Raw genomic sequence first — 144,179 nt, 5'->3', positions numbered from 1 at the left:
TCTAAGTGGCATTAGTCCATAAGTTATTCCGCGCAAATTTAAATGTTCGAAGAGCTTAGAGAGATAATGTCGTGCTTAAAACTTTCTCCGTCGGTCTTGAGGGAGCGAAATTAATAACCTTACCGGACTACATCAAACCTACGGGTCGTAGGGTGGAATTAGTATGTTTTTACTTTGGTTAATGAGCGCATTTTCCAAAATAGTGGATTGAAATTTGGTATTTCTCCGTGCTTATAAGCACTCGCCCGAATTGAAGTATTGGAATAGCAATATAAAATCGGGCCATAAAACTAACCATTTTTCTTATTTTATGCAATTTTTCATGCATCACTCTCCACCAATCGAAGGCTATTCACCTCCCGTCCATGCCAATTCATTCCTCTCCTGAAGACGTCATTGCCGCGGCATAAAAAAATATAAATTTCCGTTCGGTTACGAAGTTCGTGTCGATGGATGCTAAGCTCGCGCCCGTGCCTTCGGCCTCCAGCCTTATTCACGTAGCTTTCTATGTAAATGGACTTATTATGCGACGAAAGGGGTAGTTGCGCAATACGTGTTGTATAATACATTGTAGTTATTCCCTCTTTTCCCGGTTTCCAACTCCGGGCCCATGTTATCCCCAATTTCCATTCATTCATGTGTGTGCCCCCCCCCCTTCCCAAAACGCCTCCCCTCCCCCGAAGACCTCTCAACCCCTCGCACGCCGCCCCTCCCATCGCCAAGTATCTTTAACACCGGCCGTATACCATTCAGCACATGGCCGCATACTTCATGCCCTATCTCCACTTTCGCCTCCCTCCATTTTTGTTCCTGGTCCCGCGTATCTCCGTCGTGCTCCTTCCATTGCGACGCGTATGCGACCGGGGACGTTCGGAACTAGTCTGCAGATATTAAAAATGCGTGGCGTATATACGAGTACTTACCTTTACGCTATAAGTGAAATGAAATAATTTGCGTCGGCAGTAATTTCCAATGCAGTCGCTCCGAGCGGTATCGTTGTCGCGTACTGTTTTTTTTTATCTCCTCGCCGTAAACCACAGGGGAAAATTATCCCTCTTCTGCCTTTTTTGGTGGTAGGGGCGTGTCCTTATCTATTCTTTATGACCACCAGCCGATGCCAGTAGAGTCGGGGATTATCTCTCAGGTTCATTTAGAAAGATACTCGCTTTGGCCGCTGAGTAACGCTCAGTCTTGAGTTTTTAGGTTTTATTGTTACTGATAATAATCCTACCATGATCGTTATTATTATCTAAGTGATTTTTTTATAATGACCCAGTTCGTCATTCTACTTCATTTTGATTGTAGAAAATGACTTTTCCCTAGACTAAGTGATTGCCACTGCAAGTTTCCACGTCCTTGAAGTTATTCAATTTGTTACTTCGGAGAATGCATTCCGACCATTTTCTCTCATAGTATCCTCACTGTTGTTATCGTAGAAGGATCAAATTTTCAAAAGGAACATATTAAGTGGGAGTGACGTACCATAGGTTAGTCGTCGTTTTTCATCGCATCTTTTTATTCTCCGTATAACTCACCGTGGCACCCCTTGCTACACAATTCCTCTATGAGTTTCTTTGATCTGAGAGTTTAGGTTTATTAATGATGTAAACATTCGCACGGGATAAAAATTAAAGCGTTGGACGTTTCAGTATGCCACTAAATAAATCATAAATAATTACAAGGCTTCCACGGTTTAACTCGGAATTTTACATTTTACCCGAAAAATCCGAGTTTGTAGAGAGCGTTAACAATCTTAAGACTTAAGAATTTAGGATGATAATTGGTAGTGTCGTTTATTTCCAAAAAGTATATTTTTTGCGCGAGTTATTTTCGTTCAAGGATTAAGAGATAAAATATTTTATCGTGACAGAATTTTAGAATGCGTGTGAAGAATAAATCGAATTTTACTCTGAAAAGATCTTTCAGCCAGGCTTGTGTCCTAATGATAATTTCTTTGAAACTAAGCACGGAGAGTAAATTGGTGACAGATCATATCCGAAGCTGGTGTGTAGAAAAAACTTGATGAAAATTGGTCTGGGATAGCGGTTACCTCTAGATAAACGTTTATTAAAATTACCTGATAGCAGCAATTAATATAGATCGCTGTCACTTGAAGGGAAGAATAATAAATGGGTGCTATAATTCATCGAGTGTAATATTCAATGATAAAAACTCTGCGGGAACATTAGGACGGGAAAATAAGAATCCTTATTTGTCGCCGTGGGCGCAAATATAGTGTGTGGATCGGCCACCTCTCCCTCTTCTATAAGGAAATAAGTTGATTTCGTGCGTCCTCTTCCCATCATTTGTCACACTCCGTAATATTTTTATATTCACCACGCCGGCCGGGGATGGTGAACGGAGAGGGAAGCCGAAAAAGGATCCGCCGACTTAAAAATGACCGTTGAAAAAATAAAAAGGATTATAAATATTCTGCCTTCGTCAATCCCTTGAAACCTCCATTCATGCAACTATTTATCAGCACTCACTCCCCCCCAGCCCGTCTCACTGTCTCGTTTCCTCCAATTTTTCAACCCCTTCGCATCATCCCCACTCACCCAGGCCGTCCAACCCCTGCCTCACCAACCCCACTCCTTCACCCTCCGTCAAAAACCTCCCTCCCACCTAACCCACTCTCTCCTGCCCCCCAACACCCCCCCTCCACCACGCAGTAGCCACCGAACACAGCCTCCTCTTCCCTAATCTCCCGCCCACACCGCCAACTCGTCTCCCCCGCCCAAAAAAATAACCATATACCCTCCCGCACGGGTCTTCCCCCTCCCTACAACCCCTACCAAAACTCTCCTCCCTCCCCGCCCCCCTCGCTCCTCCCCGCCCAAGGGGAATTTTTAAACAGGAGAAGAAGAGTAAAAGGGAGGATATGAGAGAGAGAGCCAGGGGTGGGAGTGGTTGAGTTCGGAGAAGGGAGAGTGGGGTGGAGAAGGTGGTGGTGGTGGAGGGGTAGAGGTCACTCAGTATCCAGCGCCATTCCTCTCTTGCATTATACATTTTTCAGCTCGTCCGAAATACTCTTCTTTCTCTCCTCACTCCCTTCTCATCCCTTTCCCCATCCTCCTTTCCTTCCTTCACCTTCCTCTCCCTCTCCTGGAAAACTTCTCTCTTCCGTCGGCCGGTGTAGAATGCGCGGCGTCCGTGGGTCCTCCCTCTCCGCGAGCGTGGCGCCGTCTCTCCTTGCCTAGGCCGCCGCCCCTACCACCCTCCTCACCCCCCTGGTCACCCAGCCTTTCCCCTCTTCTCCCTCGCTTCGCTTGCAGCCGAGGCTAAACACGCAGGGGGACGCACACACAGAGGCCGTGGTTGGGTCGGGAAGTGGGGGAGGCGAAAGGTGGGGAAGCGGAGGAGAACCACGGTCTCCCGCACACATCTTTCTGTCTGCCCGCATCGTTCCATCTTCTCTTCCTCTCGTTTCCTCTCTCGCCTTCCCCCCCGCCACATCTTCTCCCTTCTTCCTGCACTCCACTCCTCGCCCCATCTTCTCCTTCCGTCCGTCGCTACTGCTTCTTTCTCCGCACCTTTGCTTATTTTTTTTTCTCGGACCCGATTCTCTACAGCGTTGCCTTCCGTTCTTGTCGCCTGTGTCGTCCTTCCCTCTAACTCACCTTCCATCGTTCCCATCATTCTGTTCCGAGCGAAGTGAAAAAAATGTACTCTGAAAACCGAGTTTTGTTATGTTAAACCTCGGTTCTTATGTTGAAAAAGTACCTCTTCAAATTCTTTTCTCTAATTACATTTTCATATCGATTTTCCGTTAGGATTACTCAATTTTTTTCATTGTCTCTCGGGCGACAGGTGACGCTGATTAATTTTCCTTTCTGTTTTTGTCCAAAATTAAACATATTGTTATTTTCTTGCGGGCGTAATTTATTTATTTCTGTCTTAATTGTGTTGGTCTCACGGGGGCTGTCCCAGGATAATAAATGTACATTCTTCTTCCGCTCACCTTCCTCCCTCCTCCCCCACCCAAGTCCGTTCCTTTCCATCCCCTTTGCCATCGCCGGCGCCCCTCTATATCGTACTCCCGACCCCCAAGCATCCCACCACCCATTCTTTTTTATTTAACAGCCTCGTCTGCAGACCCTCAACCCCCTTGTTCTTTCAACCCCCCCCCCGCGCTTTCAGTCCCCTCTCGCACACATACGCACTCAATCCCCCTACCCCCCTCGCCACAAATTTACCCCCCCCCACTTTCTTTTATTTATTTATATAGTAAGCAGAGGAACGAATGCAGACGGCTCTTTTTCAACAGCCTCCGAAAGCCCGCGCGACTATCACGACGCCCGCGCCGTCTCGTGGAGGAACGATTCCGATCCCTCTCCCTCTTTTTGTCCCTCGCGGTGCGAGAGCGGCTAAGCTTAAGCAGCCTCCCGTCCCACTCGCCCGCCTGTCACGATGGGGAGAACCGCATTAAATTGCCGGGGCCGTGCGACGACTCAAAACAAAAAAAACCGCAAATGTTGCTGCATGAAGTTTTCGGGCGTTCACTTCGCGTCACGTCGGATCGTTTCATACGCGCCATTACCTCGGTTTTTTTCCCAACTTCTTTGGCCGGCGCGCCCCCTGAAGTGTCCAGTTAAAATCTCGCGGTAAAGATCTTATCGCTTTGAATTTACTTTACTTACCAACGTGCACTTCAGAGCACCTATTGGCGCACTTCTGTGCATGAGTAACCCCGTGGACAAATGTTGTCACCAATGGAGTGAAAAGTTGACTTCATATCGTAGGGGTGTGTCCGATCAGCATGGGACGCCACGTCTTCATTCTCTCCTCTTTGTTGGACTCATTGGTTAGTCACAATCCCCTTGACTCCTCTATGACCGAGAATAATGTCATATCGGCTTCGTGCTTATCATTGAATGACCATTTTTGCGCAGAATAGTAGTAGCTGATAGAATTAACTCATTTAATTCGGCTCATTATTCGCATAAATCTGTGCAGCAACATCGTATATTCTGAGGCACTTTTGAACTTTCAAATATGCCTTTTATATTATGTGCCACATAGGTATGAGTTTCAAGTGATGTACCTTAATGTATTGGTTAGATTTAATGGTTAAGAAAGGGTGTTGAGATGGTTTATTTATTTTGGTGCTAATTGCAGTTGTACTCCGATTAGTGTGAAATTTTGTAATGCCTGTAAAGTGTACTCTATTGGTAAAGCGTATGTGCTAATATTGGCAGAGTCGTATAATTCGATGCCCTTGAACACTTCATGTCGTCCAAAAACGGCACTGTTCGAATTTTGTGTGCTCAAATTTCACCGTTCTCCAAAGAAACTCTATTCAAAAATTTTTTCCCTGTAATAAATTGTAAGTTGCTTCAAAATTATACATGTTTTGTAAACGCGCATAGGAAAAGCTGCAAGTTGCGGCTGTGGCTCAACGAGAATTTTTGACTCGGGCACCCGAATAGACTTAAGCAATTTCTTAAAAAGAAATCTATCATTATACTCCACTTCTTTATTTTTGCATTCTTCGGTCGAGTTGCCATTTCGGTTCACTCCTTGAGCATCCTTTTCCTGCTCTAAAACTTCCTTATTTTGCTGTTTTCTAACTGGGAAAGAAAAAAGATTCGAGTTGGTTGAGTACCTATTAGACAATGGAATAAATTTTCTTTTTCCCTCGTCCGGCTGTTACATAATCTGGAGACAAGGGCTATCCAACCAATTGTAACCTTACGAATCCCCATTGTTAAATTTGAAATTGATTCCAATGGCTTAACGGTGATGTGTGCTTTTTTGTGCCAATTTGGACATCCGGTTTAATTCCGTCAGCCGCAAGACACCGAGTAAGCAATTCAGTGCAGCGCTCGGATTTTGCTGCGCCGAAGGATGTTCCATCCAAGGTGGCTCGCGAAATTCGTGTTTCCAAACGTTCCGAGAGTAGGTCACCTGCGCCGGTTATTGCATCTCCCTCTGCCCAAAATATTCCCGAGGCCTTTTGTCATCGGCAGGCCTGTGAATAATATCCAAATGCAAAACTAATGCCGTCCATCTCCGCACCTTCCGAATCGGCTTCAGTCTCGGCTGCTAATGTATCTCTAGGTTGAAAATGCGTTTAGCCTTAGACACGGTGACCAATTGCAAGTGCAGCTTCGAACTTGTCCCCCGAAGAGGGTTTCTCCCGAACCGACAATTTCTTCAACTCCATTTAACTAAGGCCTGGTTATAAATATTCATTATTTCTTGCGCACTGCCATAATATCCCACCAGGGCGTACCGAGTACTTTGCTCTAATTACCGGGGACAAAAAAATATTGATTACGGTGAATGAGGGGGGGAATGAACGCCCAAATCTGCATTCAAACGGTGCTTCTCATCTTTGCGATGATGTAATTCATCTGCTGGAAAAGTTCCGCGCGAGTCACTAACCTCTACTACTAAGCCTTACCCTTTGCCTTCGAGAGAGAGATGGCTTTTATCATTTCTCGCAGAAACCCTAAATGAGTTTCGCACACCACGGATCGAAAACTTCTGTCTCTTAAACAATGACTGTGTAACCGCCTCAACGTCTGACAGTCCATTTTTCTCCCGCCGCCCGTTTGAATAGGCATTTATTCTCCCATTTCACCGGAACAAGTCGATAGGGGCCTGCACCGTTTTTGCGTGAACCCGTACGATCCATCTTCCCGTACGATCCATCTTCCCAGCTAATTCTTTTCTTCTTCACAGCACCCTCATTCACAATCAGAACGGGAGCGTTTTGTTGAACGTTATTTATCCACGGCTTTCACCACCGATCCGCGAACCATCCGTCCCGAGGGGGATGGCTAATCCACCGGATAAAGCTATCCTATTCGTGCAAAAAAATGAAGGACGAAGGACGTTGCCCCCTTGCCCATCCCACACCGTCATGTCCGCCCCGCATAGGCGAAGGGGAAGGTTATAAAGGATATTATTCACTCTTGTGACCCCTCCACCGTCGTCCTCTCCTTCCCCTCCGGGGCTTTACATGTCTCATACCACAGCATCCACTGGATCCAGCCCAGCGTCTGGCACTATTTCAGTCTATCCTGCTTCCTCTGTCTTCTGCCACTCCTCCCCACTTCTGCCCTTCCCTAACTGCACTGCCCCTCACTTGTCCCCATCTTTTGCCCTTCTCCCTCCACCTCACCCCCGGCCTCGGATAAAATAGGACCGGATATGTGAGGGGGCGGGAGGGGGAACGCCCCATTCCCTACCCTACCCCAAGCTGCATTGCAATGCCCTATATATATTTCCGGGATCGATTCCCATTCGGTCGGTTCCACTTCTTCCTCACCGCGGTTGTTTCCGAGGCCGAAACTCGTAAGGTGCTGCGCCTGGTTGAGGATTTCTTCTTCTACTTAGGTGCGCGCGTAGAATTTCTTCCATTCTCAGCGTGGGAACCCGGTGGCGATTCTGCTCTTCCCCCCCCCCCCTCTTAGTGCAGGTGTGGAGGCAGGGCAGCCTTTTGCTATATTACTCGAGGATTCTTTTGGCCCCTCATTGCTTTCCATGAATCAGTTTAGGCTCCCAATATTTTGAGCCACGCTATCAGCTCCGAGCAGGTGTGTCGTTTAACTCCTGACTCTTAGGTTAAATTCTCGATGATTCCAGTGGCAAATCGTCTAAATCACCGCCACTGTTCTTTTACGAATGGAATTTTCGACTACCCCGGTGAAAAAATCTGTTAAACCATTATATCGCCAGGTATACGTACGTCATGAAAGTAGTTTCGTATGAAGCATACGCTAACGTTATGGAAGGATACCACAGAATTTTTTTTGCGTTTAGGCATAAATATTTCCTCGAGTTGAAAATTATTTTGTGGTGTGCCAAATAAATGTTTTGCTTTTAGAACGTTCTGTTAAAACGTGGTATATTTTGTCTAGAAATGAGTCGTGATTAGTTACGAAACCAGCGAAAACCTTGCCCATCCACGGAACGAAAGTTGTCTTTAGTTCTCTTCTCCAGTAAACAATGTGGGCCGAATGTATGTCGAACGAAATAGCAATGTAAAAATTACGTACCGTGATAGAGAAAATGGAGACCATGCAACGACCATATCAAACATACGATTTGAAAAATATGCTGGTGGAATCGTTGTCATTGTGTGCATATTAGCCAATCTCGTATAAGGGGAACATCCGGTTCGTAGGGCAGTTTTCAATAGCGATAGCATTACTTTATGCCATTGTCATATGAAATCATCACGGTGATGTGCCTGGTACTAGGGAAATCAGCATTATTAGCTTAATCCTTCTATATGCAAATATCGTAGTGGTTGCATCAACGACATCCACCGTCGTAGTGTGGCAGTGGCTTAACGTTTTAGCGGAGTCCCGTCCTCATGGGTCATTCGACAATTTTCCTGTTTTAAAAACGCATAAATTCTTCGAACGACGAGAAAATTGCATCCGGTGGGGAAACCTAATCAATTATAGAGAACCCCGCTCAACAAACCATCGGGCCACGAAGCCCCAATGGGCTGACTGCTGCTGTCTGTGAGCGGCGGTTCCACGCTCCCGCGAGCGCCCGGCGTTGCCAACGCGGCGAGTCGGACGAAAGGCTGTGGAAGGGCGAGTGAGTGCCACTGCCTTAAATCAGCGAACATGCATCGTCGTAACCCACTGCACACAATAAATAATGTGTTCTTTACATTCGTAAGGGGGGCTCTCTCAAGACCTTAAGTTAGGTTTTTCGAAAGATAACGTTGACCGTCCTGATCGAATAGCTGCTGGGTCTGCTACATCCATGTACAAGTGTGGAAGACATCCTGACGTGTTTAAATTCCTGTTTGTGATAAAAATTAAGGCCAAATTGAATCTGATACGAACATTTTGAGTTCTTGGAATATCTACGCCTTGAAGTCTCCAATAGTGTCATCCTTTGTTTCATGTGATTATTCTTTCGGGAAATATTATGCGTATGTGTTGGATTTCAATAGAAAACGAGGAAAAAAGTGAGAAAACATTTAAATATGTCTGGTATCTCTTGATGTAATGTATTTATTCATTACTATACTGCACGATTTTAGGCTGTTAAGTATTCTATTTTAATATAAACCACCCTAACAACTGCCATTGTCGATAAAAAGCCAAATGTTTTCAGTGGGTTTAAGCAGTGCAAAGAGGGGGCATTTAGCCCTCGTCGATTGTGATCAAGGCCACCTTTAAGTTTCTGTGGGGATTTGAATTTAAGTTACGAGTTAATTTATCGTTAATTTTATTTCATAATCATGGATTGATACTCAAGCAGCTGTAGACACCTGCAGGTGATTTTCTCCACCCTTCATTCCTTTTCCTCCTTCTCGCGACTTCTCTTGTCCAATACACTCCGATTGTCTCCAACTGGAATATCTGGATTAAGGAGTTCCGTTTGGCGTCTTTTCCCGTGATCAAGACGATATTTAACGAGTGAAAGGTGGCATGTTTTCATTTAATGACCTCAGCCACCTATTGTTAGTCGCCCTGGAATTGGCTCAGCATATATCTGATTGAACCTCGAAGGAATTTGACTGTAAAAATGCCGATTTGAAATTGGATATTATTTATTCTCTGCGCCTGCCTACCTTCTTCCAAGAGGATACCACGTATTATTAGCGGAAAGTAACTTTTACAGCGTATATTTATGAAAATGTCTTGTCCTTATATTTATTATTGTGCATAAACATGTTGGCCTACATTTATTATAATATGTAGATGTATCAAAATATCTGATCGTATTAGATATGAAAAATATAGACTTTAATGCATCCCGGAGTTTGGTAACTAATATTTATTTGTTTTCATTTTTTCCAGGTAAGTTTCACTGCCAGCCAGAAATAGCGCCTGAGGTGTGTGTTTGTTAGAAGATTAAATTTGAAACCTGATATTTATCGTGAGTTGTACATCATGCTTTAAGTATAGATTTCTTTATCTTTTGGTATTTCTGATACTTATTTCCACCTTTAATAAACAGTTTTCATGGCCTAGCAGGAAGTAAATTTTCATGGAAAATCTGGGAAGTTACTTAATGCTACGTTCATCAGATGTTTGTGTAAATAAATAATAAAGGTACGTTCATATGTTATTTCTAAGCATCTTTTAAAACCACTGATGCAATAAAATCCTTGAGGCAGTAGGTATGCTGGATCGTTTTTCAAAATTATTTTGCTGTTGTTGTTACATTGGAACCATGATTATTTATCATCTTTAAAATTCTGAAGTACTGATTTTATGAATACTAGTAACGTGAACGTCAAAACAATGGTAAATGTTTTTAAGTCGATTAGCATTATTTCCTCGGGCACTATATGCACCTTGGAATAGTCGCCGTGAAGGCTGTTGGCGACCATTGTGTGGCCTACAGGAATAAGTACTATTTTACACCTTAAGAGTCTCATGATATTAATTCACTTTAAAATGTATCAGGAAATAAGAAACGAGTAATTTATTACCATTGCCACGATCCCAACTAGAGCTATGGAAGAAACGTGAGGAAATGGACTAACCGTGTATTGAGTATATTTCAACCGCTTTTGTGACATCTGTCAGACTACTCCTGTTCCACAATGTGGTAGTGTTTATATCGCCCCAGAATCGAATACAGGAATCAATTGCCCTCGGAACCACTTAAGCACAACATATTTTTGTGTACCAATACGATTTTAACTTAAAACTTAACTCCTAAATATCCTCTCAGGCATGAGTCCCAGTAATCACTTGCTTGAAAGCCGTTTGAAATTCCAGAACTATTTGCATCCTCAATTTAATTGAAAGGAATCGACATTTCGTTTTATTTTCATAATTTTCCCCCCCATGTGTATGGTGTGAGTAAAACGTGAAGCAAAATGACACAATACATATTGAGGAAAATGTTTGCAATATTGTAAAAATAAATGTTACCAAATTTAATGAGTAGTATTTCACGTATTATTTCTGACGTAATAGTAGATTCCGTTATTTAACGAAACCAAAACCCTTCGGACTGTGCTCACAAATATTTAATTCATAAATGCATAGCATTAATCCCGTGATCCATAATTCAGTAAATCTCTTGATCTGATCAATGGAATTAAATGTTTAAAATGCCCTGGTAAATCACTAAAGGTCGTGAGTACAGCTGCATCCAATTGCTTTGACCGTGGTTGATTAAGTGCATTAATACTTTAGACTGTCCCCTCCGTGCCAGTTCCTCTACTAGTATGGGTTACAAATTTCTCTCATTTCTTCATTATGAACAGCTAGCCATTCCACACCGAGGTCACTGCGTCTCTAGACAGTTCGTCCCATGTCTCTTTAAGAGAAGCGTCTCATCTCTTTTAAACCCATTTCTTTACGCCTTCAATCCCCCATACCCTCTCTTCTCTCCCTTGCACTTCCTAGCCTCCCTTTCCCCCACCCCTTTTACCCTCCCCCCCCTGTCGTTCACCCCTCTACCCCCCTCTCCCGCGCGCCTTCTCACTCCCGACTTCCTCCCCCTCCTCGACCCCGCCTCTCCGACCCCTCCACTTCCCCGCCTCTTTCCCTCTCCTGTTCCTCTGCCATATGTTGGCACACGTGATGGATGGGGCAACGTAGAATGCGATTTTGTTTTTATTAATCTCTCTCCCTCCTCTTCCTTCAGATCCTTCCTCAACCATGCCCCTCTCCCATCCCACTCCACTCCTCCACGACGCCGCTTCTTCCCCCACCTACCATATCCCCCACCCACCCCATTCACCGCCCGCATACCGCATCCTTGAATCCGTAAATTTGCATATATTTCCCCCCCCCCAACTCCTCCCGCCTCTTATCTCAAATTCCTTCGTATTTTGCATCCGTTGTAATGCATTATTAGCGGAATCAATAAATGACTCCGTGTCCCTAAGTATCTGTTCGCTTCCCCCCCCCCCCCCCTGCGTTTATATTTTTCCGGAATGTGCACGGGCTGCGTGAGTGGGGATGCTTGCGAGGAGATGGCGCTGCAAAAAGTAAAACCATAAGGTAGGACGATGTCGGCACAAGAAATCTGGAGACTCTTCCGGGAGGACAGGGGTGTCCAGGGTATGGACACTCCTGCTCTCCCGTGCGGGAGCTATGCACGGAAGACGACGCAGGGCGTTTGTATGGAAATTGCGAATGTGGTTTTCATTTGAAGTAGGTGGGCGTGTCCCGTGAAAGTTCTCAGTTTTCTCAGTCAGAAAAACTCAGTTTTCATCCATTTCAGCTGAAGTTGTCGTTGTAGATTTCGGGTGGTGACCTAACACCCCCCCCCCCCCCGCCACCCGCCCTTGCGGCGGCTTATTATACATGTATTATGTAGATCCAGATTCAGATTCTATGCGGTATTGAGCGGATACCGTAAAAAAGCAATCACATTGAACAGTCCTCGTATAAAATCAAGTTATTTATACCATTCGCCTCGCTGATCCCAATGAGTTTTCGGAATTCGTTATTTTCTATCTCACCGCTCTTACTTCGAGTATAGTTTCAGTGCTAAGATACATTTTTTACCACGGTAGATGTAGGCGTTTACCTCCTGCCATTACTGTTTTGATGAATATTACGACTAAAGTGTTAAGAACCATTGTTTCGCGTTCCTTTATTGGTTGGCAGGGACACGTTGGCGGCGTAGTTGAGTAGAACTCTCAAGTTTCTACCAGAAGGACTGTTCAAAAGATTCTGACGAATTGAAGACCCCCTCCCAAGTTCGACCTTACTCAGTGGTTGAAGGGATTGATTTCACTCGCTAATATTTTGAGAAGTATGTGCTGGTATCAAAATTCACTCTATTCGTCAGTTGCTAAATGTAATATTTTATAGCTGGCATGTACGTGCGTACAACCTACCGACTTACCTCCCCGCGGCCACCTTCCGATTATCGAATGACTTATGACCCTACTTTGCAGCCCTCGAAGAGAGCGTTTCCTTATTTCAGACCACCATTGTCACCAGACGTCGACATGGCCCCGTAGCGGTTAGCCTCGCGCCTTCTTCATTTGCTCATATCCGTTGCGATGTGCATTCAGTGATCGAGCCTATCAAGCGGTGAGATCTTTTAATGGCCTTCGCAGCGTGCGGCGGAATTGTGTCGTTAACATTATAACTAACTTTGTCCCTGTTGAGGGCCAGATCGACCTTTTGACCTCAACACTGGAATGCCCATTGTGTAACGCTCTAACTGTTATTCTTAGACCTTAGAGATGAATGAAGAAATATTAATTCCACTCCCGTCAAAGGCAAGCGCAAAGCACATTCGCGACGCAAAGCATGTATACGTATATTCTCTCGCTCTCCGATGCGCCTTTCCTTTTCCAATCCCAAACGCGATTTGCAAGGAGTTCTTGGTCATTACTAAATTGCGTTTTACCTCTCTATCACCCTTTCATTCCCTTCTCAAATGTATTTGGAATGACGCCGAGGTTAAATTAGTAGTACTATTGATAAAATTAATGATTCTTCAAGTTTGCATTTCACTTCACACTCACATTTTCCTCTAAGTTTGCACTAGGTTCTACTCTCGATCGAATTCTCGTATAAATGGAAACATTGACTCGCAAAAAAAGAGAATCGCGATCTATGTTCGAAAAAGTATATTTTCGACCAAATGGTAGTATCACTCTCATGGATGGTTACGGTCCAGCTATATAGATCCAGGTTATAGGAATCTTCTTTCCCCAGATTGAAACTGGGACTTCAAGTTAACTTTTGTGTTCTTCATCGTGCATTTATAAATTCCCTTTAACTCCAACGAAGAATTACTATACTTCGGTGCAATATTGGGAACACCTGCATTTTTTCCACTGATTCCTTTACACTTTCCAAAAATAAAACTTGTTGCTAATTAGGCTGTAATAATCTCGGTGAAGCTTCTAACCCCCATTAGGGTTATTAAACTACCTTTTTTGTAACTGCTATATTTTAGTGGCAGTATCAATTATCAACTTACCGTCATCATATGCATTGATGTCAAGAGAAATCAAACAAAAGATCATTATAATTCTTTATTGTAATAGCATTATGAGCAATATGTTTGTAATCACTGTCAGTAGTCAATTTTCAGTGTTTTTCATATCCTTCGTGAAATAAAAGCGAGTGTGTGCACAGTCCACTGAAATCGAATTGTTCTGCTTAAAGAATAAAGTTTTTTCTCATTCACTTGTAAATTTATTGATATTCTCGTCATCGGAAATACATGCATGCCCTAACGTCTTCCTCCTTCCCTCTCTAGCCAGGTAAAGTAAAGCTTCGTTTGAAGTTATATCAAGAAAACCACCCTTACAATAATTCCTTCCGTACTTACTCTACCTGTGCATACTTCTTTCACCTCCGCTCATTGTAACGTATGAATGCTCTTTTATTCCTGATACTTACTGAATTATTCTCAGGAGAAAGAAATACATGAACGTATGTCATGTCATGTTGATATAATTTAAAAAATGAAGACGTTTAGTGAAATACTTAAAATTATCCTTCTCACCATTCTTAACTAATTTCTCTCAGCCCAATTTGCGCTAATCTGCACGTTGCACTTGTATCCATCGTTCGCCGCTGGCGTTTTCTCCCATCTGCCCAGTCAGGACTGAATTTTTCCCAAGGATCTTTCATAATTCATGTATTTAGATTAATGATCCCGCATGCCGGGCATCATCTTCTGGATATCCCCCCCCATTCCACTGGTTATTCGCCCTCTCTGCTACCGAATCTCTTCCCACCCCTCCCCCTTCTCCTTTCCTCCATCCCCCTCTGTCCCCACACGCCTCCCGAGCCACCAACCCCATCTTGATTCCCCATCTCCCCATTTTTTGCCCTAAACTTTAGCTCATCCAAGCAGTGGGCTTCATTTAAAACTTGAGGTTGGAAAGACAACATACGCAAAGTTTGTAAATTTATAGTGTCCACATTTTTCCCGCCGTGAAACACGACGGCATTCCATTCGTTGACTGATATCAAGCGTAGATCGGTAAATAATTTAGATGATCGGCGAAAATACAACCGCCCTCACCTCACGACGATAACGAGTGGTGGTGATTGGCGCAAATCGGGCGGAGCGGACTTCTGCTTCTGTTGTTTGTTTCCTGTTAGAAGGTTTTCGTCGAAGTAACTGTCATCGTTTTGCATTCACATTTTTAGTTTAAGTTTTTGCGATACTCACCACCAATGTCCTCATTCTTTCGTGGTTGCCATGCAGCAACGTCTTTCACTAGCCGGTGGATATGTTGTTCTTGGGTGTTCATCCATTCTCGTTTTCCTTCTAGTAAATTTTGTTTTTATTCTTGCCAACCGTCCTTTCCATAAATATACACTTTTCAGTCGTAATTGTGGAACTTTGATTGGTTTCACTCTGTTTCCTCAGATTTCTACCACTATCAAATCAACATTGTTTCTTCTGACAGCGTTTTATTCAGTACAGTCATATAGTATTTTTTTGTTTCGCTGTGCTTCGATTGCTCAGACTTCGTTTCTGAAAATACCCAAACAAAAAATACGGAATAAAATAATATATTTCTAGCAGTAAACATGAATCATATTCTAATATCTTCGTTACTTGTAAGACAGGAATTTATTCGATCTATTATTATATTTCTCCCCATATATGTCCTTCATCAGTTGTTGTCAAACGGAAGATTGGTTTGCTACAGCTCTCCAATCCGTTCTCTTCTCAGCTAGCCTCTTCATTTCGTCCTCACTTCCTTCATTATAATTTATTAACATATGCTTGAAATATTCCATCCTTGGCCTTCCTCTGCAGTTCTCCTCATTCATTTTTATTTTCTCTCGTTTCGTCTTCTAAAGGCTGCGCTGCCTTTGAGTATGAACATTTGAAGTCCTCGCTTCTTATTTACAGTGCTTTCATCGCCTCTCATTCTTCTCATACTTCTCGTAAGGACTTTTTCATTATTTATTCTCTGTCCATGTAATCTTCAACATTCTCATGGAGTACCAAGTTGCTATTGCCTCGTCACTTCTCTGTTTTTCTGCTGTTTTTTCTCCACACTTCTCTTTCGTGGAAGAGAAATATTGTGGAGCGAGAGATCATCCGTAGGCATGCTTCAAAGTGGAGCCAAAGACATACTTCGTCGTCACTGATTCTGCTTCATGCTAGAATGGTTCCAAGTGGTCAATCTTTCGCAAATTCGCACGCGCACTTCCCTCGAGACTGTGGATTTATACAAGCGTACCCGATGTGGGGTTATACACTCGCCCAGGCGCTCACGCTGGTGTTCGCAATCATCGAGTGTTTCGTAGCTTATCTTTAACGATTCGTCACTGCAAAGTTTAGTGGGATTTATGCTTGATTAATAGGAGCCATTCCAAATTTATGTCTGGATTGCTGTCGTCGTTGGGCAGAAGGGTAAAAGGCTTCGATTGGCCGCTCTTTCCCATGCAGCGTCGGCTTCCCGGTTCCCGCCATCCCTGGCATTTCCCCCGTTCTACCCTCCCCGACCCTTCCCCCCCGCCGCCCTTCTTTACTCTTCCCTCATGAATTTAGTATAATGCATTTATGTGGCCATTAGTTCGTTGCATGTTTAATATATCAGCTCCGTCTCCATCGAAGGTGATGGGCTGTGCCCCCTTCCTCTCCGGCCAAGGCGGCCGTCGGATTCCGCTCTTCGAGTGAACGGGCTTTAGAGGTATATCCACCCACGCATCCCCGCGCGTCATGCCGCATTATTTTGCACCGTGTATTGTGTCACGAGTGTCTTACCACCAGAAATCCGATAGTTGCAAGCAAAGGCGATTACCCTGTGGATTAGAAGAAGTTTCGCAGAATGCATACTCGAAGGTCGATTGAAACGCGTCGGGTAACTAGGACTTCGGGGTGAATCTCGCGCCAAATTTTAATCTTATCCCGTTCCTCCCCTCCTGTTGACAATTTTCGGGGTAAAATGATGGTCACGCAATTAAATTCTGGACAAGATGAACAGTAAACAAGTCGTGACTTCGGGTGGCGAAAGTAATATTGAATTCAATCAATCACATCGAATATTTCTAATATTTCAGACTTTATTGGGGTACCGGCTTCAGCTATATCCGAAGTGCTTCGCATTTAAACAGAATCCGACGCAGTCTTTGCCATATTGCGCCAAGACTGTCATGTGATATAAGCTGTACCTTTAAATAACAATAATTTATGGGCTTGGATAAGCTCCTTCAGTGCGATAAACGAAGCGCACTGATTTTTGTTCTTCTCCGGAACGGCAGGGAAGGTTGTCGGGTTGTAAAAACACAAATTCCCGAGTTCTACGTTTCTGGCATATTTTAACGTGCCCCTCTTATTTGCATGCATGGATCCACTTACTGTATGCTTACGCGTGGTTCGGACTTCCCTCGCCTTCATCTCAGGAAATGATTGATGAAGCCCAAGTTCTGCCAAATACTTCCTGCCTTGGCCGCCTCAGAGTATCGCCGAGTTTCTTTCTTCGCCGATTCCACGTGGAAGGGAATCGATCCTGTCTGCATATCCGTCACCGCCAAACGGGAAGGAGCAAAAAATAAGATGCCGGCGAGGAAAATAAAATTCGGGATGGCGATCACTCTTCCCTCATAGATATGTCGAGTAAGTTCATGTGAATTCGATCGGATTTTTTTGACAATTTTTCCTTCGCTTCTTAAATCGTTTTATTTTTTTATTTCTTTAACCCTTGATAAATTGCATCAGAGAACTGGGTCACTTCATCATAAAAAAGTATTAAAGCTGGTAAAGTGCCTTTCATAATGAAGAAATATTTTTATTGTCATAAGTAGGTTCATCAAATTTGTGGGAAAAAATTTAGGCAAGTCTTATGATATTTTATCTTCTGTCCATGTTAGAATTAAAATAATGAAGGAGCGGGTAATTTCTTGGCTGCAGTAGGCTGCAGTTTTACGTTCCCCGCGTCGCAGTTGCCTTTTTCTCCTGCGACAACATGAATTAATTTTTTGTCTTTTCACATTTTATTTAAGTACGTCGTGCAATATTAAATTCCGCGTTTGAAAAATAGAAGATATTTCTATTTCTCAAAGTGGGGCATTCGCCATGTTGACACACTTTTTCCCTCCTTTTTAGACGAAGGAATTTGCAATGGCGACTTATACAAGTGTTAGAAGTAAATACCATTTACGTCCAACTCAGGCCTTTTTTTGTGTTCGTACGTTTATCCTCGGGCGCTGCATACCTCAGAAGTATGCCCCATCTACAAGCTCATAAAAAATTCGTGCTGACCTATAAATAAGCGGAAGGTATTCATGAACCGTCCGAGCTGGAGGAAAAAGCGTTTATTTCATAAAATTGCATCCCACTTTTCTCTGTATCCCGATCTCTTTGTCTCAGTCTGCTATCCCATCGTCTGTGAAAACTGGCCCCCCCTTTTTTTCTCTTCCTTGCCTGGTGCATTTGTATAAGGTGTATTAATATGTCTCCCCATGTGTTTGCGCAGCAGTTTTGATGGTAGGGAGCTGCCGTTCTCTAATATTCATCGCTGATTTTTTTCCCCTCCTTCTTCTTTTGTCGCGCCGTGCAAACAATCACAATGAGACCAGATAATAACAAAGCAGCTCTATCTTTGCTAGTTATACATGTTTCTGTAAATATATTATATATATGTATATATATATGTATGTATATATATATATTATTATATATATTATATATATTATATATATTATATATAGTATATATATATTATATATAGTATATATATATTATATATAGTATATATATATATTATATATATATATATATATATATATATATATATATATATATATATATATATATATATATATATATATATATACATACTACGTGTGGGGGGGGAAGAGAAAGATAGACAAGAGACAGAGTGGAGAACTGCCGCCGCCCAAGACAATCTCGAGTGAAAGAAGTGCAAACGTTGTGGAGTGCAAGGAAAGATGCCGTAATAAAGAATTTATGCGAGTGTGCCGAACCTCCGGCGTGGCGTTAGTGTTGAGTAGGCTCTCGAGAACACCTGGGCCATGTGCCACGGTTTCCCCCTTCCCCCATTCTTCATCATCACGTCCGTTTAGCCTCCCACTCTCGTGACCTCCCAATTCTATCACAATCTGCGTTCCGCGTCATTTGCTAGGGAAGCATTCACCCGCTGCGGACTTTGGAAGTAACCCTTCCTACGATTCGCATTGCCACGTTTTCTCGAGGACAGGCTATGAGAAGGTTATGAAAGCATATTGGCAGTAAGGTCGTTGGAAAATTGATTTCTCGTTTCCCGTAATCACGGATTCCGTGATGGTTGGTGCCCAAGAGAGTCCCATGCCATTCCCGGCGTCTTGACTGAAACTTGAGTTACATGCCTGTTTAGTGTCATGTGTTTACTTTTAAAATTTATGGTTCAAGTTTTACTCGCGGTTCTATGCACTCTTTGGCAACGAGTATGTATCCACGAAAACTTTAAAAGGACTCGTGAATGAATCACCCCTTGAGGATGGGCTGGATTTGCTTAAAGATGGTGTCGGAAGAAACGTTTGTTGAACCCGGAAGTGCCTGATTCCGTCATATAATCATTCCTTTTTTGAGAGCGTGTATTCGTTTTTTGTGTGCTGGTAAATTAAGGGATTTTTCGCCGAAAGTAAAGGGTGGTGGTGACGACTAAAGAGTACGTTCCTGTGATCGATTGTGTCAAAAAAGTCTCCAGCTCTGTGGGTTTTCATTTTCCATTCATGCACTCATTCTTTCCTCGAGTCCAGTCGCGGAATAGAGCTTTTGAAATAACGTGTATGCGTTGAGTCATTAATTGTGTAAATTACTTCGTTTTTTCCCGACCGTATTTCGTAACTTAACCAAAAAGTGGTTAATTCTCCCAAGAAACGGACCGGGGCATCTCGGGTTAAAAAAAACACACTCATCCTATATTTCACCAACACCGGGGACATTTCAGCAAAAAATTACACTGCACCCACACACACACCAAACATACGCGCACCCTCCCCCCCCAGCACACACACACATAGAGGGAGGCGGTTGTTCCTTTAGTTTGAATATGAATGTGACGAGACGCAGACCCCTAAAGCCGTGTTATTAACGCACGTTCCTTCGTCCCCGTTTTTCATTACGTGGCCGTCCATTGTTAGAACGCTCCCGTATCATAATTACGCTTTCGCGAATAATATAATGCCACATCCCCCCCGCCCTTTCGTGTTTTTATAAGCGGCAGATAAATTTATTTTATTCGTGCTCAGCCACTCACAGGTCGTGAACGTAGGAAAGCGTAGGCAATGCTAAAAATTCTCCGCGGGAAGGGGAAAAAAGGGGAGGGAAACTGTGCAATAAAACATGCTGGGGTATGAAATAATAGAATTAGGTCAGCGGAATTTTCCAGTACCGTGATGGCTTTGATGTAAGCACTGAGAAAAACTTACGCGAGATATGGGGCATTGTGATATATGCTTGTTTAGGTAGTCTAGGAGAATCCGTGAAAAGCAATAAATTTCGAAGCGCATTGATCATAAGTCAAACAGGCATGTGCTGTTTCGCTTTGAAACTTCGTGTAAGGTTTTTAGAGGTTTTAGAAGAACCGTTGGTTAAATGCGTTACTCACAGTTATGGCAAGTTTAGTTGGCTTACTTTTTTGGCGTCAGTTAGGGAACCAGAATTAATGCGATTCATAAAATACTAATGGGCTATTTTCCTGGAAAACCATCAGTTGAGGTAAACAGCATTGGTCACATTTAAATGTGTGGAATGTTTTTCATCTTCGAATTTTGGATGACAGGATAATTATCATATATCTGATTGCGTTGGAAAATGTTATCGCTTTTATCAAAAATCTTTGCGTCCATTTAAGAATAAGATTGCGGTAATGATGGTTCCGCGAATAAACCGCTAAGTTTATTTTTCGCAATAGCTAAGGGATTTGAGATTCAGTTTGATTCTACATTAGAGCGCTTCTATGAAACAGTTTTTCAAGTCATAAGCCATAATGGAAATTCGTTCTATTAAACTGCCGGCAGCATAATCATACGTCCGTTGAGTATAAGGTATTTACGTGAGTGCCTTATAATAGCTCTGGAAAGGTAAATATAACAGATGGCCACAGTAAAGTTTACATTATCTCCCCAATTATCAGTGGTTGACCGCATTCGAATGCGTTCAAAAATCACTCGATCGAGAATGAGCGTTAGATTTACATATCTCACTCGATCAAAGGTGTATATATAACCGTGGCGGTGATGTCGTGAACTTTTGTAGTTCCATAAATCTAAAATCCCTGAATAACTTTCGTGGTGACATTAGCGAAGCGCAGGAAGCTCGCCCGAATCGGGGACGCCCCGCGTCGCCCCCGGGGACCTCTCTTGGATGCTGCGAGAGAGTCGTATTTATTTCTCCTAATAAAAGATTTATGTCCCGCTCCCTCTCCAATCATCGCCTTCTGCGCTCGGTTGAAAAAAAAATTAATCGTCACATCGTCATTTATTCTGTCCCGGGGGATAGCGAAAGAGAAAGAGAGAGAGAGGAAAAAAAACACACCCCGGACTATCTTAAATGTTTTTCCCCTCCAGGGGTCTCGGGATCCGCGCGAATTTCTGCCGTTTTCGCCTTCGGTCATCACATTCGGCGTTTCCCATCCGTTTTCGATCATTCCGTCCGCCATTCCTCTCTCCCCCCCCCCTTCCCCGACTTCTCCCACCCGACCTTCCTCTGCCCATCACACACACGTTCACGCACAGGGTCGCTCGTGAAACACGTACAATGCACTGCCGAGACTCTCACCCTCCTCCCTATTCCCTCTCCGATCCCCCTCTCGCACGCCCGCCTCCAGCAGTAAGCTCTTCTCTTACAGCGGCGGCAGCAGCCAGCCTCTCCTCCCATTTCTCCTCGCGCATGACGCCTCATTAATCGCCAGCCATTCTAGAGCATGCTCCAAATGGGCCTCAATCAATCAGAGGGTCCCAGGACCCACCTCCCACCCCACTAAATTCCTCCTCTCCCCGCCACTCCATCCTCCCTCTCGGTTCTTCTCTCTCCCATATATCCGGTCCCTCTCCCTAGCACCATATTACACGAGTGGCGTATCCTTCCAGCTGGTCCGTCCCCTCCTCTCATTCCGGCCACTCCCGACTCCCATTCCTCCTCCCCTCACCCGCTGACCGGACCCACCTTTCTCTTACCCCCCCCCCCCCCACACCATATATATAAAGTCACCACCCCGCCAAAGGCGATTTCACCAACCGCGAGGTAGAGGGTGCAGGTAGTTTTTTTTGTGTACCTACCCTCTCAACTAACGCGACCCGACCCATTGACTTTACGTGGACCGACCGCCATGTTCGAGCGTTCCCGTTGTCTTTCGTAGATTCCACCTATTGTAAAGCAACCACCGATTAGTATCACCACGCCGAGGATTTTTTCTCACCCTCACGGGTTTATCATTCCTAGATAATGTTCCCGGCATTTCTACCAGAACCAACGCTGCCTCATTCGCATGGTCTATCTCTCTTCTTCCGTTTACCTTCTTGAAGGTCGAAAATGACCCATGTGTCGGATGACCTGGGTTCAATTTCCAAACTAAGGGACGGGAATGAGGTTGCGTAGGAAGTCGTGCCGAACTCATTTGGGAACTAATTTCGAAAGCGACATTCCATTTATACCATTGTGAAGATTCTGATTCAGGCGGAGCGATCGAGATGTTTGTTTTGACAAACTTTGGTCAATTCCCTGGATTGATTTGATCACCAATAATGCTTAATCCCCCTCGTCATTACTGAAATGCTGGTACGAATGTGTATTCATCAATAATAATATTTGATGGAATAATTCGTGTTATAGTTTTCAGTTTTTCGGAAAATGTTGTGAGATTTGGCGGAAGTTAAATCTTAAATTAAGATGTGCTATACATGTTTATTCTTTCTGAAAATTTTCAAAGCTTCACCATCAATTTATTTTTTGTAATTATCCATAAAAGCAAGATGGTGATTATTATTATCGTGAAAAATTATTTCATTGTGTGCTATTATTGAAACTGATGGAGTGCAAGAAGCAAGTGCCTTTGTGGCGGTGAAAAAGAATAATGTTTAAGTGTTTAGGCCTTTGAAATAAAAGTATTTCTTGAATAGTAGGCTGCAATCATACCCTCAGTTACCAAAAGCAGAATGATCCGTCGCAGCAATTAAGTTAGATGGCATTTACAAGGCACAGCATATTTGATGAATTGTAATGAGACCAACGCTGGATAGGGAAACTATATAAAGTGCATGACTGTCAAAAATTTGCAGTGCATCGTTCAATGTTAAAATTATTTTAATGGTAGTTCTCTGAGCGCACAACGTACAGGGGTCCTGCATCCGTCATATCTTTCTTTCAAATCTTTTCGTTTGCTTCGGCTTCTCAGAATACCCCAAATACCCATCAATCTTCTGCTTGGGAAGACAACTAGTGTCGTAAAGCCATTACAGTTCGGTAAGTCCCGCAAACAGTCGTTTCCAATTTTTTCATCCCACTTTCCGGAGGTAAGAAGAAAAACCTGGGAGCGTTATAGCAATTTTTCCGCCCTTAAACTTGGCAGATAGGTAGGGAAACTTGTCTGAATTAATGATAAAATAAAATTGGCTCTTTGCTTCTTTCTCTACATGCATTAAAAAGTTGGCTCAATCTAAATAATTCACGATCTCTCTCTCTCTCTCTCTCTCTCTCTCTCTGCTCGTGTCATGGTTTTCTCTCACTTTTTATCATTTTCGAAAGAATTATTCATTCTGTTCCATTTTTCTTGTGTTTTCCCCCCCAATTCTTTTATACCATCCCGTCTCTCTCCCCCGTCCATTCGTCTGCTAGCTTCTCTACGTTGAGCGTGGGCTCATGAATTATAGAGGGACGGGAACAATTGAAGGGTGAATGCGAGTAGTTGTAGAACCCGCTCAGAGATGGAGTCAGGGCAGCAGGGAGCAAGGACTGAATGGGTGGACGAGGTAATGGAAATAGGGAGGAAGATTGGGTTAGCTCCACCCCCGTAGCTCGGCCTCCTTCCCCACCCGCCACGCAAAAATAGAATATTCCGACCGGCCTCTCGCAAGAATGATGGAATGCAAAACTCCTTGATGGTTGAAGATTCTTCATTTTAAGAAGTGATGTGCTCATTTTTTTTTTTAAGTTACAGATTTTCAGAGAAATAAATGCACTCACATAATTTTAAGGATATCATTTATTAAGTTAACTCTTACGATTTTTCCTACACGACTTTTTTCTCATAAATCCGGTCTAGCAGGAATGACCTCAGTATTAACTTTAGTCGTAGGATACCGTGCATGTAAATGATGGAACTTTAACAGTAAGTACGTTTTCATTTAGAATTAGGTGTGCACCTTTTATATTAGGCTATTTATTATAGCTTTATTTCAGTCATTTCTTAGACGATTATCATTTTCTATGCGCACTATTACACCGATTTCATGTCCTACTCAAGTGTCCTTACCGATTTTACTGCAAACTCCACAGCGCAGAAGTTTATGATTTGTTGAATGTTTTTGTAGTAAATTCCAGGAATATTTTAATATGTAATTCTAATTACTAATTTTGAGGCTGAAAATCATTCTAATATCTCGTGCTCTGATTGTTGATACATTTTCATGATCCCATGAGCTAAATTGTGCTATGGTGTCATCATTCACTAGGTGTTAGAGTTGACTTTAGCAGAGTACATTCCACTTGAGAAACTTAAGTTTCTCGTTGAATACCCCCTGCTTTTAATCGGAATAGTTATAGGCACAAACGACGTTAAAATATTATCAATATTCTCCTCCACGGAATTTTCCCTTTGCCGATTTCCGATGGGGACCGGTGAAGCTGCGTTGTGTTTGCACGCTGAATGAACTTCTTCCCGTGAAGGGTCTGTGAAGGTTATTCGAAGTCAATTATTAGGAAATAATGTTGTCTCTGAGACGTAAATTTCTCTTGCTGGGGAATGTACTGGCGAACATGAAAATATCATGCGTTCCCAATCACAAGTTTGCTTACGTTTCCACCTTTTCTCTGCTAACTTTTGGCAATACAGAAATGAAAGAATGTAATTCTCCGGTGTGATAATCATTTATTTTCAATCTCCAGTCGAGTTTACCCATAGTTGATGATTGATTAAAAAGATGTTTTGATTCCATTCGCTCCACAAACATGTCACCGCTAATGTCCGCGAATTCCAATTACGACTACAGTCGGCGACTCTAACGTCAAGTCTTTAGAATAGGGCTAATGATTGTCCATGGTGGAGGTCACTCTCATGGGAGTTAATAACGTCCTTTGAGCTGATAACTCACCCTTCCCCGCGAAGACGCGCTACGCGCCGCAGTCAGCCACTTAACAAAACCGCTTCCACCGCGGGCGGTGGCAGTAACGCGGCTCGCGCCGTGCGGTTTTCGCCGGCGACACTTAAATCTCTCCCCTGCAAGCGGACCCAGGGAGCGCGGGCGGTGGCTCCGGCCGTTTCCCAGGTCATTTCCGCCGCGTCCATACGTCTAGGAGAGATATAAACACAAATTTCCCCAAAATTTCCCGCCCATTATCGGGGCCGGCGGGAACGAGAGAGAGTGAGGTGTGAGTTGGGTGGGTCCTAGACCCTGCTAGGGAGCTTCCTGCAAGGGGGGGGGGGGCTGAAAAAAAATAAATGCCATCATCCCACATTCCCTCTCCGATCCCCACTCCAGACCGCGCGAAGCCTGAATTGCCTCCTCCGACTCCCGCTCTCCGCCCTCCTACTCTTCCCCCCAAAAAACAGCCATTTTACGACCTCACCACCTTTTCGAAAAGAAGCGGCGGGAGTGGAAAAAAAATTCATGTACAGGGAGAGGAGAGAGAGGTGTGGGCGTGGAATGGGAGAGTTAGATGGCTATCAGAGAAGCTCCGGTCAATTCGGTAGTCTCAGCTGCCCTGGTCTCCCTAAAGTTTTTCCTTTTGTGCATCGCTTCCGCACCCCTTCCACATACCCTTCCCGATCTCCCCCGTCCCACCTCACCGCCCTACCATCCCATATGATGGCGATCCGAGAGGGGCGATGTGTTTTCCCACCGGAAGTTCTGCTCGGGACTAGGGTTCGGGGCGGGAGTAATGGGACCGGTCGAAAAAAGTATAAACAGTCGCCCTCTCCCGCCACAAAATGCCCTCGGTGTGGACCCCATTCCCTCCATGTCTCTCTCTCTCTCACCCCCCCACTCCTAACCTTTAGGACTCTTCCCCCACCCTGCTGTTCCTCGCCCCCGGCTTCTCGTCTAGTTTTCCCTCACTTTCTCTTCCGCACCCCTCCGTGTCCCACCCCTCCTCGAAATAAAATAAACCCTGAAATAAAACACCCCTCTCCTCCGGTCTCTCGCTCAAATGGCAGCACATTGTTCTTCGACTCATCAGCCAGCTTCATCCGGCTCCATGACAATGATTGCATAATTGTATTTTATTACCCTCCCCGGGCTTCCATTCCCCCCCCCCGCAACATCGCAGCGTCCCCGCCCGGAGGGCACCCAGGATAGACCTCCAATCATCCCGACCCCCTGTACCAACCCGTCTTTTTCGATCCCTCCGCGAACCCGGCGCCTCCCTACGTTTTATCTCGCAGTGCCTCCTCACCCCAACTCCCCTTCGCCGATTCCCCTCACGGGCTGTCGCGAGGGATGGAATGTCCCTTTGATGGTTGCGCGGTACAGAAGCAGCGCCCTCGGTGGGCGGGGCCGAAGCGGCGTGAGGGGAGGGGGTGGAGAGTCCGTCTGTGGGTTAGGAAGAGATCTCCCTCTGCCGCTAGTGTCACTGCTTCCTATGAGAGGGCGTGGTTGTGTGTCCTTCCGCACCCCTCGTCCTCGCCCATGCGACGTCACCCAGCCGTTTTGGGTTTTCGGCGAGCGGTGGGATGGGCAGTTTGTTGTAATGACTATAGAAATTGCATTTCCTAATTTCCTCCGCATGGGGGAGTAATGGGGGGAAGAGGGGTGGGGTGGAAGGGGTCCAGCGGGGCTGCCGCGCCTCCCCTTTGTAATAACTTCGCCCTTTCTGGCTTTTGTGGAACGCCCACGTTTTCCTGTTTGCATCGCTGTGCTCCCGATGAACTGGGGGGGGGGGGGGCGTCCTCAGTCGTGTGCTTGTTCTCATGAAGTTTTCTCTAGTGTTTATCCGCTATCCGAGTGTTTTTCCGTTTTTTGGTTTGCTCTTGGATTCGTGCGAGGAGATTCCCTTCCGAAAGCGCGCAAATATCCGTCCTCATTCCCCTTCCTTCGTCCTTGTCACCCTAACCGTAGGGAGGGAGGGCAAGGCTTGGTCGGTTAGGGTTTTGTAAAATCTCGTTGGTCTCTGGAGTGATCATATTTTATGAAGATACACAATAATATTGGCTACGACTAAGTAATAAATCATCGATCATTCAATTTTTTTGCAATTACATAAATTTCGAGACGGTGGTACGAAAAGAGTTATATTTTATTCGCATTTAGTGCGGTAATCATCTCCTGAAACTCTTATTCAGACCCGCCCTAAGATTTAAGACAGTAAATACATTACGTAAATCCATGACCATTGACAGTGCCCTAAACCCTTCTATTCCCTCTACTGTTCCATTTACCCTTTAGTTCGACTTATCTCGCATTTGGCGTGAGTGTAGGCCTAATGCAAGGAAGAACTCCGTCTAAGCTTGGACGAAAGACTTCCGTAGTTTCGTTTCAGCTGTCTCGGATTGCGGCCATGGACTTTTGAAAACCCACCCAATGCCATGGTTGTCCAAAATCGACCTCAAGCATATGATCTCACGGCGTGTAATCACGTTCGTAATCGTGGAATCTGCATTGGGATGGAGGGAATATCCTGTAACGCTGTACTCCGGGCGCCTATGTGGGCATCCGAGTTATTGTCTTTGGCCTGCGGTGTGCACGATTTGACAAGAGTTGGGGATAGTAGTGGGGGTGGAGAATTTCGCCGAATGTTTTGAGTGAGTCGAGGGGCCAGATAGTCGCAGGCGAATCCATTCTGCCGAAAATCAATCGACCCACACACACGCCGCCTGTAATTCGCGATGAAAAAGAAATCTGCCACCCGTTCCATTCATTCCTTTTTATTCCCGGTATTTCTTTATCTGCCTTATTTTGTATGTTCTCCCGCTTTATCTCCGGCTCACATTCTGACCTGCAGACTCCTCGTTTTTGTCGGCAAAGTGACGAAAAAGCGGACGCCAAGGATTTTTCGTTCGTAGTATCGTGTTTGTTTTATTAATAGTTCTGATTGGTGGATGTTGATTTTCGTCCGTCGTCGGGGGGGTGGTGAGGGGATGGCCGAGTGTCGGGAGGGATGACGAAGGGAGTGGTGGGGGGAGGGAGGGTCGGGATAAATGAGGAGAAAGAACGGTGGACAGTCCTATCCCGATTCCCCCACTTGATCCATTCTTCTTCTCGCCCCACCTCCCCATCTACACCTCCCCCCACTAACTCCCCCGTTCACCCCTCCCCTCCGTTTCCGACTCCCTTCTGCCAAATGCCCCTCCATAGTCTCCTCTCCCTCCTCTTTCCAACCCTTTCTGCCATTTGCCGTACAATTCGAAACTCTCCCGACCCTAACTCCCCAAGTTTTGATGGAGTTTAAGGCCGTTTGCCTTTAATTCATATGTCTTTGTGTGCTTGGAACAGGCCTTCACTGTATTTGTGTGTCCCATTTTCTTTTTTAAGAATTCAAAAGGTTTCTTTTTTTTGGTACTCGCGAAAATATTTTTATCACCCCACCATGAGCTCCCGCCTCGCCTTTCTCCTCCTCCCTCCCACCAACCCCTTCCCATTCCGCAAAAACACTCGCTCTTCTCTTTTCCTCCCGCCTATCCCCCTTTCTGTTGAAATATGTAGACGTGTAGGTTTATTGTACCAAAGCCATCTTTCTTTAGGCTCCCGCAATATTGAATATAAAGAAGGGTCGCGGAGGTGGTGCTAAACTCGTGATATAAACTCGCGTGCCGTCTCTCTCGGCTGGGTACTAAGCCGCATTTTCCTTTTGGGTTTTCTCCACTTGCTCCTCAGTCGTTGTCGCCCTGGTTTAGTGCGTGTTTTCAGTTCATACCCATCCATTTCCGCGTCCTTACTCTAAAAAATACTCGCCCGAAACTAGTGAGTATATTTATATTTCCCTTGGTGTTCCAAACGGAGCCAGCGTGTCGTTGCTCCTCCTCACTTATTCACCTTCGTTTTACATCGTAGTTTCCGGAGACAGTCAATTATTTGCAGTGCCGTAGACGTATTTTCATCATTTCCAGCTTTATTTTCTTTGCCGTGTGATTTCCTATTTTTGAAATTGTCTCCATTCCAATTCCCATGGATTTCCGTCTTCTGTGTTCATGTATATCCTTCACGCCATTTCTTAAAGACACTGGAAAACTACTTCCCATGAAATTAATGCATTTATTTCACGTAATGTAAAGTCAATACTAGTTCAGTCCTGGGTTCCGTGTTCCGCGGTTTTAGATGGCCAAAACTTAGGGCACGGAAAATTATTTTTTTCATGTGCGCTGAATTTACTTGTGGAAGTAAGTTTGTTTATATATCCAGACTTGCCCGAAACATCAGTGTAGTTTAGAAAGCAGTTCGCTGTCCTGAAGGAGGGGTTCCATAAAAACAATATCCATTTGTCTTTTTCCAATATGGTCGTTATGAGCACTTCGGTGAAAATAATCGTGCATCGGAGAGCGCGCACGAGTCGTCCACGGGCAATGTCTTCGTGATAATAATAATAGTTTTCATAGCTTGCGTGCTACTTCTTGAGAACCTCCCATTTCTCTCCTGGTGGCACTCTCCGACGACTCCCGCAAGTTATACTGTGTACCTAAAACGTAGCTCGTAACGGAATCCTTAATCTAAATTGCTTGTCGTGTGTGTTTATTTTCTCGTCCAATTGTTCTTCGCGAAAAATGAATTTGTCCGAGCGGACGGCCGGAAGAGAGGAGACAGGCGAATGACAAAACGAAAAAAAAACAAAAGACATCTCCCCGGCAACATGCTCCCCACCCCTCACCCTTTCCCCCTCACCGCCAAACATCCCAGCTGTAACTCACAAGTCGGGAAAAGGGGGAGGCATCGGGGGGGGGGGAAGGAGAGGAGTGGACGGAGGTTGGGTGGTGGACGGAGGAGGATTGTTGACTGCGTATTCCTACTCTCCCTGTGAGTGTGAGCGGGAGAAATTAACGGAAGTCGTTAATCTAAATTGGATAATATGGGGAATGGAGGAACGGGACCCGGGTCGAGAAGGGAACGTTGGAGAGTAGAGGGGACAGTGGGAATATAATTCAGAAAACGTTTCAATTGGTTTTAATCGCTAAAGACATCAAATCTTCCGGAGAGAGGAGAGAGGAATTGCGTATTATGTCCGCTTGTTTGCATCTCCCGTGTTTGCACTCCTCATTGCCAATTAGTCCTCTGTCATCTCCCACTCTCTCTCTCTCTCTCTCTCTCCCTCGCTCCCTGCCTCTTTCCCCACTCTCCCGCCCCTCCAGAAATGTAACACCCCCCCGTTTCTGTTCCCTCGCCCACCCCAACGTACCGAGTCCTCTCGTCCACCCCACTTGGGGAGGCTGCTTAAAAAGAGTCCGGTGTCACCCTTGACCACCTAGGAAAACGTTTTTCGCTTGTATTCCGGGGCGCGAACAAATTCCCGACCGCCCATCTCTTTTTCTCCCTCTCACTCTCTCTCTATTCCTCCATTTTACCTCTTACGCCGCCCTCCCTCACTCGCTCTCGTAAAAACATCCGCCGTTCCGAAAAAAAAATTTGAAGAGAGGACAATAAAAGGGACTCCGGAATGCTCCGAGAGTTTCATGTACCCGACCGCATTTGTTGTACGACCCCCCGGCCAGATTGTCCCGCCTCACCTCGGGATGGTGGCCAAATTAGTCCCCCGCTCAAGCGAGTGGCCCGGCTTGCCTAACCCGTTCCTAATTAATGTGTTTATTTTTTTGTTCCTGTTTTTTTTATCCTCTTTCCCTCCTTCCATTCCTCCTCATCTCCCCCGCAAATGCGTGTTTTTTATAAGGAAATCGTCCTGCCCCACTCCGTGGTTTTCATTCTTCTGTTTTCGCACGTTTACACCACCCCTGCGGCATCAAGGGCGTTTGGATGACCTCAAACGATTCAAATCTTCCGCTATCCTCCTTTGTCTCGAAGGACGTGTATGTTCGCCGCCATTAGTTTGAATGGCGAAAGATAAACGTTTAATTGTCAAATTCAGCAGCTATTGTTGTTATTCAGAGTTGAAATTATTTGTTATATGTAAGTTTGAAGGTTCGCGAAGTAGCACAAAATGGCTAAATTGTCCATAGCTACAGAAAATCAGAGCTGAGTGATTTCTATGAATCGGCATTGCGATGCAGCGTACTGCAGTAGGACAATTTGGATAATAGTTTAGTTTTCATTACTGACTCATTCGTTAGGCAAGGAGTATCTCCCTTATATTCGCTGCAGGTCGTGCTCGTGCAAATAAATGGGCGTGAGAAATAGAATATCAATGACAGCAATGCAAAATGATTGTACTCCTAAACAATCTTCTGATGTATTAATACGAGTCGTCGCGGTTCTTCATGAAATATCTTTCTGATTTAGAACTGTGTGTAAAAATGGATGGCGAATCGGAATGAATTCATAATCCCACATACCGTATTAAAACAATCCTAACATATCGTCCGCCATAAGCAATCTTGTATGTAGTCGTCTGTTAATCGCTCATCTACTTACTTAAGTACTTACGTGCGGGCTTTACGAGGGTTTATCGTGTTAGCGGCACAGAATTCAAGCATAATGCCACTGTGCTCTGGAAAATGGATTGAAGTCAGTTTGCCTCGCCGTCGCCGGGTACTCGTGCATGCCCCGGATCTTCGGCTATGATGGGTGGGTGAATGATTGGGCAACTCGTATGACCCTCCTCCCTCTTTCTCCCTCCCTCCATCACGCCGCCGAATTAAGAAAAAGGCGCGCTTGTTCGTCTCCTTATTAATTTGGTCACCGAGGGCTCGCCACTGGGCGTGCCCAGTTCCTGCCAGTTAATGATCGATGGGTCGGGACATGAACAAGTGCCCTCCTTGCGTGTACAGACTCCCGAATTCGAAACCATGCGAGGTGGAGAGTGCATGTGTGGCGAGGGCGTATTTATTCGGCAGTACAGGAGATTTCCTCCCCCCCTCCCCCCACCACGCTCCCTCCGGTCGCTTCACTGCAAACAGACGAAATATCCCCTGGCCCCTGGGAGCACTGATTATCTTTAGTATTCTGCCGCTCGTATTGTGCACCACCTCCTTTCTTCCCTTTGCTTCAGGGTCGACTTGATGAAAATTCGTCTCATATGTGGTGAACCACCTTAGTAATTTCGGTTTTTCTTGTCTTATCTTTCGGAGTAAATGACATGTCAATGTAAATAGAGAAACGCTCGAAAGCTCTCATTTTTTTCCCAAACGATACATTTGGGATATCCGGAGTGTTGTATTGTAAATATTGAATGGACTTGAAGGGATTAAATTTTGCCCAAAACAATTTAATCACTACATCTTCAAGGATAAAATAATAATGAAATGTAAATGTTGAGTGGTAAAAGAGAAATGTCGCATTATTTATTGTGGCATATTTTCCCCCTGACGATGTCCCTGAGATCCTATAGCTAATATTTATTTTATGATCAAAATATTTTGTATACTCAGGAAGCTCAGAGATAGTTGAATGTTTAGATGTTAGCGAATGCGTACTCGAAAGGCATATAGTAAGTGTAGGAGCAAAGCCTGGTACGTTTTTGTTCGCACTTCATTATTTTTGCTACAAAAATATGAATCAAGGAACCATAAACAAGTAATTTTTGAGTAGTCACGGTTAATTCAGTTAAGTATGAAGTGATTCATCTGATGTAAATTTTCTGTAAGTATTCTATGGGCAAACATATTTACTTTGGAACTTTGACTTCAGTTACTTGTCATGATTACCTGCTTGAAATATTTTATTCCGCAAAAAAATATTTCCTCGTAATTTCTACCTGTATAAAATAATATCTAAAAATTTCACCTTTTTTCGTATGGGGGTCTGCTATAACCCAGTGGAATTATTGGGAACCCTTATTAACCCTTTCCTTAAGATATCTTCAAACACAGTAAGTACGCTGTTGCGTAGTGTTGTTCGTGAATACAATAATTTGCTACCGTGTCAGTAATTCCTCATTTGGTACACTTTTATACTTACCGGTGGAAAAAAATCAATTTTTTCGTCTCCTTTGTACAACAAATTATTTTGCATCACGCATTTTTCTGCAAAGTTAAAAAAGGTTCACAGACTGTGTAACATTAATATGTTATACAGTATATGAACTTGTTTTAATTCATTTTAAGGGTCACATCTGAAGTACTCGTAAGTCATACACCAGTCTCAAATGCGTACCTATACGGGTAATATTTGTTCTTTGTTCGTTTTTCTTTATGTTGAAAGTGAATTCAGACCAGTTGATAGTCAGTCACTAAGCACTAACTTCAGTTTCCAAACGTTTTAAGCTGTCTCGCATTATTGTGGACGGCACCTGCCGTTAATGAGTGTAGGCGAAGGAGACCGAATTCCACTAAGCCTCACACGGCTTATATTTATTGTAAATAATGCTCGCTCTTGAGTACAATACGTGTAGACGTTGGAAAGGGTGTGCAAAAGGGTATTCGCGCTGGCGGCGAGCCGTGCGTCTCATCGACGTGATGAATTTTGGTGCCTTAACGGTGGATTTCCCTCGAACCTCCATAAAATACTGGACAAAACTCATCACACTTAAAACCTTTCATCAGGAATCGTGTCCCTTGGTCATTATTCCCCCACTCAATTTCGTTCCTCGGCCCGTTTTGTTTGCCCTATCTTCGTTTTGCTGAGATCACCTGAGCCAGTTGGATGAGCGAGCTTTGGCAGGTTTTTGCCGTTGGGATTACCTACTCCTTCCAGGCTATCGGAAGGATCATCGCCCGCCCACCTAATCCATATACTTAATTTTCAGGAATTTCCGTTTGCGCGGAAAGAACAATAAATCCATAAATTATTACGCTACTCTTTATTATCGAATTCCATCGCACGTTTAATCCCAATTACGCCCTTAAAACGTGGATGGGGAGATAAGCTTTTATTTTTTAATTGGCATTTTAGATGAAAAAACGGCGATGGTCATAGTTTTATTATTTTTACCCTCCCCCCCCCCCCTCGCCAAAGTGGATTAATTTTTCGAAATTTTCGCGATCCCCTCTTCATAGTAATTAATTGGATGCGGTAAGCGTTTTTCCGAATCGATAATGTCCTGTCTTTTTTCTCACTTTTGTTGGAGTAATTTAAAAAAAACGCAAGTCGTTACACCCATCTTGACGAGATAGAGCATGAGAGAAAATATTTTTCTTTTCTCACATCTTCAGTTGTAGCTATCGTGCCGTTAATATTTTGTATTTTTCTGCGAAAATGCGCAAACGGGCGAGTCTGTAGTAATGTTTTAGTATTTATCGGCGTAAAACTTAATTAGGTTGGCATGAGCTAGCCTAATATCGTTTCTTATCCAGTCGGCAAATTTCTGCTTTACTTGGTCCGAACATTACCGTTATGTTGAGCTATGTTTAGAAGGATTCAGGGAAAATTCGGGTAGAAATTCGAGGATTCCCAGGTGGCCGTTTTTCGCGAGTGCTTCGTGCTGACAACTCAGTCGCTTCCGGATTGTCAGAATTCTCTGAGAAAGTTGAAGGAACAGCCTCGCGCGCCTATCACTCGGCAACCTTCCGCCCAAGAATCGTTTCCTCGGCTGACAAGTTTCCAAATATGTCGCTCATCGTCTTTCCTTATTCTCCGTGTCATCCCTGCCTTCTCCAGCGGACGCCTGATCTCGGATCGCCACGGATTCAGTAAGATAGATATCCCCACCTGTCGTAACCCCCACTCCCTTCCCGTCCTCTCCCTTTCCCCTCACCTCATCGTTTTTATTGTGCCCTTCAATTTTTTCCCAATCCGGTGTGTATCTGGATGAGTCATAAATTGAGGATATGCAATAATGGGCCGGCGTGACAACCATGGCCGTCCCTTTTGACACTTGTCATTCCTTGGCTAATTTCATTTGGTCCGCGAGGCCAAGGGGGGCGGGTCTGCGTCGCAAATTAACGAGAAATTAAAACTCTCTCTCCCCCCCCCCTTCTCCTCCTCCTCTCCCACTTCCCTCTCGATCATTTTTTACGACGTTGAATTCCTCACTGAGGTATGTGTATTTAATTTGGGTGGGGACGTCCAGCGGATAAATATGTGACGCCCGCCTCCATTTCGGCCGTGGACATTGTTTTACAGGCTCGTTGAAAACGTTAAACACATGCGGGAGTAAGAGGAACTGCTCCTGTCACGTGAACGATGTTTTCGCGCTGGGTTTCAATCATGGATCCCCTGAATACGATTGATCAATTGGTGTCATAGAACTCGAGAGCTGATTTCATTACCTTCCGGTCGTTTCTCCTCTGCCGCAGCAGCGCCGCTCAACATTTACATCCTAATCAGTCATGTTATGGGGCGTTCTTTTCGATTTCTTCCCTAGCTCGTCAAAAGTAAGACCTCAGTATTTGTTTACATGGTGTTTTAGTACTTCTTCACAGCCGCTGGCGTACACCTTTTTGTTCGCCTTCCGCGTGATAACTGCTTGTTGCACTCGTTTTTATTCTAAATCCCTTCGCTCAACAACCGTGAGGACAACTCGGAAATCAAGAGTTCTAGCTACCTTGAGTTATTCCTATGGAATAGACTGTGCGCCAAGGCGACGGGCTTCAACGTTGTATGATCAAATTGCTAACCCTAACTGTATAGTTTATGATATCCAACCAAGTTGTTATATACTTCCGAATTACAGTAGTTGTTTCTTCTGGTTACATTGTTTTATTCCCTTAGAATTTTGCCGAGGGCACGTTTCAAAACTCACTGTCTCTGAAGAAATCTCCTTTTTTTGGCGTCCGGATAGGGTACCTAAGTCAAATGAGGAAATTTTCCCCTCACAATGAATTGTAATTATATCTTCGGGCATTTCTTTAATTATTATCATTTTTGTTTTCGCGGAACTTTGACTCGCGGTTTGATCGCTTCTCGCAGTATCGGTTGCAGTGTAGCAAAAGGGCGTGTCCTTACTTACAATCCTCATAACGTCAGTATGCCTCCAAATATTCTGTGTGAATAATTCGGATGATTCTTTCGACCTTTGTGAAAGAATTCCTGCCATCCGCCCTCACTCATCACCCTAATTATCGGTTTCGTTAGTTTTGGTCCTGTTCGCGTTTTAACAGGCTTATCTCTCCCTCTTATCGAGTGATTGTGTTATTAGCTTCCTTTTCGTATCTGGCGATTGTAATCGGCTTTTGTCGCCTTTGGAAAAAAAATATTGCGTCGTCCGAATCGATCTGGGGAAAACTTTTTCGGGAATTAATTTCCCGTTTCGGCCAAGTAATCGCGCCACTTCGATTTAAGTGAAATTGGACGGACATTGGGAGAACTGTGTGTCGCCGTTATACGGAATGGAGAAAATCCTCGGGAGGAAATTTCCCGTCCTCCCTTTCCCGTGCCACTCCTCGCCCGTCCCCTCCTTCTGCTGCCTCTTAGTTAGTTTATGCGAATCGTCAACGGAGAGAGAGAGAGATGAAAAAACAACGCAAACGTTCGCTCCCTCCTCCGCTTCACGTTATATAAGTATTAGCGCACCCTTGTCCGGGCGTAAATCAGCCTTCGATTGTTTCCCTTCTCATACTTCCCCCAACCCTCTCGATATTGGCACGGATTCCACCGAAGTTCTTTATTTCTCATTTTTTTTTGTATATATATGTATATATCCGAAGTCGACGAAAAACTGGAAATTCGTTACTCAATTTTTCCACCCGCTCCCTAAAACTCCGCAAACGCCCGCCTACCGACCCTTTCCCTCATCTTCACCCCCCCCTCCGTCCAGAACCCCTCCCATTAACCTCCCCCACCCACCCCAGCCAGCCAGTCAGCCCCCTCGCCCTCTCGGAACAGAAAATGAATTGAAAAGCGAACTGCTTGGATCTTCCCCATTTCCCTCTTTTTGCTCCCGCCGACCAATCTCCCTAACGGAAAGGGGAAGGCATCGGGAAGGGTTAGCGGGGAGGGGTTGGGGGATGGCGGGAATAGACGAGGAACCGAAGGTGAGGTGGAGGGAAGTGAAGGGGGGGATGGTTTTGAAAGTGACGATGAAAGCGGCGAATGAAAGGTGTTTTAATTGAAACTGAAAATGTCCTCGACCCTTCTCTCTCACTCTCTCTTCCTCTCTCATCACTCCCTCAGTCCCCGTTCTCTCCCCTTCTCCTCTCTCCTTTGGCGACCCCTCTTGCCACTCCCGAAGCCGACTCCATCCCGACTCGACGCCCTAAGGGACGTGGACAGAGAGAGTTAGTTGACGGTGGAGCCCCTTGCCGGCGTTAAAGTCCCGTCATCTCGCGGGGGCGTGAGGTGTCTGGGAGGAGAGACGGGACCGAGCGTTATATAAGGGATCAGCGGGGGACACGTATCCCTGCGACGGATAACTTCCCTTCCCTCTCCTTCTCATCTAATCGCCCTTTCATTGTCCCTCAGGTTAAAAAATGAATAAAAAACGGGAGGGAAGCCTATTATTGCTTAGGCCTCCGTGTGTGTCTTTTATGAAAAGGACCATCACTCCCCCACACCTCGTCCTAAGTCGTGGGCCTTTCATCCTGGCGCATGCATGCATATTTAACGTTGAGCATTTAATAGGAGTTGCTTTTGAGGAATTTGGAGCCACGGACGAAATCGCGACGTCGGTCGCCGTCAGCCGACTCTGCATGTAATCCGTATTTTTTCTCCAGGCTTCCGTGTCAAGTGTTAGTTTCCCACTCCGCATTCATCCCCAGCAATTATGAGGGAATAAGTTTTTGCCCGCAAAGTAGTAATCGTTATGCTGCCATCGTAAATCGTTAAGGAGGTTGTGGTGGCTAACTTCGTTAGATGGTGTTACGTGAGAGGTTGATAGACCGAGTTAGCTGTTGTTATGCATTCTGACGTTTCAATTAATTAACTTATCACCCTATACCATTTGTTGAAATACATTTCATAAAAAACTTCTTCCATACAGCTATAATAAACTAATCAATTTAATCAGAATTAATGGATTTCTAAAAATTTTTAGGGGTGACTGTAGCGCTCTGCGAATGACTTTTATCTAAAATGTACCTTCAGGTAAACTTAAACGATCCAACTTGGAATCAATGGAATCATATATATTTTATTGACTTTTTTTCTATCTATTTAAGTAAATTCTTGTTCTCTTTTATTAAAAATAACAAATATTTGTTGTTTTTTACGTAATACCTCATTTTTTCCGCTCTCATGTTTGGGCATTAAACACCCATCCGTTCGAAATGCATCATTGTTTAACGCTATGATTGCTTTAAATTTGTTTTATTAAGCGTATTTAGTGTGTGTCCCATTATTGGCCTAAGCCTAATATTACCTTAAATTAATGTGCCAAAAGAATGTGGTAGCCCATGTATGTATGTATGTATGTGTATATATATATATATATATATATATTGTTTTTAATTGTAACGTGAATGTTATTTTGAATTTTAAAAGATATGAAATTGCATACAGGTTTCATTCTCGGAGGTATTTGACTCTGATTATTTATTATATCCAGTTGAATTTCTGCTTCTTCGAATCTTGCAAGTAGCTGAAATGCCTCCAAATGTACCTCAAACCGCGAGTGTGGTTCAATGTGAACTGTTAATTAATTATGGTTCCCTGCATGGTAAATGAAATTTCTGGTTGCCATTGAAGGAAGATAATTAATGAGCATTACTTCGCAAATATATTTTCCTTACGTGTGTTTAATATGTGTGTGGGTGTCACAAATTTACACAAAACATCGTAGGACGGGAATTGGTCTTGAAAAACGTTGACGGACGGTCCATCTTGATTGTATTCTCTTGAAGGACGGTCATCAGGGCGATAACACCAAAGTTACACTAACGTTTACCTAGGCAGAAGAATCAACCTTGGAGATCGCGCAAAACTGAAGTCCACGCAATGTTTCCATACGTGGGCCCAAAGTAAGCCTTTCAGTATGATCATTGAAATTGTATTAAGGCATGCATGTATTTTTTTTATCTTCCAGGTCCCTTTCGTTATAGAAATCGATTAAACCGGGACGGAAAAAAAGAGAAGAAATTTCATCCGACTCCGGGGGTGGAGAGAGAGAGAGTATATTGAGTTATACGAGGAATGTTATGTTTCGGTACACAATCTCCCAGGACTCCCGTTTTCGTTTATTACAAATGCCTCCAGACGACAAATTTGCACGTTTTTGCCCGGCAGCATTGCATCATGATTCATTCGATTCGGGAAATGTTGAACTCCGTCCGCGTCCGATACCACCCACCGTGTTCCTTCTCCCATCAAACCCCCCGCTCCGTCCTCCCACGTACCACTCCCACTACCTCCACCCACCCCCTTTGGAAACCTTTCAACCTCCGCCCACCCCCTCCTCGTTCCTCCGGCAACACGCACGACTCCCTTCGATCCCTTACACTCCGCACCCCCTCCTCCTTCCTCATCCTCCTCATCCCGCTCCCCCTCCGTCCACTCATTCTCCCGTCCGCATCCCCCTTGGAACCAATTGAAACGAGAATTACAAGGAAACCGATGGCCTGGTCGAGATCAAATCAACGACCGATTCCAATCTCTTCCAATTTATATTTTTTTCCCGAAAATTAATAATACGTGGCCGAGCGAAAAATATTTGTACTCCTTTAATCATTCTTTTCTCTTCTCCCGCTATAGAAATATGCGTGCGCCCTCGTCTCCCTTTCGCGTCCTGCTCCATCCCCCTACTTTCTCCATTCTCCCCTTTTTCCATGTGACTCGGTTTCCCTTCCATTATTTTTCAATCGTGAGCGTTACTTTTACCTATGTAACATTTGATTGAAGACTTAGTTGCGCTCGCCAAGTTACATAGAGAATACACGCTGCCTGGTGCATGTTCCGAGGGCTTTGGCGACCGAAGATTCGTAGGGAGGATACCCTAGGAGAGGCTCGTCGGATTTTGCCGGCTCGTAGGGAATCAATTTAAATTTATTTAATTATGTACTCTGTTGAGAAGTTTTACTCTGCGCGGAGGTCAGTAGTGGTGCCATGGACAATTTCGAAGAATCTGTTCGTTCGGAAAGAAGAGGAATGCATTCACGTTTTTCAATTGATACAGTCTCGCTGAATCCAGACGAAAAATTGGATTAATTTCGACAGTGTAACTCAAATCGCAGGAGCATCTGAATTTCTGGATATGCACTTGAGCCTCTAAATTTATTGCATTTTATTCAGTCGGTTGGTTTCCATAGCAGTAGTTACTGCAACCTCCAGGTTATTTCCCTAGGAATAAAAGTTTCCTAATTGATCATATGCGACATGTGTATGAGCCAATATTTTTTCCTCCCCTTTACTTTTGTTGAAACTCGTATGTGTATTCCAAATGGAAAATCTCCAATTCCATAAAGTGCATGTCCAAATGGTAATATTCCTCCTTATCTTTGATTGTGCTGGTCGGGTGAAATTGTAATCGGTTCTTAGTAATTTCAGTTTTTAATCAACGGAATCTCTGAGCAACAATTTTTCACTTTGTATTCTTCAATTAATGTTTTCCCGTGTTTTATTTCTGGAAAGCTGACCGGTAACTAATCCCGAAAAGGATATTTGTACCCCAGGGGTTAATGTCAGCCGAAACAATCTAACTCACCTACACACTCCTCTGCAAATCCATGTAAATTTACATGTATAAATGCATGTAAACATTTATTTATTTGTGTGTGCGTGCGTGTGCAAACCTAAATTTGAATATGCTATGCCGGAAGCTTTATTTCCCTCTCTTTGCTTAATTCTTTCTATCTATTTGGTAATCCTCGGATATTTTCAACGAATAATAACTCTGCCACTGCATTGTCTCAGAGAGTTCTCTCTCGAGGCAAACGTGGTCCTGTGGATTTAGAATTTGAAAAGAACAAAAAAAATTACGATTGAATTGGGAGATGGTGGGGGAAGAATTTGCACGGAAGAGGGCGGGGTATTGGAATAGATAAAACATCGCCCTGTTTCGGTCGCAGTGGTAATTGAAAATTTCATAAGCAGTCACACATGCGCACTGCCCCGTCCGCTTAATGCCCTCGAGTTCAACCCGGCAAAATCAGCGGAGCACTAGTGATCTAAAATCTTGGAATGAACAAATACCTGCCTCCCTAACGGGACCTTATTCTTCGGAAATTGTAGGTTCTAGAAACTTGAATGTTATCACTTTTGCGTCAGAAATCATGTAGTTTCAATCATAGGGATGCTTCAAATTTTGGCAATTGACTCTTCAATCAATCTTTATGATTGCATTTCCCTCACATGCTCTCTCTCACTGTAGTGTGCACTTTGAGCTATTGCGTCTACCTCTCTGTCGGCTGTTGACTCCACATATTTGAAATGGTTGCAAAAGACGGGGGAAACATCGATTTTTAACCGTGTGCACAATCTTATTCGTTTCCTGTTCGCTGATCATGGGTCATTGTCCACTGTGCCCTAACCGCATTAGTCAATTGATCTTAATTAGACTACATAGATGTCTGCAATGCGTGCGTAAGTGTATGAAAAATATTTTTGATGAAATAATTCGTGATAATCTTGACCAGTATGCAGCTCTATTCGAATTTTATCTCTATGGTAGATACATGTCTGTAATTTTCCATCCATGCCCGTTATCTCTTACTTTATAAATCTCTAGTTTCGTAATATTTGAATTTCCTTCGCATGAAGCTTCGAAGTTCCATCTTGCGCGACACTACATTTTTCTACATTTCCCGAGCTTGTGGGTTAGCCGGGAAAATTGAGTGTGCGTGAATACATATGTAGCCTCGATAGCACATGGTAATCGATGATGATGCAAAGAGAGAACAGTAAAGGGACACACAAAACAATGGCACACTTAATTCCTGGATCTATGCAGATGCTTTCCCACTTTCACATGTATGCATGTGAAATTAGATGGTTTGCGTAGTGTAATACGATGTAAAGGAGTGTTAGGCAACGGAAGGGGTGGAGGAATTCGGGAGAGGAGAGGAACATTGAGGGTTAGGAGGAGGAGTTGTGGGTGTACGCAGCGAGTAGTAGACCTGGAGGGTGAGTGATAGGAAGGCCTCCTTTGTCACCCGCGCCGTCCTGATCCGTTGGAATTTTCCCGTATATTTTTATCAATAACTTTTTTATTTGATTATAGTTTCGTTTGAGTTTGCTTTTTGATGGAGTTGGGCCCAGAGATGTCAAGGTGCCTTTATTACGATATCTCCTCCTCCGCCTGCCTCCAACCCACGCCGTCTCATCAAACTCTTCCTTCCTCCTCACGCCCCCTCTCCCCGACCCCTCACTTAGTACTACCCCCACTCCCCACCCACGCACACCCCCTCACACACCCCCTCACCGTCCTCCCTCGCAGCCATCTGTTCACCCGCTCCGTCCTCCTCCTCTTTCCTGCTCCTCCCGTCTCCCCGTTCCCTCAGACTCTTCTCTCCTTCGTGACCCCCCTCACCTCATGTGCCCCCCCTCGTCCCCTCTCCCTTTCTCTAATAAATAGGTGCAAAAAATGATTGCCAGGAAGCGTCGCATTCTGGGGCGAGGGGGAGGAAGGAGTGTGGGTGGAAACCTGGAGCAATAGAGTGTGGGGGGAAGTAAGCGGGAAGGGGACTGTGCGTGTAACATTCAAGGGAACGGTGTGTGTTGGAGGGGGGAGACTTCAATTTATTTCGCATTTTTTGCAAGTTTCCGCGAACGGGGAAATGCGAACTCAATTGGCAACTTTTTCCCGAAGTTCTCTCTCTCTCTCTCCCCCCGTCTTTCTTTCGTCCCATCTCCCTTTCCTTTCATCCCCCGCCCCTATTTCTCTCTCCGTCCCTATTGTCGCTCGCTTTCACTCATTCCCTTCCATCTATTTTCATCTCCGCCCGTTATTTCCTCTCCCTCTTCGGCTGTTTGATCGCGCGGATTGCGTTCCTTCTATTTTTTTTCGCCGGTGCTTTTCGTTTTTCATTTATTTATTGTTCTCGATGCCGCTTCGCTTTTGTTATACCTTGCAAAGTAGGTGGTGCTGTGGTGGTGGTGCAGATCCACGGGCTTACTTTGTGTTCCATTTCCCTCTTTTCGCTCTCGCGCTCTCCCCCCCCCTCCACCCTCATCCCTCAACGCCATCTCCCTCACTTCACTCCCTCTCTCCTTTCGTACCTCCCGCTTCACCTGTCTCATCCCTCCTCTTACTCCTGTACTTGTCCCATCCCTTACGGTAGCGGCTGCCAGCGCCTCCCTTCCCGATCGCCGGATAAAAAGTAAACTCATCCTTTGTGAAAGGGTGGATTTCTTCACAAAGGGAGCGAAACGAAAGCGGGAGGTATGTGTGGGGGAGGGTGGGGACGGGAGAGTGTTTGGAGGGAGGCTGGGCGGGAGAGAGTTGCGGGCAGGGGCAAAGGGCGGCTAGGGTAAGAGGGGGAGGGGGGGGACGAGGTCCCAACGCGGCGCTGTTTTGACCTGAAATAATTCTTGATTCGTTCGGCCTTGCGCGCGGAGGATATAGAATAGGAATAAAAGTGAAAAAAGTAGCAACATTAAGCCTGCGTGAGGCTGCACGCTTTCGAAAAAAATCGCTCGCCGAGGGGCACGTGTGAGCGGAAAAATGAAGATTCGGATGAGTGGAAATTCGGATTTCTCCCTCTCCCCCTTTCCTCTTTTCCTCTACCCCTTCCCCCCAGACTTCCGAGATGTACACTCGAAAGGTTAAAACCGTTGGGTGGAAATTGTGTTCAGTCTTTTGGAGTTATGTTTCCATTTTTCGGAAGTCTCCGATTGGAATTATGATTATTTATTTTTTTTACGGAAAGAGGCCTATGTGTTCTATCAGCGACAGGGATTTGGGATTTGTGTCCACGTTAAGAAATTGTCTTTCTATTTTCGCCAGTAATCCATGAGAATTTTTCTCTAGTTTCATTATAATACTGATTTGCAATGAGGTTAAACTAAAATCTGTCCGCTTGAAGATAGAAAACCAATCCCGGAAATGGTACCGAAAAGTTAAAAAAATTCGTGCATAATATCTTAATTTTCTGAGGGAAGTTTCTTGATTATTACCTGACGAAAAACAGTTTTGAATCTTGGAGGTTAGAATGTAACCAAGTCACCCCTTAGTCTACTAGCGCAGCTTTTACAAAATTCTATGAACAAGATACTAAATTAGGATATATTTTGATAGAATGCTGATTGTGCGTGTTCTTTCGTTCCTATGCATACTATTTCCTCTAGTGCGTGAAATCACTCGAGATTTATATTCCTTTGTTAGTGCCTAGGACCAAGTATAAAATCATTGAAGATAAAATATGAGGAACCTACTGATGGAGGTTACAACGCGTGTAACAACTTGAGCGTGCGATCATTTTATTATAATCAGTCTCCACACACTTTCCCTATAAACTTGAGCATTTGTGATACAATTAAAAATATCAGAAATCATTTTGAACCTATACCAGCTGTTGTTGATGTAATAAATTCTATATTTCTCCTGTGGTTTTGGATATAATTTGGTGAAATTTCAGTATCCAAAACGTTTGCGGACTCTTCGTAACAACCCAGCACGCACCTCTGCTTCTTCATTTGGAACCACAGTGATTCTCCTGGGACCTTAAAGTTTCATATTGATTTCTTCAGAGAATACCGATCGTCTGTTATAGTTCCAATTTCATCACCACGGTGTAAAGATCTAGTTAGGTCGAATAGAAAATATTGAGGTAGGAAGGCAAACAAAATCAAATATCAGTTGGACCTATACCCTGTATGTCTGCTTATTCAGTGTGTCTCTCGGTAATTTTTGTTAATATTTGCTATCGCTGATTTGGGAGCGTTTCTCTAAGCATTTAAATTAAATACCACTCAAATATCGAAGCCGTGGTGTCCTTGCGTTTCCATTTCGGCGGATGATAAGTATTTACTCTGGAGGGGGCAATCACGAATCCCGATTAGCCAAATCATTATCGTGCTGACACTCGTGTTGATTTTGCTCGTAGTCGTATTATTGAGAGCAATATTCTTGGATAAGTGCAAGTTATCTCATCAGGGGCTCCCAAGTGGAAGTCCACGGGAGCTTCGCAGGAAGTCCGCAGATGCTTTTAGGAAAATTACGTCCCAATCGTAATGCAGCTTCTTCGCTCTGAACAAACACAATTAGTCACAGACGGGGGGGGGGGTCCGTGGGATTTCAGGCGAGCCGGTTGTGTCCCGTACGGAGGAAAACTTTTGAAAAACTTTGACCCAAATGAAAAGTCAATCGGTATTATGCTCAAATCGATGCAGCGTGCAGTCACTTCTTTTAGTTGCAGGGGGTGCCCTCATTTATCAAATGGAATGTCCATCTTTTGTTCCGGAATTTCATACAATGTTCAAAACCTTTGTTAATGTGACATCTTCTGTACTCGTCCGACCCCAGAAATACGTTTTTCCTTCTTCGTTAAATAGAAAAGTTCTCAGTATTTGTATTACGAATATTCGTTCGTGTTCGTCGATGTAGTTTTCCGAACGTCTCTATATCCCCCTCATGTTCATTATACGTTGTTTCGCTTCTTTTTTCGTGGCACGGGACTCGATGAGATAATTCACTTTTCAGAGTTTACATTTTGTCTTCCGGGGCTCCCGCCCGCTATATTTGCCCATAGCAGCCGTCCGTCTGTCCTCCTCCCCACCCCACCCCCCCACGACTGAGACTGCCGGCATGTCGTCTATGGATCAGTCGAGAAATGTAATTTTGCCAATCGTGTCCTTTTTTTTTACTCCTCGTCTTACGATCAATTTCTATCTCCCAATTGGATCCGCGGCAGTTTTTATTTTCAACACCATAAAGCTCATGAGTCTCCATGTGTGTCAGCTTTTTATTTTGTCGTGATGTCCTCGGGACGTGCCAACGGTGTTCGTGACTTTCAAATAGTAATTTTCGGTCTTAGCTTTCGACTGCACTTCTTCATTGATTGGTAATAAAATTCTGTCATTCTACGGAATCCCGTTCGCAGGCGGCGGTTGGGGACCAAACATCAGCACTTCAACTTGGTCGGTAGTTGATGAAATACAGTATTATTACGATATTGCGCGTTATTAAATATTTGTGATTGCATGGCACCCCGTGAACCTTCCCTCAAAAACTGAAATGTTTCCTCCAGTGCTGCTATCGTGGCGGAGTGATGAAATAGATAAGGAAATGTGATGCAGTTTATGAGAAATGTCATGCAATCATTCGCTTTCAATGATGTACCCGTTTTCCTTTGACAAATTATTTTAGGTTCGTTTTATTCTCAATAAAATTGTGAATGTTAATTAGTTCATACGAACGTATTTTATAGCACATGGTTGCATGCTTGAAAACAGCGTTCATTATATGTTTTCTTAATTTATGAAGTTTTTTGTTGTCATTCTAACCGTATGAAATCATATTTTTAATAGTAGCTCCTAATGAGGATTTTTGGATCCTCTTTTACCATAACTTCGCGATTAACGAATGTTGCGTAAGAGGAAGACGGAAAGTATGTGTATGTGATGCCTCTGTGGATTGATTGATTTGAAGCACTTGGCTGGAAATCAAGGGATCCTGGTTCGAATCCAACCCAAGGGGAATGAGTTTTACTCTGTAAAATTCCTGCATTTTCAATGCATATTTGCGGGTCACTCCTTCAAAGTGACCATCGCGGCGTCTCTCACAGTTCTTTGAATTGGTTAATATATATTTTCTCAGTTTACATAAAGTCCAACGTCGATTCATAGGTTTTCAAAGCACATAATCATAAATCTAACGCCGCAGGCGTACAGTTTACATCTCCGAGGGATTTTGTCGGAATAAATGTATTGCCACGTTTCATTGTTTGAAGAGAAATTTACCAGGCCCGTGTTATTTGGTGCGCAGAATACGTCAAGCTTCGAACGAATTCAATTTGCCCATTACTTCGGGTAGCCATGATTCTTTCGCTCGAAACTTTTGTAAATGAAAGATTAAAAAAAAACAATAATAATAATCCGGTCAACCTTTCTCAGTAAGCCTAACCAATCAAAACGCGTTGCCGAGAAAAATATCGCGATCTTCCGATAGCAACAAATGAACCCCCGGAATCGCTTTCGTTACGCCGGAAAGGTAATAAACAATAGTTTCGCAGAGTCCACCCCTACAGAACCTCCCCACCTCTTCTCTTCAGTTAGGGATACGCCTACCCAGAAAAAGGAACACACCCATTTCGTATCGCGGCCCGATTTTCCAGAACGATATACACCGGACAGTTGGAGTCATAAATCACAACGGCCTTTTGACTCCTTCCTCGTCCCCCCTCCGTCCCCCGCACCAAACCACCCCGAAACCCCCCCACCCTTTCGCTCCCCCCCAGTGGCCGCCGCCTCATCTCATCCTCCCAGGCCTAATCCGACACCCCACCCCTTTTCTCCGAAAAATCCCCCCTCCCACCTACCCTGCTCTCTCCCTGCACCCACCCACCCGCCGCCGACTTTCCTAAAAACTAAAGCGAGTTTCTCTAATTGAATAAATTGCCGAGAGATGGAGTGCGGGAGACCGCGAGCGGGCCAAAGAGCCATCACGCAACATCTCCACTCTTTTTAATTTATTTGTTTCATAATTTTTTCCCGCGTCGGGGAAGAAAAGGGTTTGGGAGATAGGGAAATAGGGGAGGGGGAGGAAAGTGAATAGAGGGGGTAATGCTGTGTTGTTATTATTATTATTATTTTCCTCCCTTTTCTAATATTTTTATCATCCTTTTTTTCCCGGGGACAGTTTAGTTTGTTTTTTCAATCCGCGCTCCCCATATAAAAAGGGGTTCACTTTTAATGATGGCCCCTGCGGGAGGTGTCAGAGAGTGGGGAAAGAGAGTTGCAAGGGGGACGGGCGATGTAAAAAGGGTCGGGGAGGGTGTGGCCCCGGGAGAGGTCACACCTCTCTCTCCTCCCTCAGTCACCTCGCGAAACCTTCACTCACCCTCTCCGGAGGTTTGTTTTATTTTCGAGGGAAAGGAGTTTTTACGTGGGTGGGTTGCGTGTGAAATGTACTGTACTCCGCACCCACCCTCTTTCCCCCATCCACTGAAGGAGAGAAGTAGGTGGAGGGGGTAAAAAAAATAAAATTACGCCGAGCTCGGCTCCCACGCTATGTCCTTCTCTTCCCAGCCCCACCCGCGGCAGACTTCCTCGCCTGGCGCCCTCCCGAGCCTCACCAGGAGCGCCGTTCGCGTGAATCCTCCTTTCCTCCTCCCTTCCCCAATATCCCTCTCTCTATCCAACAGACAGACACACACACATACCGCCTCCCTCCAGGGCACTCCCTGCCTTGATCCTCTCTCCCCCTTTGACTTTCACCACCCTTCTCCTCCCAGCGCACTCAAGATGCAGTTTTCCGTCGTCTGGCATAAGAGGGTCTCTCGAGTGGGCGAAAGTGCGACTTTTCCTTCCTTCCATTTTTTTTATTTCGGGAAATGTTTTTGGCGACCGTTGAGGAAGCGTTACTCTTTACCCCTCTCTTTTTTTTCTTCTTTCCGGAAGATTTAATCATGTCGACTGGTTCCCGCGGTCTCCAGACTCGGTCGTTTTCCCGAGGTTCGAGTCCCGTATATGATTGAATGTTCCGCCAGTGCTTCGGCCTTCGCTTTGAGCGTCGAGTGGAGGTCACCTCAAGTTCACCTTCGGGCGTTGAATCGGTCCTTTCAAATGTATCGTCGCAAGGCCTTAATTAGCGGTAAGCTAATGTCGATGGGAAGTGTTTCACCACTCTCATGATTATATATTATAAATTGAGGCATTTATCTAATTATTCTTCTCCACCGAATGGCAAAAATGGCCTCGGATGTCGATCATTTCCCTCAGCAGCGGTTTCTTAATCCACTCGCCCGGAGTTAAGGTTCCCTTTGGAATCCCGTGAATGGCAGAAAGCGCAAGCTATGGAGAGGCCACTTGATGATCAATGGGAAGAGTGCTCCTGAAAGTGTCTGTATATGACGAACTAAGGATGCTTTACGTTTGGTGGTAATTTTTTGCTACAAAGAGTAAACGAAATAGTTATTAATAATTTAGTAGGAAATTTCTGCCGGTAATGGAATGATCGGGGTCCTCTACTATATTAATACATATTACTCATGTTGGAAATTCATGTAAAAAGTGTGTTTATGATTAAGGCTCTATTTTGAAGGGAGCTTCCGAAGAATTTGCGTGAAATTTTATTGTAAAAATATAGGCTGCTTGGGATTCTTGATGATTGATCGCGAATTATCATCAGTGATACACAGATTCAGAGTCACTGTCATTTGTCGATATTTCCTGGAAAGAGATTTGAGAACCATAGCGACAGTTGATAATGTAGTTATGACAAATAATAAAAGAAGACACTTTGCTTTGCAACATCACTTAAATTGTATTCGGTGGCTTTCTGAAGGAATCATCATCCTCCAACTGGCTCATAATTAGTTAATGTTAGCCGGCAACTTTGAGGAACCTTTTTTTTCCTTTCCCTCTTTTCACTGCGCTGAAAACGGAGAATACGTTAAAGCGGGAAGAGATTTTGTTGGAGAATGGAAACCCCTGATGTAGTGGTATTTAGGGACAAATAAAAACCGAGATGAAAGAAAGGTGGTTAAGATGTGTCCAAAAGATATTAAGTGTACTTAAGCAGCTGAAGCTTGCTATTACGGAAAATTAAGGTTGACCCCGAGATTTGTGATAAAATTCCTCTTTTTAAAAGTGGAACGGTGTCATTTATACCGTAATACGACTGAATATAAGGAATGATATTAAATTTGCTCAAAATGGTAGTGACGCTGGTTATCGTCGTAAAAATGAGTGTGTGAGAATCTCTTAAGTTCGGACATGTTGCTTAGTTCCTCATTTTTTTGTCATATCGCATCAGTGATAAACTGTATGCGTTTTTCTTCAATACGGTGCATTATCTGGATAGGACAGGTCCTAGGATCCTAATCTAATTTCGACAGACTACGCCCTGAAATAGTACGGTCTACTTCTTTGCTGGCCAGAGTCAACCATCTTACCATCTGAACCAGAAAACGCGGTATTTCCGAAACTAAATTTAGTTTCTTTTTTAGATTTCTGGCATTAGTCACCTTTTATTGCGTGTTTGCGAAAAGAAGACCGCAATCGGCGACGTACTACGGCCGCGTACATTTCCCCTTCTTTTGGCTGACTATTGGTGTGCGGCCAAGTTCCTCTCCTCCACGACCGAATTCAAAAAAGTCCCGAGCCTATTTACCTGGGGTGTACGTATCTAGGGTGATCAATTCCCTCCGAAAATGTTTGTGACTGCCTTTAGAGGAGCCTGGTGTGAGGAGGGGGGGGCGAGAGAGAAGGTTCTCTGTGCCTCTTGGGGCAGGCGCCAAAAACCGAAAGAAAAAGAAAAAAAGGCCGAAATAAAATTCGACCCCTATTAGTCCAAGCTCGGTCGTCAATCACTGATTATCGAAATAACCCTTTTCCCGCTCTCCACCCCCCCCCCTCCTCTTTCCCGCCACCATCCCCCCTTTAATCTCGCGCCACCCCCTTTCCCTCGCCCTCCTCTTCTGCTCTCCACCCATCCCACATCTCCTTCCCCTAACTCCCTTCAACTAAACCCCTTCTCTCGCATCCTCCCCCTGCCCCAACCCCGTCCTCTGCCCGTTCCTCGGCCCTCGAAAAAACTCCGGGCGACGCCCGTCTCTTGTTATTCTTTATTTATTTATTCAGTTTTATCGTCTTCCTCGTTTTATATTTTTTCTCTTTCCCCCTCTATCTTTCTCATATTTTGCTGCTCCTCCCTCCTCTTTTTCTTTTTCCAGTCCTTCCCCCCGTTTCCCACCCCTCGCCCTCTCTTCCTCCCGCTTCCTACGTGTACATCATTGTTTTCTTTCGGTCCCTCTCTCACGCTTTTTTTCCTCTCTCTCCCCACCCAAGACTTACAAACACCGCGACATGCATTCTTAAACTATGACGTCACGCCTCATCCTGCATGTGCATCTATCTCCTTTCTTTTTTTTATTCTTTTCAACCTCGACCCTCCTCCTCCTCCCACCCCCCGTCCCCAATCGGAAGCAAAAAAAATGAAAATGCATATAATGCTTCACCCTTGACTCTTCCTTTTCCTACTTTTTCCGTCTCATTCACATAATTCTCCCTCCGAGCCACCCCCTCCCCAACCCCCCGTCCCTCGCTTTCCCGTGCATGTGCACGTTTCGCCCCGTCCCTTCCTCGCTTCCTTTCCTTTGCCTCCCCTAACCCCCCTCCTCCCGTCCCGTTTCACCCAACACCCCTCGCGAGACTCCTTCCCCCACGCCACCGCTCGCACCTCCCTCTTCTCCCTCATTATCCATACGCTTTCTTCGCCCCTTCCCTCTTCCTTCCCGTCGGCGCCCCTCCCTCCATTTCCCTTCGTTTTTCCTTCGTTTCCCTTCCCCCACTCTCGGCGCGAGTTTTAATTCTCCTTCGGCCGGTCGTTGAGGTCCTCCGCTGATAGTTTTCGTTTTCGAGCAACTCTCCAGCACTCACTCCTCGGGCGCTTCCCTGAATGTCTGCCCCTCCCGTCCCGTCAGGACCCGGCTTTGGCTTCACCTTCTGGTGGCGGTGTACCGCCACTCGGTGGATCCGAGTCCAAACAGCCCTGGGCGTTGTTTCCCCGACTTCGTGATTGACTGATATCGGATGAAGTTTCACCTCCAATGGTGACCATTTCATATGTTTTAGTGCACTTATGCATGGAATATTGATTTGTGTAATGCGATTTGTTTCGCAAAATAATAGGTTGAAATGAAGCCTAATATTCCCGTAGAAACAAAAACTTCGGGGCTAACCGGAGTGTGTGCTAAACAGCGAACGGTTCGGTGTACGATTATTTCTTTTGTACCCTTTATGTATACGCTATCGTGAGCTAATGACCGTCAAATTGACTATATGCAGTCATCCCATTTTATATATAGCTAACCATAAAATTTTTGTTCAATTCATGGCACATCCGTTTCTTGTTTCAATATCCATGTATTGCATGAAACAAAAAAATGCATAGCTCACCCCTCACATTCTCAATGCATACTCAAGAACATGCTCATTTGCCTTTTGCTTTTAATTTGCAGTGAAGATGGCGTGCGATTGGCAGAGTATTAAAATTACCGTAAGGAGATATTCTTCTTCGGAATTCATTTTCTCTTGCTACACCAATCCATCCCTTTCATTTTCCAATGACTGCTAACATTAAATTCCTCCAATAGTTTTGATTCTCCTAAAACGTGACATGCCGTCTTCTCTCGGGATTATACCCACCCCCCTTTTCCTCCTTCCCTCCCCTTGGCCCCGCATTCCCCTTGAGAATCCATCCCCTCGGCCTTCCTACTACGCACTCCCTAACATACATGAACATTACAGTACTCACGCCCCACAAGAATTCGGAGGTTATATGTGAGATCCACGAGAGTGCGAGGATCACGGGAGAAGAGGCAGGAAGGGCGGCAGTGTTATGTGTAGTCAGCGAGTGGAAAGGGGTGGGCACGGCTGAGAGGGGACTTATTATTTGCTTTCCAGGGTGTTAAAATGTTCTCAAACCCTCATCGTTCCCTTCCCTCGCACATCTAGGGGTGGGTGGGAGCGAGAGGGTTGGTTGGGAAATATAAGGAGGGGGGTAGGGCGGGTTGAAGGTTGAAATATTCCTCTCAGATGTATATATAGTCCCGCGTCCGCTTTCTCACAATCCCCCCTCTCCCTCTTATTATTCACATGTTTCTGCCCGGAGGGCGGAGGAACTTACGATGACATTTTAACCCTTCCTGCCGCTCCCGATCCCTCCCTTGAATTGTTGCCTCCTGCCTTCACCCCTTCGCTCTCCCGTGACATGTCGCCTTCCCCTTGCCCCTTCCTCAATCCCCTCTACCCCTTCCCACCCGTTATGCGTCCCAAAACCTCCTCCCTTTGCGCCCCCTCCCCTAAATCCCCCCGTTACAAAGCGTCCTATCGATAAATCCTCAGCCGTTATGTATAATTGGCCTCCCTTTCCCTTCACTAATATCCCAGCTTCCTTCATTTGTCGATTTCTACGGCGCGTCAGCTCTCTTCGTCTCCCATTTTTACTCTCCTTCCCCGGCGACGCGGCGCCAATCCTATATTTTGTCCTCACATGAGTTTTTTTCTGCAGCGCTGCTTGGGACAGTCAATCCAGGTGTTAACAGGGGGGAAATATGAAAACACTGAGTCATCATGAGTTCTCATTGATAGCGTAGATGCGTGATGTGGTTAGAATAGGCCCGGTTAAGAGGGCGCCAATCCCGAGCAGAATAGCGCTAATTGCAAATGAATCTCGATGCAATGGGAACTCGAATTCAGACGCTATGCCACGACGTGTGCTTCATTGAAATTATTATGTGATTTTCAACGGTTTAGCATTGTTTTACCTAGGAAGTGTATAATTATATTCACGACTTCACCATGAGCTTGCTTGATAATCGCGAGAAGATAAACTTCTTATCGCTCTTCGTTTTTTCAGTGTCGAGTTTTGACTCCCAAGTAATCGTGTTGGATGTACATTGCCGATTTTTCCAAGCGACAACGACATGTCCTATTCTTCATTTATTTCATAGATTTTTTTTGTGAAGGATTATTCATTCGAAGTTGTGTCACGTAAAGTAAACTCGTTCTCTATCGTAGCAACTTCTATGAAAATATGAGAAATGAAGTCTTTAACGTCATCATGTAACCTACTGAGTATGTTTTTCGGAAAATACATGAATGTTTTTTTTCTGGCATTACCGTGGCAGTTCAAGCCGTGATTTCATATTCACTTTTGCGTCGAGAATGCGGATAAGCATCCTCGCGCGACTTCCTCCTTACCACCATGGAAACAAGGATATGCGTCGTTTCGCAGATTCCAGTTTTAGGTCGGAAAACATTTTAGTATGCTTTCATGCCTATTGTTGTGTTATTTTCGGAACCAGTTACCCGTTTTCATTCCAGACGTCCGCAGTGTTCGTTATTCCGCGTCAGTGAAGGTTTTTTAGTCACGTTTATCATGAATACTAAATCGTTTTGAGTATCCACCGGGGCACGGTGATAGAATGATAATAAAGTTATGGGCATTGGGAAGAGGTGAAATTGTAAACAGCGAAAATTTTAATTTTGAGATAGAAGTTAGAACAATCGAAAACAAAATGCCGCTGCCACATCTAAGTAAATTTCTGAGGAATCCGTGTGTATAAATTCAGTTTCTCATTGCATGGATACCCATTTATTTTCCTTGAGAGTCCATCAATTACTGGTTGCGCTATCGTTATGGAAATAGTTTGTCTGTCATTGCATTCATTAAATTGATTACATCTAGCAGGTTTCTCAACAGTTAAAACATGACTGTTCTTGGAAGTGTGCGATACAAATGACGTTGTGCGGAAATATCCTGCTGGTGCTGTCATCGCTCTCCCTCTCTCTCTCCCGGAGTTCTCTTATTGCGTTAATTGATGGTTTATTATTGTAAGGACTATAGGCCGAGGAGATCCCGAGGCTGATTCAGTGCAAATGGCCCCACACAGCTGCTCCAATTGGCCGAACGAAGTACTTCGTGTGCTTGACTCTTTGACTCGCCTCTAAAGATGGACGATGTTGTTATCCGAATTCCGCGCGTCTCACTTTTTACTTTCAAATGTGAGAGCGTCAAGTCCATCTCTGCGTGGGAGAAATATTTTCATTGGCTATTCTGCATTTCTCTCTTCATACTCGATGCTTCGGACTTCATTTGGTTGATTCTTGGTATTAATGCTAATAACGGACATCATCTAAGTTGCTAATTGAATATCACATCGTCGCCCTTTTTTTATTACACTCCTGAATCTAATAATAGTGATTGAAGTTTTAGCGTTTGTATCCTTATGCTTGAGGTATTTTTTCATAGATGACCCTCTTATCGATTATCAATCTAAGTTCTCTCTTGAAATCCAAAACTGCTACCCAATCTAGAACGACATTGCCCATGCCATGCTGTAAAGGAGATTTTTCCCCTTAATTCAATGAAAATTGCAAATATTTTCGTCAAATGAATGTAGTACTTTATACGAATGATTTGTTTACCTAATTTGCCTTGAGAAATCGAAACTTTGGCTCATTCAAAAAAATTTCGATTTCGTATTTCATTTGGCATTTGGTATGTGAAATATATCATGATGTAACGGCATCGGTGCATGATGTAATAAATGAACACTTTCACGAAACGTACCAGGTGATTTCAAAACACAGCAATGCACTAATTTCCATGCATAAAAGATGAGAACAAATGAAAATTGTTTTACGATTGAAATTTTAAGTTAATTTCCCGTGATCAGATTTTATTAAACTAATTTAAACACAAAGTATAAGCGCATTTATGTTTTCCTGCGTGATAAATTACAGTCTGCTGGCCACACTTAGAATACATGCCGAGATAATTCAATAGCTTTGATTAAAATTCATAATGAATGAAATAATAATGAACCTTAGGTTAGATAGGAAATATATAGTAATTTTAAAATTTGATAGACTGCTTTAAAGTCCCCAAATTTACTTTTCCTGAGGTCAAGTTTTAATTCTTTCGGGAATTTAAACTTGTCACCGAGGTTGGAAGTCAGCCATTGAAAGTGCATAAACTCACATCCGAATGAAAACTTAAAATATGACTAAATCATACCGCCCCACGACTGCGGCGTTGCATGTTGTTTCTCAACGTCAACTTATTAAAATCACAAGGAAACTGTTGTATTACTTCCTACCCTCTTTTATGCACCATTGTATTTTTTTCCTTTTCGGCTCAAAGCGGGCGTAAAAGTGTCATTAAAATAACAAATCCCCCTTTTTAAATAATTAAGTATCTTCCCACCTCATTTTCTCCTCGTCGCAAAAACACACACGTACACTCTCGCTCCACCGCCCTCTTCATTTTTTTTTCCCTCCTCGCGACTTCCCATAATGCCTCGCGCGCGTCTCTCATTGTTTCCGTTCGAGGGGGCTTGCATTGTCCCGTAGCTTTAAAGAAAATGGAGAGTCGAGGGACGGTGTGGAAGGGGAAGGCAGGTTTTTTTTTGGTGGAGCTTCATGGGTAAAATAAAACGAGTGGGAAGTGTTGGTGAGTAGTTAGGGAGATTTTAAAAATGAGAAGAGGGTAAAATATTGGGCGGGGGAGACAAAGTCGCGCGGAGGAGACAGCTTGAAGTAAAAGATTTTGAGATTTTTTTCTTACTTATTTTTTTAGGGGTGGGCACCAGAAGAGTGTTTAATTTTTTATTTCGTTTTTCGAAACGAGAGATTTGAGCTTGGGAGGAGGCGCAGAGAGGTGAAGAGTGGAGTAAGACAAGAGCATATTACGTGCGTAGGCAATCGTTACCTTGTTTTGGAGACCAGATGAAGGGAGGGAAACAAAGGAAGCACTCTTTGGAGTTCGAGTCGATTTCGACGGGGCACGTGTCATGCTGCTGAAATTCCTGTTTTTAACAATTGCTTGATATTCCAGATCCTGAAAACTCATGCCGTCATCCTTAATCTCCTCAAATCTTGGCCCCTCGTTGACGGTCATTACTTGGAACCAATGCGAGCCATTTTGAACATGTTTAAGGGAAACTGCCTCAAATTACATAGAATATAAATTTTCTCCGATCGCAAAGGAAAGAAAAAGACCGCTTTCGGAACTATTTGATTTCTGGGTGAGGTTTTAAAAATTTTCACCATGGTATGAGCTTCGTAGATCACGTGCGTATGTCCCTCACCTCCTCTGATGAAGTTTTTCTCTCTCTAGACTCTTCTCGGGCGTGCCAACCATAATGCTTTCCGTGTGCCGTGTGTACAATGCACTCATCGAGAACATATTCTCAATGCACTCAACATCTGACATGTAATAATGCCAACTGGCGCAGTCGTCAGCACTCCTAAATACGAGCAAATACTCTTCTTCTGAAGATTTATTCCAATTCAGTGCGATTTAAATCACTGTATTTGGTATCCAACTTTTCATATGATCTCTACTTTCACATTCTCAATTCCCTCGTGGAAACGGGATATATTGTATTTTGCCAAGAGATGTCTCTAAATGCGTCAGTGAATTCTTCTGTTCAAATTTTATTTCATCGGTAAACTTCTTCAAGATAAAAAATTGTTTGGTTGGCTTCAACCGTAATATTATTTAATAGTAGCATGTATACATGAAACGATAAAGCACAATCTCAGATCACAAACATTAACGGTGTGGCTCACAATCTACTATAAATTTAAATTTCGGTTTTTATAGTTAAATTCCATGGCCAGGACTCTCGAGTGACTGGTCATTTGCATCAAGGTTATGCGGGCACACCCAGTGTTTATTCCTCCTCTTTCAATACTTCGCACACAATGTGAACGTGCTAAGTTGGTGCACCTTCCAAAGTGATGACTAACCTTTGAGCCTGTTGCAGTTGTCATACATGTATAAAATGCAATTCAAAACTCAAAGCTTGAAGAATCTGTGATACTTGATCAGTCGGAGATAAATTAATAAAATGTGGGAAAGAAATGTCACTGAAAAGGCTTAAATGGTCTGCTTGCATAGCAAAAATGCATGCTCCTTTCATTTTGACCAAGTTAAGCATAGAATTAACAGATAATTCCCTCCGGGCGTAGTCCGTTTCAAGTCTTGCATCGGAGTTGTTGAACTTAATGGGAATATGTTTGATTTGATACTTATGTTGTGAAGGGGTGGCTCGCATTCACTCTTCACGTTACAAAACAGTGGAGGACCTCGGATCTCGCATGATTTTTTCATCCCTGATTGGCATGTCAATACGCCAAAGATTCTGTGTAATTTTGCCCAGTCATTGGAGTGCGTGGTGTCTTTTTTTCGGTGAAATGAAAGTTCCCGGATTCCGCGAAATTAATCTTGGATTTATTTTAAACATTGTCCGCGCTTAGCTCGTAGAATTTCGTGTGATATATTTCGCTGACTGACGTTCTTTTCTCTTTTGTCTCTCCTGCAGGCAAAGCTCTTGGAGACTTCCCACGCATGGCTCGGCGCCTCAACATCCTCCATCACCGGTAAGTTCTCGGTCGGGACCAAATCGCCAACGCCTCCGCTTTTGGGGTGAACAGAAAAAATAGTAATAGTAATGAGAAAAAACTCATTGTCGTGTGTTTGGAGATTGAGGGGTCAAAGGGAAGGATTCACTGACACCCTTACCATCCCCTTAAACCCCACCCCCACCGAACACTTGATTCTCGCGTCGATGCGAACGTGCTGCTCGCAAATCAACAATATATCACTCTTTCAACCCCTCATATTCCCGTATTTGTTTCGTGTTTGTGTCGTCCTTCCGTGAACGTGAATTTTTAGTGTGCTTGTGTCCCTGTGTGTGCGTGTACTCGAATATGTCGAGTCGTCGCGTGCTCGGCGATTTTTGTCTGAGGGGGAAGTGGGGAGGGGGAGGTCGGGGTCACGGGTTTGAGTGGAAGGGTGTGGAGATGGCGGAGAGCCACCCACGCAGCCCCTCGCGCACTCAAATCCTCGCACCCCTTCATACCCTGGTCTTCTCCCATCCAAATACACTAAGTCTCCTCCCCCCACTCCCACTGGGAAATTCCCTACAGCTTTTAGCATGGCATCCGCGCCATCCCTAAGTATATGCTCGCTAACCGGCCTCCCCCCTAACCTTCCGGTTCCATCGTCGTCCCCATCCGAACGCCATCTCTCCCCGCCCCGTCGTATCGCAAAAATTTTCGCGTGCGTGCACTTGTTCGCCATGGCACCCACTCCTCCATCTTGTCGTTCTCATCCTACCCTCCAGAATCTCTCTCTCGCCAGTACAAGGAATGACAAGGAAACATAAACCCCCCAAACTATTATTTCTTTACCCTACTCCTCCCTCAGAATCATCCTCCCCCTCATTACGCCCCCCTTTCAGCCAGGTCCCGCACTTCTCACCCCCCCTTCCCTCTTATCTCCCCCCTCCCCTCTACTGCCCCTGCCAGCCGACTCCGCTTCGGCTCTCGCACCCCTAAACGCCCTTCGTCTCCTTCGCGTCCCGTCCCGGCCACCGCGCATATTTCGCGAGTTTCCGTGACGCCAAGGGCCGTTTCTTTTTCTCGCTCTGTTGTTGATATATATTTTTTCTATTTTTTTCCCTGCCGGGGAGCTGATTCTCGCAATCCAAGCCTTTTACGCTCAAACCTTATTCCTTGCCCCTCCCGCTCCTTCCCTCCCGCGTCCCCTCAACTCTCTCTTCCCCTCAGTCCCACGCGGTAGCGATAAGAAAGAGGTCATAACTCACAGTGGCACTTTGTTTATGGCGCCTCACCGCCTCCAATCAATTTTAGTGTCCATCTCCTTTCCCCCTTGGCCCGACCTTCCCTCCCCTCGCCGCACCCACCCTGCGTTTCCCTCGCCCCCTCCCTCGAACTTCTCTTCTGCAGAGTCCATCCTACTTTCCTCCTCTTCACCTGAACCTCCCCCCGGCCCCCACCCCTCCGCCCGTCGCCCCACACTCCGTAAATCCTAACCCTCGCTTGCCACCAACCTCCCTCCTTCCCAACCAGCCGACCACTCATCCTTTATTCCTCCTCTATCCATTCGGCTATTCTCCTTCCACCTCCCCTCCTCCGAAAACACACTCTCTCCGTTCAATTCCCTCCAGCAATTCGGCCTGTAAAAGGGATGGAAGGGTAAAATTGGGAAATACCACTCTCCCCCCAACCACCCACCCTCTGCCTCGCTTGTAATATCACATCTCTCTCCCTGTATAATTTTCTCTGCCGACCGGTAAAAATAAAATTCCCAAATCTCTCATCTTCCTCACGTTTCCGCCCTCGCTCCCGTTCTCTGTTTCTCTCTCTCTCTTGCCGCGGTGATAACAGATCCTCTGCCCTCTCTTCCATACCACCAACTTGCGTTTTTTACTTCTATCGACATCCATCCATTTTATTCTTTTGTTGATTTCCCCGTTTGTCACGGACTCCCATGTTCTAAGTTGCTGTACGTTTTTCCTGATTCGACTGTTTTTTGGGATTGTTTTCTAATTCCAGTTATACCAAGGTCGCTATGGGAATCTCACATATTTCCTTCTTTCTAGCTTGGTGCTGTGATGGTGTTGATGTATTTACTTTGTGACCGATCCTAAATGAGATTTTTGTTTACGAAGTATGCTAATATCCCTTGGGATTGTAGTTTTAACACAGTTAATGCTGTGGCCAATATAATTTGCCCTATATTGTAAATTTAAAATGTTATAATTATATATATATGTGTATATATATATATATATATATATATATATATATATATATATATATATATATATATATATATATATATATATCTTATATTTATGAATGAATATTATATATTTATTAATGGAGAAGAGGTAAATTTACACTCATGTCTAGTTTTTTAATGCTTTGCATTAGAAAAGAGTATATTACAGAATATGTATACAGGGAAAAAACAAATAATGGCATTCAATTAGGATACGAGTGATTACTGGTGGACCAGTCATTATTACACTGGTTGAATAAATGTCATTGCATTTTTCTGTTCAATATTTTTCAATCATTAGACATTTTTAATGATTATTTGCATGAACATTATAATATTTCAATCTTAGATAACATATGATTAATAAAAAAATCGGTCTTGAATAACATTTTTGCCTACTCCTTTTAACTATGAAAACATATTATTTTGTTTACATATTCAGTATTGTTGATACTGAAAATGAAAGGAAAAGTAGTTTACCATATAAAAGTATATCATTTCAGAGTCATGGAAGTATTTACTTGGTATTCAGTAAAAACATAAATGGTCCCTCCTCAGTTACTTCTAATAAACAACCTATTTGTTTTTTTCTATTTTAATTGGTGCTAATGTCCGTTTAAAATAGGATGTATTTCTAAACCAGAAGAATTAAGAAATAAAATTCATTTTTGTCTTGCTAAATGCTATACCTTCTATTATATTCATTTTAAATCATATCAAATTTTGAAATTGAACTATGATTATTCTCATGAATGTGGGATAAAGATTATTTTTGGAGAATAGATAATAATAATATTTTTCCTGATTTTTAAAATATTCCATATAATTCGTGATTGAAATAAAATGGGAATACGACCGAACTGAGACCCGCATTAGGATCCTATTAATGATAAGTTGTTGAATACTGGCCAAATATATGGAATTATCAAATGGGCTTACATATCATATTAAACATTACTGCTAAGATACTCTGTGTGATAAAGAAAGCCCTATCTTAAATGTGTAATTTATTTTTACTGCCTAAGTTCTTCAGTATCTGTACTGGAATAAATATGAGTTTTTTAGTTTATTTTCATTATTCCCATTCCTTTCCTAAATCACTCATAAGTGTTCTTACGATCATTTATTTAAGTGTATTTCATCTTCCACAAAATATCAGTTTCACATGTAGGTTTGAATCTTTGGACATACTGTCTACATAAATCTTGAAGGTATGTGCATTTCCATAGTTCAATTAATTTCAAGAAAAATTCATGACATAAAGAATTCTCATTTACTCTTATTTGTGTAAACATTATATTTTTCTCGCTAAACATGAATCATTTACCCAAATCCAAAATTAGCAATTTTGCAGTCTTGTAAATGTTGTAAATATAAATTGCGTGAATCTAAAATTTAAATGTCATCATCTATCACTGGTCTTAAGTTAATAAATGTGAGAAAATATGATATTAATTTCTTGCATCCACTTTCTTAAAAATACTTAAGATGTTTAATGTTGTTTCATTGCCTTACTTCTATAGTTCATTTTGCTGGTCTTGAATCATACTGTCATCACACACTTCATTTATTCATCAAATAACATACTCCTTACGAGTTGGTAAGCAGCAATTGGGCAAATCAACTAGTATTTCAGTCAAATATTAGTAACATAAATTATTTATGAGTGATTATGGAAAGGCAGTCATATAAGTTTGGTATGGTAATTTAAATGGCTCTTCATTAATCATTTACTTTTCCCTCCATTATTTTTCTGATGCATCAACCAAAGTTTTATATCAATATTCATTTTATTTTATGTTGCTAGGACATGTTACATTTTCCAGTAACAAAGTTATGATTAAAATTTAATTAAGTATATGGATTTTAAATAAAAATAGCAAATATCTGGTATGTGATTTAGCTTAGGTATACGGCATGTTCATATTCCTTGTATGTAAAGTACACTCATTTTTTCCCTTACTGCCATTATACTGTAATTTTCTTCTGTTTGAATATTAATATTTTAATATCGATAACGATGACATAACTAGAGTAAGCCTAGGTTAATATATGAATTTATTAGAATTATGTTCATACTTGGAGGGCAAGTTATCAAGAAATGAATAATTTTTTTTTTATCCTCAAGAAAAGCAAAATATTTCATAATTAAGCATGGTAGTTGTTTTAAAATTAGCTTCAAGTTTTAGGGTGTGTATAACAAGGTAGCTTTAGATCTAATGTCTTTTGTTCTTATCTCCAACAGATATCTTAAGTTATTATTGTCAATTTATGATAATTAAGTATAACTATAGATGATAATTTATTAAGCGTGGGAATAATTTATATTTATGAAACTGTTGAAGTGATAACTAATTCTTGCTTTCAGCTCAGAAAATGATGATCTGCTCTAATTTGGATTTTATTTACCTTATTTTATCTTTATTCTCTAAGTTATACTTTTGTACCAAAGAAAAAGATATTGAGTAAGTGTAATGTCGTGTTGCATCTGATTGTCCATCTATGTTGTGTCTGCATGTGTATTTTGACATTGTATTTATGTACTCTGATATTTTTGCATGACTATCTAAGTTCTTTGTGTAATTTAGTGTATAAAAGTAGTGAAAGCTATTTGAATGTGAACCATTATACCAGAATGAAACACGACGTAAATTGTTGCAAAATTTTTGTCTGCTTTTAAGATGTTAAATATTTCCATTTACTACTTGAGAATGCAAAATTTTCATCTTTCAAAAGCTCATTGAAGTAAAAGGTTACAAACAGAGCACCCAGTAACAGCTCTTTAAAGGATCTTGATCTCATTATTTAAAATGATAATTGAGTTATGTAGGGCATTTTGCACAGCTCCAAAACTCATTGCGAAGAAAATGGAAGGAATACCTAGTACTGTTGACAGAATACTTGGATTGAAGATGTAGGGTTTGCAAACCTTTGGATTTTTTAAAATTATAGTTTCAATTACTGTGATTAGCTGTGATAGCAACAGCTGTAATAATAACTGTAGCATTTTTTTGATTGATTCTTCGGTCAGGGATCTACTGTTTTTAGTTGAAAGAAAAGATAAAATTCATGCTAAGATCTTCCATGAAAAACGTTCAAGATGGCATGTTGTTCATTTTCAGGTGTTAGGGTTGCACATCTATGAACCTCAGTTGGAAGACTGAAAAGAATGTTAGAAATAAATCCATCAATATAGTGCATTATTTTTTTCATTTGTTCTCTTATTTCTTAAGTTCCTTAAGTTTGTTCAGCTTTTTTTTCAAATATTCATCCTTGCTGATACCCAATCAGGATAATTGCTGGAAAGATTTGAATCTCTGTATTTCTGATTTGTTTGTTTTTTTTCCTGTATGCCCTCCATTTTCTCCTCATACCCTCTTAGACAGTAGATTTTTAGTTCCTCTTTTGTTTTTGTGTTTCTTAGATTGCCCAGCTCTCTGGAAACTGAAAGCGCCTGCCTGGACACAAGATCAACTTCAGGAAGCAATACGTGCTGTAGTCACGCAGAAGATGCGATTCACCCAGGCTTCTACTTATTTTGGCATTCCAAAGGGAACTTTGTATGATAATATTCTTGGAAAGTCTAAGCGAATGATGGTGCTTGAAGAAGCAGGACTTACTAGTGATGAGGAGAATGCAGTCTTAGATTATTGTTGCCAGACTTCAATTTTGCCTTACAATCGAAGGACGAAAAAATCACTGGAAGCAGTAGTTAGTTTTGTTGAAAAGTTGAGGCAGGAGCGCGACCCAGGTTTCCACTTTACTGGTCTTTCTGGTTTCCGATGGTGGTGGGCATTTTGTAAAAAGTATGGAATTGCGTCTCTTTATTTTGATCCCTATTCAACACCGCCAGATGGAGAACCAGTAGACTAAATGTTTTCATTTTTAGAAGCATTTGCAAAAGTTCCTCATCATGATTCACAATTTACCTGAGTAGTGCTAACTTACCATTTATATGGCAGCAAAAATTTGTTCGGGTTAAGATGAATGTTGGATAGATTAATCGAGTTATTAAGTTGTAGCTTTTACCCCATTAATTGTCTGGATTTTTGTATAATTAATTTTCTCCGGCCCAAAAGTTTCATCGAGATTTGCTTATTGACACTCATGCTACACACTGTGTGTACATTTGCTCATTATGTCTCACAACCTTTTGACAAAGCCAACATTCTCATTAATATTTTCATTTTAAAAGAACTAACTTACTGCTTAGAATCCGTGATAATCATTTGCATGGTGCTGCTAGAAAAAAAAGGAATTGGGTTTTCCCAAGTGGTTGTGACCTTAATATTCTATCATAAAGCTATGACATTAATGTTTTTTTACATCATGCTACTAATTCCCGCCCAAAATTTCAGCGTTTTTCAAGAGATAATTGTGCAACCGAGAGATTTGGTCCATGCATTAACTCCTTCATTGTAACATTCCTGTTAGCATTTACTGTATAGATGCCTGCTGAGTGTTATTAATTTGATTTGAATTCATTTCATTCCCCTTGTTATTGCATCCAAGTGCACCTGCACTTTTGTTAGAATGAATATTTCTTTTTATGGTTTATCATCTAGTGTAGGTCGTATGCACATAAGAGCTAAGACTGTTTATATGACATTCAGTGCCAAGATCAGTGAAGGAAATGGGTTTAATTGAATTTTTATGGGAAGCTGTCCTGCCTCAGTGATATGACTGGTTACATTTACATACCTCAGGAAAATGCAAAGTTGATTCACGTTTATGCCAGTGTTCAATTTGCATATTTATAGTAGATGCTCTTTATGTGTTAAAAGTCCCTCATTTAATGTGATTGAGAATGCTCAACCTGCAGATCATGTTTCCTTTCATGATAGCTGTGGTAGTGATTTTAGCTTGCATGTTTTTTCAGCCATGTGGACCATTTGTTCAACCTTGGAAGTGAGTATGGTGTATGTAATGAATGAGGACAGTTGTGCAGGGATGTGTTTTATGTAGAATACTTTTACGGTGAAGAGATGTGTAAAAATGTGATAATGTTGAACATTTTTTCATACACTTTTGATCTTTTTTTGCCTTATGTGAACAGAAATTCAGTGAATGTTTGTTGGCATTACTTTTCAGTGCAAAATTATGTTTGTAGGCATAATGATGGGAGAATCACAAACACTGCTAATTCACAATAATTAATACAATTGTAGTGCTACAATAATGTCGGTATTCTTAGCTTATTATGTGCGTGGTCAGGGCATTTTGCAATCTTCTTTTTTGATCTGGCATTTATATTGGAATTTTAAATGATATTTAGCTCAAAGTTAGCTTTCAGATGTTTTCTTCTGTAATGTTAAGCCATTCCTTTTGAATAGGTTGACATAACATTGTTCAAGTTTTATAATTATATCTTTATCCTCCTGTTGAAAATTTTTAATATATGATGTAAATTTTTCATTATGGTGAATAACTTAACGGTTAGATGCCTCTATCATTTCAACTCACTTTTACTCTTGCTGAAATTGCTGCTTTAATTGGTTGCTCCAACAGTCATGGTTAAAAATTGTTTGCTTTTCTTAAAAATTAGCTTGAAAAGCAGGCCGTGACCTTAAGCATATAGTTCACTCTTTATTCCATTAATAAACCATTGGTTTCATACTTTTATAAAAACCTAAAAATATTTAAATTTTTCTGGAGGGCAGATTCATGATGGTTATTAAATCACAGATTAGTAATGAGTGAGAATTCATGGAGTATACCTTGTTTTAAAGGTTTTTTATTTTGAATTTAATTTTTTATCTATCCACTAGGAGTATTCTAGTGCCCCGTTCCCTGCCGGTGGAATGTAAATTCTTCTCAGACAAAGTTTGGAAAATATTTGAGAAAATATTCATCTGCCTTTTTTGATTTCATTAATTTCTGACCTGAGTTTCTACAGTTTTAAATTTGGAAATTTTCAACACACTGCAAAGGCCATCTCACCTGCACTCTACCTTTTCATTATTTTTTTGTGGCTGTTTTGCTGGAGTTTGAATTTCTTTCATTTGTGCTATCTTACTGTCTCATCATCAATAAAAATACAATTCCTGAGTGTACTCTAGAATTACAAAAATAAATATTTTTTCAAACATTCCTAGGCTAGAAAAAGTACATTGTTTTACCCTGTCAGATCATTTCGCCAATTCAGTGGAGTCATGCCTCATTTGATGTAAGGAATGTGTTTCCTTGAGTCTTCATGCCATTCAAATTTTTTATCAAAAGAAAGAATTTTACGGTACAGAAGATAAAAAGTCATAGCAGATGCAATTTAACTTTTTTCTTTGTTCGAAATAATGGTTAAATTTTTGAAGTTGGGAATTAAACTTTCTGTACCATACCACCATGATTCTGTCCATTTCCAAAGGATTACATATTATCACTGTTAGTTTATCCTCATTTCTAATATTTTTCATCATAAATTTTGAGGTATTTAGTGTTTCATGGACTGAAATTAGCTTTCTTATTTCACCCACTTTCACTAATTTCACAGACCATTGTCATGTAAAATTAGGACTGCTTATTGTAGCTGATGCAGCAACTTTTTAGCCAATGACTTCTATTGCATATGATGAATCTGTTACTATTTCAAATCAAATAGGAACAAATATCAGCTAAAGGTGGTACCTACATTCACGTTGCATGTTTGATGTGTAGCATGAGTGTAAAGTTCCCTGAACTGTGATTAAGACAGTATACCATCAGAAGAAAAAAAATGAACTGTTAGTTGATAGACCATTACACTTTATTACAGACTTCTACTAAATGAGGTATGGCTTTAATTTTAAGATAACTCCCTGTCAGAACTCAAAATATCAATTACTTCCCATTTTATATGGTTTAGTTCCTATGGCATTTCATTCCATCTTTGAAATAATTAGATCTAAGGGTGTGTGACCTCGTGGGTATCGTCAAAAGGTGTCAGTGAAAACTTATTTGGGCAGGGATATAGATGCATTCTTAGAAATTTGATATCCGATTCTCATTTTGGAACACTTTGTACTTGATGATGATTTGCTAATACAGCCATACTTTGGTTATGAGGGTTATATAGCATAGCTACTCACTGCCATTTTGCAACCCTTCATAATCATTCTAATCAAATGGACATCACTACGTACTAGAAATGATAGGGAAACACTTGAAGTGGTCTCAATCCATGTTTTTTAGAAGTCATATGAAAGTAAAATTTGGCTAGGTTTGTATTGGCAGCAAATGACTGGCATGAAAAAATTCTAATTTTCAATATTTCAGTCACTAAATATAAGGGAGGCATTCTATTGCATACATTGAATTAAACTGAATTTGACAGAATTCTATATTTACACGCCTATCATGTCAGGCTATCCAACATTGTTTGGACTATAATGTGAAGTCATTGCGCAACCTTTTAGTGAAAAAATGTTCGTTGAGCTATTATAGTATTGGATAAAAAAGTACGTACCTTTTCTTCTGTATGTTTTCATTGGAGCAAATATAGAGCATAAAGGGCAGGTTTGCATGAATATATCTTTTTCGGATGGGTAAGAGTGAGTGAATGGTTCATAGGTAACTAATCGTCCCTTCAGTTGCATTAAAAAAAATTAATTTCTGTTATTATCCACAAATTTATGTTCTTCCCAAAATTTATTACATATTTTTTTCAAAAATTGTTTTATAGACTCAATATATCCCCTTTATGTTTTAATGTTGGTTGCTTCTCATTGATTTATTTTGCCATACATTTTTTTAAATTTTGTATAAACAAATTCTTGTCATATTCATCGTTGTTATTCAGGGGATCAACCAAGTGTGACAATTAACTGTGATTGCAGGGTTTTCCTGTGGGAATGTTTCATTAAGCTGAATTATTCAAATTATTGTGAACACATTACATAAAATACTCATAATGACAGCAATTCTCCAATTCAGAGTGATGAGAGTAGAAGTAATAATTTTCATATCAAAGTTTGTGCAGAACTACAACCCCTCTATAAATGAATATATTCTCATTTGTGGCACAATGAATAAGGGATTGTAGTTTATTTTTGTATTTTCAAGTTTATGAGAATTTCTCTTGTTGTTGGATTTTGAAAGGCATCAAAAACTTGCGTTTTTTTTTAAATAAAACCATGCTTGTTTAATCTATATCTGTAATTTAGTGTATTTGTATGATAGATTTCATTGATTGAACATTGCTGAACATAAGCTCCTAACTGTATTAAGTGCCAAATGGTGAAATAAATGTTGGATAGTTGTCATTCCATTTTATATAAGATTAAGGAGCAATACAGCATTTGTTAACTGTGTGATTTTGACTCATGATCCTTCATAAAAATAAATTTGATGTGAAAATATGATTTTGTTTTTCTTGTTTTCTTTTAATTTATCATGCATTATTATGAAAAAGAATTTAGTGTATTTCAACCCCCAGCTGTATTTTTAGCCCTTTAAGCTCAGCTAGCTGTAACAGTTGTACCATCATGAAGCATGTTTTCATCATATATTTTTTCTAGTGTAATTACTTCTCTAATGTATTCAATATACCTGCCTACCTATTTTTAACTCCATTTATTTTGTACTATCATATGTTTTTGCTTACGTTACATATTTTTTATGGTGCTCTTCATTTGTTCGAAATCTTTTAATGTGTTTAGTACTTAAATTCCATTGATTGATTAGTGTCCACAGTAGTATCTGGCGAACACATTTTAATAGCAGCAGTGCAGATATGTGCGACTATTTTTGTTGATAGGTAACTTTTAAATTCAGAATTAATTAAAATGATTAATTTTTTTCCAATGCCAACTTTTTAGCTGTTTCATGTTATTTTTGAATCCCAGTTTGAGCAAATAATTTTAGAATACTTTATGATGAATGAAATATAGATGAAAAAAGATGAATATGGATCAAAGTTGAAATTTGTGTTTTAGAAGAACAAAATTTTTTCTTACAATCTGTATGGAACAATTGCAGTTGCTACAATTTGTTTTTTCCCTACACTAATATCATTGCTCTATGGCCAAGGAGAATTGATGACTTGGAATAATTTAGAAGATTTTAGATTTTTTATGTAACTGCAAATTATTGTAATTGCTCTAGTTCTGCTCAAGTTACATAAAGGCCATATAATTTCTTAATGGAGTAATTGTGGACATTTTCATTTTTGTGAGCCTAATCAGAAAAGTTATATTTGTTCAAATCAGAATAATTTTGATACTTCTTCATCAAAGTGGGATCAACTTAATTTTTTGGGGTTATGATGCGTTGACAGTAATCAAGACTGTTCCCTTTGGTACTTTGAATTCATTGACAGCATGAAGTGAGAAACTTCAGAAACGTATTGTGTGTGCCTTATCCAAATAGCATGAATGCCAAAAAGGAGGGTGGGACAGAGGGACTTTGGCCCCTCAGTAGATATTTTTGGTGCTCTTATTAATTTAAGATACATCATTATATGATATGTGAATCCAGCGATTGAGGCAACCAAGAATATGTGCTGGATGAAAATGATATCCTTGTAAGAGGAGTAGGAGGGACATAGCAATTAATTAGAACTTGTTCTCTGGGAATATTATGTCAAAGGCATGATTTCAAATTTAAATGTCAACCATTATTTAAATTTGTATTAGTATTTAGTAAATGCTATACTAATTCTCGAATATCAAACCCCCATTAAATAATTTTGCTGTAAGAGAGTAAAGTATTTTCTTCTTTATATTTATTGGAGTTCATGTTAAGTTATGCTGTTCATCTGCAAATTTAGGTTTAGGATGACTTAATTTTATTTTTAAATATTCCAGTTTTTGATTAAATCAATAAAATTGTAGATATGGGTTTATCCTACTGGAAATTTATTCTCAGTTTTTGTCCTGTTCCCCTGATAACTGTGGCACCTTCATCGTGATACAAAGGCGACTCAAAATATGTTTTATGTACGTTTATACTATGCCACCTAAATTAGTACAACGTTAAATTCTGGAACAATTTTTTTTCCCTTCATTTTTTTTCAGGAAAGTTCCATTTCATCATATACCTTTTATTGGTAAGAATGTATGACTAAAAAGGTCAATATATTATAGGCATTCTCATTTGCTTGAATTTGCTGCATTGATTTGACCAACTCACATCTTATTGATACACTTATAAATGATAGACATTTCTATATTCTGCCTTGGGTAAATGAAACTGGCCACCTATTTCTGAAATCATAATAATCTGACATAGTTAATATATATTATATATTTATATATATATATATATATATATATATATATATATATATATATATATATATATATATATATATATATATATATATATATATATATATATATATATATATATATATATATATATATATATATATATATATATATATAAAATTCCTTGATATTTCACTGTAGCATTTTGGCAGAAGTAGTCACTATTCTTTGTTGTTAAGCATGTTTAAAAAAAATTTTAATTGATGTAAATCAGTTACCTGGTATATGACCGGTAACTGATTTTCATGTGTGATTTCATTGTAATTTTATTGATGTATTTTCTCAAGTAAGCCCAACTTTTCTCATCAGCATTTTTTAATCTTTGATTTTTGCTGGTTTTAATTATATAAGCTTTTTAAATGAATTCTCTTTTATCATTACTCCATTTTGCTAGTTTGGCCACAGCAAAAAAAGGGAGAATGTTGAATGGGCATGTTTTTAAATATTTTCCAAATAATAATATATATATGTTTTTGTCATTTCTTGTTTCTCACAAATATGTTTGTTAATGTGAAAATGTTTTCTCATGTGTCTTTATTACTGTTTCTCATTTTTTTCTTCATCAATTCCTTGTTTGCACAGACAATCTTGGCGGTAGCCTAGAGAGCAACTACCATCTGCAACGCCCTCTCCTGAACTCCTTCATCACATCTAGTTTAGATCAGTCACTCAATAAATGCGACAGAAGACATATTACAAGTATGATGCATGTTTTTTCACCTGAATAAATACTAACCATTAGTTATATAAAACACCTGTGTGTGTTTAGTTATATGTCATAATCATAGAATAATGTATTAATATTAACCCTGGTCTGTTAAATCTTATTTATTACTTATATTCATTGCTAAAGTTGTTGGTTTCTTGCTGTTCTAAATAAGAAGTGCTTGACTATATTTGACATGAACCTATATTTCCAGCGAATGTTAGGGAGTCTCATGTCAGTTATTTACAAGCGTCCACCCATGGATATTATAATGCTTTTAAAGTATCCTATGGTGGTTAATTCTGCATAATGGATACATTTCCCCTCTTTATTTTAATGTTTTACCTCTTGGTTTGAGCTCCATGCAAATATATCACACTCAATTTCTCATTTTGCTACTGAAATTTTCACATCGTCTTTGCCCATAAATGTTTGTAATACCACTAATATATAAGTATATAGAATTTTAAATTCAGCTGAAACCATTGCTACACATGCAGCGTAGTTGCATGAGTAACAGTAAGTAGGTATTACATTTCTTCTTAAAGAAACGTGCCCTACTTTGAATAGAGGGTTAAAAGAGCAGTGTGTTCATTCAATTTGTTGAAACTTTATTGTTTTCAAAAGAAAACCTTTTAAAGGTATAAGCTAATATTTGAAAATGAAAACTATACGAGGCTTAGTTGGTCTCCTTATGTGAAATATTAAACAAAATTTGCAGTAGGATGATACATTATCACTTTATATCCTAAATTAATACTAATTAAACATCAATGTATATTTTAAGCTCAAAGCAATAATTGGTTTTGAAGAAGAGCCAAAAACTGGGCAAATAAAGTGGAGGACTCATTTACATATTTGGGAAGCAGTTTTACTACACCTGACTTAAGTAAAGAATCATAAAAAATTCTTTAAACTTTTATGCTTAGTAAAACAAGCAGTTTGTTTGCATATAATAGACCTTCTTTACCTGTATTTTGACATCATATTTTTTTCTTGCTTATTATCAGTACTGTACTTATTATGTTTTTTAATGTGAAAAATAATATTGATATTATAAAAGTAGTACAACATTGGACCCTATTTTTTCACAGAAAGAGAATATTTCAAAACAGAAGTATGCCAGTTTTATAAATTCTAAAAAATAATATACTTGTGAAAATTCCAGTGAAATGCAGATGAATAGATAACATAGCTTTAAACTGCCTAATTTGATCCACCAAATATTATAAGAAGTTTGAAGATTCCAAACACTAATATTTTATTTACTATATATACGAGTATATCACCCTTCTTCTCTAGATCGCATCTGTTTCTGATAATTGAGCATGCACACGGACAGACAAATATGTGCAGTGAAAGTTGAAACCAATGGCTTCTTATATAAAACACAACGATAGATACTAACTACTAAATACACAGATTTATTATTTATTAAAAAATCAATAAATAATAAATGCACTACTAATAATATAATAATTAATAAACGCGCTTCATTTATTTAGTATTTTGTTTGGCATTCAACAAGTTTCAGATTATAAGGATAAAATTACATTTTTGCATTAATGTTTTCTTATAAATGATAATGTTGAAGCATTGAACGAGAAACCATGTATCATGTCTATGTTTTGAACGAGAACTTCTCAGTGGCATTGGGTTAACGAATCATATCCTCTAATTCCTTCAGGATGAATTTCTGAGTGGTTTTGCAGAAGCTAAATTTTCTTAGTTATTTTCAAAATATGTGAGTCCAATTTGTTAACTTCCTTCTCTGTCTATTTCTTTCTTTTACAGTCTTCTGCGTTATCATTTCAATAAGAAATATGGTTAAGGTTTTCCTAAGAAATACATTTGAGCATTTATATAAAACGATAGAAATTTTAAGAAACAGTTGGTAGTTACAATTGCTTTCTGTAAAAGAAAACCACTTATTCAATGCTAATACTTTCAATTTTTGTATGTTTTTGTGAACAAAGTGGCCACGGTATAATAATTAAGCCTCAATATTGTGGTCCGTATTTTTAATTTGTTTATTAAAACTTTTATTCTCAGTTAAATTATCCCTGTAATTTTAAAGGTTAATATGATTCAAATCAGGGCTACTCTTTCTAAGGGTCTCATTTGGTTTCATTGCCTTCACAAATTAAATCGTCTTTAGAATCTTTTGCCACATTGTACTCAAACATTTTTCAAGGATTCCAAAATTCAGTAAAAAGGAACCAAATATCACAAAAGTTGCTCAAATCAATATCTTAAAAGCTTATTGAGGAAAACTAAAAGAAGGAAAGTCTTTTAAATTAATCCTGTGCATATTTACAATGGTGCAGTCAAACCTGAAATTTTGTAGAAATAATGGTATTTTACTGGAATTAGTTGAAAGAAAAGTTACTTTCGAATTGAATATGAATGACTAATCTGGCTATTTTGTTAACTTTCAATGTGCAATGTTTCCTGGAAGAAGCTAAAGAATTGTACATCACAGCTGTGTACTTTGGATGAGCATTTATGAACTGAATCGAATTAACTTAGTCTTGCTATGAAACTACTGTCTACCCATCGCTTCGGTACAATTGAGTATTAAACATTAGGCATTACTCTTTTGAGTGAGAATACCTCAGTTGATAGATACTCCACAATAGGAATGATTTTTTAATCGATATTAGGTGCTTACTGATCATCTTCTATAATAACACTTGTTTAAGAACTTGTATTTCCTGAATACTAGCGATAAAAAATGCAAAAAAGTGTCATGGCACAGTAAAACATTCATGGAGATGCTTTAAAAATTCAAAAAGTCCAATGTAGGATTCTAAAACTAGTGATCTCTTTACTGTGAGCAGGATTTTTATTTAGGTTGCCCATTAAATTTTTAAAACTATTTTTACAAAAGATGAACATTCTGTAATATCCCCAAGGGTAAATTGAACAGTCTCCATTGGATTACATTGGAGATATGAGGTAGTAAAAATGGAGCACAAAACCTTGAAAAACTCAATTTTCATCCTTAAAAACTTGGAAAAAATCTATATTCTGAGCCCATCTTATTTTTGGTCACTCTGTGGAATTTGAATTTAGGTAATAAAAAGATGAAACTATTGCTCATAAATATAGACAAGAGCATGCAACATGGATCTAGATAGCTTTGGTTATAGACTACAAAAGAGTAAAATAGAAAAATGTTTAGCAGCAATGGATGGCATGCAAAGCATTTGGACTAGATGGAATCACCATGGAATACCTCGTGGGGCTAGGATATTAGGGGAGAGCTTTGTTTGACTATTTTGCATCAGTTTTGAAGAAAGGATAAAACCGGGAACCTTTAGACCTATTTTAATTATTTTCCCTAAAAATGAGTAATTCATTTGAATATGTGGTCTATTGCTTTTTATAATAGTTATTCTACCAGTTAAGGTAGATTTTGGATGGACACTGCATAAACAACTGTACAACAATGCCTTTACTCCCTATTGTAACGGAAAAAAAACCTGAAATTGGGCACCGCAGTAAGTCCCTCTTCAATTCTGCATACTTCTTTCCTTCATTCCATCCAACATGCCAATCCTCTTCCTTCTCCTTCCTCGTTTTCCCAAATTTCTCCCCTCTAAAACAGTCTTCAACTTCCCATCACCAATCAAAATGCCATGAATCCATAAAGAAATTTTATTTATAGGTCTAAAGTTGTAGAATTAAGAATTATTTGGGTAAAAATAAGTTAGAATCATAAAAGGGTAAAGGGCTGCTTAGATGCTGCTCAGAATTTAGAAGGGGAAGGGAAGCTTTTTGATGCCATAGAAATAATGAAAGCAACGATAGAAACCAACAGAGCTTATTATTGTGATGTCTTTATGGATTTTAATATGGCATTCAGAAGAGTTGACTAAGTTTATTAAATCATTATCATAAAATATTGGGAGTTTAAGACTAAAATGGCCAAAGTACTGGAGACATGAGGATAAGAATTGTATTAGGCAAAGAAACTTTCACAAGGAGGGAATTGATGACAGGGATGTTGAGTAAGACTGTTAAGAAAAGGCTTTTTAAAACTTATTTATGGATTGTAGTTATGTACAGTGTGGAAACATGGTCATTGAAACAGGATAAAAGGCATACATTGAAGGATTTTGAAATGAGGAGGATAGAGAAATTTAAGTGAACAGAAATGAAAATAAATGAGAAGGTGCTATGTATGGGGGGAGGAAAGGGAATTTCTGGGATAAATGCTAAGGAGACAGTAAAATTGGATGAAACATACGAGGGTCATCCGGAAAGTAGTACCCGTTCGTGAAATAAAGACACAAAAGTAAATATTAACAAACATAAAAAATTTTATTTGAAAGAGGATACTTTAAACTACTTCTCAACATAATCTCCAAGCAAATTAAGGCATTTGTCATAACGTGTGACAAGTTTCTGTATTCCTGCTGCATAGTCCTTCGCCGCCAGCTCATTGAGATACGCGAGGGACCCATCTTGCACAAATTTTTGCATAATGCAGATGGTGTTTAACAATTTCATGAACATTTGTTCGAGAAACATTGGGAAAATGCTCACAGATGTCATCAATTGTGACGCGCCGATCGTTCCTCACGAATTCGTCAACTGAGCTCACCAGTTGGTCTGTAATGACAGACGGTCTCTCCGAACGCTCATCGTCGTGTGTGTTCCCCCTCCCCATGTTGAAGTTGCGACACCACCGCCGAACAGACGACTCGTCCATTACATTGTCTCCATACACCTCCTTTAATTGGCGATGAATATCACATGGGCGAACGTTTCTTGCATTGAGGAATTTAATCACTGCCCTCACTTCACAACTGGCGGCGTTCTCAATTTTTTTAAACATTGTAAACAATCACAGAAACAACACAGGCAATGCTAGCGTCACGCAACTTGGCTCAGAGAAGGCAGACAAGCCACTGAAGCTATCTGACCTCGTCCAGCGGCTACTCGCGTCGTCAGCACTTCATGCGGCACGAACGGGTACTACTTTCCGGATGACCCTCGTATATTGATTGGCAATGGGATGTTGAGGACAGTGATAGAGGAGAGAATGTTAGGAAAATGAGGTAGGGGCAGAAATAGGATATTGGTGTTAGATGGAATGAAGGGAGGAAGGAAGTACATGGAGATGAAAAGGGACTTTGTTGTAGAGTAGGCTGTTAGATTGAGTTTTCTGAGGAGAGAAAGGATATTTATTTTGTAGTTGTGTCTATCCAAAACCGACCTAAATTGGTAGATTGCCCAAAAGAATTGGAGTAAACTTAAGTGATAGTCAGCACAGTAGAAAATTTTACATGAATCAAGTAAGAAAAGCAAACAAAGACTCGGGGCTGTCAGTGATTGACGGAAGAGCATGTAGTTGATTATGTCATTTAATTTTCTGTTTTGTTATTCTTTATTTAGACTATTCAGCAAGGGATAATCAGTGATTGCTGTGCTATTTATGGTATAAGTGTGAGATCTAAGGGATGAAGATATGTCATAAAGAACCGAAAATGTTAGGATTTTATGTGCTTGGGAGGCTAAGTCAACCATTAAAACGTTACTAAATTTTACTTAATTGAAGCACATGGAAAATATCAGCCGTATCAGTTTCATATGGCATCTCTATGATCAAATAATTCTTAAAGTTAAAAAGGGATTTGTATTGAAATGGTTACTTCATGTTGATTCAATCTCTGGCAAATTATTCCTTCAAAATGTTCCTGTTTCTTGGAATCTCTATTCACTTAAAATCTTAGCATACCTTGTATGCCTTTGTTTAAGAAGGGGTTGCTAATAAGTTTTTGTTAAGTTATAGCATAACAAATTTTTCTGGCATTTTATCATGTTGCCAAACATATGTCAAATCAGATTTGCATCCCAGTGCTACTCAACACATCTTACTGTATAGCTCTCTGCTTAAAAACAAACCATTCTTCAAAATTCCACTGAGAGTATCAGTGATAAAAACTTGATGAAGATTATGAATAAGTAATTGAACTAGGATTTCTTCGCATGACTTTCCATCTATATCCAGGATAATTTTCTTATATACAATTTTCATTGTTAATGTCGAATGTTGTTTATCAAGGGCTTGATTCTAAACACCCAGTTGGCTACCCAGCTAAACTGCCATTAGTGAAAAAATTGGGTTATCCTTCAAGTTTGTTGTGCCATGATTTGATACTGTATTGTCTAAACCTAGAAGCTACTATATCAATCGACCCCTCTATGCTTAGCTATCACTAATGGAATCTATAACAAGTATGCCATATTGCTATTTAAACCATCGGCTGATCAAAACTTCTGAATAAATGAAGTTTATTATTAAACCATGATTGTGTTTAACACTCTAGTATCATAAGTTGCAGATATCTGCAATGGCTTCCATGTTCTCTAGGTTTCATTCAAATTTGGACCTTCTGGAATATAGATCCATAGATATTGCCAAGCTTCATAAACTGATATTTTGTGTAGCACTACCACGAAGTGCATCCAGTGCACTACCACTACCAGTAGCACTACCACTCTTGGAAATTGAGGTCAAATATTTGTGCCTTGAATATTTTGTCAAGCACAGGTTAATTGTTGAGAGACCAATGACCTCCCACTCAGGAACAGAATTTGACAGTACAGAAGGTATTGTGAAATCACCTTCAAATCCTTTGATATGAAGTAGAGTAATGCAGTGTGGATCTGATGTCATTTAAGATAGAAACAATGAAAACTTTATTGTGATTTGTTGTTTTCACACTAAATTCTCAACTCTGTGGTATCCACACACACAGTAAAAACTAATTGCTAATTCTTGCATTCTGATGCATGTTGGGCAATAACTAAAGACAATTTATGCTGACACAATTCACCAAATTGCGGTTTCTTAATGTGGTCCAAAGGTGTACCCAACTAAATAGGCTAAAGTTTTATAGTCGAGTTAAAAACATTATATGATACAGCACAGAAGTATTGCCTACAGACAACCCTGGTGTTTAAATTTTTGCAGGATCACTGTCCATTTGTTGATGTGGTATTAATTCTACTTATTGTCAGGAAACTTTTTTCAAAACCACATTTCAAAAGTCACATTGTGTGGGTTTCAATGCATAAACATTTCATCAGGAACTCAAAATTATTTATTAAAGAAGAATCAAAAATAAATTGTTTACTGCATTAATTTGGCAATTCAAATTTTAAATATTATGTTGACTGATAGAGGAAGAAATAAAATTATAAATATTTGAGAGAAAAGGAGAAAAGCAGAAAAAATGTTATCACAAAAAGCTAGTTCAGAGTGGAAAATAAATTTGGAGGAATAAATTAGTACCTGGGATCCATAGGAAATATGGGGAGTTGGATTAGGTTTGTCATATGCAAAGAAAAGTGCGATGATTAATTCAGTGGTATCAGGACTGATAAAGCAATGAAGGAAAATACTTGCTAATCTTTTTGATTTTAATTGTCATCTAACAATTCTTTATTTATCTCTATCTACACCTGTATTATTGCTTAATCTATCTCTGTGCCCAGAACTCTCAAATAATCCTCTTTTTCATCAATAATCTAAAGCCACACGATGCTGCTCCTCCATATCTAAGTCTTGACATATATTTCAATAAGTCTTTAGAGTCCCTTTCATTAGTTCCTTCCTAGATTTTGCAGTTATTCTCATAGCATGCCCTTTTTTGTGTGAAATATCATCCAAATAATGCTGAAATAAGTGAACTACCCCCGCTTTAAGTTAACCCTCCTACTTTAAAGTTTAACTCAGCCTTCATACTCCTTTGAAGTATTGTTAATTTCATTTTACTATGATTTATTTTCATTATATACCTGTTACATTGATTCAGTAATGCAATTGGCAATAACTCCAATACCATGTCTGGATGTTTAATGGTAGGTATATTATATGCTTACTTGCTCAGTCAGCTCCTTGACTAATTTCATACCTACCACCTGCTTTCCAGACTCCTTCATCATTTCCTCTCATATGATTAGCATAGTTGAGTAAAAAAATAGGGGGTGAAAGACTTCTTTTTCCCTTACTACCTATCATTACCTCTTCAAATTCTCCATCCACTCACATCCACCAGAGGTCTCAATTTTGCCCAAATAAAGACCTCTATCTATCCACTCCTTTTCCTTTTGCTTGCACAGTTTTGTTCATGTTCACATTTGGAATGAGGTTCATAACCTTTCCATCTACCACTTTATTCTGAAAAACTTTCAGTATATTTGTCCCCTTGCTTCCTGATACAAAAATCATTATACAGCAGAGGTAATTAATTGAAAGGGATTCAATGTTAGAAATCTATTGCGTTCATAGGCTAATTCGCCCTTTTGTTTACCTCTTAGGCACAAATGGTAGTTCAGAGGTGGATTTGCCTGAGGGTCCTTCGTCATAAAAAGTAAATCATCCTAAACATGCAGATGATGCATTCAGTATGGCTGGAGTCTTTTATTGGTCAAAGTTACCTGATTCAATTAATTTCAGAATTTCCTAATTCATCCTGTTGCCCTGAAGTTAAAACTCGCTGCAGACATTAATTCAGAGAGAAAATTTTACATTCTTTTTCAACATCAGATTAATCTGTTTGAATATGACAAAAATAATTCAATCCAATTTTTCAGGGAACAAAACAAGATCAAACTTGAGATAGGACTGATGAAATGATTTCCTCCACCAAGGGTTAAAATATAAAAATGTTTTTGCCAGACCTTGAAATCACAGGGTGACCTGCAAGATCTTATCTCGGTATATAAAATCATCATAGGAAGGGCCCCATCCTTTTTTAATTCTTTCCCCCATTAATAAAAATCAACCAATTCACACAAGATTTACTAATTGGTTGACATAAATCTTATACAAACCCTTAACCCAATGATTTAAGACACTCCATCCAAGAGAGGGGAAACTTCAAAATTGTGAGATAAAACCAATTAGTGGTTGATATTGCATTTTATAAAATTTATTTATATCCTCACGGTTGATTTCCTTTGCTATTGTAATTCCTCCTAAACCAGATTTCTAAACCAAACATCCTTAAATTACCTGTTATTTTGCTATATCAGTTTCATTTGTTTCCATTTAGTCTTTATTTTTAAACTAATAATGCATTCATTGTATAGAAATTTCTTATTTAAATTATAATGCGCTTTCATTCTTACATTTATTCTGTTTTTCAGTTTGTTTTTGATGAAAATGACAATATTTTAGCCTGAGTACAAAGCAGATGAGCAATAAAAGAGTAATTTAAATCACCTCTAACCTTCCTGTCGCTGTTCTCTCAACAAAAAATTGGCCTAAAAAATCACTAGAATAAACAATGAAGTCTCCAGATAACTGACACTCAACCATCCATGTACGTTATTTGGGAATAAATTGATTTGACCAAAATCATGAGTAGATTCCAAATCTAGGCAACTGCAAGTATACAAAGAAATTAAACATGAATAGCAAGCATATGAAATGCTTTAAATGAAAAAAGCATTGCAATGTAACTCAATTAGCACTGGGCATACTTCAGTTATTTATCATGATAAATGATACAAATTCCATTTTTCTCTATACTTCATTTATACCAAAGGTACTTAATTCATTCATAACCTTAAGGAATACACCAGCTCTTGCAAGTCCTCTAATTGTATTTTGTCAGTCGCATACCACTGGCAGTTATTAACAAGCTGTTACCATTTCCCCTAATTCTTACATTTTTCTTCTTTATCATTCTCATCCAAATGATAGCAAGCTACTGGCTTTTAACTTGAAAACTTCAATAGGAATAACATGTATCCATAACCCTTAAAATATTCAACACGTTATATAAACTGAAAATACTATTTTTCTAAAATATTTTAGTTCAGTTTTTAGCTGAGAATGTATAAACGTTTTAGGGGAGGTGACTGACAACCTATAATTTGCACCATAGGGGATGGATGTGAAAGGAGGAAGGATGGAGAGAAACCCGTCATCGGCATTAGCATACTCTTAATGAAAGGCCCCAAGGGGTCCGCAGCTTAGTGTCCCATCCGACGGACGGCATACTCACTCAAAGTACTCTCCACAAAGCACCTCAAGTAGGGATCGGGATACCACTCTGTGTGAGAAGCCAATACGTTAGCCACTGCGCCATCCCAATTCTCAGAATGTATAGCATCAGTCGCTATTCAAGGGATAGTGGCAAGTCAGTTTTTGATTAGTCTGGCTTCATAATTATTAAGGATTTATTTATTGCACTTCCATGGAATTTGATGTTGTTTCCTAACTGTAGAGAAATCCATGTAAATTGAATGCCACTTTTACTTGTTTTGAATCTTAAGAATGAATTGATAATTTCTCATAAATGATCCATCCAGTTTGTTTTAAATTGTCACATAAGAGGTATCAAAATGTTTATGGCTAGTTGCTGCTTAACTATGTAGGTCTTTATTTCTTTTTAATATAGACGCTATATTTATTTTGGCTATCTATAATTAGAATGTAGCATTATTATACCCCCTACTTGTAATCCAGCCTCTAATATGTATTTATTTATTGCCTTCTATTTATTACTTAATTGCTTTCAGTGTAAGTTATTTTTGGTTAGGTTATAAGTGCCATGAAACCATTGGCATAGATGGTACATCAATGGCTTATCCATGAGGGAAAGTAGTTTTATATTACTTTGGCACAAGTATTTGGTATTATACAATATTTATAATAGTTTAATAGAATTAAAACTCTGTATGTGTATAGTTCATTTGAAAGATATATCAAACTGTGTAATGTTAGAAATGGACAGACTTATTTCAGTGTGAGTTTTTATAAATGTTGGTTATCACTTATTATACAGTGTCTGTGGAAAATGTTTTATTCATGAACAATAAAATAAGGTTTTTATCATAGCAATATATTGATGTGCAATTTCATTATTTTTGCTAATTGCAGATAGCTACCAATATCAGCTGCAGTCTATGTGGCAGAAGTGCTGGAACACAAATCAGAGTCTTGTGCACAACCTTCGGTTCCGTGAGCGTGGACCACTGAAATCATGGAGACCTGAGACAATGGCTGAAGCCATTTTCTCTGTTCTGAAGGAGGGTCTGTCTCTATCCCAGTCAGCCCGAAAGTATGATATTCCATACCCAACATTTGTGCTGTATGCCAATCGTGTGCACAACATGCTTGGACCATCAATTGATGGAGGATCTGGTGAGTCTATGCCTCCTTCCTATCTTTATCATTCAGAAATTTAGTCCAGCATTTGTATATTGTTGCCATATTGCCAAGAATATACAAATTGATAAGCAAAAAAGTATCTGTTACACTGTGAAACAACATTAAATTGTAACTTTTAGCAGGTTTTAATTGAACAACTCAGCATAGTATACGGTATCAGGCTTAATTTTGTGAACTTTCATGTACATTGAATAAATGAGTTCATTAAACCTAATTTAAAAATTTAATCTTTATTCTAATTTGAAAATTCCCAATATTCAGCAGAAGGCAGATGATAGTTATGGATAGTTGTTGTCAAGTTATATCTTTTATTATATGGCATAGATATTCATTTACTATAATATTGTATAAATATTACCTATGTAAGGCTGTCATCTTCCTTTAACCAGGAGGGGAGATAAAGGTAGGGATAGGAGGATAAGCAATTTTTCCAATGCTTGTAAAAATTCATTTTTTATTTATATTTTTGATTTTATGCATTTTTTATCTAAGAAAGTGTTTCTGTGAACATTTTCAGTTGTCACACTTTAATGAAGTGTTTCAATTAAACATGGTAATAGTATTTTTTTAATGCCCTAATTAGTCATTTTTGAAGTATAATTTAATATACCTTAAAACATTTTGTGGCCCTGTCAATAAATAAAATAATTTCCCTTTACATTGACTTTCTCTATGTCTGCTGGCCAATTGAGTGAATAAAAATTGTATTATTATCACTTCATGGGCTGAACCCAATATTTCACCTCCAAAATTAGAAGTTGTCATCCTGGGTGATTGGATTTGGAATGTTATAGGCATTCTAAATGTCCATTCCTCTATTGTATAATGTTGTTCAAATAATATATACTGTTACTATAGGAGGGATAAAATATCCATGTCTGGTAAATTCTAAATATTCAGTAAATGTCCTTTGAATGCGTATTGATTGTCTTTAGACATGCAGGCACCATTGAACAATAATTTAATTATTCACCTTTGAATATCTATTTATTTTAAAATTATTGATCTTTCCTTCAGTTTTCTGCATACTGTAAATTTTAATATGCAATGAAAGTAAATTTTAATATTTCCGATAGGTTTTTGAACCACCCATCACATGAAATAATTAGGAATTAGATGTATTTATTTCAAGAGTCTTTGCAAGTCAGTCGTGTCATTTTTTTTTAAATTTTAGTATTGCATTAAAAAATTGTTTGGTATTCATGTCTATAGTAATTACGTTCTTCTCAGGGGATAGTTTCTTTCTATATAATTTTTCACGCAATGAAATTTATTGTAATGGTAGCCTCTTCTTCATTTATTATTATTGTTGATATGAAGTACATAGAAATATTTTTAACCTTCAAATAAGTGACTTTGGGACACAGAAATGAAAAAAGGGAGAAAATTTGAGATAGAATGTCAATTCTTTTATATTGTCAGCCTTTATTAAAAAAACTTAAGATTTTATTGACAACTAAACCTTTTAGTAAAGATCAAAGTTTTGGCAAAGATTAGGGCAATTGTGGCTATCTCCATTCCCCTGGTTGCATTCCTGGAAAAAATTTATTTATAAAATTTTTATGAATCTTAGGGTCATAGTTCGTACAGCGATAGATTACCTTGCAAAGTAGAGCTGATTCATTATTTAATTGGTCGGTCCAAATTTTATATCCCACAGTGAAAGGAGAATAATATACATAGTAGGTCCCTACTTTATGAAATATTTTAAAAAACACTAATAGTTTTATTTAAGCCTGCAATTTTTGTTTTTAAGACAGCTACACAGCTTCATCAAGGCTATCCTTTCTTTGCAGATCTTCGCCCTAAAGGAAGAGGGCGACCCCAGCGCATTCTCCTTGGAAACTGGCCTGATGATCATATTCGTGGTGTTATTAGAGCAGTGGTATTCAGAGATACAACTCATGTCAAGGATGAACCAGCACATTTGTCATACCCTCCTCGCATTCAGGTAAAGTTTACAATGTTAGCATATTGAAGGCCATCTATTTCATAAATAAATTATATGTGAGCCATTATTAAGAACATCTTAGGAGTTTCAATAATTTTGTTAGCTCTTCTGTTAATTTCTATAATACAAATACATAATTTGCACCTCTCAGGTTAAAATATAGAGATTTTAGTGATTTCATTCGTGACAAATTTAAAGTTATATTTTAAATTACAGAATTAACAGCATTAATTTCCAGAGTTACTCTCTGTTATTATTTTCAAATATCTTGGGGCGTGGCACTTCATGTGTGACCAAAAACAATCAGATCACTCCTTTCCTGGGATGTGGAAGTATGACTCCAAGAGTGACAGCTCCAACTCTTACTTCTCAAAGCTAGGAATTACTCAACTTCTTCAAAAATTTGGAAAAAATGGAGAAAGTATGATTTTTTTTAATACCTCATGAATCTAATATGCCAGTCAGGAATACAGAATGAGAATCATCCCATCCCTTTAGATATTTGCTCGTGCAAAATATAGGCCATCAGATATACAGGGCCTGGCAGAAACCAAACCTATAAGGTAGGATTGTCTATGATGATACCTGTGGCACATGAAGCAATAAGCGTCGATCCACAAAGAATAGCCAATTGCTTATCAAATGCTTGAGAGAAAAGTCAGAGAAAAACTGCATTTTCAGTAAAAAATCAGAAATGGTAGTTGGGAAAATAAGAGGCCACACTGTGATGTATATGTTCCTTCTAATATTCTGTTGAAATCTCTCAATTAAATAACCTCCTGTCATCACACTTGCAAAACAAAAGAGAGGCTTGGTAGCCATTCTTTTCAAACTGTGGGATCATCTAGACCATAAATAGAGGTCTTCCTGGTCATAGGGGTTGAATGGAGAAGTTCCCTCAATTATTCATGATTGTGTATTTTGAAACCTGAAGTTATGACGTTTTTGTGCCAAACAATGGTTGTAAAACAATGTCATAATTATGTTCTTTGTGATTTCCTGGTTGATTTGATACCAAAGAGTACAAAAACCCTCCTCACTAGCATGATATGGTGGGGAAAATTATTATGAAAATAAAGCATTGAAGGCAATCAAGGTTCGGAAACACAGGATGCAGATTCATTGTGAACTCAGACATGTGAAAACAGTATGATGAAGGTTTGGGAGCAACTGAATCCTCAGGTAGCTTATCCTTCTTGCCTACTTCACCCCAGTTGTATCCTGCATAGTCAAATGATAAAATAACTTTATCTTCTCCCACCCATCAAATATAAGACAGTCCATGGTCCCTTAGATTTTTGAGAAGTATAATAATAGAAAATAACTTCAGGCACTCATATTTTACTAGCCTTTTCGAAGTTATCCACATCAGAGACGATGTTGGGCATAAGAAACTGATTTTTAGATAATAAAGCTCTACTTACACTCATTTACAACTCATTTACATGCTCATTTACAACCCTTTACTATGACATTCCATTCCTCTTGATTTTGTGCATTGGTATTTATCTTTCTGTTTTGCTTTGGTTGAATTCATAATGTATATTTAAAAATTAAGGGTGATAATGAGCATTCTTACTGTAGCCCTTTCTAAATATTAGCTTGTTTTCTAATTTTCTTTGCTGTTAATTGAATACTTTTGGTCTCAATGAGGAGATTTTGACAAACTTCTGTCATTATGCTTTTCTTCCTCTCTCCTTAAAAATTTGTCAAAATGTCCAAATCCTCATGATCTAAAGGTTTTTTTCATATCCATTGAAACTATAAACTCTGATTTGTCTTTTTATATTCCCCTCTCTATGATCATCCTAAGGAGGAGATAGCTTCTCTTTTTTCACTTCTGTGAAATCCAAATCAATCTTCACTTATATGCATACTTTACCACTTCCATTTCCATTCTTGAAAGATTATTCTAGTAATGATTTTGATGCATGTTGTATCTGGATAATGTCTAGAACATTTTCTGCTCTTGTTTAGTTTTGTAGACATTGCATAATTGTAGTTCCACTTTTATTCACATCGGTTTTCCCAGGTACTTCCCGTCTTTTCTCAATTTTCCATCAATTGTGATGAAATTTTATTGATTTCTAGCTTCTTGTGCACATTTGATTTTGTAGCTGTCATTATATATCCATTCAAGGCTATTAAGACTCCTTGTTAATCCTTTTTTGTAAAATACAGGTACCTGTATACCTCCTGAAATGTATTTTTTTCAGTTCTATTCTTCCATTGAGCCACCTCAAAAACTCTTCTCATATCTTTCCTTCATTTTTATCACCACTAAGAGATTCTGAGTTATCCTCTGAAATGGCAATTGATATTTACTCTGTATTTATTGAAGTGATGACTGTAGGTTATTAAAACTTCAGTCCTCCATGTGGCATTGTGATGCTTCACTTCCCAATGATGGTTTTTCGTCCATTCCTCTCTTTCTTTCTTTCCCTATAACTAATTACACTTCTTATGTTTAAACTGTCTAGTCCTCCAGACATATATTGATAACTTTATTTCAAGGCAAAATTGTAAACTGATCAATGATTTTGAAAGATGGTATCTCTTGTTGTCCCCACTTGGAGTTCAAATGAGGACCAGTTTACCTCCTGAAAATTTTATTCAAAAGGGCACTATTGTCTTCTCTAATGAATACATATGGTTATAATATAAGGAGCAGTGAGCTCCTGATCTTTAGGTTTATGTCATACACATTGCAGTACTACATCCACTGAAATAATTTTCACTCAGCCTTCAGCTAAATGAGTGTTCATGTCCATTTAGTGTTAGCTATATGAAGGATAAGTTTTTACTGTGCTTCACCCCTCAGGCTTCTGATGACTTGGTTTGGAGGTAACTATGTGGTCAAAGCATGTCACTATCATTGTAGTACATTTAGACTAATGACCATGAGTGGAGCCATATACCAAAAATATTATTGACTTTAAAAAATTAATAAAATAAAATGAAAACTCCTATAGCGATAAGAAATTATTACAGCCATAGGATTTTTCATTTTATTTTATTAATTTATGAGGTCATAGAGCTCAATTGCTTGTATTAAAAAATTATCTATGCACACATTACAGTTATTTGCATTGAAGTTTGGTAGAATTGAGCATGAAAGAACTCTTCAACATCAAAGGAAAGAACTGTTAAAATTGGGCTTTAGTCATTCCTGATGTCTTATTTCTAGAATTTATGCTGAACTCATGGTTTTAACGAAGTATTCCTCTTGAAAAGTCTCATTAGATGGGTATTTTCAGTTGCCAATCATATTCATAGATGTAATACTACTAAACCATTTGATGCATTCTGTTGCCATGTTATGCTTGTCATCTTTTTCATATTGCCTGCCAAAAAATGTCTCACGTCTTGAATCATGTTCTAATATTACCTTCCTTCTTTTTTCCTTTTCTTTTAAAAAGGAACCTATTCCTCCTCCCTCTCCACAGAACTACCCACCTCCTCCTCCAAATGTACCTTCTTCCAATGGACCAGAGCCGGGCACGCTGTCAGTGGCAGCCGCAGCGGCCGTTGCAGCAGTTGCCCAGGGCCTCCGGCAGCAACTGTGTGCATCTGCAATGGGCCCTCAGGCCCTTCCCCCTCCACCTCCACCTCCAGTGGCCCCACAAGCTTCTCCACCACCCCAACAGCAGCAGCAACCTGATCCCACTGCGGGCATGGCAGCACTGGCCAATAGCCTTGGAAGTCTTGGCAGTGGCCTAGGAGGTCTTGTTGGAAATAGCATTGGAGGCATTGGAGCCATAGGAGTGAGTGGGATGACGTACAAACCAGGAGCAACATACGCCACACCGCGTCCAGAGAATCTCTTCCAGGAGGATATCGATGAGATAGTTAAGAGCCCCCTACAGCAGCATGGTAGTGGAGGCAGTGGGGTAGGTGTCGATGATAGGGTGATGTCTAGGGAACCTCCCCCCGAGTTACAGCCAGTTCAGGTGAAGATGGAGCAGTTGGCTGCTGAGGGCCATAATGAGTGAGATGATGGTGGGGAATGTAATCCAATGGCTCGAGGCAGCCCTGGATACCCATTCCCCTCAGATGGGCGGTGGATGATTGGCTGGCCTCCCGTTTCCCCGCCGTCAGACTGGCAAAGGCCCAGACCAGCATTTTGAGTTGATTGTTTTGTTTTTCTCAGTGTGGTTCACAGTTTATACATAAATAAATATATATATATAAGAAAATGAACTATAGGAAATGCATATGAATTTGCCAGAAAATCTTTTTGAAAAAGTAAGAAAAAAAAGAAATATATGATGGGCTATTTCAGTGTGATATATCATAGTGTATGTCTGTTTCAGCCTAGTAAAGCCTTTTAAATTTGTCTACTTTTCAAGTTTGAAATACTGGCAAGTATTTAAGAAGTAGAAAACATTACAGAAATAGGACCATAGCATGCAGGTGCAATACTGTTTAATTTTGCCCTTTCCTAAATTGTAAGTACTGGTGGTTAAAAAAATGCTTAAGTGTTTTCACAATGTAAGCCATTCCTTATTTGAAGGAAAAAATGATATGTAACATTTTGCTTTGAACTAACAAATGTTTTCCATGTGCAATGGATTATAATTACTGTTGTGTAGAACTTACATATGCACCTAAAACATTTGCTGAAATAGCTTATTAATCACAGCTATTTGGCTTTGTTTTTAAATCTCACATTGTATTTCATATATAATCTACAAAGCAGTATATGATGCTGGAAATCATCCAGAGCTCTTTAACATTGTTGTTTATCCCAAAACTGAACTGATTGATTCCACTTAATTGTGATGTATGAGCTGTCATATAATTTTTATTTGAATTTTCATTGTATATTATAAGTATTTTTTTGAGTTTGTAGCAAAGTTGTTTGATTATTTATGATTTTCTCAAAATGAATCTGACAGTGAGTTGAGATTATTTCTATCTTGCAACATAATTGGAAAGAAAGCACCGTTTAAGTGCAACGCTCTACATTTTTTACTGCTAAGAATAGTTGTCTAATCATTTTAGTCAAGATTTTCCATTAATCAAGAATGGAGAAAAGTGCTATGTTATGTTTGACCTGAAAAACTCGGAATGTGAGTTCAGGATTTTTGTCTAAAGGCATTTCAATACAAGGAATTTCATCTTAGTTATCAACTTGAAAAAATCATTAATATCAATTAGGACTTGGTGACTTGTTCAATTGTGATTGAGGGAGGGCGTTGGCTGATTTTGCTCCTTGCATTTTTGGTGAGCATAAAGCCCATGGATATAAATGATTAGAATGATCATATAAACTACCTACTTAACTCTATTGTAAATCACCTTTTTTTCAAGAACTCATACTTGTGGCTTCCATGTATCAAGTACAACATGTATCAGAACACACACTTCTTTGGAGGCTCATGAGGAAATATGATTTGAGAAATAGTTTGCTGTCATTTTATCAAGTATTGTCCATTTCCTTCACAAATATATAGGTAAATATCTTGTAAGGTGTGTACAACAATTCAGTGGGTGTAAAGAACTAACTAAATTATAACCTATGATGATGTAGTAGTTAGCACTTCAATTTTGCTTTTGCCAATTAAAAAAATAATTAAATACAACCTAATCAGTAATTCTGTGACAAGATTCGTACCTTCAAACATTTTCATAATAATTTTGGTGCTGTCTTTTCCTATCATAGCTGTTAAAATCATCTGGAGTAATGTGTATTTCAAAGTTATCATTAGAAACCTTTAGTCCATTTGAATTTTCCTCTTGATTTTAAGTGATAAAGTACTTGATAAAAAAAGAGATTTAAGAACACTATATATGAGGTGGGTCACAAAAGTATGAATGTGTGTGTTGCTTGCATATTTTTACAAAAGAAAGTTAAGAAAAGAATGAAATTGTGATTCTATATGTAGATTTTAAAAATCCAAAGGATGCATGCTCACCAAGTGAGAGAAAGATCATATTAAAAGTTGGGAAGATTTATATGAAATATATAAATATCTAATACTTAAAAGATATATATTTTGTCCAATAGTGAGTGGAGTTTCATGAAGCCTTTTCTGTGGGGAGGCACAGTAGTTTACTGTGTTTTGACAGAGATGCTGATTAAATCACTTGCTGAATAGGCATGAGATATTGATTAGAAACTGCATATGTGTGTTTGTGCTGTGTGTATATGTGCATGAGATGTCAAGTGAGTTTTTGCAGCATACTGGATACCTACCTGAAAGTTGATAGTAAATGTGTGTCAATATGAAGTATAAGAAAAGACCATGGAATTATACAATGCCGAATGGGAAAGACCAAGATAGCCAATTTTGCCATGAATTCCTCTAATCACTATAATCAATACAAGTTAGTGAGTGTCAATTGTTGTTTAGTAATCATTGATGTGTAACATTCTCCGTTTACACTTTGCCAAATGTATCAGACTTATTATGCCCCTGTAAATGCCAGTATAGTCTAGTCAGTTTTAGCTTGAACTTGTGTGAGGAACAAAAAATCCAATACTTATTTTTGTGATTTGTTCATTTTGAAAGTGTACAAAATTTATATTCATAGTAAAGTATTGTTAATATTAGGATGAATTAATGCCTTCCTGCCATTGGGGTATGCCAAGATTGAATTTAAAAAAATAAATGTCAAAACAAAAGATTAAGTGATAACAAGTAAATTTTAAAAAGTGGCCTTGAAATTTCTTTGCTTACTTCATCAGTTAAAAAATGAAATAGTGACAAAAATCATAATACAGTGAATTTGTAGACAGCCATATTCTTGATAAATGAATTTTTGCATAAAATTTGTATGCCTAGTGGACACAAAGCAGTTTATATAGCATTCATCAACTTGTGCCTATCATGTGAATGTTTTCAGGAATAGGTTGTACTACTGCTAAATAAAAACCAGAAAAATTTCATGGAAATGGATGTCCATTATCATCAAAACTCTTGGCTTGCATGTGTTCAAAAAAGTAGTGAAGTGCCTTCCATTTTCTGACCACATAAAGTGATCAAAATGTCAAAAAAAATTTCATTAATTATTGACTTTAGTAAACAGATTGAACAACAAAACATTTAAACTTCATTTTGGTGACAGGTATTACCCTAAATGGCACGTTTTCATATCTGTAGATTAACAAACTATCATTATAGGTTATGGGAGGTCTGCGTAAAACTTGGTAACCCAATATTGTTATACATGTAGTGCAGAAAAGTATTACACTAGTATAATAATGCAATAAAAATATGTGTAATTGTTAGTTTTAGCTGTTCCATGTAAAACCAACATGTGATTGTACAGTTGCAAATGTGGATTTTTTGTTACTAGTGCTTTTAAAATACTGTTTTCATAATCTTTTGAAGTAGTTTCTTGATGGAATCCCTAAGAAAGTTAAAAATATTCATCTTCCAGAACAATTTGAATCTTGGAAATATAGGTACAGCCTCTCACATAATGCTCATATTCAGTCGACTGAGGAGGTAATGTGGTCTGTCAGTGGAAATATTAGGTATGCGCGATTATGGCGAAACCCCAATTCATGATGCTATTCTATGATACTTACACTTTTTTGCATTTATGTTTATTTTAACTTTCTAAGAATGAGTTACAAATTCAAGGCATTTTTCAATTCAGTTAATAATTTGGAATTTTGTGACATAAATCAAGCATTAATTCTCTAGTGAGGTTCCATTTTAGCTAAAACTTATGTGCTAGCATACCGTTTGCAGGGGCTAATTGATTCTTCATGAACATGAAACTGCCTGTTGTGTTATAGTCAACTTTAAAAATAAGTTAAAAATTCCTTAAATGAAAAGGAAGTTTTATCTGTATTGTGTTTAACTGAGTTGTCTATGTAATTGAAGGCATGCTTTAAGCTCACAGAATGTCAGTTTGCATACTTACATGAAGAATTATATCATCACACTATGTTGAAGTGTATTGATGTTTAATCATAAAAAAAAACTCTGGTCTGGTTATCCAGCTTGTACAGTATCCATTTAAGTACCTATTCTTTCTTTCAAGTACCAGAATAATTTCTAATGAAATGATAGAATTAATAGCTCTCAATTGAAACAGATATCACAAGTAGATTTATCCATGATTGAGAAGAAGTATGTTACTGGTAATGCCTAATAGATATTGTATTGCTGCTATGAACAAGGTTATTTCCTAATCTAAAGGTATGTTGTCCTGTTAATTGCTTCTGTAATCATAATGACATTAAAACTTCACGCAGGAGACCATAGTTGGAATTAAGTTTATGTACAGTGTTAGCATGTCATAATAATCACTGGACAATCACTAATTGCATGACCATCATACAATGGGCACTTGGCCATGTATTTTGATATTTCCTGCAATCATTAGTTTTGAATGATTTACTTTTAACTATTTATAGTGCATTTATTTCATAATATTTTTGCCCAAACCACTCATCTCTTTCTTTAACATTTTTGTGGGCACTTACCCATGGGCTATATAGACCCCCTAAGCATATTTATTGTGTGTCAATTATCCTTTTAAAATGTTTAAGGAAATAACATTCAAGTTGATTTTGATTCAAGCATTTCTGATATTAGGACCATGAAAGAAGAGACGTCTCTTTCTTTATGTACAGTTTGCTTCAAAATTGAATACTTGATTTTTTTACATGTTGATCATAGAAAGTTGTTCCTTTGCCATTTCCAGCTGTAGAAACATTCCTCCAAATCCAAAAATGTAACCAATATATAAACTGTAAGGAACTTGCACCATTGTTTAAATGAGAACAATGATGTCTGTGTTTGGTTATGCGCAAATATATAGAATAATAGTTTATAAATGATCAAGCCTTCTAATTTTAATACAAGGATGAAATAACTCCTTTTTCAGTTATATGTTATTCTGTATTCCTGAATTGAGATCTACTGGCATCCCCTCTCCAATTATGAGGAGTGTGTGAGGTCTGAATTGTGAGAATCCTAAAGCATTGTTTGTCTCTCCCTGCTGAATATATGTATTTCCATTTGAGTATGGAGGGTTAATGATACATATTTAATCAACCTTTTTTATGAGTAATTAACATTAGCATATGCATTTACAACAAAATTTAGTGGTATTTTAAGTGCCAAAGATAATTTATATCATCATCCCATTTGCACTGTTGATTCCATAAGGTTTAGTGGACTTAGCAATTGTTGCTAGTAAATGTCAGCTTTTAAAGCATTAGTTGTTGGTCCTGTTACTACTGAGAAATATTGTTGTGCATTTTCACACCAAAAGATAATCATGTGAAAAGTTAGTTATCACCCCCTGGACGCATTTATTTAAATGTGCTTTTGATGGAAAGAGTTCTTACCTATTAATAATATTTCTGTATTTCAAGGAGGTTAATTCAAGAGGGTGAAGTGGTTACATTATTTACAACTCATCCATGAAGGTGAACTTTTAGTCTGAATTATTGGCTATTCAACATCCCACCAAAATATAAAACTGTAAATTTTACTGTGGGCATACATTTGGCAAAAGTGAAAATTTTGGAAAAGACTTAAGTCATCTACTTATAGTAATTGATTATAATATGTGAACATTATTAAATGATGAGGTGCTATATGCTAAGCATGAAGTTCTGTTTCGTTGTTAGCTGGAACTGAAAGTTATGGTGGCATTGGATGGTGTTTTTTGCAAGAAAAGAAAGGCTTCACAAACATACCACATGCCTGACCTGGATTTATTTTGAGCAGCTGTTTGCATGTTGTTTTAACTCTTCCTTCCTCGATCAGCCTAAGTGTAACACAATGTGATCCTTTAAGTTTGCTGATGTCATTATGTACTTGTGTATTCAATAAATAGTTATAAAAGTTGAAAAAAGCCATTTTCATTTCAAGTATTGATTAATCAATAGGGTTTGTTATCCCAGTATCCAGAGGGTGAAGCACGAATGCATCTAAAGTTTGCACCAGATGAAGAGTGATGTGGCCAGTTTTGGCTGGATTATAAAGAAGAGGGTAATGCACTCCTAGATGCAACACACTCACAAACAAAAGCAAAATACTGGTTTACAGCCAGCCATCTCTTCCTAAATGAAATAAGAACACAAATCTTATACGCTGTCAATGAAAATGAGCATCAATGAAAAAAATGATCCTGAAAGCAATTAGGTTTTAATATTAATGGGATGCTAAATGGGAATTCACATATTTACCATATCGGTATAAATCTTTCTAGTACTTTACACTTGATAAGGAGAATTAAAGCATGAGTGAGTATAGACTAGACGAGAGTAGCCTGCTATGCTTTTTTGCAGAGCATACTTACCTATGGTCTTAGACTTTGAGGATGAAGATTCTAAGTAATTTGAGCCCTGTGAATGTTGCAGATGTTTTAAAAAAAACCTGAAAATTTTAACTATCTACGACCTGTTTTTCCATACAGTGTCATGCATATTAAACTTTTCTCAATCTATTCCCAACCGAACATCAGTGCACAAGATCAAGAAACTGTCTTGATATAAAACAGTGTAGGCCATCTAAGACCTACTATCAATCTGGCAACTTGGCAATCAAATTTTTCAACAAGAGGTCAGGCAAGGCAAACTCAGGAAGCACCAACCACTGCACTCTATGTATGACCATTTCAAGCTGTACTTTGAAGCTATTGCATTTTAAATATATAATTGTCCATTCTTTACTCGATCGCTATCTTGTTTATGTCATTGTTCTGTTTGAAGACATCCACATGAATATCACCATGGCATGGATGAATAGATTCTGGTTATGATTAGATATCCATGGACCAATAAAATACAATGTTCTTTTCAACATCCAGATTCAATGATGTAAGTTATATTTTGCCTTCCTTTAACAATGCATGCTATCTCTATTAGCATTTCTTAAATTAGAGGTGTGCTAAATCTTCTAATAACCTAGAATAACTCTAAATTTTAAGCAACTCACATGGCAAGCGAAACTATGAGAACTGTTGATAGGAAAAGGAAACCACAGATTACAGGTTAGATGATTAGAAAGATAGATAAAAGAAGAAAATGGAAGAATGTAAATACAGCGTTAGGAAGAAGGAAGTACAAAGAGCTAAATAATATAATAAGATGGTAACAAAAGAAGTGTGGTGGAAGGTGCAATGTGACAATATGGGACATCAGGAAGTAAGTAGGGAAAATTGTTGCAAACAATCAAAGATAAGTCAGGAAAAATATTAATTGAACCAGAAAAGATCCAAGAGAAATGGAATGAATATATAGAGGAAATGTATGTTAAAGAAATTAGGCCCACAAGACTAGACATAGGGAAATATTATGACATAGGCAAGGATAGCTTAGATCCAGGCTTACTGGATGCTGAGATAGAATTATAATTAAGGTAATTGGAATAAATTAAGGCCGTGGGAATATATGACATTCCCGGGGAACCACTGAAAATTTTAAGAAAAGATGGGAGGAAGAGGTTTTATGTCCTAATTCATAGCATTTATGAGGGAGGAATTGGACAGAGTCCTCATCAGACCAGTGCATGTTCCTTTCCCAAAAAAGGAAATGGCAGTAAAATGTGAGGACTACTAAACAATAAACTGATTCCACATGCAGCTTGAGATGATCAGTTTGGGCACAGGAAAGGAAGAAGCACGTGTGATGCCGTAGCAGTAATGAGGTCACTAATAGAAAAGAACATAGAATGCAATCAGGATATATTTGTTTACTGAGTAGATTTCGAGATAGCTTCTGATAGAATGAACTGGATGGTATGATTTAATATATTTCAGGAAATAGGTATCATCCTCCTATTCTATGTTCCTTTCTATTAGTGTATTTCTACGACTCTCATCACAGAAACCTTGGGATTAAATTTGAGGTGTTTTTCTGTTGTCTTTCCATTCCGTTGTTATTTTAATGTGACACCATCATTCGATGGCCACCTCACTGGGGTCAGATATATTTGCAGCCACCTCACTGAGGAACAGACACTGCTTGAACTACCTCTCGTTTGGCTCCTACCATTTGAACTATCTGGCATGGGTGACCCTACCAAGAGCTATTATCATTACTTCCACCAGAACAGCTCTTGGGGTCATCAGAATGCACAAGCCCTTCCACCATGTTAAGGTTTTAATCCATAGGGAGGGGTAGAAACAAGTATCTTATGGACGGCTATAAATCGAAAAATTCTACTTTGCTACCAAAAGGAATACCTATGAGTTGCAAGCTGGAAGAAAAGTGGTTTACTGAACAATATACGCAAAGTGGACTACTTTCATTACCTGGTGACATAGCAGTAATGAGCAAAGTAAGAATACTTCGAAAGCAAGATTTGGAAATTTACCATAGCAAGAGGTTTTGACAAATAGCAAGGATGAGTATTAGGAAGTGGCATTAGCCAGAAGAATGATCATACCTCTTTGCTGCTTGATTTGAAGTGCAGATGGAATATCCAGAACTGCCTTCAAAATTTATAACACAAGAGGCAAATTCAGACTTCAGCTGTCCCACGACAGCAACAGTCAATGAAAAAATGTACACCAACTAAATAAGAAAATTAATAGCGACCAAGTCTGAAGGGGATTTGGTAAAAAATGAAAGGAATTAATTTGAAAACCTTAAATTGCTAGCACCAAAAGAAGTTATGACTACACAAAATGCAGATATTAATCTGCAAGAATGTAATACTAAATATCTAGTTCCTAAATTGTGTGCTACACTACAGTTGCAGTGCCACAGGAGAGTTTTGATGACATCTAAGGAATTTAGCTGGGCAAGGCAGAGGTTAAGTATTAACGAGAAATGAATCTCCTAAAGAGAATTTCGGAAAAAAGTTTCAATGGGGCCATCCCAATGCACTATTTCAATAGATACGGAGAAACTACAAGCACTCCTTTTCTCACAAATCCCGTCGATATTTTGCCTTTGACGCGCGATAAAAGGTTTTTCGTGAGGAATTTTTTTAATTAAAAATGTATCTTAACGTATTATTAATATGAACATGGTGCATAAGGAGTTTCTAATTCTTCCAAATTCCACAATTCCTAAAATCGTGTTTTTACATCGACCTAGAGGTCAAGGAATACTTTCAATTCGGTCCAGACTGATTCACCGCACCCGACTCGGGTGCAGGTAAAATACGGTCAGATACGAATCCACTCGTTCTTCTTTGCCCCTTGGAATCTGTGCGAAATTATTGCGCTGTTTTTTGAATGGAAGCTATCCACATGAAACTCCAATTAGTATTTCCTCGGATTTCCCGGTATTTTTCGGTGCACAGTCTGTGATTATGTTTGTAATAGGTGTTAGTTTTCTAAAAGCTTTATTCATATCTCGCCAATGTGATTTCTTGCTCCTAAGCCGTACCCTCATCTCAGGCTTATCTCTCTTCCTTAGCTCTAACTGTATCCCAATCGCCTTCACAGATCTCCAATTCCAATACCGCACACAAATCCCCCATCTTTTTTATCTAGTGCTATCTTGCAGGAATGTTTCTTTATTCATCCCTTCGCAATAACATCAACATAATTAATACATTTAACTCGCTATATTTTTCATTAGTTCTCCTCTGTCACCTTAATATGTCACATAGGTGACAAAACCGGTCGTAATAAAGCTAGGTGAAATCAACATTTTTATCTAATACCTTAAGATTTCACAACGCCTGATACCATTGAATTGATGTTTCTGATCTCTAACTCATTTCCTAAATCCATCTTTAAAGCTCATAAGAGAGTACTAAAATAATGGGGGTGGACCCATTTCCAATTACTGCGGCATTACAGCTACCAGGACGAGTAACACTATCCTGCAACAAGCTCTCTTAACGCTAAAATTAATGCATTTAGCCCCTCACTGGACTGACCTTCCGCTCAGAAAATCATCAATCAATAACCAAGGTATGCATTTCCATTTTTATATGACATACTGAAATAGATCAACAGAAACATGTTTAAACAGCTGTTTTGGACGTAAAATGGCGGACGACTTCTCCGCCTAATCTTTTGAACTTACACTGGCGAAAAACCACCAAGAGATAAACGACTGTCGCATAGCCCACTCAAACAAATGTAACAAATGTCAAATCTATCAATTCCCAAATGTTGTGGTTATGCTTTACAGCGTGCCTAGAAGCGCTTAAGCAATTTGAATGCCGCAATGAAAGGAATAAAATTCTCTCTCAATGTAAGTATGTATTATTTTAATTGCCACTCTCTTTGATTGAACATTGGCTAATTTTTCTTGCATGGTGAACATTAGATGTTTCTCATTCACAAACACCCCTTTCTGTCATTAAAATGTATGGCATATACATGCATGTAACGGGAAATGTTTCTTATATACATAGTTTAAAGGGGAGGATAAATACCCTATGTTGACGATATGGTTTTTCTCTGACGTTTCCCAAATAATTTAAATTAATTTTAGGAGTTGCATAATCGTTCTTGGGCAGTTAATGCTTGAGAAAAATGTTCAACAAAATACCTGAATCATCCAAAGGAAGTTTTCTAGAGCAGACGAAAGCAGCCAGAGAAGAAAGGGCATTGGAGAAAAAGAGGGAAACTGCTGCTACTTGTATCCAAGCACATATTCGTGGTTGGTTGGATCGTATCCGATTTACCAAAAAGATATTGTATGTACAAAGTATTTCATTTTTTATATGAATTTATATAAAATTAAATTTTATTTGGGATTCGCAATTATGTTTCTCTTCCTCATCATTTTTACTACTAATTGCACTTCTACTTCGCTACAGGGAACAGTTTGATGAACTTTTCTCTGACATTGGAGATGATAAAGTCGCTTCTTTGAAACCAGCACTACTTGTATATCGAACTACTCTCAAGTTTTTTCTTGTATGGAAAAAAGTCAGGGATAAAGTTCGCTTCGAAAAGCTGTGCAGGTAAAATTACCATTAAATGGATTATAGTTTTTAAGTATATTTATTTACTATTAAATATTCTGGCATAATTAAATGCCTGGTCTCGCAGCTGTATGCAATAATTTTGACTCATGCATCAAAAGAGTTATGGAAAAGGTAAAGTAATTTCTTATCAGAACCAACTCTCAGACTTCATTGATTAGGTGGTTCTAGATAGATGCTGTTTGAAAATAAATTGTAGGAAAATAAAAAATTCCATAATGGTTGAATTAATTCATAGAAAAAATGGGAATCAAAGAAGTGAATCCTTTTAAGTCTGAATGGACAAAGCTATAGTTTTCGAAAGATGAAGGCTGATTTAGACATCTGTATTACTTCAGTAGATAAGCTGCATGTTGCTCATGCTTAAGGTGAAAGTATTTTTATTACTAACATTCCTTTTTACATTTTTTGTGGAGTGTCTTCACACCACAATTCCTGTTCTCTCTTCTTTATTGCTTATAGAAACCTTGTCCTTCTAGCTTATAACATCAGCCATTAGTAAAGATTTGTTATGAGAAGCATTGTAATTAAGGTTTATTGCATTTGACCGATCTCTTGTGTAATTAAATGAAGAATACAATGTAGCTTTCCACTGTCCTTAGAAGGACAGTGGAAAGATGCATTGTATTCTTCATTTAATAAACATGAATTTCCGCAAAGTTGAGCCGGGAACAAATGAATATCTCTTGTATATTTATGATGCATCTAGCTGCACTGTTTGTGGATTAGTTGTGTGGAGTGAATGTCTATGTAATTTGTGTGAAAAAATGTTATTTGCTCAACTATTGGAATCTATGTTTAAATTTTTGCTTATTTTGAATTCAATTTAACAGTTATGATGTTTTCACTGGCTGTAATCCAACCGTACATAAATTCATGCTTGCCCTTGGTGGTGTTGATGGCTCTGTTTTCTAATTATAATTCATTTATTTAAAAAGTCATACCCATTTTATTAGCATTATCCTTGATTATAAGTTGTTACTGATAAATGTTGTCATTGTATCACAATCACAGAAAGATTAATTTATTATTTTATAGGAAGTGTATGTTGATTGGAAGATAATTAGTGTTTTATATGGTTTTAAGTTTTGATGACATCGAAGGTGGGAGATAAATTAAGACTTCACTGATTGCTCTAGATTACCTAACATGCATGTTTATTCAAGTACAAAAGGCAGGGACTATGGTAAACAGGAAACAAAATCACTTCAGTGAGATGACATAAATTATTCTGCTTCGGCAATAATTTAATTAAAAGTCAGGAAGATGTTGGAGGATCATTATGTATTATAAATGTTGTTCATAATAATATTAGTTTAAATATATATTTATATTCTTGGGTTTTATATATTATTCATAACTTTTTTCATTATGAGTTATTGTAATGACAAATCTTTCAGTTCCCCTTTGCCTCACACTCATTGCTTGCAATCATGAATATGAGGAAGAGGTATAGTGTTCACCGCTAGTGCATGTGATGATTCAAGAGATCATACTGATTCTGCAAGTGTCCAAAATATTGCTGAGCGCATATCAGAATTTCCTCTAATTGTGGCGAGATTTTGTTTTCGGCTATATAATTTTAAAATTTTCAAGATTGAAAAAATGTTTTTACTGAGTCTCATTCTTCTTCTACATCGAGTCATTCCCTAACCACAATTTGCCATCTAAGAGCACTAGCTCTTACAAGTTTAGCAGTTTTGCAGAGAACATTTTTAGCTCTGTTTATGCACAGGTATTTATTTACCAACTTCTTCATCAGAACTCTCTTTATCCTTTGGTTCAATTAATTTTTGCCATTGCCTGTGCATCTTCCTTAGCTCTGTTTTCAACAGAGTTTTCAATGGGTTCATTCAATACCCTGTGAAATTTTTTTTGTTAAGCATTTGTTAAGCATATTTGTTAAGTTTTATATTTTTACATTTAATTTGCCAATATGGAATTCTTCTTGTGTCTAATTACATGCCACAAGATACTGTTCTATATCCAAAGTAATCACATTAATTTGGTATCGCTGTGAACCAATGTGAATTTGGAGAACATTTTTGTTGAAAAGTTTATTCCTGTTCATATAGATGGAATAAAACCAAACTTGTTGGGGTCAGAGTTTAAGAGAACACCTCGATAGCTAAACTGGCTGAAGCACTCGACCGGATATTGAGGGGATCTGGGTTTGAATCCCAATCAAGGCGAATGATTTTTACCCCCTGAAATTGTTGCATCAAACTTGTCAGGCTACAGAACAACTCTGAAAACGTTAGCTATGCAAAAATGTTCAGATGATTGAAAAAATGACGATGCACGTTATGTAATGAAAATTGAACAAAAATCCAGCATAGAAGTATTTTTCTGCACACTACACATCCAATATGGACGTATTTTTATGCGCACTATATATAACCCACTCACAACCTATATGCTATATATTCTATATAAAACACTCAACAACCAGATAAAACCATAAACACAGTAATCAACCCAAAGGTCGGTTTAGTAGGTGATGGTAGAGATCACCCAGTACTAAGCCTACACAGCGTGTGAATATTCGCGCATCAGGGTAGGGGGGCCAGTTCCTTTCCCTGTGCCGGTTATGGTTTCCCAGGAAGACCTGGTACCTGAAAAATCACTTAAGCTTGGGTAGATCTGCAGGTGCCCAGAGTGCCTTGCCCTGGAATCGAACCCGGGACCCTCCGGTCAGCAATCCAATGCTCTACCCACTGGACTACCGCAACCCACTCCCCACCCAACATTCAGATATGCAAATAAATTTGTCTTGAATAGTGAAATTCTTGTCTCATTTTTCAAATTTTTAGCAATATTGTTGAACAATTTTGTGCACAATGATGTTGTGGTGACGGGGCTACCATAGACAGGTTTGATTTTTTCACATGTATATCTTAACATCTTCTGGTATGATGGCAGTGATTACTATTATTCATTTGAAAATTATTCTTGTTTATGATATCATAAGTCACTGCACAAAACTCAACTTACAGTTAATATTCTGAAATATTTAAAAAGAGGTTGGTAATGGGCATGTTATGGTTAATTACTTTTGAGTCTTATTATTTTATTCTGAACTAAAAATTCTTGATTTTGTGTGTTTCCCTGATTACAATTACATAAGAAGTTACAGAGTGAAACAAGCTGTCTAAACTTACAATATGTTTTTAAATTGATATCTGGTGGTTAACTGTATTAATTTTCTCAGATATCTGAGAGATATGATCTTCCTATTTAGGATAAGGGTGGGCCATATAATGCTAAACATTTTTGAATTCTACAACCATGATATTGCACATCTTGCTTTGAGAGTCAAAATTGTTAGTTACTCCCTGCCTCAGAGAAAACTAAATAATTTGTGTTTTACCATTGTTAAGGACCATACCATCAATTATTATTTTTAAGTAATCTACTGGTTAAGGTAGCTTTTGGATGGACTCAACTACCAAATAAATATTTTGTGACTCCTGGCAAAATACAATCCAGGAACCTACTCTCCATCAAGTCCTTCTTCATCTCTGTGTACTTCCTTCTTCCCTTCATCCCGTCCAACATCCCTATATAGTTCCTGCCCTTTCCTCGTTTGCCTAACATTCTCCCCTCTATTAGAGTCTTCAACATCCCACTGCCGATCAGTACACCCTTCATCCGTTTTTCCTGCCTCCTTGGGATTGCTCCTAACAAACCCCTCTCCTCACCCACCATTCCTAGTACTTCCTCATTGGTTTTCCTTTCAGTCCATGTCATCTTCTCCATTCTTCTCCAAACCCACATTTCAAAAGCCTCCAATCTATGTCTATCCCCCTGCTTCAATGACCACGTTTTTGCACCGTACATAGCTACGCTCCATATTAAAGTTTTTACGAGTCTTTTCTTAATATCCTTTTTAACGTCCCTCTCATCAACTGCCTCCTCCTTGTGAAAGCCTCTTTGCCTAGCGCAATTCTTCTCCTTACGTCCTTACTACTTTGACCGTGTTGGTCCAAAACACTTCCGAGATACGTAAACTGTTCTACCTGCTCTAGCTTTTGCCCTTCTATTTTAATGTTTAGCTTAGCCTTTTTCTTTCTAGAAAATCGCATAACCTTTGTTTTATTAATATTGATTCTCATCCCATACCTGTCGCACTGAATTTCCAATTCACTCAGCAATGCTTGCAGCCCCTTGGCTGACTGACAAACTAAAGCTTGGTCATCAGCAAACCTAACTGATTTTACGAATTCCCCACCCATTTTCATTCCTATCTCCAGGTCTTCCCATGCCTCTTTAATCATTTCGTCTACATATAGGTTGAAGAGCAACGGTGATAATGGGCAACCCTGGCTTACACCTCTTCCTAACATTGCCCATTCAGACTCCCCGTTCCCCACTCACACCTGAGCAGTCTGAGACTTGCGAAGGTTGCGGATTAGCCTCCTGTCCCTCCAACCTATTCCTATTTTCTGCAATATACTCATTAGTTTTTCCCAATTCACTCTATCAAACACTTTTTCGAAATCTGCAAAACAGGCAAATACATCCTGGTTGTGTTCTATATTCCTCTCAATTAATAATCTCATTACTGCAATGGCATCACGCATGTTTCTCCCCTTCTTAAACCCAAACTGATCATCCCCTAAGTAATCATTTTCCTTGCTCTCAATCCTTTTGTTGATGGTCCTGAGAACCACTTAGCTGCATAAGAAATCAAACTTCTTGTTCTGTAGTCCTCACATGATGTAGCCTAGACCTTTTTCAGAATAGGAACTGACACTGATCTCACAAAGTCTTCTTACCAGATTACTTCCTCATATATGTTATGAATCAGTCCATACAGTCTCTTCCTACCACAGTTTCCTAAGCCTTATAGTAGTTCCGCAGGAATGTTGTCAACCCCCATGGCCTTATTTGATTTCATCATTCTTAATGTCCTTTTTATCACATCGTTGAGTATGCCTGCTATCTTCCTCTACGTCATGTTCCTTCCCTTTATATGTCTAACCTTGTTGGCCTAAGTTCTTTACCATTCAGTATTTCCCATATATTTCTTCCATCTCTCTTGGAACTTTTCTGTTTCAACTACTATCTTACCCGACATATCTCCAACTGTTAGCACAGATCTTCCCTTCTTACTTCCTGATAGTGATACAACCTTGCTCTTCAGCCTACCAATGTCACCCTTCCTCTGTAAACTTTCCATATCCTCGCACTTTCCATGTCAACTTATTATTTAAATATTTGTACTTCCATCTGCTCAGCTCTGTGTTCACCTTCTTCCATTTCCTTCTCTCATCCATCTTTCTAATCATCTCATCCGTGATCCATGATTTCCTTGTCCTTTTTCCTTTAACAGTTCAAATAGTTTCTTTTGGGGCCATCCATTTTTTTATGCATCTCCATTTATTCTCAATAGTACTCAACTTTTTTCCCTCATCCATGATTTTCTCAACCCCTTGCTGATACTCATTCCCTGTCATTCAAGTAAATGCTTCTGCATTTTATTTTCTAACCCACCACCCCGACCTTAACTTTTTGAAACAGATGCTGCACTTCATTACAATCAAATTTGATCAGAGTCCACATCTGTTACCAGGAAAGTGTATGAATTGATCACACTGTTCCTAAATCTGTGCCTAACCATAATATAATCTAACTGATACATTTCTGAGTCATCTGGCATTTTCCATGTATACCTATGCCCACTCTGGTGTCTAAACCAAGTGTTGGTGATGACTAACCCTAGTTTCCCAATTGCTTTCTCCCTGCGGTCATTCCTTGAGCCTAAACCGTAGTTCCCTGCCTCATCACCATCTCTTCCTTTGCCTCCCGTTGCCTTCCAATCCCCCATCACTATCAAAAGTTTCCCTGCAGGAACACACGCGCTTATGTCCTCTAACTGATTGTTTATCCTATCGACTTCTTCCTCCTTATGAATGTTTGGTGGCATGTATACCTGAACAATGACCAAGTTCGTTGGTTCTGCTTTTATTTCTACCAGTGATATTTTATCCATTGCTTGTTCTATGTTTAATTCGCTTCTTCCTACCTCTTTATTCATTACTATGGCAACTCCTCTTTGGCTCCCTTCCTCGCTGCTGTATATTATTCTATATTTATCTCTCCAGTAATCCCAACTATCCTTCCATCTCGCTTCGCATAAACCTAAAATATCTATATTTCTTCTTTCCATCTCTCACTTAATATTTTCTAATTATCTTGTCCTCAACAGTGTCCTTACATTCTAAGTTCCTATTCTAACTAATTTGATCTTCTTCTTCTGTCTGTCCTGCCCTGCTGCCGTCAGCTTTCCTTTGCGAGGGTTTCGTGAGATGACCGTAGAAGCCTTGCCTCTCCTTCTACTAGGCACAACACACAGTTGATTGGGCTTGAGTCCCATTGTTGGCAGGACTCATAGTCTCTGTGTTGTCCATCATTATATTCTTGGGAATGATAATTGAGGTGGTTTCCCATTGCCTTTCTCAATTGTGTTTTTGACGTGACATCATCACTTAATGGCCACCCCACTGGGGTCAGATGCCTTTTCAGCCACCTCACTAAGGAACAGATGCTGCATGGACTACCTTTCTTCTGGCTCATGACCTTTGACCTATCTGGTATGGGTGACCGTATCAGGAGCAATTATCAAAACTCCCACCGGCACAGCTCTAGGGGTCATCGGAATGCGCAAGCCCTTTTACCATGTCAAGATTGTAGTCCATGGGGGGGCATATATCACACCAATTATGCATTGCTTTTATCCTAAGTTCACTAGAATCCAATAAGTTATTCAAAGAATTGTAGGAATTCATGATGATCAGATCATCTGCATACATGACACATTTATTGCATTTAACTATTAAATTAATGGGCAGATCATTGATAAATATTTTAAAAAATATCAGGTCTAGCACCGACTTTTGAGGTACTCTTTTGGTCACCTGGAGTGGAGATAAGAGAAAAATATTCCTATCTTTGTAGAAGAAAACTGTCTGTTGTCAGTCAGATAAGTATGTACAGGGTGTGGCAACATAAATTCCTTTTTTCAAGTGCAAAACGCTCTCAGAAAAGAAAGTTATGTTGCCGCACCCTGTATTTAGCCAACTCAGAGCAACTTCTTTAATGCTGAGCTCCTCACATTTTGTTGGCAGTATTTTGTGAGATACCATATCAAAAGCTTTGCTTAAGTGAAAGTAGATTCCCAGTACTTTGTTTTTTAGGTTAATTCCTTTATAATATAACTAACTGATCGAAGAGAGCTTGTTCTGTTGACCTTCCTCTTTGAAATCCTAACTGATAACCAGATATAAGGTTATTGCTTTCAAAATCATTCATAAGCATTTGACTGTAGACATACTCAAACACTTGTCCAAATTGAAGAATCATCGGAGAGAAATAATAATTAACAATTGTGACTTCCACTATAGTATTTTTATTCACACAACCCAGGTTTCAAAGCTTCCTATTATCTCCAGGTGAAAATTACATGCATGTGGCAAATATATATTCTTGTCAATGAGAGGATTGAGGTGCATTGCCTTGCTTGATCTTACTTGGAACTTCATGATCTCCATTGAAGTGGTTGGGGTGTGTCGGGTAATGGTAGAAATCAAATATCGAATGGATATGCTACTTAAGTAGGGTCAGTTATGATACCACCATTGTTTTTATTAATATAACACAGTGTCAAGATAAATTAGCGAGTCATGCGTCTCTTATAATTTTCTGGGGGTCTTTCAAGTAATTAGATGCTTTCCTTAACAATAATAATAATAATAATTGATTTACTGCTTCTAATTAATAATTGATTTACTGCTTCAAATCTGGAGAGTATTATCTTTAAAACAAATGCATCATTTGGAGTAGAAATTTATTTATCTATATTCTATTTCTGGCCAAAATGATAATTTTCATAGTGTTGGAATTGAACCTTTTTCTGAATCTTTTCTCCATCAGGTACCTTATATTCAGCCTTGAGTCTGATTCTGCCCGCTTCAGTTATGTTGGAGTGGTGCTTAATAAAGAGCATGCAAAGCCCTGGATTGCACACATTAAGACACTCCTTACATCAGGTTGTTGTGAGTACTTGTCTAAACTTCGACCGGAGCTCTCTGCAGATGCACGCTCTTCCTTACTTATGCTGCACACCTTGGTGTCGTTTACATCCACGGCATCATGGGTTCTCTTTCAAACTCCTTCTTCCATTGGTGCAACAGCTACCAATGCTGCAATGGTTGCCCTTAGGCCTGGGATGAACCAGCTGTGTGCAAATATAATGGGACACTTGTTTGCCAATGGATTTTATGCTACTTTGAAGGTACGTCTTTTCTTATTTAAATGATATTCAGTGAAGATATTCACCAATAAAAATATTAGTCTGGCTGTATACTTATTTTTAAAGGTTTACTTGAAAGGTTCAACAGATATGCTTGTAAGGGCACCTGCTAAAATTTGTACCCATGGCTCCTATGTTCTTTCTAGGTTTTTTGAACCAATAGTAATTGTTTTAATCATTAAATTTATCATTGCACATTATGTTTGCAAGCATCATTAAATTTTGCATAAGATTATAATGGTGCCTAGCTTAGAATAAGGCAACTGTGAGTTAAAAATGTTACCTTTTAGCAGGCATTTATTAATTAAAGAAGTACAAAATTAAAAGTTTCAACCACCGTTGCCTCTTTGAAGGCTGTTAATAAATGAGCCAGTTCTTGTGATTGAGAAATTAAGATTTGATTTAGCTAAAAAGTTTGAAATTATCCGAGCCTGCAATAGGGTGAATGTAAATTAAACTGAAGGTGATAGACACCGTGGTTTATTGTCATCATATCTGTGTACTGTTTTAAAGAGTAAAGAAAACAGCACTGATCTTCGATGCTGAGAGCCAAAGACCTCAAATTCCTTCCAGGTGAAAGACTTCATTGAGTATTCCGGGAAACTGGCAAACAATGCTTACAGTATTCAAAGTTTTGTATCCCCATTACTAAAATGGCCTTACTCTTTCATATTTTATATTTTTTATGTTCAGTTGTTTTAAATTTCGCCGCTTGCCATTGAATGGTATTCTGTGAATCCAGGAAAATAGAATGAACTCTTAAAGAAATTCTTAAGGAAAATTCTTTCTTTTTTATGAGTAGAGTTGGCTCTGCCTGGATGTATAAATATCACCTCTGGAATATATTACTCAAGAGGGTTTATCACCCTTATGTTTTAACCCTGGGTAGGGTCAACTGAGTGTGCAACGATCAGGGCATTTTGAAAATGTTGTATTATTTGGCTTATTTTGGCTTTGCCGGCCCCGGTGGCGGCGGGGTAACGTCCTCGTCTGCCATTCCAAGGGTCGCGGGTTCGATTCCCGCCTGGGTGAGTTTCCCTCCATCTAGGGCTTGGGTGTTTGTAAATGTGACATTGTTATCGTTATTAATAGTTCGATGTAAAGGCCTAAATGTGCTGTTTTCGGACTTATACTGAATAAATAAATAAATAAATTATGAATAATTTTACGTAAAAATCAACAGTATCTGAATGTTTTGGCTGTAAGGTGATATTATCTCATGTTTCTTCAAATTGGTCTGATTTTTATTTTTCGCAGTGTAAAAAAATTCTCATTTGGGGTTCTGGATGTTGGACTGGACTAGCATTTTAACCCAATAATACATGCAAAATTAAGACTTAGAGAGCTGCTGCTCCTTGTGATGGTAATGAAGTGGTACCCTGTTGCCTTTCAACTTGGCAATGCTACAATATGTAATCCCATAGGCCATGGCTGTTGTAAAATAATGTTGCTGTATTTATGTCTCCACCTTTACTCATATGAGGGAGGGCTGCTGTCTCCTCTTTAAGAAGTGTGAATAAATGTATGGTTTCTCTACAAAAAGTTGTGGTAGCAATCATTAAGTGTATATTGCAAGAATAAGGTATTTTGTAATGGTAGCATTACTAATGTCTGTGTTAAATCAGAACTGGAGCCAGATACAAGAGCTGAAACCAGGAATATTTAGAATTTTTCTCATTACTTTTCCTCTTAAAAAGAATACCATGTAGGATGTTTATTGTACAGAAATCAATGCTTGTTCATAATAAAAATGGACTTTTTATAAATTACAAAATAATTTTGTCAATACTTTGGTTTTATTTCTAAAGTGATAGTTTGAAATTTATTTAATAATTACTCCAATATTAATTTGCCTGAGGCTGTGTTTTGTTGAATGTGATCTGTAACTTTTTCTTAAAATTTTATTTTGGGACATTGTTTTCAATGTTAGGCTTTATAATTGATATCTGAGTTTGATATATTGCTATCTAAAAATGAGGTTCAAAGCCTGAAACGTTTTTGTTGTCTTCAAAATAAAAATTGGATGAAAGAGGAAAACAATCTCTGCACAGAATTATTTTTAAAATAAGGAAATTAAAGATCAAATGTGCAGATGCATCTATCTCTAAATTATTGTTTGGGGTGCATCAAGTTAGATTAATATTAAAAGGAATACAGAAGCCAAATTCTTTATTCTCTTATTGCAGGGTTTCCTTCTTCGAGGCTTGGGCAGAGCAAAGGTAAATCTGAGGCATGTGACTCTATCAGCTGCATTTACTTTGGCCATGCGACCCCTCATATCTGCCAACTTTTCTGATAAACTTCTTACTGAGTTCCTGATACACATATTATGCATGCCAGGTCTAGTACTGCATCTTCAGAATCTCTCTCCTGAGGTTTGTTTTCCTATTTAGTTATCTACATCATGTATTGTGTACTAAGTTGACCCATTTTCAGTGTTTATTCCTTATTTTCAGGCAGTAAAAATAATGAATGTGCCATGTTTAAAGAGACTAAAAATGTTATTTGACTTAAATTTCAAATTTATTATTTAAAGTTTTAAATCATGATGATAAATTGACTTTTTGTTATTCAGTTCAATAATAGTGCAATAGAAATTAAATTAATTTAATCTTGAATGTAAACCCTTTCTTTTTGTTCTGCTTACTGTATGTTCTCTCATAGTGAGGTTTTTTGAGATGAATATTTCATGTACTGTCTTTCTGAGGATTATGCATTATTATGATTAATTGTAAAATTACATAATTATGAATATATATTATATTTATATTGCATTACTAGGATATTTTTACCCGTAACCAGGTTGGGATCTTACCATACCTTTGCCAATATGTTAATGATGTAGAAATGTGATAAGGACACTACAGCAGCCACCTAAACCACATCTAGCACTCATTAGATCAATCCTATTTTCAAGAGGAGAAGATTATACATTCTTTATTCACCTCCTACCCTCCTGATGTATTTAGTAAATTTGAAAAAGTTAAAAGGGGCTCTATTTGATCACCATTTGGAATCCGGTTGTAAAGATCATTATTTAATGCGTCACTGATGTGAACATTCACATTGAACTGAGGACTCACCTGCAGATTTACTCTTATTACTTGTATTTCACCTTCCTTTCTCAAATTTTTCCAGGGGGACAATTTTAAGGTTTTTTAATTTTGGCTGGCTAACTTCAAAATCTTTGTGCATATTATGTCCCAGTGCAAATTATACTTTCATCCTCAGAAGTGGTACTAAAAGTGGGATTTTGTGAATTAGGTCAATCAATTGTTATTCAATTGAACAGTATTGAAGAAGGGAATTAGGAAACATGCCACAAGCATATGACTCTCTAAGGAAAGATTTCATTTCTGTATGAACAACATTCACAGGAAGGCTGCCAGATAAATTAAAAATTGTGATTCAAACAGAAGTCTCTTGATGATTAGAAAACCCAGGATCCTGATCACAATAGGCAATCAGATCGCATGCATAATGTCATCTACTGAAAGTATTCAGAACATATGAGTTTAATGTTAATGCTGACTGAATAATTCTAACCTCACACTGCATTAGTAGGTGAAGTCACAATGGGCAGCTAAAGAAAGTAGACTTGTACAAACCAAAATAGGGAATTCTGTATCCATGTCAGACAAAAGTAGAAAAATATGGGTGCTTGCATTCAAACTTCTAGCCAATAAAATATTGCTATATTTTGTTATAAACTTCATGATCAGATTGAAAGTATCTCTCATGGCTAGTGATGCAATGCCATCTTCTTACTCTCATGTGCTGGCTGGCATGGTATTATGCACATGTTTTTAGATCTAATGAATCATCCTATTGGAGATAGTGTAACTAATAAGTCCCACTAAAATTTGTGTTTTGCTTTAATACATTTTGTTTCATTAATATTTTTCTTTTTCATTATTAGTGCATCACAACTATGAGTAGTCATGGTATGATAGTTAAGAGTTTGACTCTACTGAGCGTGGAGCAAAATATGAAAATTATTTTTAATGTACTGGAGGTCAACTATGCTCTTTGCCTTCTGGCAAACTTGATTCATATGGCATACATTGAAAGAGAAACTACCCTACCAGATATATATTTCCCGACATTTACCGTAAGTATTAAACCCTTAAAATATTACAATTTTATTATGAAAATGTGAGAATTTATTTCAAAATTTTAAGTCATTGAAATTATATCGCATAATATTTATGTATCAAAATTATTAATTTGATGTTAATTTGCATTTTTTAATTATTTTCTTTTCAAATTTTCCAGTTTGTAATAACAAGCCTACTTGATAGTTGTCGTCAGTATGTTGCTGGAAAGTTCTCCAACTGGGTCCACTGGAATCCGGTGCTTGGTTGGTTTTGTGGGGGTACAGACATGGATCTTCATGATGCTATGGTACACATAAAAGCTCAGCTATACCTGCTCTGGAGTGGTCCAATGGTGGCTGTTATGTTTCGGGATTTGGCAGCACTTGCAATGGATGAGGATATAGTTTCTTTGCCAGTGTCAACATCTCAAACTGTGACAGAACAACAGAATTTGGCAACTGCCGTTACATCTGGTGCTGGTAATTTTTTTCGAAGGGCTTTAGAAAGGACAACAGGGCAGGGTAAAGGAATTGTGACTAGAACTCCTCTCAGGAAATTAGGGACTCCTGAAGTTACCAAAGTTGCATTCCTCTGTGGACTTTATCAGACAGCCTTGACTACTCTCGCTCAAATACGCCTGGATATACTGACAGGTAAGCATGTTTAGAAAGTGTTCTACTCAGTTACCAGTGCTATTATTCACAGTTTATGGAGTGGAGTGTGTTGGATTCAAATGTTAAAGGAGGTAAATTGTGTATTTAGTTGGCAATGGAAAATTCCTTCAGCATCATTTGGGCTTTAATTCAAGTCAAGCATAAAGTAATGGATGTTTCAACTCTGTTAGGATTTTAGCAGCATGCTACTCTGTGGAATATGCTGCTGGATAATAGTTTTTATTGTTCTGCTGACTGTGATTTCTGTCATCCTCATCTTTGGGTAATGCTACACCATTTGGCATTTTAAATAGTCATCATCGGATGCATAAAGGTTATATAGGAAAGGTGGTGAATTTTTAGCAAATACGTCTTCTAGTATTTCTAAATGTTTTATTTTAAAATTTAGAAGTAAAGGGTATAATATAAACAAAGTATCGCATTTACGTTTTATGTAACCAAATGCATGCCTGATTAAACATGTAAATATAGAGAAATCAATTTTTGTAAGATTGCAAGTCAAAAGGGCGTAAGGACTAGCTACAGGGATTAAGGATTAATTAAGATGTAGCTGTGCCTTAAGGAAGCTGACATTAATTTTATCTTGTTCCCTAAGTGAGGGTCATGGTAGTCCAGAGGTTGAGCGTTGGACTACTGACCAGAGGATCTTGGTTCGATTCCCAAGCCTCTCCAGGCACCCTCAGCTTCACCCAAGCAATGTGATTTTTGTGGTACCAGATCTTCGTGGGAAACCATTACAGGGAGAGGGAAAGGAACTGGTTCCCCTACCTTGATGTGTGAATTTCATATGCCGTTGGGCTTCGTAGTGGGTGAACTCTACCATCATTTACTGAACTGACTTTTGGGTTGATTACTCTGTTTATGAGTTTTTTCTGGCTCCCTAAGTATATTTTTTGACCTCAGACTGTATTTAGGAAAAAACAACATGTGACAAGGCAGTATTCCTATTTAAGGCAGGTCAGTAGTTGTTTATAATCTAACATTGAGTGCTGTTCACTTGTTAAAACAGGGTGCTGCATCCTAGCACTATGTGACAAAATGTGCAATGTGACCTGAGTTTTGGGTGGACCAAATTTGAGATTCTTTGGTCTTCTTATTTGACCCTGCCTTATAAAAAGTCTATTCATAATATCTCAATCTTATGGGTGATTTGGTTGGCAGTTAAATTTGACAAAAGTGTATATGGTTACATATTTTAAAGAAAAAAAAGATCTGCAAAGTTTACCTCTAAGAAAGTTTCTAGAATAGGTGTTTGTCAAATAAGTTGTTTCAATGAAAAGAAAGCACAATAAAAAACTTTGATTAGCTATACTTTTTGCTATTTCAGGAAATGACTTTCAAAAAAAATGTATGCATGTATTTTTGATTATTATAATTTGGGCTTTCTGCATCTGACGTTCTAAGAGGCATTCATTTAATTAATGCCTCAAAATTTTTTATACTTTAGAAAAGATTATAATAGTTATTCTTACAATAAGTTTCAGGTGAGGCCTATGTACTCATGGATTTAGAACATATGTAACTGTAAATCCATTCACCTACATAAAATGAATCGTTTATTATTATACAATTTGGAAAGAAAGATGTTGGATTCATTGCAAGTGCATAACCAGCATTTTTCTATAGTCTGGAGAGCTCTTCAAATGAAAATACTGGCTTAGTTCCAATATTTTTCATAAGTAACACAATGGAAGCATTCTTTCTCCTGATTCAATTGTAGTAGTAGGTTTTGTAGGTGGCAACAGACAGCTAAGGTCATTTGCATCATTATGGATGGTTGGGAAAGGAAGGGTGGAGATAAACCCGGCATTGACATTAGCCTACACTTGTCGAAAGGCACCAAGGGGTCCACAGTTTAACATCCCATCTGACGTATGTCGTACTCACTCAAAGTGCTCTCCACAGAGCACCTCAAGTAGGGATTGGGATACCAATGAAAAATATTTGTTGTCTCCAGGATTTGAATCCAGGCCCTCTCTGTGGGAAGCCTGCACGTTAGTCACCACAGCATTTCAATTTCCCCTGATTCAATTGTATCCACATAGATTGACAATTGTGTATTCTCTCTCTCTCTGAACTTCCTGATGTTTCAATAAAAGTTAACTTGCTACATACTTCAAATCCATAGTTAAAGCTCTAAATATTATATTATCCAAATCAAACTGCACTGTTATAGTTTTTTCAGCCATTACCAATTTTTTGGAGGGTTTAATCATAATATTTCGTTTGTGACATTTTTGGGCCACATAAGCAACAATGAGGTCATTTTTTTCTGAATGATACATCTATAACATATGTGCAATGTTTGCAATTGTTATGATAGATAAATCAAATCTTTGAATATTGGACATTAGGAAAACTGTTGGAAAATTTAAATGGGCACAAGTTTTGTGGAATAAAATTATTGGCATGTTAACCGTTGCCATTGAAGCAGCAGAAAGAGGAGTGGTCATTTTAAGTATATAAGATATTTTTCAGAAAGGTAAATAAAATGAAAGATTGGATCAGTAAATTGATAAAGAAAAATTTAAGTACCATAGCCATGAATATAGTCCTTCCCTTTTTACTCAACATATTGGTAAGAAATGTAAGGGTGTGATTATATTCATGCTAAAAAATAAGCTATCAGAAATATCTAAGCCAGCAGTAATTTACAGATAATACTAAATATTCTCTCTTATTTCAATATATACAGAAATTTTTTTCGCATGCTTTAATTACTGTACTATTTTTACTCATTCTATACTGTACTTATAGAACTACACCCACTTATTAATTGTAGGGGTACAAAATATTTACATAGCTAATTAAGGCAAATAAGTAATGTTGTTTTCATTTCATGCCATGATAATTTTGTGTAATCTTATGCATGCGTAATAACTTCTTTTAGATTAGGATAATTGTCATAAATGTTTGTTTAGCAGGTATTTCTGAGGTATTATTGTAATGTATAGTTTTTAAAGCCATTTAAATTTTTTTAGATAATTGCAAGCTGTGATGTAATTTATTTTCCTGAGGAAGTTCATTCAAGTATTTCTTTTTTTTTTAAAGATTGTTTAGTTGAAAAGTTGTATTATAATCTTCCTGATAGTTAAAATTATGAAAATTGTTATTGGAGCTTATTATCAAGCTTGTAAAATAAGTTAACCTCATTTAGTATCTCCTCATCTTCCAATACCAATGGAGTTATCCACTCAAAACAGTGATGTCCAAGGAGTTCCCTTATCTGATGCTAATAAGAGAGAGGGGAACCAAGCAAGAACGAAACAAGGGAAAAAGAGGAAGCAAGAATGAGAGGGCAAAGAACGTTGGGGACAGTGTTACCAGTGATAGGTTAACAAAGCAGCAGAGTATAGAAGGGGTTTTTTAATGTACTCTTTGCATATTGCCTATTGTCCCTGCTCTGGTTTTGTTACAAAATCTTGTAATTCATTTCTAGCTGTGAACTGTTTGAAATGTGCTTTACATGGTTTTCAGTGGTTAATCATTTCTGAAACTTTCCCATTTGTATGGCTCATTGGATTTCATTTAAACTATGTATATTTCTGTTAACTTTTTCCAACTATAGTGATTTTAAGGGATCAGAAGAAGGTGCAAAGTAGAATGTGTTTTTTCATGAAGTCAAATTATTTATTCTATCCTTTCAAAAAATGAATAATATGATTCTTATCAGTTTTTCTAATGCCATATTAATGGTATTTTTGAAATAAGAGAAAATTGAAGTAAAATTTGAATGTGTTTCTCAGCCTATTCTGAAACTTCTACTTTTTATGACAGGACTTTGTTACCAAGAGCGACTCCTATATCATCTTTGGTGTTTCTTGTGTACTTTGGGTCAAGGATGTGGCTTGAAAGCTTTCCTTGATCATCTTGTGGTCAACACTAAAGGAACAGCACCTGAATTTCAAATGCTAATTCTTTTCTGTGACTGCATGACACATTATGTGACGTAAGTATGTTTTATTTTAGAAGTAAATTGAGATCATGTCTCATCAAATATGATTACATTATGTTTGATAGACAAAGTATTTTCCTCAAAAAGTAAATTTAATAAGTTACTGGGCATTCATTGTGAGTAATGAATTTTGCTTGTTGAAAATCAAGGAAGCCACCATTTGAATGGTGAAGTGGTACACAACCGCATAATTATCTATGATCGCCAGATTTTACTTCTTTAGTTCATTGCAGTCTGCCTCCTGCAAAGGTTGCCAGAAATAAAAATTGCAATATTATTAATTCCCCTCTATGTGAAATTTTAACTTTGTCAATTCTGCTAAATGTTACATGAAGTGGATCAATAAATTTGCAATTTTTATTTCCGTAGTTGAGTAAGGATGTTAAAAAAAGGCTAATAAAAACTTGGACATGGAATGTGGTTTCATACTGCGAGGAGATATGGTTGTTGAAGCGATATGATAAGTATAGATTGGAGGATTTTGAAATCTGGGTGTGGAGAAGGATGGAAAAAGTGAAATGGACAGAATGGAAAGTAAAAAGGAAGTTCTAGTAATGGTGGGAGAGGAGAGAGGGGATGTTTGATAGAAATCTAAAAGAGGCATGAAAGATATATATTAAGAGTACCAGGGCTTAGCAATTAGTCATGAGTGGTGGCCATTCAATTGATGATTATATTTCCTCTAATGGCTGTGATGCGTATTAATGGTGATAAATTAATATTCAAATTAATACAGTGAAAATGATAATAGGGATAATGATAACACTAACTTTTTAAATTATTTACTTTAGAATGAATAGAAGATTGTTTTTGTGTGTCAAATAAACATGCTATTAACTTTTTTACATTAATGTTAAATTGTAAAAATTACTAAAATGAATTTTCTGTTTCCCACAGAATTCTGGATGACTTGGAAATGTATGAACATCAGAAACCATTCAGATTAGAAGACTTTGCCAATATGTGTGGTTTTTTCAACCAATTTTTGTACAAAGGCGTGTTGATGAATCTTTTTGGTATGTCATTGAATCATCTTTCAGAATAAATCCTTTGCTTGCCAAATCGAGGATAGAACTGTTCTTGATAAATATAATGACAACCCTCAATAATATGTTGTGTATTTTCTTGCTATAGAAAATATAGCTATTTTATGCTAAATGATTAAAGTGCATTATATTCAATACCAATATTTTGGTTAATTACATTATTACTAACTATTAAGGTAAATTAGACTTAAATAAACATCAATATTTGATCTCCCTGTCTAGTAACTCTCTTCCTCAAAACATCTTATTAGCTTCTCTGCTGGTCCAGGTAGTATGGTGGTTAGCATTTTAACAAGCTTTCCTGCAGGCTTGAAGTTAGAGAGTTCCATTCTTAGTCATTTTTGTTTTAATCTTCATAAATAGCCTTAGCAGAATTGAGTATACAATGTTAAATGATATCAGCTTTTTGGTCGTATTAAATTAAAATTAACTTCTACCATTTTATGTGCATGTATTTTCCCCTTAAAACTTATTTCAAATCTTTCATTCACTTTTGTCAGTCTAAAATATTTTAAGAATAATTTTCAATTGATAATTTATTTTTAATAAAGGGGGTTTTGATATTATTGTTAAAAATTTTATCATCTTATTTCCGCTCTCTCTATGGAAACTTCCAATTATTTCTGTATTAATTCGAAGCTGATTAGTTGTAAATTTGACTGAAGTTGAATAATAAATTGAATGTTCATTGCTAGAGTAAGCAAAATGTCACAGATTAATGTTTTTATCTTCTCTTCCAGATTTGAAGACTTTAAATGATAATTCTTTATTCAAGTCAGCTCACACGCTCTTAATGGTGTTATACCGCAGAGACTGTAGGAGAACTTATGTTACTGATCCTTCTATTTGGCTGTTAAAGGATATGCGTGTATCTACCTTCATGAATGACCTGGAAAGAGGGAAGAAAGCAACTCAGGTGCCTAGAATATTTCTCCCAAATTTCTTTCTGGTTTGATTCATGTGTACTGAATAATATAGTAATTGAAAGCTAGTGGGTATCGTAAACATTACACCATTATTATATCTATAAAATGGTCAATACACGTAGAAGTTATCAGCAAATTGCTTCCCAGTATTGATAATAATAAAAGTTATGAATGTACACGTCTAATATCCCTTCCTATGGACTACAACCTTGACGTGGTGGAAGGGTTTGTGAATTCTGCTGATCCCTAGAGCTGTCTTGGTGGGAACAATGTAATTGCTCATGGTGGGGCCATCCATGCCAGTTCGATCAAAGAGTAGGGACCATAGGAAAGGTATTCTGTGCAGTATCTGTTCCTCAGTAAGGTGGCTGCAAAGACCTCTTGACTACAGTATATGGTATCAGTCCTAGGGTCCACCATTGAGTGATGTTGTCACATTAAAAACATGTTTAGGAAGGTAATAGGGAACCATCTCAATTATTTATCCCAAGATTTTTAGGATGGACACCTTAGTAGAAATGAGTCCTGGTAACTACAGAACTCAGCTCAATCAGCTGTGTGTCATTCCTGGCAGTGCGGGAGGTAAGGCTTCTAAGGGTGTCATTTCACAAAATTCTTACAAAGTAAAAGCAATGACATCAGTGGCACCGAAGATGCAGAAAAGGACCGAATTAGTTAGAATAGGAACTTAGAATATTAGGAAAATGATAAGGACAGGAAAATTAGAGAAAATAAAGGGAGAGATGAAAAGGGGAAATGCAGATGTTTTTGGGCTTTGTGTGGTGAGATGGAAGGATAGCGGGGATTACTGGATTGACAGTTATAATATAATAATAATAATAATTTTATTTCCCCAATTGACAAGTACATAGTATGGTACAGAATATCATACAATTATGTAATCATATAGGGTACGTCAAGAAGTACAGTAACTGGATTACTAGCCAGAGAAAAGAAAAATAAAATAGAGTAATATATAGTATAGAGTAATATACAGCGCAGGGGAAGAGAGCCAGCAAGGGATAGCAATAATTCTGGACATAAAGCTAGGTAGAAGCATGCTGTTCTTGATTATCATCCTCTTACAAAACATTGCAGTATTAATGTATTATGATGTAAATTACATTATAATGAAGTGTGTTCACAAATTTTCACAACCATTTCTTGGAATTGAGTACATTTCTAGATTAATTTATAGCATGAATAAGTGGACTTTGGGGTGTTTTATCCAGCAAAATTCTAACAAAAAAATGTATAATGTGTATCCATCAAAACTAAGGAGGTGATATTTTGTTGTTGCTTATAATTCTCATTGGATGTCCAGTAAGGTGCTTTTTGTCTAAAACTGTCTAGTAATCAAATCAAAAAGACATTGAAATTTCCTCAATTTTGATTTTTATTCTGAATTGTATTACTTTTTAGGTATTAAGTAGTACTCTTAGATATTAAGTTCATGTTTTTTCTATTCATTTTAACTTCAGATTCTTCTACAAAAGATGCCACATATAATACCACATGTTGAGCGAGTGCAACTGTTTCGAAAGTATGTTAATAACGAGAAGATGGTGTACGGCCTAACAGAGTCAGCTTGTGCCTCACCTCATTCAACCCTCATCACTGTGCATAGGTTTGTTCAGCATTTTGAGATGAAAAACATTTATATTCAATAACTTCTTCCGAACTAACTTCCAACAAATTTCTATCTAAATATTAATCAATGGAAGAGAATGTAAAATCAACCACAATTCATGAGATATGCATTCTGCATGAATGTGAAGGCCTTGGTTAATTTAATTTATTTCTGTGATTGAATTATTGCTTTAAATATTCATGCTACTATTTAAGAGTTTTTAATAAATTTTACTTGAGTTACTACTTAGTTTAATTAGTGCTTGAGTTACTGTGGTGGTCTTCAAATACTAATGATTTCAAAAATTATGTTCTACCATAGTGATTCTAAACTCCTTAAACACGAACTCATCATGGACAAATGTGAATTCATTGGTGCTTGGCTCAACTTTATGATAACATTTGAAAAAAAATGAATTTTATTTCAAACAACAGGTTTCATTGAGCAGTCAATATCATCAGGTCTAACAGACAAAACCCAGTTGTTTTAAGTAAAATTCAGTGGAAATTACTAAATTATTTTTCAAATTTCATAGATGTTTTCATTCAGATGAATGGCTTTTAGCCGTTCCCCATGCATTTTATTACCTGCTTATTTACTTTTTGGTCCGTCATCATTTTTTGTGCTGATATCTTTCATCTCTCAATTAAATCTTAACCTTTACTTGAAGCAAATATGGTGGAGCTGAGGAAAATGAAAATATATAAATATATCATGTACTCATTCTTCATTAAGTTGTCTACTTATGATCTCTTGATATCCATCCAAGATATTTGTTCAATTCTCCTCAGCATCACATTTCAATTACAATTGTTTTTCTGTCTGTTTATCCAATAAATTGCAGCTGATTTTTTGAAAGAGGTTTTTCATGTGATGATTTTGCCAAACCTCTTTTTATTAGCTTCAACTGATGGTCTAGGTCTATGTAATAAATTTAATCTCAATTAGAAGCTTTTTCTTATTCCATGTTCTTTTATTTAATTTGTTATGCACTTTCCTAATATTACTGATTTTTATTTTCCCTTATTATTTTTGTTCTTATTTGTAGAAATTAAAAAAATGATTAACTGATCTTTCATGCCATGATTTATTTATGTAAATTGCTAATTAGTTTTTATTGCTCTTAACCAGCTGCCTTCTTTGTATACATCAATGCTTTGCAATGCTCATGAATAATTATTTAAATAAAAAAGATAGTATCTTTTAACTCTACTATTGTTCTGTTTGGTGCCAATCAAGCTTATGTAACATCTGATTATTTTATACAGGACTCGCATTGTGGAAGATGGTTATCGCCAGCTTGCCATGCTACCATCACAGGCTCTCAAGGGTGTGGTGAGAGTTAAGTTCATCAATGAGCAAGGGTTGGATGAAGCCGGGATTGATCAAGATGGAGTTTTTAAAGGTACCTAGTCTTAAACGGATTGTAATGGATTTTTCCATGTCTTTTTAGTATTTAATTCTTTTTCTGATAGCTTCTTGATGCGCTCTGGTGCAACTGATTGCCTGATTATAATTACTGGAGATTAAAAGTATTCAGTGAAACTAGGACTTGAATTAGGGACCTACTAAATGAAGGTCACCTTATTGGTAAAGGCAACCTTATTTGAACGCAGGTTTTATCATTGTAATATAACATAATCGTGATTAAGGAAGTCTTGGTCAAGACAAATTTGTTTGTGATAAAGTGAGCATCACTATCATTATTATTTTAGTTGTGAGGGTTACATTGTGAAAATGGTATCAACATTAAAAAATCAGTATGTATATATATATATATATATATTTACAGAAAAGACAGTTGTTGACAATCATGATAAAAATTTCAATAGATACATTTTCTCAAAATAGGTTTCAATGGATAGGTGTATTTTTTAGAATGTTCTTTCAGAAAAACCCCAAAAGCTCATTCATGGTTGGTAGTGGACACTTATTAACCATTAATTTAAGATTCAAGGTGACTTAAAATCTGGGCAAATATGAAGTTTTTCTATTTTACTTTACCACCGGAAGTTTTGGATTAGCATAATCATTTTATGTTCTTTAACCAACTTACCTACAAAAACCAAATTATTAATTACGTTGTAAATAAAAAAGAACGTCCCTACGGTCGTGAAGCAATGAAAACGACATGGCTGAGACTGTAACCTGGCACTAGGTTTGTAAAGGGGGGAGGTAAAACAAAGTTACAAGGGAAAAAATAGGGAACAAACACTAGGTTACTTGGGTGTATTTGCTTTGGCATCCAGCTATCTTGTTTTCATTAATTTCCATCTCTATGAGTTTTTGATCACACATTAATGTATTATAGATCAAATGTCTCATAACTATATAGAATAAAATTTTCCTCTTCCCAAGTGCTATTTTGTGTTCTTTCAAATTCTACTGTCTGCATTTGGGAAAAATGGCTCATTTAGTCCAAAGTCATATATCTGATTTTTAAGTTCTTTTATCTACCTACTCCTAGTGAATTTTGAATCCAACAGCTTAAAAGCTTGCCACCTTCATTGTGGTTAATAAAGAATGCAGATACCATGGTAATATGGTATGCTACCAAATGCCTCATATCCCTCTAGCATTGTAACCAGGGTAGTAATCTAGTTGATGTGACTTCAGCCTTATTGGAAATATTCTAATATTCATTCTTCAATTTTATTCAGAATTCCTTGAAGAAACTATAAAACGAGTTTTCAATCCATCTTTAAATCTTTTCCGAGTGACAAGTGAAGAAAGATTATATCCATCACCAACATCATATCTTCAAGACAATCACCTTCAACTATTTGATTTTGTTGGTCGAATGCTGGGAAAAGCCGTATATGAGGTTAGTGTGAAAATGTACATTATGTATTTTTATCCATTTATGTTGCTCCTAACTACTAGTAGGACTTATAATATAGCACTAGTCATAATAAGAATGGGAAAATCAATACTTCTGTACTTTATTACATTGTATAACTTGATGTATTGATCAATTCATGCAACTTTCTAAAATGAAATTAACTTTTTTATGCCCTCCAGATTTATTTTATTTTTTAATGTTAGCTAATTGGGTATTATTTTGGTACCGAAAAAGGAATAAGTGTAATTTGAAGAGAATTCTATGGGAAAAACTGAAGTGAATCATGAGTATCCAGAGTTGTATAATTTGTGCACAAAAGTCAATCAATTTGTATGAATTCTCAACTTTATGCAACACTGTAATAATAAATGTTAGAGTGTACTCCCAGGACTTGATGGGGTGAGGATATGGTTACGATAATGGATGTTTTGATTGCATGGATATTGCTTAGTGTTTGTAACTCCACATGCACCTTCCTTCATAATAAAATATTTTACAGCTGTTCCTCATCACCAATCCCTAGCCCAAACCATTTATTGACAAATGCTCTGATTTAATTATCCTTTAATTCCTGTCTTATGGTTAATTAGACAACTGGCACTATAGTAAAATTATTATATCAAGATTGAGATGAAATAAATCCAAAATTTCCCAGCATTGATGCTGTTCAATTAATTACATTGTTGGGTTTCCATGTAATAAGCTTCAGTTAAATAATATTTACAATGGCATAGACATGATAACCTTTTCCCTAATTGATTTCAATGCAAATATTCTCTGGTTAATGAAGAAACAGGTAATGAAAAATTATTCAATTTTTTATGCAACCATAATTTCATTATGTATTCACCAGGGCTGAACCTACTACCCATCGCACAACCCTTGATCTGCTGGATGAATTAATTGTTAAAATGCCCGGGATTCTCAGGTTTATGGATCCTCTGGAGGATATATCTGAAATGAGGGGCGTGTGGGTGGGAAGGGGAGGTTGTGCCTTAGGTAGCAGGATCACTCCTTCCTATAAAAACCCCCTTCTTGGTCTCAAAGAGAAAGAATTCCTGGTAAAACAAGCCCTGAAATCTCCATTGGGGCTCAGATATAATGATGATATTTTCCATCTTTGGTCACATGAGACTGAATCCCTGAAAACCTTCTTTGCCAACCTTAACACTTCATCCTCTGTTTCTTTCACCTCTACTGTTTCCTCCTCCCAAATCACCTTCCTAGATGAAAAAATATCATTAATAGACAAAACATTCCACACTTCTGTACATATAAAACTTACTTAACAAATAACAATACGTACACTAAAACAGTTGACACCCGTTTCACAGCAAACTCTGCATTCCTGGTTCCCTTTCCATACGAGGACACAGAATCTGCAATCATCGCGACTCTCTGGATAAATTCCTCTCAAACGTACACTATTCTCTCCTCCAATGAGGTTATCCTGGATCCTTCAAAAACAGTAGAATGTGAAGACATGCGTACACTCCGAAACCTTCCTCCTTCACAGAAGCCTACCTTCTTTCAATTTGTACCGCCTACTTCCCTGTCATAGTCTTTGAGATCCACTCTATAAAACCTCTACCCTATCCTTAAGAACCACAACTCCACCAACAACTTTTTTCCCATATGTTCCTCTTTTACTTTCAAACCCTGCTAACTTATCAGATCTCCTCAAACCACTAATTTAATCCTCCCCCCATCCCAAAGCCACTCGCATGCCCTGTAATAAACCAAGATTGAAAACAAGCCCTACTTTCAAAACCCAAATTCCATCCCTCTCCCACCCGCTATTATAAGCCTTGAAAAAATGCATGTGAATTAATGCAAATTAGAGACAAATCAGCTCATATAGTGACAGAGTACAGTGATTGACAATTGGGGGTATTCATGAATATGCTTTCTTAGCCTTACATGACAGGTGTGTGGTGTTTTTTACACCTGTCATGTATTCTCTATCCTGTAAAATGTGTTTTCTGGATTAATAAATGTATTATTATTATTATTATTGTTACATAACCACCATACATCCCTTTACCTTTACTGAACTTTCCATAGCATATCCTTCATTATTATTTTTGTTTTTATCATTATTGGTATTCAACTATTTAATATAGGTTTTTGGCGGACACAATATACAATGGTGCTGTTATGCATTCTATTGCCTCTCCTGATGAAACAACCTGATATCTGAACCTGCAATAAGCTCCCCTTCAATTCTGCAAAATTCCATCCTCCCTTCATGTCATCCAGCATGCCTATATTATTCCAACTCCTTCCTTGCTTGCCTAACATTCTCCCTTATGTCACAGTCTTCAAAATCCCATTGCCTATCAAAATGCTCTGATAACATCTTTCCTGTCTCCTTTGGACTTCTACAAACAATTTTGCCGGCCCCGGTGGCAGGGTAAAGCCCTCGCCTGCCAATCCAGAGGTCGTGGGTTAAAATCCCATCTAGGCGGGTTTTCCCCCAACTTGGGCATGGATATTAGTGATTGTCTTGATTAAAATTTATAGGGGTTAGGTGAAAGAAGAGACTATGAAGTATCAATCTCACCCCAATAAAAGTCGTTGAATAAGTAAAAAACAATCCTCTATCCTCCCCCACCATGCCTAGCACTCTCCTGCTTGTTTTCTTTTCCACATCCACATTTCAAAAGCTTCTTATATATATCTATCATCTTGCTTCAATGAACATGTTTCTGTCCTGTATGAAACCGTGCTCCATATAAAAGCTGAAATGGATCTTTTCTTAACATGTTGCGTTCCGGGGTATTAAATGGTTTTTAACCCTCCATTCCGGCAGATTTTTAAACAAGTATTGCTTCAGTAAAATCTGGTGAAGTAAAAACTTTCTTAAAAATTGAAAATTTTTAATGGAACTTTCAATATAATACAAATAATTTTAGTATTTCTTCCGTGTGTGATACTCCATGAAACATTTTCCTTTGTGGAGTGGAACATTGCAAGAAGAGACGACATTCCTCGTTTCCTTCCTGACTGTTATTCAAGCACACACTTAGCATCTAGTTGGGTGATATGATTTCTTCCCTTTACCCATGCTAGAAGTGAGTTGATATGGTCTACCAAGAGGCTATGTGGGTGATCCCTCGAAGGAACACGCTGCACAGACTCATCATCGCTGTTGTCCTCCGAAGATGTTTCATCTGGCTCCTCTCTACTTGTTGCCCACTCCTTAATGGTCTGAAGCAGAAAGCCTTTGAATCAAATTCTATTTGACTCATTTAGTGTTTTACAAACTCTAAAAACATTTAAAAGAGCATAATTAATAATTCACAGCACTTCTTTCTTTGACCATTCAATTGCTTTTCTCATGATTGTATATTAAAATAAATACACATCTGCCTTTATGCCTTTAATGAACTTATTCTATTTCAATATGCAGATAAGTTTTTTGATTGGCAGTCCTGTGATCCTATCTTTTAGCTGTGTATTACACATCTGAATCCCCAGCATTGTGAATAATACTTCCCGTGTCTTTCCAAATCACCAGAAGCATTTCACTTTTATGAGAAAAGGTGCACTCTACCTTTTTCATTGTTTCATTCACTTCACTTTTCAATGTCACTGGGAGCCCTGCAAGTTGCAGGAAAAATGGTTTCCTCTGTTCTTTTGTCCCTGTCAGGTATGCTCTCTGTTAGCTTGAATAAATTCATTGTTCTGATTTTTGCCTAAATTATCCCTTTAAATGGACTTATTACAGCTGATTTGTACTTTTTTCAATTTGTAGTGGTAAGGGGTTTAGTTGCAGTTTTTTATTCCTTTTGGTTAATTCTATTAGTTAAAACCCCGTTATCTTTACTAAATCAGTTCATTGAATCTTTAACCCACAGACTTTGTCTTGTACACCACAACAGGATATTTTCTAAGTTTTTATTTTTATGATAACTAAGTGCTTTCTGATAGCTCTGATAGGTGATATATTACCCTCCAGTTAATGTAAAGTATTATGTGTATCTTAAATTTTATGTCAATGTCTTCCATAAGTGTACAATAATCCCACTGAGTGCAAGCTTTAACAGCGAAAGAAGTATTTAATTGTATTACATCTCTGGTCTCCCTATATCATTCACTCTTAATTTATTTGCAATTGTATGTTATCTAAATTATGTCAATGGTTTCCCATAACACTCAAACTATGTATTAAAAATATTAGTTTTCTTTTAATGTGTTACAATTTTCAAATGAATTAATGCAAACAAAATTATATATGTTATCAAGAAACTCCCTCCCCGGACTACAACCTTGACGTGGTGGAAGGGCTTGTGCGTTCCGATGACCCCTAGAGCTGTGCTGGCGGGAGTAATAATTATTGCTCCTGGTAGGGTCACCCATGCCAGATAGGTCGAAGGTTAGGAGCCAGACGAAAGGTAGTCCACGCAGCGTCTGTTCCTCAGTGAGGCGGCTGCAATGGCGTCTGACCCCAGTGGGGCGGCCAGTAAGTGATGGTGTCACGTTAAAAACACTATTGAGGAAGGCAACGGGAAACCACCTCAATTATCATTCCCTAGAAAAATATGATGGACAATAGAGATATTTTGAGTCCTGGCAACCACGGGGCTCGGCCCAATCGGCCGTGTGTCGTGCCCGGCAGCGGGGGAGGCAAGGCTTCCGCGGTCGTCATCCCACGAAACCCTTGCAAGGGAAAACCAGCAGCAGCAGGACAGAAGACGCAGGAGAAGAAGACAAAATTAGTTAGAATAGGAACGTGGAATGTTAGGACAATGATGAGGGCAGGGAAATTGGAGAATGTTAAGCGAGAGATGGAAAGGGGAAATATAGATATTTTAGGTCTATGCGAGGTGAGATGGAAAGATAGCGGGGATTACTGGAGTGATAAGTATAGAATAATATACAGCGGTGGGGACGAGAGCCAACGAGGGGTTGCCATAGTATTAAATGAAGAGGTAGGAAGAAGCGTAGTCAACATAGAGCAGGTAACGGATAGAATACTACTAGTGGAGATAAAATCAGAACCGACGAACTTAGTTATTATTCAGGTATACATGCCACCGAGCAACCATAAGGAAGAAGAGGTCGATAAGATATACGATCAGTTAGAGGACATGATCGCGTGTGTTCCTGCAGGGAAACATTTGATAGTGATGGGGGATTGGAATGCGACGGTAGGCGAAGGAAGAGATGGTGATGAGGTGGGCGACTACGGTTTGGGCACGAGGAATGACCGCGGGGAGAAAGCAGTTGAGTTCTGCAGGAGACAGGGGTTAGTCATCACCAACACTTGGTTTAGACACCACAAAAGACGCAGGTATACATGGAAAATGCCAGGTGACTCAGGAAGATATCAGCTAGATTATATCCTGGTTAGACACAGGTTTAGGAATAGTGTGATAAATTCCCACAGCTTTCCGGGAGCGGATGCGGACTCAGACCACAATTTAGTTGTTATGAAATGTAGCGTACGTTTCAAAAAGATAAGGCAGGGGCGGCGAGTTAGAAAATGGAATGTAGAAGCATTAAATGGGTTGAAAAGGAAGGAATACAAACAGGCGGTAGAGAAAATCATGGAGGATGGCAAAGGGCTTATTACTATCGAAGAAAAATGGGAAATGATCAAAAAAGGGTTGTCTAAAGCCGCAAAAGACACTATTGGAACCGTTAACGCTAAAAGGACTAGGAAACCATGGATCACGGATGAGATGATAACAAAGATGGATGAGCGGCGAAAATGGAAGAATATAAATACAGAATTAGGCAAAATGAAGTACAAAGAATTGAACAATAAATTGAGGCGGGCAACAAATAAGGCAAAAGACGCATGGTGGAAGACGCAGTGCGAGGATATGGAAAGTCTCCAGAGGAAGGGTGAAATCGGTGCGCTGTACAGCAAAGTTAAATCGTTATCGGGAAGTAAGAAAGGAAGAGCTATGCTAACAGTTAGAGATAAGGCGGGTAAGGTAATAGTTGACGCAGGAAAGATCCAAGAGAGATGGAAGGAGTATATAGAAGAACTGTATAGTAAAGAACTCAGACCAACACAGTTAGACATTGAAAAAGAAAATGACGTAGAGGAAGACAGCTTAGGTCCAGGCATACTAGACAATGAGATAGAAAGGGCATTAAGGGAGATGAAACTAAATAAGGCCGTGGGGGTAGATAACATTCCCGTGGAACTTTTAAAATGCTTAGGAAAATGTGGGAGGAAGAGGCTATATGGGCTGATCCGTAGCATTTATGAGGAGGGAATCTGGCCGGAAGACTTTGTGAGAGCAGTTTTAGTTCCGATTCCGAAAAAGGTAAAGGCCACGTCATGTGAGGACTATAGGACAATTAGTTTGATATCCCACGCAGCTAAAGTTGTTCTCAGGATCATAAACAAAAGGATAGAGAGTAGGGCAAATGGTTACTTAGGGGATGATCAGTTTGGGTTTAGGAAGGGGAGAGGTATGCGTGATGCCATTGCAGTAATGAGATTATTAATCGAGAGGAATATAGAACACAACCAGGAGGTATTTGCCTGTTTCGTAGATTTCGAAAAAGCGTTTGATAGAGTGAATTGGGAAAAACTAATGAGTATTCTGCAGAAAATAGGAATAGATTGGAGGGAAAGGAGGCTAATCCGCAACCTGTACATGTCTCAGACTGCTCAGGTGAGGGTGGGAAACGGGGAGTCAGGATGGGCAGTGTTAGGAAGGGGTGTAAGGCAGGGTTGCCCATTATCACCGTTGCTCTTCAACCTGTATGCAGAGGAAATGATCAAAGAGGCATGGGAAGAACTAGAGGTAGGAATGAAAGTGGGCGGGGAATTCGTAAAATCAGTTAGGTTTGCTGATGACCAAGCTTTAGTTTGTCAGTCAGCCAAGGGGCTGCAAGCATTGCTGAGTGAATTGGAAATTCAGTGCGACAGGTATGGGATGAGAATCAACATTAATAAAACAAAGGTTATGCGATTTTCTAGAAAGAAAAAGGGCAAGCTTAACATTAAAATAGGAGGGCAAAAACTAGAGCAGGTAGAACAGTTTACGTATCTCGGTAGTGTTTTGGACCAACACGGTCAAATTAGTAGGGACGTAAGGAGAAGAATTGCGCTAGGCAGAGAGGCTTTCACGAGGAGGAGGGAGTTGATGACGGGGTCTTTGAGTAAGGATGTTAAGAAAAGACTCGTAAAAACTTTGATATGGAGCGTAGCTATGTACGGCGCGGAAACGTGGTCATTGAAGCAGGAGGATAGACGTAGACTGGAGGCTTTTGAAATGTGGGTGTGGAGAAGAATGGAGAAGGTGAAATGGACAGAGAAGAAAACAAATGAGGAAGTACTTGGTATGGTGGGCGAAGAGAGGGGTTTGTTGGGAGCAATCCTATGGAGGCAGGAAAAGTGGATGAAGGGGGTGTTGACCGGCAGTGGGATGTTGAAGACTGTGATAGAGGGTAGAATGTTGGGCAAAAGAGGAAAGGGAAGGAACAGGATAGGGATGTTGGACGGGATGAAGGGCGGAAGAAAGTACTCAGAGATGAAGAGGGACCTGGTGTAGAGTAGAATTTAGGGTTGTGTTTTGTTAGTAGCCACAAAATATTTGTTTGGTAGTTGTGTCCATCGAAAAACCTACCTTAACCGGTAGATTACCTTTAAAAACAAAAAAAAAAAAAAAATCAAGAAACTGAGAGCAGGCTAAAAATTAGTAATTTAAGCTGTAAGTGGATCATAGTTACATAAGTGATGTGTTCTCTTTTAATATTAGTGTTTTGACTTTATTTTCTCTTTTCAGGGAATCGTTGTAGATGTTCCTTTTGCTTCCTTTTTCCTGAGCCAACTTCTTGGAACCCACAATCAAGCACTGTACTACTCTTCAATTGATGAGCTCCCTTCCTTAGATAGAGAACTTTGTAAATCCTTAACTTTCATCAAACACCACGAGGGAGATGTCTCTGAACTTGATCTAACCTTCTCAGTGGATGAAGATTGTATGGGGCAAATTGTCACTCATGAATTGGTTCCCGGTGGGAAGGCCATTCTTGTCACTAATGAAAACAAGTTAGTAGAAAATTTCATTTTTTAGCATACATTAAATTATCAGTTTCAAAAAGTAAATAGGTTCATTTTTTTATGCATTTTCTATTCAAGAGTTTATACTCAGCAACCTAGAAGAATGGAGGCTGTAAGTATTATGATAGTAAATTCATGTCCCTGGTAGTTTAAGCATTAGACAATATCATGGCAGGCCAAAAATATGTTATTACCTACTGGTGGCTTAGTTACTACTTTTGTTTCTTATAATAAAAAAAACAAATGTAGGAAATAAATTTTCATTTATTTTTAAAATGGTAAAATAGATGGTGAATCTCATTTGTGTAGTAGTTTTGTTTTACTCTGACTTCACAAAACTATGTTGGCAGACCAGCAACCTAGAAGAATAGAGGCTGAAAGTCTTATAATAGTTAATGCATCATTTTTATCTTAATTCCTTCACTTAGTCAAATACTGGGTCAAGCATAACCAATGTGAGCAACATTTTGGGACTTTTTTGCTTTATATATTCATTAATAAATTTTTGCTAACATTTTTTTCTCTCTTTATTTGATAATTCCATGAACTTCATAATTCTCCTTTGCATTGGAATATGAATAGTTCTTGTATTTTTCATATTCTATTCTTTATACTTCTACTCTTTATACTTATTCAATTTTTCAAGTAACAAACAATTAATGATTTTCTTATTGAATGCAATATTCATCAGGTTTCACCTATTTTATAACTCTTTTTATTGTATGCTACAGGTTTTCAATGATAATTGTGGTAAATAGTATGTTTTGTTGATTTAGACTCTGGGAGAACTCTTACTTTTGCTAACATTAACCATTTTTTCAGCCAGTACCCTCCAGCTGAGTATTTTCTATCTTGCTCCTTGATTTTTCCCGAATTCAAATTGGTTTTCCATGAGGCTTTCTTCTATTGTCCTTCTTGTCATCTGTTAATTATTCAGGTAAGTATTTTCAATGAATGAATACCAGCCTGAATGTTCTTTGCTCTTTGCATTTATTTGTTATTGGTTTCTTCGGTATTGCAATCGGCATACTTCTCAGTCTTATGGTAGTTTACCTCTGTGGTAGCTATTTCTCAGAATATTCCAAAGAGAAGAGAGAGTATCCATTGCTTTCACTCTAAACTCCTTCATTATTTCTCCTTTTAGTGCCTTGTTTTCTTCAGGTCTTTCGTAGATGTCAAATTCTTATCTCAGGATCTCCAGGTTCCGTTCATCTTCATCTATCATGATTTCTTCTTTAATTAAGTCATCTTGAAGTGGTTTGGGCCTTCAGTAGGGTATTTAAATGTATTACATCTATATGTTACCAATGTCTTCATCTTCTCTTATTGCATGGGTCTTTCAATAAGTCGTTAAAAAACATTTTGGTAGATTGTTTTATTTTTCAACATTATCTCCATTTAGCTTGACATTCTTTTCCCAGTATTTCTTCAACTATTTCAAGTAGTCCAAAAGGAATTTTGGAAGGTCCTCAGAATAAGCACCTGTGAAGCCCATGGCCTTGTGTTATGTGAATTGCTTTCCAACAAACCATTTTTTCAAGTTTGGATATAAAAAAAAGTCACGCGCCAAATCTAGTGAATTTGGTGAATGTTGTTTAAATTTAAACTATAATTTTATAATTTTCACTATTGAAACTGTGCAGGTTTACACCTGTGCATTGTCTTGATTGAAGAGAATATTTTTCTTTGCCAAATTACAACTTTTTTATTGGTTTCAACGCTCAGTTGGTGTTATTATGAAATAATACTCTCTATGGATCATTCATCCATTTTGCATGTAATTGATTTTGATTTTTCTGTGTGCATCCCAAAAAGCAGTGGCCATCACCATGTCAACCAATTTCAGCATCTTTGCCTTCTTCATAGCCAGAACACCTTTAGAAACCCACTGTTTTGATTGATCCTCTGTGTTTGGAGTGAAGTTATGTATCCATGTTAAGTTCATAGTTATGTATTGACACAAAAACTCCAAAAGCAAAAAGGTGAAAAAGCACCAAACCAGCCTTCGAATCTATCACACGATGGCATTTATTCTCCACTGAGAGCAAATGTAGCACCAATCTTCCCAAGATTCTTTTCACATCCCATTTTCAATACAAAATTGAAAGCACTGTACGTTGTGTTCTTTTTCCAAATCATCTCTATAAAAGTTTAAAGGCCATTTTGCTGTTTCCTTCCTTTATTTTGCCTTTAATTTCCTAATTGTAGCTTTCCATCTACTCCTACTTGGCCTTCCTTGGCACTCTTATATGACTTGTTTTTTGCAGGTTCTTGTCAGAGGTTAATCAGTTTCTTTTTTTTAGATTGTTGTATGCTCTTCTTGTCTCTATGAGTTTTCTTTTTTCGGTAATCATCCATATCTACTTAGATTTCACCATTATACTCACTAATTGCTCATCAGCTACTTTTGTCATTTTATTCTTTGTTTCCCTCCATTGTCCTTCTATGTAGGTGTCCTTTATTCCATCTATTCATCTACCAATCGTGGTGATGAACTTTTCTCTTTGGGTCTTTTATCTCATTCTGACTAGGATGTAGTCAATTTGTTAGCTTTCCCAGTCCTCTGGCATCTTCCATGTGTATCTTCTTTGCCAGTGTTGTTCGAAGAGAGTTGGTCGCTACCATATTTTTCTTTTGACAAAATTCTGTCTACCCCAATGACTACGTACTTTGGGTTCCCATTTTTGATAAAATGAACAAACTTGGAAGAATCACACGCATCACCCAAGAATATTTTCTTCTCGGACTTCTTGCGGGATGTCAGGTTTGAGGTCAGAAAAACACCTGTTGAATCATGTGTTAAATTTATCTAATCAAGCAAAATGTTTATGAACGTTTTTTTAGAGATTCACTGTTCAAATAAAAGAGGGTTAATTGAAGGTGCTTGCAAATATGATTTTGTGGATTCTGCTAAATATATATCTCTTTCCCTTAGAATCAACTATATTCACCTAATGGCTCACTTCCGAATGCACACCCAAATCAAAGATCAAACAGCTGCTTTTATCAGAGGATTTCGCTCAATTATCAACCCAGACTGGCTGGCTCTGTTTTCAACTCCAGAGGTAATTATGTAATATTGTAATATTCAAGTTCTTGTGTCCCGCCCACATTTAAGATGATGGATGTTGCACATATTTGCGTTTCAGTTAAATGTGAATCAGAGGAAAGAAATGATGACTATTGTAATAAGGTTAAAGGAGTTTTTAGTTCAGGAATTACAATATTAATAGTATTATCACGTGTTTACTATATGGTTTTATTTATGTATGCATAGATATCATAAATGTTTGTCATAAAGTTGTGGTGCATGTACCATAGTTTATGAATGTATTAATGGGATCAGATTGGTAGCAGGATAGCAATAAAAAAATTAGGAACCTTGATGGATGCTTTGGCTAATGAACTGGCTTACCATGCTGAGCTGCTTGTTCATATGTCTGCACTGTTCAAGTCATTCTGATCCATTCTCAAAAGCTCTTGGAGTGAGTAAAAACTAGGGGACAGTAAAATCTTAATTTGACATGAAATAACATCCTTGTTATCTATTTAACTGGGATTCTTATTTGATGCAATGGAAGTTTGATGGAGCAGTTTTTGAATTCTGGTTTAATTCCCCAAGGAAGCTACAAATTGTTGTTATTGCATTAAATGAAGATACTTTTGGGAGTTCCAACAAGAGCAGTCCATATATTCTATTGTTTCAGGCTTCACTTCGTGGAAGTAATTGATATTCATTATTGAAATAGAAAGAAAGACTCGTACTTTTCCACAGATGTTATTATACGGCACGACGCGTTTCACCGACTTGCGATAAAATCTGTGGAAAAGTACGAGTCTTTCTTTCTATTTCAATAATGGATAAGAGCAGTCCAATTTATATAAATCTTGAGTGATCCTCCACCTTATTTATATTGGCTATGTGCCCCATGTATTCTTCAAAGATGATATTTAATTGTGACTTAAAAAATATATGTATAGATATTATTATTTGATCTATTTGCCAAGGTTTTATCTTGAAAATAATACAATTTCATGGCAGAATGACAACTTTATAGGGCTGGAAAAATGGTAAGCCACATAAGTTGAAATGTTACTGTGGTGCTCTGTGAGGCATAAGTGGTTGGCATTTTGGTTTTTATGATGAATGTTCTTTTTATGTTACATGTTTTGTTACCCTGGAGAGTTTTAGATTTTTTCCTAATCTTTAATGTACTCTACCAAAAGGACACCAAAAGTATTAGTTTGCTAGTAAGGGGCCCATCAAGAGAGATGATTTTTGGGAGTTAAGCAAATACAGGTGCCTACAGTCGTACAGGTGCCCCAAATCCAAATATAAATATTTACAATACTTAATAAATAATGATAATTTGAGGGATTCTTAAAAATGCTTTGTGGGATTTTATATAAGCTACAGATTTGTTGAGGGGACTTCAAAATTAGATATGTTTAAAAAAGAGCGGGAGAGGTAGTAAGTAAGTGGATGAAAATTGTGGGTTTCTTTCTTGGACTACCTCTCAAAAGTCTGTCCATGTTATACAATCATGCATGTTGTAGGGGCAAGGTCTAGCAAAGGGAATAGGGAGAGTATAGTGGAAGTGATATTAATTGGATTGAAAAGGTTTAGCATAATGAACATAGTGCAAAGCTGTATTGGATCTCTTTTTCATTGATTAATAGGATGACAAAAAAGAATAAACTGAAAAGGTAATACTGATTCATATATCCATAATGCATTGTAATCAGCCTTCATATTGTTCAAACTTATTTAACCAATAAATGTAATATAGGAGGAGGGTTTAGAAAAGGCCCTAAATGAATTGATTTTATACTATATACTATGGGCTTAAACAGACATGTATTTATAGGCAAAGAATCTGCACCAAGGCATGGTGTATGCACTTATAACCAAATAATTGTTTACCATAGTTGAAATACATAATTGACCCTTATAATTCTAAATGTGTAAAATTAATTGGTGTCAAGTGTGTCATAATATTGGAGTCCTTTGCACCTTTATTAGCCCTTTCACTTTTATGAATGTGCACGTATGTATATACTATGTCCTATTCTGTTATTTATTATTGTCTCAATGATATATAATTATGTGCTAAAAGTACAATTTTTATGCAGTTGCAGAGATTAATCTCTGGAGACAATGCTCCTCTTGATCTTCGTGATCTTCGGAAGCATACACAATACTATGGAGGATTTCATGATTCACATCGTGTCATCAGCTGGTTGTGGGATATCCTTGAAAAAGATTTCAATGATGATGAAAGGAGCTTGTTTTTAAAGGTTAGTACTTCCAAAAGACACTTGCTGTATAAGTAAAGTTAAATATGTCATATCAAATATGTTGTACTCAGAAGAGGACTGTAATCCAATTAAAATTATTGAGGTTATAACATTAATTAATCTTGTATTCAAAATATGTGATTCAATAATAGTAATATAATGAACATTTGAGTAAAAGCATCTCTAAATTTAAAAAAATTGTGAACCATTGTTAGAGTTTGTTACATGCACTCAAAAGTTTTTAACAGAGCTTGCATGGGGAACTCTAAGTTTGCTGACTCACTTCTCTTGATGGGAGTGTTTACTCATTGGTGCAAGGTGACTAATTTCAAAAATAATAATAATTTGTTTTTTCCTCCTGGCTATATAAACTGAAATTTAGAAGTAGAATATTAAAATGATTTAGCCATTCATTCTTTGATTCAGAATATGTTCATAGACTTAGAACTACAGGTTAAAGGGATGTCCTAACTGGCAAAATCACCCTGCTAAAAGTTGAGGAATCCAAATTCAAATCCCAGTTTTAGGGAAATTACTTTTGCCCTGAATTTCTCACATTTATTTGTACCCAACCAGGTTTGTCTACCATATTTAGCATTGTGGGATTTCCAACAATATCTTCTTATTTGTCCCTACTCAACATTTCTTGTGTGTAACGTTGGGCTTTAACCTTGTGATCCGTGGTGCTACATGCACGACTATGATTAATTTGTGACATTGTATGTATGGTATTGTCTTGATAAATTAGCTGACCTTTATCTGTCTTCTCTTTGTGTTAACACTTCTCGTAAATTCACAAATCGCCCTTTCTTGCACACAAAATATTGACTCTCCTCCACAGTGATATAATCAAAGGCTGGTATTGTTTAGTGACATAGCATCCGTTGATATTGTCCATTGTGTATCGGTATGATCAGTAGCTAAGCATAGGTTAAAGGTTTTACCTAGGATAAAGCAAATTGTGTGCAATGAGGGTTGCATAGAGTCAAAGGATGTACTAGGATATTAAATAATATGGTATAAAATATTTTTAAGAAGCATTAATGGAGTGAACTTGCATTTTTACTGGGGCTGCAATTGACTCTTAACATCAGAGCTGCATGTAAAAATGTACTGCCATTTTTCCATGGCCCACAAGACACACCAGCGAATAAGACTGATTTTTCAGGTTAGAATTTGCGAAAAATACTTAGATCAGACAGAAAAGGATGAAAGTACGAGGGTCATCCGGAAAGTAGTACCCGTTCGTGAAATAAAGACACAAAAGTAAATATTAACAAACATAAAAAATTTTATTTGAAAGAGGATACTTTAAACTACTTCTCAACATAATCTCCAAGCAAATTAAGGCATTTGTCATAACGTGTGACAAGTTTCTGTATTCCTGCTGCATAGTCCTTCGCCGCCAGCTCATTGAGATACGCGAGGGACCCATCTTGCACAAATTTTTGCATAATGCAGATGGTGTTTAACAATTTCATGAACAATTGTTCGAGAAACATTGGGAAAATGCTCACAGATGTCATCAATTGTGACGCGCCGATCGTTCCTCACGAATTCGTCAACTGAGCTCACCAGTTGGTCTGTGATGACAGACGGTCTCCCCGAACGCTCATCGTCGTGTGTGTTCCCCCTCCCCATGTTGAAGTTGCGACACCACCGCCGAACAGACGACTCGTCCATTACATTGTCTCCATACACCTCCTTTAATTGGCGATGAATATCACATGGGCGAACGTTTCTTGCATTGAGGAATTTAATCACTGCCCTCACTTCACAACTGGCGGCGTTCTCAATTTTTTTAAACATTGTAAACAATCACAGAAACAACACAGGCAATGCTAGCGTCACGCAACTTGGCTCAGAGAAGGCAGACAAGCCACTGAAGCTATCTGACCTCGTCCAGCGGCTACTCGCGTCGTCAGCACTTCATGCGGCACGAACGGGTACTACTTTCCGGATGACCCTCGTATTTTAATATTCACTCTTAATACAAAGAAAATAGAATTTTTGCCATAAAACATTACCAGCTATATCAATTTTTATTCATTGTAGAGTCCTACAAATATGTCATTGCCTTTGATGAATTATTTCTGAAATTATTTTCACTGGGGTTGTTACTTTCCTCTTGCAATCCTCACTTTCATCAGGTGAAATGCTGATTTGGCATTTTTAAGAAGACATTATGGTAGTCTCCCTTTCAATTTTCCATCTGGAGTTTTTCAAATGTAAACACTAGAAATCAATGGCTATTTCATTCTTCCCATCAGGATGATGTCATAAATTGCTGCCTGATAATTTTCCTTTTGTATGCAAGTATCATTTTTTGTGCTATTGTAGATCTGTTATGTATAGACAGACCATTTCTCTTCGTGAATCTCTTGCACCACGACTTGTCCCATGAAAATCAGCAATTGACATTCATTTTACTTATTTTCTTGCTTCAGTTAAAATCGCGTTTTTAGAAACAATAATGCCATATATTTGAGATTTATTATCCAGTTCTTTATATCTTCCTCAAGCTTTGGCCATTTTGGAGCACATGAGCACATATATTTTTTACTTATATGCATTTACTGAATCATCGTTTTGCTTCCTCTATTTTTGTAACATCTGTTCAGTCGTACTTGGTCCAAAACACTTCTCAGCTGCCTTGTCTCCAGGTTGTGAAGTGTAATTCATGAATTCAGGTTTAAATACAATACTGTATAACAATTTTCTGTTATTAATTTGATATTATCAATTTTTTTATTAAAAGCAGCCATTTTTTATATTTTTACAACACTCATGCTACTTAGGGTTGAGTACAGAGTTTATCGGGAGAGATATAATGTATTGGCAGAGGGCTGGTATCCCCATTAGTCCAATGTATATAAGTTTCGCAGCAGCACCACATGTGTGATGTTACTGAATGCACTACATTGTATAGATTATGATTTTTTTGGGAATGTTGTTTAAGATTATGTTAAAAACTCTATTGCCCTAGAGTCCCTTTAAGGAGAGGTAAAAACTGTATGCTTATGACTGGCGAAAACATTAATATATCAAAATGTAATAAAGGTAACCATTTTTTATGCCTGATGCAAAAAAACTACTTAATAGTAAGTATTTTTCTGGCAAATCAACTTGCGTCTTATAGGTTGAAGTTATACCCATATAGCCTTGGCCCATAAGGTGCAGGCTGACTTGGAACACATTTGGGAGTAAAAAAAGTGCTTCTTGCTGGCCAGGTAATACATTAATTACTTAGGAATCATACCTCAAATTCCAAATTTTTCCATTTTCGAGTGATATTCAATGTGCTTGTGTTAAAACAACTGTCGAAGAAGTTCATATTGTTGGGCTAAATTGGACCTAATGTTGGTACTAATGTCCTCAATTAGTATATGGACCAAGTTACTCATCAAACATCCATGTATCTCATACAACCATGTGCCAACTGAATAAATGTCAATGGGCTAGCTCTTGGCTTGTGTGGATTAATTCCTCAAGGTTTTTTCCTATAAAATATTCATTGAAGAAAATCTATGGGAAGAATTTCTTTAGAATTTTACTCATTTATCGACTCTGCTCTTTTCGAGGCTTTTCTTTTCCTCTGGGTGCAGTGCTTGTGTTAATTCATGGTGCAGTCAACTCTTGATTATCTGTGCTAATGGATCCATGATGATGTTTGGATTATCAAGAAACATGGGTGACCAAAAATGCAGGAAATATGGTCATGATGTAAACGAATATACATGGTAGCGTTCCTTTTTCATCCTAAGTGATTAATTAGAGTTTTTCAGCTTTGGAAGGAATATTTTTTTCGTTTTGCAGCCATTTTTTTAAGGATGGAATTTTAGATTTTTAAAATTACAGAACTATTATAAAGTGAATATATTTTATATTAGAACATATTTTCCTCAGAAAGCTGAACCAATCTGGTAGCTAGGATAAAACAAATGACTGGCAAAGGATGAATTTTAGAAAAGGATCAATGACACGAATTCATATGTATCATATAATATCGATAAAAATATTGAAGTGTAGATAAATAACGACTTATTTGCTGATTTGTAAGATCATTTATTTGTTTGCCATGAAGGAGAATATGGAATTCTCAGTGCCAATTTGAAGGTAATGATAATGAGGAAGTAAGAAAAATGTTTAAATTAAAAAATTAGATACTATGGACAACTTCAAATTTTATGAAATTAACTTAAATTTTAAAAATAAATAAAATACTTTCGTGAAATTAAGAAAAGCCAAGGTTTTTCAAGCTTATATTTTTTTTCAATAGTATATTGAAGTTTCAAAGCATTTAATTATCTTGCAGTTGTATAGTCTAGTAGTGTTGGTAATTTTATAAAATTTCTAGGGGCTGGAAGAGCATGGATAATCTGCACACAGATTATCGAGAGTGTTCTGCACTCTTTGAATGTTAGAATTCATTTGGTTTTATACTTGTGTGCTCTCTCAATCCAAGTGAGAGTGAAAACTGAATGAATACAGTTTTTAGTGTTACCTTAGCTTTCTAAATGCCATGCAGAGTTTATAATATTACCTTTAACAGGTTTAATTGATTTTAACATAATTTTTAACTGTCTTTGAAGTTTGTGACCAGCTGCTCCAAGCCCCCACTCCTTGGTTTTGCTCATCTTGAACCTCCATTTTCAATCAGATGTGTGGAAGTTGGTGATGATGAAGACACTGGTGACACAATTGGTATGTTAAAATCACATTTTTAAATCCTGGTATCTACATAGTCATCATCATAATTTATAAGCTTGTAGCATTTACTGTTAAGTTTATTGTTTTAAATGTGAAAGTAAATTATTGCATACCATGTTATTTCAGTGGAAGTTATTTTGTCAAATAATGTGCCCATGTATGGGTGATATTTTCCACATTTTTTAAATTTTAATAATGATGCTTATAGAGTACATTTCACTTGCATGTGAGACCCTGCTAAAATGTGAGCTCAACAACAGCATATTAAATATAGTTTTATTATTTACCATTAGCATAGTAATAATATGTAGTAGCTTTATTGGTTGCAAGATGAAATGTCTATCAGATTATTTGTAATGTTCAAAACCTTACTGAGATCCAATAGTTCAATGGAGGAAATATCATTTGGTAGTCCACCTTTTATGTAAGTTTTCGATGAATACAAACTGGACATATGTGGACATAGCACCAGATCTTTCAGCACCACATCCTTCATTGGACATATGTACATTTCTTAACCTTGCCTAATAAAATGCAGCTTGCCACCTCACATTGCAAGATGTTCTTCAATATTGAATCACGTTTTATTCCATCCGGCATGGCTTGCAATATTGCAAGATTCCTTCTATAAAAAGAAATGAATTATTTCTCAAATTCAATGGATTTTACTGAAAATTGAAACACCAGAGCATTGGCATTCCACAAATTGAAAATACTAAATTGAAAGGTGCAGTTTTATTTTGGAACACAGCACAGCTCAGTAAATAGTGTGAAAGTAAGAAAAATTACAGTTTGGGGGAATTCAATGCTAAATGTTGTAAAGCATAATAAAATGTGAATTTTATTACACAATGTCACATTTTCCATGGATTGCACTATATTTTGGTGCCTTGTAACTAATTTTGTTACCTTGATAAATGTCAAAATCAGTTGCCACATGTTTTATTCTTCAAATACATTTTTCCTGCAGGTAGTGTTATTCGAGGATTTTTTACCATCAGGAAAAAGGATCCTCAGCATAGGCTTCCTACATCCTCAACATGTTTCAACTTGCTGAAATTGCCAAACTATCAGAGGAAGAGTACTCTACGTGAAAAATTACGCTATGCAGTATCCAGTCATACAGGATTTGAACTGTCATAGAGAATTACTGATATTAATCTGGTATAATTATTTGGCCTTGGGGAAATCGACATAAAAGACTATAAATGAGGGAAGGTAATGTAAATGATTAAGTTCAAGATATTTTTACTTCTTTTCATTCAAATCAGGCAAATTGTCCAAAATGAAACTGACCTGATTAGTCAATATTGGCGTTTTTGACCAATGGTTACAAAATTTCCCGGGAAATTTTTGACTACTCTTTTTATTCAAATCAGCAAAAATTGCCACCAATGAAACTGACCTTGTGCATTCATGATGGTATTATTAATGAATGTGCTTTGATGCTGGAAATGGGATTTGAAGTTGCAAAGAAATCAAATATTTTTCCTTTCTGCCTCATTTTTTTAGTGCCTGCTTCTCCTCAAAAGAATTCCTCATTGTAATAAGTATGAAAGTGGAATGAAGTCATGTCTACCATCCTAAATGCTACTTACAGTTAAGATATTTGACCTTGTATAGAAATGTCAAATGATCACATGTAACAGTGAAATTATGATGTTTAAATGGCCACCATTAATTAAATCAGTTGATATTTTGATTGTTAATTGATTTTTTGAAATGGTTGGTGTGTATAACATTATTGGCATCAAATAGTTGTTTTGAATGCTTTAAAATTTAAACTTAAATATTAAAGCCATAATACTATACTTGATTTGTACCAGTGCTCTTATTAGGTTTATTTTGATATATTTTGGCAACCCACCTTGCTTTTAGACAGCAATTGCATTGATTTTTTATAATTTCGATTTTTTAAAGATGATATTGTTTAAAATTGGCATCATTTCATCTAAAAATGAGAAAAATGTGTTGTTAATATTTTTATTTTCTGTATTATCTGTTGCCAAACAAGTGTTAGCTCAAGAGATTGAAATTTAATTTATGTGGAAGAGGTATATAATTTTTTGTTGATTATGGAAAAGGTTTTATTGTGGTTTCACTCGTTTCAGTAATTCCGCTAGGTTAAATTAAGAGGTACTTGTGGCCTTTTTTTGAAATACTCAGATCAATGAGATTACTCTTTTGACATTTTTATTTTTATGGAAGTATTTCCTGAATGACATTTTTCAAGTCTGTGAGACAGTTAAATCAGAATGTGTTCTGTAAAAACCATTGCCACATTTCGTCAGCCCATGACATGCTTATGTGGCAGTCCGTTTTTATGGAATTGGTGATGCTTAGAAATAGATATGTTTCAATGCTAGGGAAAAGTGTTTATTGAGATGTTTCATAAGTGTGTGACATACAGGGTAACATGGTCATCATAATAGCAATTGAAATTATGTATTTCAATATAGCCTTTCTTGTCTACTATTTCATATACTTAATTGGTGTTATTTTTTAAAGATAATTTGACTCAAATACAGAATTGAGCGTTGACATTTTATCGACATTTAAGTTAATCTGAACTGTTATAATGATGTTTAAGTAATGCCAAGTTGCACCAACAGAATGGATATTCATATTTTTTGACCCAACCTACCAGGTTCTAGTGATAGCATTTGTTTATTGTGTTGTATGTGAGTTTTGTAGGTGTGCTTCTGCATTACTAGTGGTTATAATTGTTCATTATGATGAATGTTCACCCTCATTTTGCCTTTAGCCCCAAGAAGTATTGTACAATAAAATGAGCCAGGAGCGATTCTAAACATGACCAATGGTTGATGCTTTAAGGTATATCATAATCTGAATGAATCTGTGATAAATGAATTGTATGTACGAGGAGTACTATCGAGTCATTGTACAAATAATTGTGGTTTGAACAGTGTGAAACGTAAGTGTAAGGCCTTTTGTTAGAATGGGGATTAGAATTGATCACATCGGCCTCAGAAAATTGTGTAAATAAATAATTAAATTTCAAGTATGGTCTTTTATTTAAGTGTATTTCAAAATAAATCTAATTTGAAATAAGTAACGTACACTTAATTTTCCGTTCCATAAACGCAAATCCTATGCATACAATAAACTATAAGGAAAACACAGTCATTTATGGTAAGTCATGTTGTGTGTTCACAATAAGTTAAGTAAATTGCAACGAATCTCTCCATGTTGTTGAATACTCTACCCTTATTATCGATTTTGAAGAAACTCTTATACCGCCCGTTGTATTAGCAGACGGATTTTGAATTGGTGCGCCGTTGAACCTTCCACTGTTCACCCACCGACAGCATGATGGGTTATCACGTGACTACTGTTGTGCAGCTGTTCCCGTCCATCGTATTAGCATCTGCAGTTCCTGATTCTCCCTCGGTTTGTAAGGTTCGTGTGGGGAGTCAGGACTAATGTTTTTATTTCTTGTGCTGCCCATGAGGATTTTGTAAAACC

At 38.4% G+C, this 144,179-nt stretch overlaps 2 protein-coding genes across 2 annotated transcripts; both read left to right on the top strand.

Moving 5' to 3' along the window:
- The first annotated feature begins 23,810 nt into the window (after nucleotides 1–23,810).
- Nucleotides 23,811–94,105, top strand: LOC139685583 (protein bric-a-brac 1-like). Its single transcript, XM_071582521.1, has 6 exons — nucleotides 23,811–23,855; nucleotides 57,941–57,998; nucleotides 71,028–71,144; nucleotides 82,058–82,321; nucleotides 84,145–84,299; nucleotides 87,719–94,105. Exons 1-6 carry the CDS (start codon nucleotides 23,811–23,813, stop codon nucleotides 88,289–88,291), a joined length of 1,212 nt encoding a protein of 403 aa, XP_071438622.1. The 3' UTR covers nucleotides 88,292–94,105.
- A 4,212-nt stretch (nucleotides 94,106–98,317) lies between these two features.
- LOC139685582 (ubiquitin-protein ligase E3B) lies at nucleotides 98,318–143,697 on the top strand. Its single transcript, XM_071582520.1, has 18 exons — nucleotides 98,318–98,430; nucleotides 98,674–98,878; nucleotides 99,002–99,148; nucleotides 107,105–107,465; nucleotides 109,670–109,858; nucleotides 111,403–111,594; nucleotides 111,759–112,233; nucleotides 116,032–116,203; nucleotides 117,107–117,225; nucleotides 117,996–118,171; nucleotides 119,663–119,808; nucleotides 121,080–121,216; nucleotides 122,472–122,635; nucleotides 130,408–130,673; nucleotides 133,621–133,750; nucleotides 135,819–135,983; nucleotides 140,576–140,687; nucleotides 141,664–143,697. Exons 2-18 carry the CDS (start codon nucleotides 98,715–98,717, stop codon nucleotides 141,834–141,836), a joined length of 3,288 nt encoding a protein of 1,095 aa, XP_071438621.1. The 5' UTR covers nucleotides 98,318–98,430; nucleotides 98,674–98,714; the 3' UTR covers nucleotides 141,837–143,697.
- Nucleotides 143,698–144,179: the final 482 nt, after the last annotated feature.

Source organism: Hetaerina americana, unplaced genomic scaffold (assembly GCF_022747635.1).
Source record: "Hetaerina americana unplaced genomic scaffold, ioHetAmer1.1.p SCAF_117, whole genome shotgun sequence".
NCBI lineage: Eukaryota > Metazoa > Arthropoda > Insecta > Odonata > Calopterygidae > Hetaerina > Hetaerina americana.
Note: the sequence above shows the minus strand (reverse complement) of the source record. Positions and strands in the feature narration are given on the sequence as shown.

Coding starts and splice junctions, on each gene's coding strand:
- LOC139685583 (XM_071582521.1), top strand. CDS start 23,811: ATGGAGTCAGGGCAGCAGGGAGCAAGGACTGAATGGGTGGACGAG. Junction 71,145..82,057: donor CGACAGAAGACATATTACAA/GTATGATGCATG, acceptor TGCTAATTGCAG/ATAGCTACCAATATCAGCTG. Junction 82,322..84,144: donor ATCAATTGATGGAGGATCTG/GTGAGTCTATGC, acceptor CTTTCTTTGCAG/ATCTTCGCCCTAAAGGAAGA.
- LOC139685582 (XM_071582520.1), top strand. CDS start 98,715: ATGTTCAACAAAATACCTGAATCATCCAAAGGAAGTTTTCTAGAGCAG. Junction 112,234..116,031: donor ACGCCTGGATATACTGACAG/GTAAGCATGTTT, acceptor TTTTTATGACAG/GACTTTGTTACCAAGAGCGA. Junction 133,751..135,818: donor CTCTGTTTTCAACTCCAGAG/GTAATTATGTAA, acceptor ATTTTTATGCAG/TTGCAGAGATTAATCTCTGG.